Source organism: Gossypium arboreum, chromosome 10, assembly GCF_025698485.1.
Source record: "Gossypium arboreum isolate Shixiya-1 chromosome 10, ASM2569848v2, whole genome shotgun sequence".
In the NCBI taxonomy this organism is placed as follows: domain Eukaryota; kingdom Viridiplantae; phylum Streptophyta; class Magnoliopsida; order Malvales; family Malvaceae; genus Gossypium; species Gossypium arboreum.
The window spans coordinates 24,604,979-24,749,157 of NC_069079.1; the positions used below are offsets into that span (position 1 = coordinate 24,604,979).

The 144,179-nt window shown below is 33.4% G+C and overlaps 4 protein-coding genes, 2 long non-coding RNA genes, 2 other non-coding genes and 1 pseudogene across 10 annotated transcripts; 7 read left to right on the forward strand and 2 right to left on the reverse strand.

The window, feature by feature from the left end:
• Positions 1-11,591: 11,591 nt before the first annotated feature.
• LOC108487475 (NAD(P)H-quinone oxidoreductase subunit O, chloroplastic) lies at positions 11,592-14,534 on the forward strand. Its single transcript, XM_017791829.2, has 6 exons — positions 11,592-11,995; positions 12,082-12,137; positions 12,503-12,568; positions 12,675-12,716; positions 13,070-13,129; positions 14,163-14,534. Exons 1-6 carry the CDS (start codon positions 11,734-11,736, stop codon positions 14,190-14,192), a joined length of 516 nt encoding a protein of 171 aa, XP_017647318.1. The 5' UTR covers positions 11,592-11,733; the 3' UTR covers positions 14,193-14,534.
• Positions 14,535-16,838: 2,304 nt separating this feature from the next.
• LOC108489431 (callose synthase 5-like) lies at positions 16,839-33,344 on the forward strand. Its single transcript, XM_053019796.1, is given in 44 exon segments — positions 16,839-16,939; positions 17,093-17,161; positions 17,297-17,554; positions 17,673-17,773; positions 19,961-20,082; positions 20,156-20,252; positions 20,368-20,478; positions 20,737-20,852; positions 20,973-21,063; positions 21,197-21,288; positions 21,421-21,547; positions 21,688-21,825; positions 21,902-21,978; positions 22,064-22,136; positions 22,212-22,337; positions 22,410-22,524; positions 23,509-23,843; positions 24,271-24,323; positions 24,449-24,509; positions 24,601-24,682; positions 24,776-24,822; positions 24,917-25,003; positions 25,538-25,700; positions 25,757-25,805; positions 26,043-26,127; positions 26,202-26,362; positions 26,516-26,639; positions 26,733-26,827; positions 26,933-27,050; positions 27,170-27,321; positions 27,595-27,704; positions 27,801-27,923; positions 28,024-28,092; positions 29,092-29,281; positions 29,372-29,483; positions 29,572-29,691; positions 29,777-29,892; positions 30,017-30,100; positions 30,508-30,620; positions 30,727-30,956; positions 31,208-32,020; positions 32,411-32,461; positions 32,556-32,741; positions 32,837-33,344. Coding segments are annotated over 42 exon segments (5,733 nt in total). The 5' UTR covers positions 16,839-16,939; positions 17,093-17,161; positions 17,297-17,367; the 3' UTR covers positions 33,068-33,344.
• LOC128282887 (small nucleolar RNA J33) lies at positions 28,021-28,104 on the forward strand. Its single transcript, XR_008273238.1, has one exon. It is a non-coding gene; the product is annotated as a small nucleolar RNA J33 (small nucleolar RNA).
• A 216-nt stretch (positions 33,345-33,560) lies between the features above and the next one.
• Positions 33,561-35,571, forward strand: LOC108488335 (uncharacterized; annotated as a pseudogene).
• A 14,383-nt stretch (positions 35,572-49,954) lies between these two features.
• LOC108489145 (uncharacterized) lies at positions 49,955-68,647 on the forward strand. Of its 3 annotated transcripts, none has more exons than XR_001871910.2 (3): positions 49,955-50,444; positions 50,538-50,825; positions 67,685-68,647. It is a non-coding gene; the product is annotated as an uncharacterized LOC108489145 (long non-coding RNA). The 3 variants fall into 3 exon arrangements; XR_001871908.2 differs by having other exon boundaries at positions 67,691-68,647; XR_008272449.1 differs by lacking the exon at positions 67,685-68,647 and adding an exon at positions 52,880-53,103.
• Positions 68,648-69,217: 570 nt separating this feature from the next.
• On the forward strand, positions 69,218-70,362 carry LOC108488336 (chitinase 2-like). The gene is made up of 2 exons (XM_017792618.2): positions 69,218-69,338; positions 69,434-70,362. Exons 1-2 carry the CDS (start codon positions 69,272-69,274, stop codon positions 70,255-70,257), a joined length of 891 nt encoding a protein of 296 aa, XP_017648107.1. The 5' UTR covers positions 69,218-69,271; the 3' UTR covers positions 70,258-70,362.
• A 5,325-nt stretch (positions 70,363-75,687) lies between these two features.
• On the reverse strand, positions 75,688-88,603 carry LOC128281700 (uncharacterized). Its single transcript, XR_008271958.1, has 3 exons — positions 88,548-88,603; positions 75,906-76,019; positions 75,688-75,809 (listed from the first exon to the last, which is right to left on the reverse strand). It is a non-coding gene; the product is annotated as an uncharacterized LOC128281700 (long non-coding RNA).
• Positions 88,604-102,895: 14,292 nt separating this feature from the next.
• On the forward strand, positions 102,896-103,001 carry LOC128282865 (small nucleolar RNA R71). The gene has a single exon (XR_008273217.1). It is a non-coding gene; the product is annotated as a small nucleolar RNA R71 (small nucleolar RNA).
• A 2,137-nt stretch (positions 103,002-105,138) lies between these two features.
• LOC108487248 (callose synthase 5-like) lies at positions 105,139-117,174 on the reverse strand. Its single transcript, XM_053020044.1, has 43 exons — positions 116,819-117,174; positions 116,319-116,567; positions 116,101-116,201; positions 115,296-115,417; positions 115,111-115,207; positions 114,901-115,011; positions 114,188-114,316; positions 113,986-114,078; positions 113,749-113,840; positions 113,528-113,654; positions 113,301-113,438; positions 113,134-113,210; positions 112,938-113,010; positions 112,737-112,862; positions 112,550-112,664; positions 112,051-112,385; positions 111,851-111,903; positions 111,695-111,755; positions 111,536-111,617; positions 111,403-111,452; positions 111,221-111,307; positions 111,025-111,147; positions 110,834-110,928; positions 110,651-110,735; positions 110,414-110,574; positions 110,206-110,329; positions 110,017-110,111; positions 109,798-109,915; positions 109,538-109,689; positions 109,300-109,409; positions 109,082-109,204; positions 108,935-109,003; positions 108,659-108,848; positions 108,453-108,564; positions 108,254-108,373; positions 108,050-108,165; positions 107,876-107,959; positions 107,521-107,633; positions 107,190-107,419; positions 106,150-106,962; positions 105,980-106,030; positions 105,692-105,877; positions 105,139-105,607 (listed from the first exon to the last, which is right to left on the reverse strand). The coding sequence occupies exons 2-43, from the start codon at positions 116,515-116,517 to the stop codon at positions 105,377-105,379; spliced, it is 5,769 nt and encodes a 1,922-aa protein (XP_052876004.1). The 5' UTR covers positions 116,518-116,567; positions 116,819-117,174; the 3' UTR covers positions 105,139-105,376.
• Positions 117,175-144,179: the final 27,005 nt, after the last annotated feature.

Below are 144,179 nucleotides of genomic sequence, written 5' to 3' on the forward strand. Positions count from 1 at the left end.
AGGCCCGTGTGGCTCACACGGCCTGAACATATCGGGAGAAGCCCATGTCCCTGGCCTGTACGAATTTATTACTCAATTCGAACCTATAGGGGTTTTCACACGGCTTGCCACACGCCCGTATCCATGACTCGTGTCCCTCACACAGCCATGACACGGCCATGTCTTAGCCCGTGTACAAAGACCTTGACATTCTATTTTTGATGTTAACAACCCTTTAAGGGCACACAGCCACGGTACACGCCCGTGTACTAGGCCGTGTCCTCCATACGGTTGAGACACACGGTCGTGTCTCCACCCGTGTGGTTGCTACTGGGCATTCTTTTTTGCCAATTTTAGGTGCAAAGAACACACAGTCTTACCACACGTCCATGGGGCAAGCCATGTGTCACACACGGTTTAGACATATGCCTGTGTGGACAAAAATGAGGCTATCTACCAAGCCTTTTTGCCACCCTTACTTGCACCAACCTATACAACATCAAACATAACCAATCCAAGCAAAAACACAAATAACCAAAATAACCACAACCATGAGAATTTTCATCAAATGCATTAAAATAATCAATATTAGCCAACGTTAATGGCCTATACAAAATGAATATCACATCTATATGAGCCAACACTTGTGGCTAAACTAATATGATACTAAATAAAATATCAAATCCCTATACATGCCACACTCAAAACATTTAAACTAGCTATAACAAAAACTTCAGGTGATAGTGTGATCAATGTCTCCCACGTCCCTTGATCCCCAGGCGGCACTATAAGAAAATGTAAAAGAGAGGGAATAAGCATAAAGCTTAGTAAGTTGCATATAAATAAGTAACAACATCTACCATGCATATTATAATTCAACATAACATTCTTGAGTGAACAAAGGTAAATATTACTACATGCTTATATATCACAAGTATAAGCCAAATATTACAATATCGTCCCAAAATTATTTTTATAGCTAGTACTTACTCATGTAATTCTTACCATCAAGGCAACATAACTAGACTAATATCTCATGAGTTTCGAATAAGAACCTGTACCACTCACAACATGATTACATCATTCCATATTATTATCATAAGCTTTAAAATAACCCGTAAAACCATTTGAAATACTAAAGGATGTCTGATAAGCCTCATACAAAAGGGCAAATTGCCGATGCCATGTCCCAAACATGATCTTACACTGGCTCACATGTCGAGGCCTATACCATGTCCCAGACATAGTCTTACACTAACTCTCGTCTGAATGCCGATGCCATGTCCCAGATATGGTCTTACACGAGTGCACACATTACCCAAATGTCATGGCATGGACATCAAATTTATTCCTTAGTTCAACCAGAAATTTACCACATTAATTTCATCATGCATTATTCATAAGCATATTCAACCATACTATACAAAATCAATCATTCAACACATAATAGAAATAAAGTTTCCTTAGTTACGTACAACTTACCTTGGTATACAAAAAGTGGACGACTAGTTGGATTCAGTCTACTAGCTTAGCTTTCCCCCGGTCTAGGTCCGAATTTCGTATTTCTTGATCTAAAATGATAAAAATTCACTATTTAATCATCATATTAATCAATCCATTTCATAATTCATATTTTGACAAAATGACCATTTTGCACCTAAACTTTCACAAAATTTTGATTTTACCCCTAGGCTCGTAAATCGATTTTCATTGAATTTTCACATTAACCAAGCTTATCCAAAGCTACTTTAAGCCTATAGCATCTCACAATTTCAAAAATTTCACACATTTACCACATAATTTATAACTTATGCAAAATGATCCTTAATTAGGGTTTTCATGAAAACTATTTCACAAAAGTTGTTTATTTAACAACCATGATTCATTTTCTCCCATAAAATTTTAGAAAAAAAACATGAGTACTCTCATGTAAAAACCCTATAATTTCAACCATTTTGCAAAATAGTCCCCTCTTTAACTAGCTTATGCTACAAGGGTCCCAAAAATACAAAAATCATCAAGAGAGACCATCAAAATCACTTTGTAAGAGTAAAGAGTGGCTAAAATTTTGAAGCTCCAAAACCCCTAAAATAGCTGAAATTTTCACTGGTGAAGAGATGAAGTCTTTTTTTTATTTTAATCTTATATCTAGTCAAAATAGGTCACCAACTTCACCTAATTTTGACTTTTCTATTTCCTTTATCTCTATGGCCAGCCACCCCTTATAAAATGGGTCTATTTACCCTTTAAAGACCCCTAATTTTGGTTCTCTACCTATTTGACATCTTTATCTAATGAAATAAAACTTTTGTCCCTTATGCGATTTAGTCCTTTTTCGCAATTAAGCATGCAATCGCTAAAATTATTCACCAAAATTTTCATGCGCTCATATAAACATGCCATAACACATAAAATAATATTAAAAAATAATATCTCTGACCTCGGTTTAGCTGTTCTGAAACCACTGTTTCGACTAGGCCTAAAATCGGGCTGTTACAATGATTGTTTGTAAGATTTTGCATTTAGGTCCACATGGCCATAGTGAGTTACACCGCTTGGATACACAGCTATGTGGCTCTACCTTACACGATTTTAGTTTTCAACACAGCCTAGGTAGACAGTAGTGTGACCATTTTTTGTGATTTTCCCTAGTTGTTAAGAGTGTACAATTTAGTCTTTATTTTTACTCGAGTCAACGCAAGAGCTTCGTAAGATCGATTAAGACTTGAAATTTTTTGTAAATCATGCTAAATACGAATTATGAATTATTTTGCTAATTTATTGAATGTTAAAGTTAGAAATGTACTTGATTTGTTCTGTTGACTGTTGTAGCTTTCTGTAGCTCGAGTCTGACAACCAGACCGATTAAGGGATGTTACATTTAATGCCTAAATGCAATGACCATTAAAGCCTATGGTATCGATGCAATATGGAGTGTATCGATACTTTGGAAAATTTTCTTTGATTTTCCAAAACATCAAACCTTAAAAATGTATCGATATCAGGCAAGGGTATCGATAATATTTGACAGATATCGATACTCTTGACTTTTTTTTCAATTTTTCCAAAACATTAAAGCTCAAATTGGTATTGATACCACCAGTTCATGGGTATCGCTGCTTTTAAAAAGGTAATAATACTTTTGATTTTTTTCTCTATTTTCCTTAACTTTGAAGCTTATTTTGGTATCAATACCAATCATGGGTATCGATACTTGGTTTGAGGTATTGATACCTTATTGAGGGTATTGATACATTGATCCTTAGGAGCAATTTTGACTCATTAAAAATGTTTAAAAAAATTTGTAACCATTTTGAACTTGTTCAAAATATTTTCCAAGTGTTTGAAGTGTAGATTTAAAAGTTTATTTCTTAGAAATATTTTGAAATAAATTGTCACTTAAAATTTATTAATCAAAACATTATCTTTGTTATATCAAAACCTTTATCAAATAAAGCTTATTTCCATTGCTTAATTATTTTGATTTGCTTATAGTTAGAATTATATATGCCTTTGGTTCTCATTTTTTATCTAGATTGCATCTATATAGTTTATATTGATGGAATAACATAATTGAGTATGTATTTGTATGCATTACCTTTAAATTTGTTTGTTCTTTAATTTAGTGAATTAGTTAGATTTATTTTGAAAGTATTTAAGTTAGTTAAATATCATTCCTAAGTTGCATGTGAGAAATGTCTTATACATATTCGATATAACACCCCAAACCTTGCCTAGTCGTTATGGCCAAATTCGAAAAGTTACATTGGCCACCAGAATGGCCCAAAAAAACTTTCTTGATATCAAACATATTTTTTTAAACCATTTGAGCAGTTCATTCAAAACTAGTAAAACTGAATGTTCAAATTTATTTTCCATCTCATTTCAAAAACCATTTGTCCATGAAAATGGTCAAAATAAACTTTGGAATTTTGAAAAATATTTTAAAACTATTAACTTATCAATTCAAAATAAATGAAATAAAACATTTATTTAATTTCATAAAACCCATGCAAATTTAAGGTATCTCATTTGTAAACATTCAATCATTTATTCAAAACTATTTCGGATTTTCAATCATACTTATAAATCATTTGTCTTTTATTCAAAATTGGAGAACTTGGTTATTCGTTATTATTTTGGAAATAAAACATATTAACTTCATAAATCAAATGTCTTAAGAAAACTAATTTGTAAACATTAATAATTTTGAAACTAAGTCTAATTTTATTAAAACTCATTTTTAGAAATGCAATGGAAAAATGTGCTATTAATAGATTCTATTTTAAAAACCAAGTTTCAAGCGAAATCTTATCAAATACTAATTTATGCATTTTTTAAAACTTAATGCCATGCAAGCAATTTATGCAAATCAGAATAAAAAATCGTCTCATGTCACAGTCCATACCCAAACTTATTACAAACCCAAAATATCAAAATAAATTTAATTACTTTAATTTAAAAAGAATTTTGAGAAACTCCTCCAAATGCCATCGTCAAATCCTAACCTTGGGGTTATTTATAACATCAAAAAATATAGGGGGTGAGCCATAAAGTTTAGTGTGAGATTAACATAAACACAATCACATACATATAAACATCCACGTTATACAATCATAATAATCATATCAGTTTCATATAATTCAATATTTCACACTTATACCATGCATGATCAAGTCAATATACATTTTGAAAAACGATGCAGATTTTGTAAAAACAGTCTTACCCATTTTCGCTACACACCAAAATTGAGCTCTTCATAACTCGTCCATCTAATAACACACCAAATTGTGAACAGTGTCACAGTAATGCAGATAAATTGCCAATAATCAAAATTGTGGACAAGCAACCAAAATCGCAGAAAAACTGCCAATAACGTCCACCTTTCACATATGCTACCCCATGCATGTGATATGACCAAACTCACTTAAAATCACATAGGCATGTTTAACATGCAAATCACATATGTACACATGGTACCAAAATTTCACATTTTAGAAATCATGTGAAAATCACATATACCATAAGATCAAATAACAAGAGAATGAGATTTTCATAATTTTCATGCCGCTAATAATCAACAAATCACACATCCTACATATCACTAAAGTCAATAGTTTCAAATCACTTACTTGACATAGTCCATAACGATGAATTTTATCTCTCTTAATGGATACATAAAGTATCCTCATCAAATATAATTTAAATAATAATAATTTTAACAACATAAAACAAAGTTTTATTTTTGTTTAATGTTAAAATCCGCACCTAATCATAGATCCGATATGTTATGACTCTCTAAGATGCCTACACTTGGATATATCCAATGGACCACCTAATCAATCAATAAATGGTGATCTTACGTTAATGACGATCATTATTAAGGTTGATACGATAGTTAGTATCGATAATCACTTGGATTAGTGATTTTGATTCCCACGTTAATGGTCTCTCGAGTTGGTGTCAATTGGCCCTTTAATAAACACGACATGTGATATGTTAATACTTGAGAAATAATTCATTAAGAATCTCAAAAGCATTTGACCAAAAGAAGAAATAGGGAAGAGAAAATATTTCTACACAACCATTATACTTACACTATCACAATTGAAACAGAAGGATTAATAGATTATCTTGAACATGAATCGGAGAGGAAAGGAGGATCTAAAAAGGAAAAATCTTAACCGACGACGGTGGTGCTACGGCGGCGACAGAGGTGGCTGTTTAATGGAGGAGAAGAAAAGAATATGGTTTCGGTCACTCACTTAAAAGAGGAGAAATGAGAAAAGAGAAAAATAAGAAAAATAGATGAGTTGCGCGGTGGTGCACGGTGGTTGCCACGGTGGTGGGAGGTGGCGCTAAGGGCGGCTGTGACAGCCCTATAATGACCCTAGTCGGAAAGCGGTTTCGGGACCGCTAAACCGAGTCACCAAATTATTTGAATGTGATATTTATGGTCTAAAATATGTGAATATGAATGTGCGAAAATTTTAAGCTTCGATTTAGTTAATTGCATGTGAATGTAGTACATAGGACTTGTGTGACACTTTTGAAATGTGATAGGCTAATCTATAAGGATCTAATAGTGCATGTAATCAAAAGGGAGGACTTGCATGTCAATTTCCCTCCCCCCCTAATTAGTAGTGGCCGGCCATGAGCATGAGGGTGGACAAAATGTTATGGCTAAAACATGTCATAAACATGTTAGGTTAATGCTTCATGTAAGGAATAATAAAATAAAGAGCATGAGCAATAAAGTATTAGTGTTAGTAAGCTGAGAAAAAAAAAAGGAAAGAATGTGTGTGATTGTTTCCCCCCCATTGCTGTGAGTTGAAGGAAAGAAAACAAAAAAAAAAAAAGTGTTCATCCTTGAACATCTTTGGCCGAAAACTTTAAGGAGAAAGGAAGAAGAAAGGTTGAAGAGGTTCGGCCATGCATGTAACTAGGCTAAGGTATGTTTGAGGTTGCTCCATGAGATTCATGTATATTTTAGTAGTTAGCTTGAGTTCTAACTAGCCCATGGTTCAAATCTTTACTATGTCATGGAGATGATATTCGGCTAAGGTGGATTTGTGTTGATGTCATTTACATGCTAAAAGTGAAGCTTTGTAATGATGCATGTGATGGTGGATTGATGATTCTTGAATCTTCTTTTTAGCATTTTTGAGTGAGACATTAAGTTCTTTGTTTAACCATGACCAAAATTGAAATGGTATGGTGTTGTGATGCATTCGGCCATGGTAGGAAGTAGAAGAGAAATGTGGTTGTTGTTCACGTTATTTGGATGAGAAATGGTAGTAAGGTGAAGTGCAAATGTTAGTGTTTGATTTACTAGTGTATATATGTGTATTGGCCAAGTTTTGAACTTGAAACAAAATGGTGTTTAGTCAATACAAGTGACCATACTTGTAGAATGTATTAAGTGTTGCAATCGGCCTCAACATAGACATGCATGTTCGGCCACATGAATGAGTACATAAGTTGATGTGTATGTTCGGCCATAGGTAAGCATATTGATGGCTTTATCTTGACTTAGAAAATTCGGCTAAGGGGAATATTAGCTAATATGTTGAATTCGATTCGTGATTTCGTACATATGTGACTCTAGTGTCTAATGTATATATGGGCTAAGTACCTTGAGCTTCTCTTTTGATGTTCGAATGAATTGTATTAAATTGCTTAATGTGATTAAAAATGCGTATGATCATTTTGTATTTGAGCTAAAGGTGGCCATATGACCCATCAAATTCATTGTCATGTTCGGCCATAAGCTAGCATAATGAGACTTTAATAAGTTAAATTTGTTTGAATTAGCTCAAGAGCTTAGAGGACCAAAGTTGGATAAGGGAAAGGAAAAAGTAATCGAATAGCATGAAATCGCTCGACAACATCCGAGGTAAGTTTTGAGTAATGGAGCTTAGATTATGATTCGATTAGATTATGTCTTAAGTAAATCAAAATCATGCTCTTTGTATGTGGCTATTGAGCGAAATTTGTAAGTGTGATAAGTGTTTTGTGTTTGAGCTTTGGTAATGAAAATGAAATATGGATGTGTCATGATTTATTGATATATGTGCATGGTTATTCGAATGATATCCGGGCTAAGTCCCAAGGCTTTTGTACTAGGTGACTATAACCGGACTAAGATCCGAAGGCATTCGTATGCGAGTTGCTATATCTGGGCTAAGACCGAAGGCATTTGTGCTAGCGATTATATCCGGCTAAAACCGAAGGCATTTGTGCTAGCGACTATATCCGGCTAAGTCCCAAGGCATTTATGCTAGTGACCACATCCGGCTAAGACCAAAGGCCTTGTGCAAGTAGTTATATCCGGCTAAATCTCAAAGATTACTTGAGTTTGGGAATGAGCGATCTGCTGTAATAATTTCAATTAATACGCTCGTAAAATCTCAACAATGAGGTATGTGTTGTACATGCATTGGATTAATTGATTCCTCTTAAATAGCATTCGTCGATCGATTAAGGAGCTTAGGTTTTGGTTAAGTTGATCCCTTATGTATGAATATAAGGGTTGGAAATGTGAAGTAGGACTGATTTTTGAGAATATATGTGTATATGAAATTATCCGTTTAGTTATATGAATGCTATACTTCAGTTGAGCCTAATTCCATTGCTCAAAACTTACTAAGCATTAAATGCTTACTCCGTTTCTTTGAATCTCTGTTTTATAGATTTTGGTTCGTCAGCTATCGGACTCGGGATTATTGAAGTTGAAGTCTCCCACACTATCAAACCCCCTTTTGGTACATTTTTGGTTGAACTTTGAAATGGCATGTGTAGGACTACCCTTTTTGTTGTGGGTCATGTACCCTTTGGTTTTGTATAAATTTGAATAGCCATGCGAAAATGGCTTATATACACTTTGAGCTTAATTTTATAATCATCTTGTATGATGTTCATTAAGAGGTATGGAAATGTTTGGGAACGATTAGCCATTGGAATGGTTAATCATGATCATATTTTGTGCTATTTATGCAAAAGGGCTAGTTGAATCATGGAAACTATGTAATAGGTAAAGTCTACCTTAAAAATAGATGCTAATAGCAGCAGTAACGTGAATGTGAAAAATCACTAAAAATAGTAGGAATGGAATTAAATAGTGAATAAATTATGTAATCGAACCTTGATGAATCTATTTTCATAGGAAAGTAACGAAACGATCATATGAACAGTATGTTAAGAGATATTTAAGTTTTCGTGAGACAGGGCCAGAACGGTTTCTGGATTCCCTATTCCGACTTTGGAAATTCATTATAAATTAACCAGAGATAATTATAAGTCAGGCGATATATGTATAGATTCCTTTTTGAGTCTAGTTTCTATAGAAACAAACAGAATCAGTATTGAAGCCCTGTACAGGGAGATATCCAAGTCTTAGTGCGTGAAGGTCAGAGTAGTTGAACCCTGAAATAGGGGAGACTTTAACTAATAAACTGTACTAATTGGCTCAACCAAAAATTCTAGAAAAAAATTTTTAGATGAACATATGAGTCTAGTTTCAGAAAAAATTTACGGAACTGGTTTTCGAGTTTTGAAACTCAAGATATGATTTTTAAGGCGACAGTGACACAGTAACCAACTTGTCTGGAAAATTTTAAAATGGACTGTGCAAATAAGTGGATTAAGCCCGTTAACCCCTCGTGTCCGACTCCGGCAACGGTCTCGGGTACGGGGTGTTACAGCGGTGGTAGAACAAAAAGAAGAAGAAAAGATGAGGATAAGTGATAAAATGGTGGTGTTTAGGTTGAATGGTGGTGGCTAACAGTGGAGGAAAGGAGGCCAAAATCAAAATAATGGTGGTCCAAGATGGTGCAAAAGGAGATGGGGAGAGAAAAGAGATGAGCAAAAGAGGGGAATGGTAGTGAAAAGGAAAGTAATGAAAAGATGGAATAAAAGGGTGTTATTCATCTTGTCTAGGTTCAATGAACATCACATAAGGTAATGGTGAAGAGAATAGTATGTTGAGGGGACAAAAGAGCAAAAAGAGGATCATGAGAGTGAAAACGGGGCTTAATAAGGGAAGGTTGACTCACACACAAGAAAAGAATCTTTCCCCATGCATGGTAACTAGGTTGGACGGTAAGGAGTGTTCACACTAGCTAAAGTTGTCAAAAAAAATAAAAATTTGTGTGTATGAGGAGTTAAACATGGAACCTTTAGGAAATTATCTAAACACTTAACAACTTTACCACATTACTCCTTGTGATCATTTTAATAGAAAATATTTAAAAACATAGGATGACCTTTGCTAAGGGTTTAAAACAAATTTGCACAAAATAGAAATTAACGAGAGGGAAGAGATTCGAACTCAGATAATCAAAGATAGCTCCATCACTACTCAATCACTATAATTGATATTTATTATCAAATATGCTAAGGTCATCTAAAAGAAATTGGGCGTGACCTTTCTCGGTTCATTGACCTAATTTCTATTAACCCGATTTTTGAAATATGACATTCGATGTTTGATTGCCATGCACCTTATTGCTTAAGTTAGTTCAAGGGACATCTTGTGTATGCTTTGTGTGTTTGCTTAAGGACAAGTAAAGACTTAAGTTTGGGGGAGTTTGATACGTCGTATTTCAATATGATAAATTAAGCTCTTTTCATACTTAAAGAGCTTGTTTTTGGGTGATGTTTCGAGTCCTTTATCTCTTTTTCACATTTAGATTAGAATTTACGTTAATTACACTTTTTAGTGGTTTTTATGTTATTTGCAATAAAAAACATCAATTATATGTCCAGTTGAGCTTAATATGTGGCTAAGGCATTTTCAGGGACTTAACTGAGGAACAAGCGAAGGAATCAATCATGTAGCTTCGGTATTGAAACCTTGGGATATTGATGTCACAACCTGGAATCCTTTGACTCTAAATGCTGCAGCATCATTCTCTGATGTCGTGACATCGGGCTTTCCACCATGCCAATGAAGTAATCTCGAAAAGCCTCGGTGTCGTAACAACAGACTTGTATAGACGCGACACCAAGGTCTTTGACTTGCGACAACAAGCATGTGGTGTCGTGACATGTACCCTAAAGATGGACCAATAAGATCAAGCTAAGTCGCAACATTGGACCTATGATGTCACAACTTAGAGCCCCTTGAGTAGCAATGATGCGATCTCACTCTTTCTTTGATCATCCTTTATCAAGAGTTTTTTTTATTCTTTGGTTCAAGAGCTCAAAAAGCAAGAATGAGACTTTTAGGCAATGATTGTGAGCGCGATGGACATGGGTTCGAAATTGAGTCACCTTTGATGCAAACATGATACTTTTAATAGGGAATAACGTTGTTTCTTTTCTTTTTGGAGCTTTTTTTTTTTTACTATTGGGCTGTAATGTTATAAAGAGTTGGTGCATCTGTTGACCTTTCTCAATGTGAGAACAAGCCATATAATTGTCAATGTGTTGGGTGAGTTCAAGTTCCCGAGATCTATATGATCAAAAGTTTGACATAGATTATGGCTTTAAGTGTGGCATTGGCTTCTTAATTGATTCTTATGGTTTTAAACTCTATAAACTAGAAAATGTTAAGATCATGCTTGTATCATCGTCATATTAAGCTTGTGCTTTTGTTTTTCTTGCCTTTTCTCTTTAGTTTGACTATTGATTAAATTGTCCTTTTTAGCTTAGTTTCTTATAACTTGTTTGAGATGTTTGATTTTTTTATTTCTAATTGTATTGTTAGTCTTGAATGAATGAATATTCACTCGTCGGTAGAAAAAAATGAAATTAGGTTAGGAAATACCATCCAAATTATAAATGAATTTAAAATTGATCCAAATGCAACCTCATCCCGTTAATTCTTAAGAAATAGGAGGAAAAAAAAAGGAAAAAGACTAACCAAATTAAAATGAATTAAAATTGATAACATTGTTAAAGAAAGATGAAATTAATCTAAAAAATATCAAAATCATAGCTACAAAATAAAACACATTCTACTCTTAAAAAGAAAATTAAATTTGGAGCGAAAACTGTTGAAAGTGAAGGTAATAAATTTCAAAAAGAAAAATAATCTTTAAGCAACGTAATAATATGATTAATTTAAAATTGATCAAAAATGCATCCTCACCCACTAGAATGTACGGAAACAAACAGTTTTTTTTGTCTTGAAAATCTGGCCGTTAGAAACAAGAATAAGAAGAAAAAAAGATCATCATCTCTTATCTATATATCTGTAGAGCACTTAAAAAGAGGTCAGTAAAGCTTCACTTCAAAGGAGTGGTAGTTTCCATGGCGTTTTCTTCTTCTGCTCTCTCTCACGCCTCTTCTTCATGCCTCTCTTCCTTCCCACATGCCTTCACAACCAGAAAAACCCATCTTCGCTTCCCATCATTTTTACTCATAAAAGCTTCTTCTGAACCTGACAAAGGAAACCCCACTGCTACACAGACCAAAAACGCTGAAGGCTCTAGCAATGCTCAACCTCAACCTCAACCTCAAGCCACTCCCGCCGCCGCCGCTAAGCCACCTCCCAAAAAGCCTGTTTATTCCAGTGAGTTTTCTCTGAAATACTTCCCTCAATTATTGGTTTAAGTTGCTTGGGTTTGAAATGATGGAAGTGGGTTTGGTTTTGGGCAGTGAAGAAAGGCCAGATTGTTAGGGTGGATAAAGACAAGTATCTCAACAGTATTAATGTAAGTGAAACATGAATTGATTTATGCTATATTGGTTATCTTCTTCTTGTTACATAGTTTGCTGAAAGTGCAAGAAATTGGATAAATGACACATAATCCCTTGTTTCCACAATGCTTGTTCCCTTGTTGATACAAACTCTTTAGAGAAGGGATCTTCCGGAGGGATAAAATTTTGCTTTGGATTAGACAATTTTTCTTTATGTACAGAGAAGAAAAAGAAAGGGGATTATAAGAGATTATCAAACATTTTTTTTTCTTTTGTTTTAGAAAAACAAACTTATGTAAGCTTTTTGCTGCTTGAACTTGTATTGGATTTCCCTTGGCATAAAATTACAGGGATAGTGACAGTTTTGGTTTTGTTTTAGTATCTATCTGTAGGGCATCCCCCCTATTACAAAGGCTTGGACTACATATACGAAGACCGTGGTGAGGTGCTACTATCGAGCCATTGAGTATCAAAGCTTTCTCCCCTTTTTGTTTTGTTTAGGACATCTTTGAAGGACATTAAATCTTTTGCTATCTGCTTGATGATATCAGGTTCTGGATGTACGCATTTTTGAGACAGGAGAACATGCACTTGTGAGAAATTTTCACTGCAGCCTTTGCCTTAGTATTTTGGTTCACTTTCATTTGTTAGACTATGATGATTACAGAAAACTAGAGCTTCTTCTCTACCACAAATCATGCTAATTCAGTTCTCTTATCAGAAAATTTTCATTCTTAAGCTTAAGCTAATGTGACATAATGATGAACTAAAATTTTGAGAACTTTATGTCAATATGTTATACAAATGCTAGTTAAAAGAATAATAGTTTTTGCCACTGCTGATAATTGTGCTCTGTGCAATCCCATTTTGCCGGATGCTGATCCATTCTTAAGTTAGACGTTAGAGCATTCGAGGCTCAATCTAGCTAAGCATGACCTTTTTTCAGGTTGCATGGGTCGGCATCCCAACTGCACCAGCTTGGCTTCCCACGGACATGCTTATCAAGGTACTGTTAATAGATTGTTTCATTGGCCACTTGAGTCGATTTGGCAAATTACCCTTTTGTTAGTTTTGTACTGCTATATACTAAATGAACCAAAATCATTCAGGTTATTAGTTTGGCTAAGTAGTTTAACTTATTTCAAATCTTAAAATGTAAGTTTTTTACTACTTTATGCATCATTCACTGTAGGGGCGAAGCCAGAAAATTTTTAGGGGCGGGGGAATTAAATTGTAATTTTTAATAGCTTATTTTTTTATAATTTTTAAAGGATTAAATCAAAATTTTATCATTTTTAGGGGGCAAAGTGCAATTTTACCTTCACTAATTTAAAATTTTAAAATTTCTAAAGGGCCTAAATGGATAATTTTCCATTTTAGGGGGCTGGATAGGCCACTGATTCACTGCAAAACTAAGCTACCACAATGCATTCAAAGTACTTGTTTACTAATAAAGTTTCAAAATTATAGACCAATCCTTGTTCAATAAGCCTGATATGCCTGCCAATAGTCAAGAATGCTTGTGACCTTAGCTAAGTTACTGGATGATCAATCAACTTAGCAATCAGACACTGTTAATGCTTTTGATTATCACGCATAACTAGCCTGCTCTAGTAAAATGATTATTGACACACACATATATACTTATGTACGTATATATGTGTACTTATAGAGAAGGCAAAACTTGAACTATATGATTGATTTCAAAAGTGAGTCACTCTAATGAAGAGTTTTTCTTTTTCTTCTTGCTGAAAAGTGGAGGTGGGATGGGTGTATTTTTTTTTTTTTTTTTTTTGGAAGGTGGGATGAACCAGTTAAGGTGATTGCCTGATTCGCTCCACCTAGCCCCTGCTTATATATGTATACATGTATATATTTCAATACATGTATATATAAGCAGGGTGTGGCCAGGGCAAAGTATGGCAGTGTGGCAATGGATTTTGTAATATTTGCTCTCGCGCTGTTCCATTGCTATATAGAAATTGGAAGCATTTATGCTGTAGTAATTGTAGTTCCTGGTTCCCGTTCTTTGTTTGCAGTCTGAGAAGCTCCAATATGAGAGATTGTGAAGCAGTTTTCGGAAATGGAGTCCCGCACATTTGAGTGTGATGACCATTGATTCTCCATTTCCATGGTGTTACATTGTTCTAATTACTCACCATGAGTTGCATATATTGTATAAAAGCAAGAAACCGAGTTTTTCAATATAATATGTTTATGTCATTCATTCATTACTAAAAGGAACTGTAAAAACGAAATCCACCTTAGCATTTTTAGCATGTAAGATCTGATTTCAATGTGTACCATGAAAGGCTTCAAGATTTATTACTATCCAAGCGGATACTTAGAAGCCAGGAGACTGGTCAGCTTGGTCTCTTTTATGATCTGCTTTAAAGTTACATTTAAATTAATACTTTGTGTTGAATGTTATGTAGTAATAAATATAAACATATTAAAATATAACATATCCATATTTTATATTATTATAGTTTAATGTGACTCGAAAAATTAAATGCAAAAAATCAAGGTGTTCCAAATATTGAAAATTTAAGTAAGGAATTAAAGTTATAAAATTGTTTGACAAATTAATTACGAAATGTAATTAAATTGTTTAATAAATATAGATTTTAAATTATAAAAATATGTTCTACATTTTATTTTTATTTTAAACATTTCACCTTATTTTATATAAAAATAAAAAAATAAATGAATAGCTTTTGTAAGATAATACAATATTAAAATTGATAAAATTGATTTAACTAAAATATTTTCCATTAAGTGATAAGTAGCTCTTATCCACTTATTATTTTCACACTTTTTATAAATATTCTATCGGATTGTTTTCATTTTAGATTATCAAACATGTGTAAAAATTAAATCAATTCATTTAATTTTTTGAATGGTCTATCAAACAAGACCTAAGTATTGAAAAATTAAATAATGAAATTAAGTTATAAAATTTGTTTCAGTATATTATCCAAATACCAAATATAATTAGAGAGTTTGATAAATATAATTTTAAAAATTTTAAAATAAAGTATTTAAAGGATAATATTAAAAGAATAAAATAGAAATAATTGAAAAATAATTCTATAAGTGATAAGGAAGTAACTCTTTCTATACTAATCATTTTCCACAACTTTTTATAAACAAGTTCTATCATTTGTTTTTGTTTTCTTTTCATTTAACTCTTAAAAGAAACTGCTCACTAACTTTTTTTCATTTTTATCTATAATAATAATTATCATTAAAAGAAACCATTCACTTAAAAATTAATTTAATTATAATTTATTTTTCAAACTCTCAGAAAATTGTTTTTCAAAATATAATTAGTTTTAATATACATAATATCATTCTTTTTAAAATTATTTTCTCCTTAGAATAGGTGAAATGAAATTTAGTTTTCATTGTTATTCAATTACAAGCTAATCTAATAAAAAAACTTACATATAGATTTTTTAAATGATAAAAATATTCTTTATTAATCATTATATTATTAAATTGATATTAAAATAATATAAATTTTAAATATTAAAAATCAAAGTTGATTTTTATAAGGAAATGAGTAAGAAATCTCTAAATATTGCACTCAAGATTTGATGTCAACTGGATTTCATTTCAAGAGAAACCCTTTGCCTTTATATCATAGGCTCATTTGAAATTATATTTGGTATTCATCTTAAGCCACACTTCATTATATTTAAATTGTTTAAATTTTGCATTAAAATTTAACATTTATATATTTTCATTCAATTAATAACTGAAAAATCATGAAAAGAAATTAAATAGAATTAATAATTTTGTTCATTCTCTAATTATGGTTAGATATTTTTTTATTGTTATAACATTTAAATTATTAAAATAAATATTATATTTTAATTATATTCAATAATTCAAATATTACTTTATAAGGAATAAATATATATTATTAAACAAATTAAAAATTAGGAATAAAAATATATTATTAAACGAATTAAAATTAAACACATAAAATCACATAAAAATGAATATAAATAAAAATATTGAAAAATTAAGATATAAAACTATTTAAATAATAATTTCTAAATTTATATAAATTTAACTTGTATTAAAATAATGTTATATCCAAATAAAGCATACTATATCAAAAGTTTTTGGTAAAAATTTCTACAGTTTCTTTTAATTTTAATATTAAGAAAATTAGTTTATTTCAAAAAAAATTAGAGGAATTTAATCTCTATCAATTTTAAAAGTGAACACTAAGGACAATTAATTATAATGTTAACGTTTTTTGTCGATTTTACATAAATTTGACTAGTATAATAATAAATTTAGCTCTCATAATTTACACATTTTATCAATTTGGTCATGATTTAACAAATTTAGCCCCAATATTTCTGTAAATATGAAAATGTTAAGGCTAGATTTGTTGAATTTTTAGAATCAAAATCAAATTAATAAAATTTGTAAGCATTGAGGGCTAAAATTGTTATTGTACCAATTAAAATCATATACGATGAAAGAAATTATCGCCATGATTAATTCTCCTTAATTGCTCAATTTCAAAATTGGCAGGGATTAAATTGCTCCAATTTTTTGAGAGGGACTAATTTGCTCAATTCAAAATTGGGAGGGACTGGAGACGTCTTTTTACCAAAGTTTTTCTTCTCGACTCCCTTTGCCAAACGAGGCTCTCACCCGGCCCCACTTATAATAGTGAAAAAGGGTAAACAAAAAGGAAAAGAAAATGAAAGAAAGAGTCAGTGTTATATTCGTAATTTGATATCATAGTTAGTTGTTTTCGGGGAGCCGAGAATTCAGATGATATATAAAAGAGGTACATAGCCGATTCTTGCATTGCATTCCGTTAATGACATTCTGTCAATATTCATTTTTTCATCAACTTTCTCTCTCAATTTCTTTGTTTCTTTTCCACTCTTTCCCTCACAATATCTCCTTTCCGATTCATTTTCTCTGAGTTTCGTAACAGTGATATACTCTCCTCCTCCTCCCGTCCCTGGCTCAAGCCCTCACTCGTCTTCAAGTTTCCAGAGAGCAGGTAATTTTTGAAACCCTAACCTAAACCTGATTATTGATTTCTACTTGACTCATGGGAGAGATGTTATCTGCTCTCTGACTCTGCATCTCTACGCTACATTTAGTCATATATATCTTTCTTTTCTGTTTTCTGTAGGATTTTTGTGTAGCAGAGAGTTGAGAAGGCTTTGTTTCAAGCTAGCGAGTTAACTCGGTCGGTAGTACGTGATGGCGAATGCCGAAACGGGACCGCAAGGGCTGACAAGGCGGCCGTCGCGGAGCGCTTCGACCACAACGTTCTCCACGGAGGTGTTCGACAACGAGGTCGTTCCTTCGTCACTTAGTTCTTCCATCACTCCCATCCTCCGCATTGCCAAAGAGATCGAACCTGAACGTCCCCGTGTCGCGTATCTTTGTACGTCTCAAAACTTTCTTTTCTGTTATTTCATTATTTTCATTTTCATGCGTTAAGTTTTCTAAATCAAACTTTTCTTACTTTTTTACATAAAAAAATTCATGGCGAAATAAAACAGGTCGTCTCTATGCTTTTGATAAAGCAGATAGGTTGGATCCCAACTCCACCGGACGTGGAGTGAGGCAGTTCAAGACTGGTTTGCGGCAAAGATTAGAGAGAGTAAATTTATTGCATTTCTTCTATAATTTGGTTCTGTTTTATCGTAAGAGAAAATTATTAAAATAATAATAATACCTGTGATTTGCCAGAAAAAAAAAGGGAAAAAAAAACTAAAAAAAGAAACGATAATGTAACCTACTCAATCACGTATAAACTTGAGTTTATCTGCCTTGGTTGTTTGTTTTGCGTAATATTTTGGATAATGTCTTGTGTGCTTGGATTTTATCTCTATAGGTCTTAGCGTGGTTTGCTAAAATTTACAGGTTGTTGGATTTTTTTGATAGATGATCTTATTAATATCTTAAATATATCTTCTATAATTTGGTTCTGTTTTATCGTAAGAGAAAATTATTAAAATAATAATAATACCTGTGATTTGCCAGAAAAAAAAAGGGAAAAAAAAACTAAAAAAAGAAACGATAATGTAACCTACTCAATCACGTATAAACTTGAGTTTATCTGCCTTGGTTGTTTGTTTTGCGTAATATTTTGGATAATGTCTTGTGTGCTTGGATTTTATCTCTATAGGTCTTAGCGTGGTTTGCTAAAATTTACAGGTTGTTGGATTTTTTTGATAGATGATCTTATTAATATCTTAAATATATCTTAATGAGATGTATAATAATTCTCTAATCTCTTTCAGAATTTAAAAGGTCTATTGACAAATAACTTTTTTTAATAATTTAAAACTGAATAAAAGTTTCTTAAATTAATTTTGACTTCTCAAATTACGCAAAGATTAGTATTCCCTTTTTTTAAAGGAAGATTAGTATTTTTTTGAAGTACAGATGTCTTCCCTCTTTTTTCTTCAAATTCTTTCTATTTCCATTTGATCGGATACCGGATATTATATATTTAATTTTAATTATTTTTTTATTTATATGATCGGTTCGGTTTAAAAAAACTACGAATTGATTAAATAAACACATTTAAATTAACTTAACTGATTTAAAACTGAACAAACCACATTTAATGAGTCAAATTACTTCTGTTTTCTGTCTTTTCCCTAGGCTACTTGTGGGTGAAGTAAAAAAATAAGAAAGAAAGAAATTGATTAAAGTAGTTGGCAGTTTTTTTCTTTTTCTTTTTTTTTGTGCAAATAATTTTTTTGTTTTGAGTATTTAAATTTCATATTAAATAATATTTTTATTCTTTTATTTTTATTTATTTCAGATTTTTGTGCATCAATTTGAGATTTTTATTCCCTTCTATTGCTTCAATTTTATTGATTGTCTATTTTATATTCCTACCGAAAACAGATAAATTCTCTCCTTGGCAAGGAGATACAAAATTCGGAGATTTTTATAAGGTTACATTTTATAATTTTGTTTGCAATCTCTAATAAAAAGGAAAAGGGTATGCATATATATATATATATATATAAATTTTTAGGAGTTGAAGGAAATAAAATGGAGGGTTGATATTTTGTTTGGTTGTCACTTTCGATGTTTAATATTAGTACTCCAACTATGTAAGGAACTCCACCTTTCCTCTTTGTTCATGGTTGGTACTTGGTACTTGGTACTTGGTTAGAGAATTGAATCCGCCAAGACAACAGAGAGGGAATTTTTTTGCCTAGTAATTACTAGTAATCTATGCCAAAGGCTTTTGTCACAGTGTCAATCAGATGTTTAGAAGACACCACAACTTGAAAATTACGACCAAAAAGGGACTGCATTTAAATTAAATTCCATACTAATTGTTCCTCTTACCAGTGCGGTACAGAAATTCTACTTGTTCCCGTGCCAGAGTGATGGGTCTTATTTTCTATGGAAACTATTGGATCTCATTCAAGGAAAATATTACTTGGAGTTCAAGTTTAAGTTATCACTGATTGATTTTGATGTATGTTTGCATGCATACATCTATTTTCATCTTGTTTGTATGTATATGCTTATTTTGCACTTTATAAAAGCCATATACAATTTGGGCTTTTGGTCCTTTTGGATATTCAATTGCTTTTAGCTAAGGTTTCTGTTGCCCTGTTTATCTGTTTCTTCTATTCTTTGGTATGAGAAGATAACAACAATTAAACAAGGTTTGGTTGGTCTCCCTTCCATGTTTTATTTCATTCCAAGTATATCAAAATTTTTGCTACCATCATTCACAATCTCACAACTATAAGCATAACTTGATGGCACAAACATTTTTAGCATTTCACACCATGATTAATATTTTGGACTGTAGGATGATGCATCCAGTCTTGCCTCTCGAGTAGAAAAGACTGATGCAGGGGAAATTGGGAGCTACTATAAACAGTATTATGAACACTATGTTACAGCACTGGACCAGGGAGATAAGGCAGACAGGTAACTAATATCACAAGGGGTTTCCACTACACTTGAGAATGTCAACTAATTTCCTTTCCCGATTTGTTGACAGAGCTCAACTTGAGAAAGCTTACCAAACAGCTGGAGTGCTTTTTGAAGTTCTTTGTGCCGTTAATAACACTGAGAAAGTTGAAGAAGTTGCTCCCGAGGTTAGTCCTGTGTTTAGTAATTCCATCAAGTTTTTATTTACAATGAATAGCTGATTATAATATTGCCAATTTTGATGGCATAAAATGTAATTTCAAATGACATTTCCTCGGGTAGATCATGGCAACTGCCAAAGATGTTCAAGAAAAGAAGGAAATCTACACTCCCTACAACATTCTTCCTTTGGATGCTGCCAGTGCTTCACAGTCTATCATGCAGCTTGAGGAGGTAACAATTCATAGTATCATGTGTCATTCTGCTGATTAAGTGGCGGATCCAAAAAAAAAAATTGTCTGTGAGATCATATTTAATTAGCATGTGGAAAAGATATGCATACCTTAAATTATGAAGAAATTGACATAAAATTTCAGACACTTTGAACTAGCTCTACTCTGCTCTGCTGCTGTAATGACTCAGTGTCATTCCAGCATCTTATTTGTTGGCGTATTGTTTTAGATGCTACTTGAACTTTACTTTAATATACAGGTTAAGGCTTCTGTGGTTGCACTAGGGAACATTCGTGGTTTGAACTGGCCTTCGGGATTTGATCCACAAAGGCATAAGGCTGGAGACTTGGACCTTTTGGATTGGTTAAGAGCCATGTTTGGATTCCAGGTAAGTTTTTAACATCCCCATGCCCACGAGCCAGAAAAAGGCTTGTTGTTGAATGAATAAATGGTCTTCTTCAAATATCATGCATTTTGGCTTTCATCACTGCAGAGAGACAATGTCAGGAACATGAGGGAGCACTTGATTTTGCTGCTTGCCAATAATCATATAAGACTCCACCCCAAGCCCAAACCTCTTACTATGGTATGCACAGGTGTTTAATCTCTTTTTCGCGTGCCATTGGTCACTGAAGTTTCAAATGGAAGCCTAGATATAGTTTCACTTGTTCTTCTAAGCTTAAGCTTGTATACTGATTAAACTTATTTCTTTTATGTAGCTTGATGAACGAGCAGTTGATGCTGTTATGAGCAAGCTTTTTAAGAATTACAAAACATGGTGTAAATTCTTAGGACGTAAACATAGTTTAAGGTAAAAAATAACAACTTATACATCTAATTACTGGTGGATATTTCCGTACATTACTATTGTGCTCTTCAACTCTACTTTCTGTTAAATCGAAACAATTTGTGGTCTAATTTGTACTGACTCATTCATGTATAGGCTGCCTCAAGGCTCTCAAGAAATACAACAGAGGAAGATACTATATATGGGATTATATCTTCTCATCTGGGGTGAAGCAGCTAATGTCCGGTTCATGCCAGAATGTCTATGCTACATTTTTCATAATGTAAGTATTCTTCGAATATCTAATGCTACCCATTTTCTTCTGTTCGACAAGGTTCTGCTTTTGTTCACCTATTATTGTTTCATTTCAGCAAGAAATATGTAGTTTGTAGTATTTTGAATTACATCCCATGATACTCTCAGATGGCACATGAACTCCATGGCCTGTTGGCTGGAAATGTTAGCATAGTGACTGGAGAAAATATCAAGCCCTCATATGGTGGAGATGATGAGGCTTTCTTGAGGAAGGTTGTGAAACCGATTTACTGTATCATTGAAAGGGTATGCTTGATGACGAATTTTCTTGGACATTGGATATTGTGTTCTAGATACAAATAAGGGAGTTCAAATATTGCAGGAAGCCGAAAAGAACAAAAACGGAACGGCTTCTCATGCAGACTGGTGTAATTATGATGATCTAAACGAGTATTTCTGGTTTGTATGGTTTTAATATAAAAATTTGATTGGTTTAAGGGTATCAATTTTAGTTCTAATTGAGTTATGATGAAATTCTTTTCAGGTCTTCTGATTGCTTCTCTCTTGGATGGCCTATGCGTGATGATGGTGACTTTTTCAAATCAACACGTGACACGGTAGTCCTTAGTGGTTGTCAGCACTTTTCCTAAATAAGCTAGTGATTGTGTTGCTTAATGCAGCTACTATGCCAGGGAAAGAAGACTTCTCGAAGAAAATGTAGAAGCACCGGCAAATCAAATTTTGTTGAGATTAGAACATTTTGGCACCTCTTTCGAAGTTTTGATCGACTATGGACTTTTTATATTCTAGGTTTGCAGGTATTAAAATGTGATCTTTGCTCTTCGTTTTTGATTCTTGTACATATTAATATTCCAATATTTTATGTTTAGGTAATGATCATTATTGCATGGAGTGGAGCTTCGTTAACAGAAATCTTTCAAAAGGATTTATTGTATGATATATCCAGTATTTTCATCACAGCGGCCATTTTGCGTTTCATTCAGAGTATGATATTCTTACTTAAATTGCTGTCTTCTACGAAGTTTATTTTTCCTCCAGAATTTTATTTGCTTTGTCTCTTTGGCTTCTTAATAGCCAATTATTCTCTGAAATTTGCTAAGACTGGAATATTAATATTCAAGAGGTTGACTTCTATTGAGATGCTTAAGATGGTGCGAGCTTTTAATATTTTCTTTCCTCGAAGAATTTCAACATAGTTGGAACGCTTTTTTCTTCTGGTCATCAATATTGTTTTATAATTAATAAACATGGAGTCATGACCGGAAAAGAAAGAAAGAAATGGATTATTAAATCTTCTTAATTGTCTGGTAAACCATCAAAAGAAATTCTCATTTTAGAATTACTAATGCAGCATCATATGTTAGCAACTTATTCCTTCATGCAAAATTATATTTTTAATCTATTTGCACTATTCTTTTTCTTTGCTCCTCCCTATTTTTGTTTTCAGCTGACAGTTCGAAGATGATTATGAAATTTAGAATCATTTAAAGCTATTCTAGACACTGTACTTCTATGTGGTGGATTTTTGCATATTCTCTCTCTCTCTCTTTTTTTTTTTCGTACATAAAATCCAGGAGGAAATAGGTTGCTCTAATCCCTGGGCAAGATGTGCGCTTGAAAAAGCTACATTTGTAGCGTTCGAGATTAGCACCAACGAGGCTCAAACCCAAGCGCATTTCATAGTAGTTAATTGCAGCCACGAGCCAGCTCAGCCCATTGAGCCACCCCACGTTGGCTGTATTTCCTCTTTGTTAAACAACAGCATGGTTATCAAAGGCTTGTGTGTTTGTGTCTTTATGAGTACGCGGGTTTGGGGGGAGGGGGATACACAATTTTTAAGTATCATGTTTAGCTTTACAACCATTATTTTCTGCGCTTGCTTTTCTTCTTCACGTCCTTAACTTCTCCCCTAGGAGGGCAACTTCAAACTTTATATTTATTTTACAACTTTGCTGTACTTTGTTTCAGGTGTTTTGGACCTTGCTATCAACTTCCCAGGATATCATAGATGGAGGTTCACTGACGTTTTGAGAAACGTTCTGAAGATAGTAGTTAGTATTGCATGGGTCATCATTCTTCCTCTATTCTATGTGCGTGAACTCTCTTTTGTCCCTGAGAACGTTAAAGATATGCTATCGTTTCTTAATCAAGTAAAGGGCGTTTCTCCGCTATATGTCATGGCTGTGGCGCTATACTTGCTCCCAAATTTACTGACAGCTGCTCTGTTCATTTTTCCAATGCTCCGGCGTTGGATTGAAAACTCAGATTGGCACATTATTAGGTTACTGTTATGGTGGTCACAGGTACTGAATATGTTCCATTTCCATATAGTTCATTGCTACGTTCTTATATCATATAAGAAGCATGAACTTGAAATCAGATATAGTCATAACGATTAATATAGAATGGCTTTCACGTATCAGTTAGCGAAAGACCTGAATGTTGAGAAAAGCATATGAATTGAACTACTATCTTAAGCTCAGTATATGTCATAGAGTCTAGTATTATCAATCTTAAGAAAGCTACTCTTAATCTTATATTTCTAGTCTCACAAAATTCATCATGTTGTCTTTACAATATTTGGTTATTCATCTTACTGATATGAATTTAAACCTACTTTTCTTTTTTACTGTTTTTAAATGAGATATGAATAGATAAAAAAATTTATATCATCAAGCTATACCATCAATTGTTTTGTGCCATCTCTTGATCGGGTTTCCCTGTGTGCAGCCTAGAGTTTATGTGGGGAGGGGAATACATGAAAGTCAGTTTGCGCTTATAAAGTAAGTACGAAAATAGATACACTACCTTGCGCCTACCTTGCGCCATGTAACAACACTTTCCAGTTATGTATTCCTTTTTTCAGTCGGTTGAAATTTCATTAAGTTTAAATATATTTCTCTTTCAGGTATACTCTGTTTTGGTTAATACTTTTGTGTGCCAAGTTTGCATTCAGCTATTTTGTCCAGGTGGTCTTGGTTGTTCCTTTTATTTTGCCATTCAAAATAGAGAGTTCAGTCGTTGATTTCTATTTTAACCCCCTGCTCATTTTTCCTTCAGATAAAACCACTGGTGCAGCCAACAAAAGACATAATGAGCATTCATCGTGTTAAATATGCATGGCATGAATTTTTCCCAAATGGTGCTTCTTTTTTTTTCTTCCTTTTATTAGAATAAAATTTCTATTGTCTGCTTTATTTTTATTTTTCTGTTAATGGCTATCTTTTCATTTCAGCTGAGAACCACTTGGGAGTTGTGTCACTTTGGGCACCGGTAGTGTTGGTCTGTTACTATTTAGACCCTTTTTTATCCTTTCTATCAACTTACTATAGCATATCTGGTGAAAATGTCTTGTTACTTTTGGAATTTCTTGCAGGTTTATTTTATGGACACTCAAATTTGGTATTCTATTTTCTCAACCATATATGGTGGCGTTAGTGGGGCTTTTGATCGCCTTGGAGAGGTAATCCTTTGGAAACCATTTTGCTTTTATTTTAGAACTCCTTTCCCATCTTCTTTCTTGATCTACATTCACGTACTGTCCATGATTGTTGGACATCATTTATCTGATTAGCTTATTTGCCCTTTACTTAATGTCCATTCTTTTCTGCAAAAACCGAGACACTGACCACGGCTAGATTGTCGGGCATCAAGTAGCGATACTTGAGATAAATTATCTGTTTGGCAAAATTTGTTTTTAGCTCTCTGTCGAATGGATGGACAATGAACCCAATTTTGAGAGACTCAACCTGGTTATTAGGCCTTGCCTCCCACATGAATACTTTTTCCTATGTTGTACTAGAATACGTTTTCCTATGACTCGAAACAATCATTAGTTTATAATTTCACTGCAGCCATGCAAGTTGCTTATGGTGTTTTTGGAGTAACTTTTGTAACTGGTCACTTCAAGAACTGGCTTGTTAATATGCACCAACTTTACAACACTCCCACACAAAAAGTAAAGAGTTATTTGTTCTTTCACTCTTCTTTTCTTCAGATAAGAACTTTGGGCATGCTAAGATCACGGTTCCAGTCCCTGCCAGGTGCATTTAATGCATACTTGGTACCTACTGATAAATCGCGGAAGAGAGGATTCTCTTTATCAAAGCGATTTGCTGAGGTTAAACTTCTACTGACTCATTATATTGTTGTACAATGACATAAGCGATCATAATAACATCGACTAATGTTTGAATCATTGTCATGCACAGGTAACAGCAAACAGAAGAAGCGAAGCTGCAAAATTTGCTCAGCTATGGAATGAAGTAATTTGTAGTTTTCGTGAAGAAGACCTAATTAGTGACAGGAAAGTTCCCTTCCATAGATGTTTTAACTCGTATTCAATTTATTATGTTTTACTCTATATGCAGTTAAACTGGGTATTTCTTTAAAACGGGGAGGTGGGCCTTTTACTGGTTCCTTACAAGGGTTTAAATGTATTTTAGTTTATTATGCTTTACTCTACATGCAGTTCAACTAAAACTGTGTATTCTTTAAAACAGGGAGATGGACCTTTTACTGGTTCCTTATACATCAGATCCTAGCTTGAAACTGATTCAGTGGCCACCATTTTTGCTAGCAAGCAAGGTCCGCAAAGTCCCTTAAATTCGCATTTGCTTTAGTTGCTTTAGTTTGTGTTGACTCTATGTCTCCTTCTACAGATCCCAATTGCATTGGACATGGCAGCTCAGTTCCGTTCGAAGGACTCTGAACTTTGGAAGCGCATCTGTGCTGATGAATACATGAAATGTGCTGTAACTGAATGCTATGAGTCTTTCAAACTTGTTCTAAACACTCTGGTGGTTGGAGAGAATGAGAAAAGGTTGCTAATTCTGTATTGATCTTAGTTTAACTTTTAAGGTTTTCCTCATGATTGATGTTGTTGCATTTTGAAACCATTAAATTCTGTTTAGTGTGTTAAATTATTCAGATTCAGTGCTAGTATTTCTGATTGTACGTACCTATAATGTAACAGGACCATAAGAATTATTATCATGGAAATCGAGAGTAACATTTCGAAGAATACTCTTCTTGCAAATTTCAGAATGGCTCCTTTACCTGTCCTTTGGAAGAAATTTGTGGAGCTTGTGGGGATCTTGGTCGGTTTGATATGAGAAGTAATAAACATAATTATTTCTTCATTTTGCGGTTTTAGTTAATACCTTTTTTATCTTTTATTTATTTTATTGCAGAAAGATGGTGATCCCTCCAAAAAGGATGCTGTGGTTTTCTTGCTGCAAGATATGTTAGAAGTGGTGACCCGTGATATGATGGTCAATGAAATACGGTTAGTGAACTCTGTTTTGCAGTATATGGAAGAAAATGTTCTCTAGAGGTTGCCTTTTTCTAATCAAGCTTAATTCCCCTCCTTTTTTCTTGACATATTGTACAGCGAATTAGTAGAGCTAGGACATAGTAACAAGGAATCGGGAAGGCAACTTTTTGCTGGCACTGACGAAAAACCTGCTCTAGTGTTCCCTCCCGTGCTAACTGCACATTGGGTAGAACAGGTACATCATGCAATAAAATAAAATAACGTATATTACTTGAAGCACAAATAATGGCTCTAAGAACTTATATTTGATAGGAATCTTTGACATTTTCTAACAACAAATGTCCCACGTTTTAGATACGACGTCTTCATATCCTTCTGACAATCAAAGAATCTGGCACTGATATACCATCAAATCTTGAGGCTCGTAGAAGGATTGCATTCTTTGCAAATTCATTGTTTATGGATATGCCACGTGCTCCTCGAGTTCGTAACATGCTCTCGTTCAGGTATTCTATGTTTGCTTAATGTAGTCATCGAATATATGTTCTGGTTACATGTCTCATGATCCTTTTGAAGGTAAATTTACTTTCTTGGCATACTATTTCCATTGCACATATTTTTTGTTTTTTTGGAAGACATTGCACATAAAATTGCTAATGCAGTTCTGACATTTTGCCGTGGAAACGTGATTGTGTTCTTCTGTGTCTTAGCATTTGCTGAAGTCTACTCCACCCCCCCCCCCCTTTGAATAATTGAATTCATCTTCTTGCCATTGTCAGTGTCCTGACTCCATACTATAGTGAAGAGACTGTCTATTCGAAAACTGAACTTGAGATGGAAAATGAGGATGGTGTATCTATCATTTTCTATCTGCAGAAAATATTTCCAGGTTCGTTATATTGTAAACTTCCATAATATCCTTTCTTGAGATTTCCTTTTTCTTTTAGATAACTTCAATGTTATATCTGTTATTGGCTTCGTTTAGATGAGTGGAATAACTTTACTGAGCGACTCAACTGTAAGGAGAATGAGATTTGGGAAAATGACGAAAAAATCTTGCAGCTTCGCCATTGGGTCTCCTTGAGAGGACAAACTCTGTGCAGGACAGGTGCTTGATGCGTTAGTTTCTCTCTTTAATTCATTATTTCCTATCTTGACTAATTTATCTATTTGTGTATCCCTCTCCCGAATGATCATTGGAACTGCAGTCAGAGGAATGATGTATTACAGACGAGCTTTGAAAATTCAGGCTTTTCTCGACATGGCTACTGAAAATGGTATGTTCTCTGCAAAGTGTTTAATACAGTTTTTGTGGATTTTAATAGCCAGACTCAGAGGTCTTTTCAGGTCGTTCGTCTTCCATGCAAGCTGATTATAATGAGAATAGGGAAATTATGCTGATATTATTAGTTTAGTTGATTTGAGTACTTATTCAATAGCACGTGGTAAGCACCAAATACCCTGACCTGTATTGGGTAACTCCTATAACCAACTTTAGTGACCAAAAAAGTAAAACTATGGACAAGGAAATCTATTGTCAATTATTAGATATCTGTCTCGCTAGAATTTGCATGTCTGGGATTCCAGTTCCTTACTCCCTCACTAGCCGCTTTTAACGTTTTACCATGTTAGCTACTAATATCATTAGACAGACAACGTATTCAGTATTCACTCATAAATAACTCAGAAAATACAATAGCTTGCTCAAGTATCATTATAATAGAACTTTTAAATAAGAATTACAGTAGTGATAAATTCCGCCTAATTATTCGATTGGAAACTGCTCTCTTCTGCCATGTATAGATGATAAAAGAAAGAAAAGGAAACCAGTAAATTTTATACATTGATTTCTGAGTGTTTGGTGTCTTCACTCTTAGTCCCTTAATTAATTCTATGCGTAATTGCTATTTTCCAGTATTTATATTTTCTTTACGAAAACATTGTTGTCAACATGAAATTCCAGAATCGTAATTCCTATCCTTTTAAGTTTTTTGGATAATTCTTAAACCATAAAGCCTAAACCAACCCTTAATTCCTAAACCTAAAATCTTAATCCCGAAATCTTAAATTCTATTTTTTAAACCCTAAACTCCAATATAAAACCCTGATCCCAAAACCATAAAACGTTATTCCTTAACCCTAATATCTAATTATTAAACCACTATTCATAAATCCTAATTTTTAAACCATAAACCCTATTAAGAACTCTACTTCCTGATACATAGATCCTAGTTCCTTAACCCTTAACCTTTTAACCTTGACTCTTGTCTGAGTAGAAATATTAGAAGGATACAAAGCCATCTTAACTGCATCTGATGAAGATAAGAGAAGTCAGAAATCCCTGTATGCCCAGTTGGAGGCAGTGGCTGATCTTAAATTTACTTATGTTGCTACCTGTCAAAACTATGGAAATCAAAAAAGGAATGGAGACCGTCGTGCAACTGACATCCTGAATTTGATGGTTAAGTAAGTACCCAATCTAATAATATATTTCTTTAGGTCTTTTTGTTTGACATCTTGAACTCTCTCCCTTTCTAACTCCTTTTTCTTATACAGTAATCCCTCGCTTCGTGTGGCATATATTGACGACGTTGAAGAAAGGGAGGGTGGAAGAGCACAGAAAGTTTACTATTCTGTACTGGTTAAAGGTGTTGATAGTCTTGACCAGGTATCCATCCTTATAAACTGCATATAATAACCTTGTGTCATTACAGTGCCACCATAATTGCTAACTAGTGTTTTTATCTTCTTTGAAGGAAATCTATCGGATAAAGTTGCCAGGAAATGCAAAGTTAGGAGAAGGAAAACCTGAAAATCAGAATCATGCTTTAATATTTACTCGTGGAGAAGCTCTTCAAACCATTGATATGAATCAGGTAAGGCCATAAAGGCTTGTGATCATCCAAGTAGTAACGGTTTTTTGCAGTAGATCGAATGACATTTAGCGCCAATATTTTTCAGGACAATTACTTGGAAGAAGCATTCAAAATGCGTAATCTTTTGGAAGAATTTAATGAGGATCATGGAGTAAGACCACCTACAATTTTAGGAGTTCGAGAGCATATCTTTACGGGGAGGTCTGACTGAACATTAATATTTGCTTATTTGGTTATTTGCTTGGTCTTGTTTGTCATATCTGCTAACTACTTATGTGAACATCTGGGGGTTTAACTTTTATGCTTTGGTATCGCTATTATGCAGCGTCTCTTCTTTAGCTTGGTTCATGTCAAATCAAGAAACAAGCTTTGTCACCATTGGTCAAAGAGTTCTTGCAAGACCACTAAAGTATGTTTTCATCTTACTTTCTTCTTCCTATAATCGAATCAAGGCTATTATGTCATGACAAAAGCGCTATCAACAATTATTTATTTATTTTTTAAACTATATTGCCGAGAGAATACTTTATGATACGAATGGGAGTGTATTTTCATTTATAACAGGTAATAATTATACTCGATATATTGTTAGCATATAAGTGGTAGATACGACAACTTTAAAAATAAATTAAGCACCCTATCCCAACCTTCATCCCTTTGTCTGTAGTTTTACTTTATAGGACAGCAAGCCACGCCGAAACCACCGATATGAGCTATATTGAGTTTCTTACGGATTGTTTAATGCAAGTGATCTCGAAGTTGGTTCCAGTGTATGATTTGATATACTTAGAAAAAAAAATTATTGGTGGGTTTTAGGGTTCGTTTCCATTATGGTCATCCAGATGTGTTCGATAGAATCTTCCATATAACCCGTGGAGGCATCAGCAAGGGTTCTCGTGGCATCAACTTGAGTGAGGACATCTTTGCTGGTAATGATCTTAAATCAGTTAAACTACTGTGTCTTCAGTGAGTTTATATTTATATATGAATATACTATCTTTTCTTTTTATCTAATATTTATTGTACTTTTAACAGGTTTTAACTCAACTCTGAGACGAGGGAACATTACTCATCATGAATATATTCAGGTTGGGAAAGGTAGGGATGTTGGGTTAAACCAAATTTCACTTTTTGAAGCGAAAGTGGCTTGTGGTAACGGGGAGCAGACACTCAGCAGAGACATCTACAGATTAGGCCATCGATTTGACTTTTTTCGCATGCTGTCCTGCTACTTTACTACTGTTGGATTTTATTTCAGCTCAATGGTAATTCTTTATCCTTGCAAGATTCAACTCGTGATTAATCTAATTAAATAAAAGTAGAGTAGATTGTCTAGTCATTTAAATCATCATAACTTTGGAAGTGCCAGTCCATGAAAACATTAAACATATGGAGAGTCCCTGCAATGAGAGCTGAAGATTAATTAGAAAGTTAGTAATTGTTAGGTTTTTTTTTTTTTGACTCTTTTATGTTACCTTTTCAGAGCTAATGTGAATCCCTTCCTGTTATTGTGCAGTTGGTTGTCTTTACAGTCTACTTTTTCTTGTATGGAAGACTTTATTTGTCATTAAGTGGTTTAGAGCAGGCAATACTTAAGTATGCTTCAGCTAAGGGAAATGATTCTCTTAAGGCAGCCATGGCTTCGCAGTCTATAGTTCAATTAGGCGTTTTAACAGTACTACCCATGGTCATGGAGATTGGATTGGAGAGAGGATTTAGAACTGCATTAGGTGACATCATAATCATGCAGCTTCAGTTGGCATCTGTGTTCTTCACTTTCTCCCTTGGAACAAGAGTCCATTACTTTGGGCGCACTATTTTGCATGGTGGGGCTAAATACAGAGCAACGGGGCGTGGTTTTGTGGTGCGGCATGAGAAATTCGCAGAGAACTACCGCTTGTACTCAAGAAGCCACTTTGTAAAAGGGCTGGAGCTAATGGTATTGCTTATATGTTACAAGATTTATGGTTCTGCAGCAAGTGGAGCCGTCTCTTATGCACTCCTCTCATTTTCAATGTGGTTCTTAGTTTTATCCTGGCTGTTTGCTCCTTTCCTTCTGAATCCATCGGGATTTGAATGGCAAAAGATAGTAGAAGATTGGGAAGATTGGTCAAAGTGGATTAGTTGCAGAGGTGGTATTGGAGTTCCCTCAGTTAAGAGCTGGGAATCTTGGTGGGAGGAAGAACAGGAGCACCTGCGCCACACCGGGTTTATGGGATGTCTTGTTGATATTATTCTTTCTATACGCTTCTTCATTTACCAGTATGGAATTGTGTATCATCTAAACATGACCACCAGTATCAGACAAGGTATTCGGCAGAGCATTGTGGTGAGTATTAGTATCAGTCCATCAGCTTCTAATCTAATATCTTAACTTTCTTTTAAGGTTAAAAGCCATTTTCAAATTTTAGTCTTGTACTAAATTCTCTTTGATTAATCTAACATACAATCATTTAGGAGAAAAAAGACCTCAAGATTTTTTACATCCTATTGCTTCCCTTAGGATGCATGCGTGACGGTAATGCTTATTAAGGATGAATCCCATGGTAGATAGCAAACAGAGTAGACTAATTGTCGTGTCATTTGGAAAAGATGAAAATATTTCTACAAGTTGAATTCTGTAACATTGTTACATAATTGAAAGATCTTGTGTTTAAGGGTTGCTAATCTGTAAATACCAAGAATGTTCATAAAGTTGCTTTTTTGTTCTTGGTTTTAGGTTTATTGTCTTTCCTGGCTGGTCATTGTTGCCGTGTTGATTATTTTAAAGGTGAGACTCGAAACCCCATAAAATCATTCCAAAACGAGAATCATCCCTTGGTTGGCTTTCTAAAAGAAACTGACGCCACTTTTTAAATTTGCAGATAGTGTCCATGGGTAGGATGAAGTTCAGTGCGGATTTCCAGCTAATGTTCAGACTTGTTAAGCTAGTCATGTTTGTGGGGAGTATAGTCACTATTGCAATGCTGTTTTATTTCCTTGATCTCACAATTGGAGATATCTTTCAGAGCATACTGGCCTTTGTGCCGACAGGGTGGGCTCTTCTGCAGGTACATGTTGGCGCTAATTATTTGTCATTTCTATACTCTATCAATGGATGAACATTGGGTTTAATTTAGTTGTGTAAATGTTGATGAATGATCAGATATCACAAGCATGCCGGACAGTGGTGAAGGGAATAGGAATGTGGGGGTCAGTGAAGGCACTAGCAAGAGGGTACGAATACATGATGGGGGTGTTGCTGTTTGCACCAATAACTATATTAGCATGGTTCCCCTTCGTCTCAGAATTCCAGACCAGGCTGCTATTCAACCAAGCTTTCAGCCGAGGCCTTCAAATCCAACGAATTCTGGCTGGTAGCAAGATGCAAGCCTAAAAAAATACGATTGTTGTTTTATGAACTTCGGCTTTTACACGAATTTGATTTTGGAAAGAAGTAAGATTAGCTTTCAACAATATGATTCCTCTAACAAGATTACTTAACACCTCACTTGTAATATTAAATGCTTAAGTTTGGTTCAGAAAGTCAGAATGTTCGATTCTTGTGTTTAGTGCATGAATGTAAGATTGTTTACCAAATTGGTCTTTGAGCAGAAGGATAATATTCTTTTTCAAGCAATACAATACCAAACGAATGAGTACAGTTCTTTAAATCAAGTTATTCCCAATATAATTTTTTGATCAGGAAAAGCTATACCGTTGGCCACTTAAGCATTTGTTAAGGTGGAGTTTACATGTAGATGGATTATGGACTCAGATGCATCTGATTAATCTAGTTTCTTTGTTTATTGCTTTTATGGGGGTATAACATATTTACTATAACATTTTGTTAGGTTGGGTGTAATAGGAATAGATTACAACCCAATTCAATGGGCCCACCACCAAACCAATGTTTTGTTGACTGTAATGCCTGTTGCAGCCTCGTTCAATCCCTCCTCTATTCCCACTAAACACGCTGAATAGCATTCGGCACCCTACCCACAGAATAGTCATTCCTCACGTTTCAGTTTCAACTTTACCCTTCTCCTTTCCTCACGTCTGAAACCTCTTCTTTTGTTTTTTCGTTCTTTTTCCCATTTCCTTCCAGCCTCTTCACTAACTTTACCCTTCCTCACGTCTGAAGCTCCATCAACGCTTCACCCTTGACGCCTTCGCCCTCTTAGATTAGGCCCATATTCCATTTTTTTTAATTATTATTTTGATCATCTTCCAACAGATCGGCTTCAGATGGGTGAGGTAGTCTCTACAATTCCAAGTAGGTTTGCCTTTGCTGGCTACTCTCTCAATTCTTCTTTATCATTCTTGTTTTGGGTCTTCATTTTTTTTTCTAAATGACTGACAGCTTCGATGCACCATTTTTTTTTTAACTCTTTTTTTTGTAGCGATTGGGTAATATAGAGATTGTACAATACAACAACATCAAGTTTCAAGTATGGGATTTAGGTAAGTTAACGTTAATAAATCTGAAATAGCAGCTAATGTAGTTTATACAAATGGAGTTCAATTTAATTTATCGAATCATTGAATTTCATTTTTGATCCTATAGTTATCTAGTTGGCCTGCTTGCTTTGGCATAGTTACAGTTTGAATTGTATAAGATTATATCAGCAGAAACTTTTGTGGCTTGAATTTACAGAGAAATTGTTTCAGCTGTTGAGTTTAAACATGTAGCTCCGTTTTGCTTATCAGCTGTGAGATTCTATAAAGTTGTAACATTCATTTAACTCTTTGTTCCAGTTTAAATCAAATGTAGTTTTGTTTTTTGCAGGTGGTCAGACAAGCATCAGGTACTTGTTTTTAAGCTATGTGTTCTCAAGGAAACATCCCAATACTTTTGGTATAGATGAGATTTTCAATTGATTTGTTAAAGTAGCTTTAACTGTTTTGGTGTGTCTTCTAACTAATGGAGATGCAACCTCTAAGTTACTTTACTTCCTCTATTTATTTAATTCTGATATGGGGATATCTTGTGGGTTTTTCTGGCTGCTCTTTAGCTGGACAATAAGGTGAGGTGAAAGAAGATTCATCATTTTTCATTTATTACTCAGGAAGGAGTTTTATTTTTCGTAATTTTTAATCGCCAATTTGCTTTCTTTGTGATGATTTTAGTCCTTTCATAGGGTAATTTGCTGCTTGTTGAACACGCCGATTGACTTCACCACCCTCCAACACTCGTCTTCCACTTTTCTTTTTAATCTGCATCTTTTACAGGCCATATTGGAGATGCTATTTCCCAAATACACAAGCAATAATTTATGTTGTTGATTCAAGTGACACTGATAGAATTGGAATAGCCAAGGAAGAATTTCATGCCATTTTAGAGGTATTCTTATGTCTAAACTGGCTAGTCGTGTTTGCATACAGAGATTGAGCAGGGGGTGACACAAGCAATTATTCGCTCTACTATTGACTTTAAGAGGGACCCATGGCCTAAGGTTTCGGACAATGCAAAGGACCTTGTAAAGAAAATGCTTAATCCTGATCCAAAGCAGCATCTTACAGTACAGGAAGTGCTTGGTAACCTTCTGTACATGTTGCATGCTTTATTTATGTTGATATATATTTTCTATGCATGAAAAATCATCCCAACTATTGTATGCAGAATATCCATGGCTACAAAATGCCAAGAAAGCACCCAACGTTTTGTTGGGTGAGACTGTGAAAGCTAGGCTCAAACAATTTTCTATAATGAACAAGCTGAAGAAGAGAGCTCTAAGGGTAATAATCCAATTTGCACCACCTTTGACTAGTTTTTATTGATTGTATGTTGCATTTTTAAATGTTTTCCAGGGCCTTGGTGCTGGAACTAGCTCTAACTTACCTCCTGTAGGTGCAATTGCTGATAGTCAGTCAGGCATGTTCTATTTTTCTTGCTCCTGATTTTGTCTGGTCATTTATTGCAATAGTTTATTTTTTTACTTGATTATTTCTTTTATTTATGTATATTCAGTCACATAGTATTTTTAGATAATGCCCCATGGTCTATCTGGAGCAACATGATGATATGGTAGATTTTCCACGGTGAAGAGACCGGACCTTCCGGTTGGTCTTCGCAGATCCTACACGCAGGAGGCATTACGGCACGATTGCAAATTCTAGAAGTTTAGCTAAACAAAAGGTCCGATAGTTAATGATCTTTCTGCTGCTAAAGATCCTATGGTGATAATTAGTATTATTTTGTATTTTGTATTTGGGCTATGACTATTTGACCAAAACTGTCATTATATTTTGTATTTGATCAGTAGCTAATGATCTTTCTACATGCATGTGAATTTGTTCATTATATTTTGTATTTGGGCTATGACTATTTGACCAAAACTGTCATGGCCTCCATGTTGTTGCTGAATTTCAATTTCAGTTATTTTGGTTGGGATTTATCAGTAATAAATTATGTGAATATATCTTATGGAATTATTCATAATCTTTTTTCACTATTAAATACAAAGATAAACACACTCTATGCAATTCACGTTCTCCTACAATCTAGACAATTCACATTCTCTTACTCTTGCAACAATATGAATGCTAATCAAATGACACATAATTAAGGGAGGGCAGGAAAAATAATTGAAATATAAACGACACAAAAACGGATAAAAACATAATAATAATTATGATTTTTAATTTATATAATAATAATTGTATTAAAATTTTATTAAATTATATATTATTTTATTAAGTTTTATTTAATAATAATTATGTTAAAAATGGTTAAATTATTTATTATTTTTATTAAATTATTTTTAATAATAATTTTATTAAAATTTAATAACAATAACAATAACAATAATGATCTACCTAAACAAATTCTACTAAGGGTATTCTAATCACTTTAGTTTTTTTCCTTATGCTATTACATCATTTCATTCAACCAAATACAAAAATACTATTACAGTTCTATTCTATTCCATTCAATCAAACAGTTGGATTGTTAATTACAACTCTATTCAATTGCATCCTTATTCCATTACAGTGAACCAAATGTTTGTAAAATTTTTGTAAAATTTTTTAAAGAAGTCCAAAAGAGGAGATTGTTAGAACATTAACAATGTTGGTTCACTTTTAGAGCTATTATTGTAACATTACTCATAACACTGGGATTATCAATTTGTGACATTGTTCTAGAACTGACAATTTTGATTTGTATCTTTTATTATTTGTTATTTACTTCGAGATCATTCAGGAAACATTAAAATTTATTTGTAAAAAAAAATAAATCTAAATATGCTTTAGAGTATATGAATCGATTAAGAATGCTTGGTCTAAAATTCGATGAAGATATTCACTTTGTTTATAAGATACTGTTTGAGTTGATATGTGGAGGTTATTAAAGGATTTGAGTTTCATAAAATGTGATATGTATTTGAAGGACAATTACGTAGATATTTTGGAGGTATAGTATCTGGTTATACTCACGTATAAAAGGCTATGACATCCTTCCTGTTCAACAATCGAGTGAAAGTGAAGCACAAATCAACTAACTAACATTTACTTTTCATATCTAATTCACTTATTTAATTTATCAATTATCATTTAAATAATTCTTTAAAACATTTAATGATATTAATCCCATAACTTGACTTTAATATGATATTTTCATTCCAGCATATATAGTTTATTCACAGATTGTATAACTTATTTCAACACCTAATTTTAGTTCTTTATATTCTTACTTATCAACCTAATTTCATATCCTCTCTAAACTCAATTAATACTTTAATATTTATATATCAAGTTTCCTGCCATTTACAATCTTAATCATAATCAATTCGCTACTTATTTTTATATTACTTTCATATACATATTTTTCAACTTAATTATAAGTTCAATGTAAATATTTTTGTTTATCATTTAACACTTATTACGCTTGTTTAAATACATAAATTTAAATCTTATTCTTGTATCAATTATTCTGTACACATAAATTTTGAGTTAAAATTGACTTGAAAATTTAGAGCTAAATTTTACTTATAATTTTGAAAAAAATTACAATCTCTTGAAGTTTCCCGAATACAAAAAAAAAATCTCATTTGAATCTTTTCTTCAGTTGAACTTCAACTCAAGAGTTGTCTGGACTAGGTCTTGGAAGGATACAATTTGTTTAAAGGGTCATCGAGACTAAATCTTGAAATTAGGTTTGGTATGATGCTTGCTTGAGAATTTTATTTTGTTGGATTTAATGATTTTTGAGACTTAATATTGAATCAACAATATTCGCTTTAAAGGTCGTCGAGACTTGATCTTGAAAAGGAATTTTATCTTTTTTTTGTTGGTGCAACCGAACTAGAGAAAGCTTTGGTCAAAGGGGTGTTTAGATGTGATATTGGATGGAAGGATGATTCCACTTCAAGGGCCTTCTTGGCTTGATATTGAAAAACAAATTTAGCCTTATTCCTATCGGTTGAACAAGATTGAAGAGCAACTTTCTTCAGAATTGATGTGTTGCTCTTTAGAATTTGTACGAGTTCTTTAGAGATTTTTTAGGATTCTGGATAGAACTTCTAGTCTTTAAAATCTTTCCTTCAGAGAACTTTGGATTTCTAAACTTGTGAAGTTCTACTGAATAGCTTAGAGGTGATCCCCTTTTATGCACTTGAATGTAATAGAGTTTTTGTGGGATGTAAACTCATTATTTGAAGTGATTATTTAATATTTATGTCTTATTAATTTAATTAATTTAGATATAAAATAATCATTTAATATTATCACTTAATTAACTTAATTTAATTAATGATAATTTAAATTAATTAGGGAAAATAATATTGATACAATATATTTGTAAACGAAGAAATTTTCAGACCAATTATAAAGCGCAATGTCGAAATTATTGTAGGTCAAAGGCAGAGATACAATGGGTAAAAATGATGACATCATATTCATGTATAATTATTTTCTATAATTAATTTAAATAATTAAGAGATAAATTAATTAAGTGAAAAATAAATGTGGCCATGGGTCATCCGTCTTTGTGATGGATGACTTGATCACCATTTGATAGTGATTGACTTTTCATGAAAGAGGATGTAATGATTACCATGATATAAAATAGGATCATATTGGGAGAACAGATATTATCTCAAAGAGATCAATGATATCCTATGAGGGTAACACATTAATGACAAGGTTATTGGATGAGCACTAAGTAGTTACTTTCGTAAAGGTATATTGTTGGGGAGAGCTTAGTCACGATACTATAGTGGAATGACTTCATGACTAAATGAGTTTATAATTAATAGGCGAAAAGCCAAAACTTAATTATAAATCATTTGAGCCTCAACTTCATATGTCCAATCAGTCCCTCCACTAGCTCTTTGAAACTAGAAATGAATTGTGTGTTTTCTCCGAAATGGACGAAATGAATAGAAAAAGACAAATGGGAAACATTCAGGAATGATTATGGTTTTCTCCGAAATGGAGAAATGGAATCATTTGTAAATGAATGTAGGTTTCTAAAAATGAAAATAAAAATAAAAATAAAAATGGAAACTTGCAATCCTATATAGGATTACTTAAAAATTATGGAAGAATGAGTTTATTTTTTTTGACTGTTTTGAAGCTTGAAAATGAAAATAAATCATTCGGTCATAGCGAACATGTTGAGTTGTAACATATTGAACGAATTGTCTCGAAATTTTATCGAGGGTAAAATAATCAAAATTTTATCAGGGGTAAAATTGGGGTAAGAAAATTATTTAATATATAGATATTAAAGTTTATTTTGGGAAATAGAAAAACTAAATTGGGTTGGATCATATTACAGAGTACTTGGTCAAAGAGGCCCAAGAAGTACTCGTAATTGGACTCGATGTGAGAGAGACCCAAAACCCCTCATATAACATGAAGGGGGCGGCAACCCTAGTGGAAATACAAGGGTGAGTTGTTCACTCCTCTCCTACTCTAAGTAGGATACTGTTTTTCTATTTAAAATAAACCTTTACAACTCTATAAGGGTTCTACCTTCTCTTCCTATAAATAGATGGCACTGATAGAGCTATTAAGACAACTTTTGAGAGATTTTTATTTTTCCAAAAAAATAAAGAGAGTTCATTCTCAACTTATAAACATATTTTTCATAATAACAATTTTATCGGTTTCTATTAAAGAAGAGAGAATTTTCATTTTCACCCCAAAAAGAGAGAAAACTTTTTCTAGTTCTGTGTTTCAATTCAATTGGTTGGAGCCCACACTCAAAGTAGTTCCTGATACGAGAATAACAGAGAAGACCATTTGGTTGAAAGCAGGAAAACATCAAGGATCTGCTTATCCAAAAACACATGTACGAATTCGGTTAATGTTTATTGCTATAAATATTACAAACCGGATCGATTTTCAAAATTTTAATTGTCCGCTATACAAGAAAACCATTTTCAAACGGGTTTTTTCCAACACAACCAAATCACTCTAGAATCACAAATCCAAGCTTCTTATTCACAATCCTAAAAATTAGCTAGTTTTGCTGAAATAAATGTTTCAGCACTCAAATATTGTTTCTAATTCTCAAATAAGTTTCTAAGCATACTAAATATCATCTAATTATAGATCTAAACCATCAATTTCACCTAAGTACATGAATTTAACTTTTCTGAAAAAATCAAGCCTATATGAACATTTAAAAGGGGAAAACGTCCAATTCATTAAAATTCATTAAAGATTTGTTAAATTAAAATCAAATTCCATTTATTTATATCAAAATAAGTTAAAATCACTGTAAAACAACATCTTAGCCTAGAAGTTAAAATCATTGTAAAACAACATCTTAGCCTAGTATTACGAGATCTACAGTTTTTAAGCCAAAAATCAGTTTAAAATCATTAGATTTATTGAGATCTTGATTAAATCCGTTAAAACTTGGATTGAAATAACAACATACTTAGTTTAATCCTAAAAAAATCAGAATGTTACCTCAATTTGACAAAAACAACAAGTTGAGGATCAAATTCGAGCAAAAACATATGAAGAAAAATAGAGAAATTTAGGTAGAAAACTTGAATATTTTTTTAAATTGAAAGAGGAATTTGTGGTTGGAAAGCTTGAAAGTAAAAAAGGATGAATCATTTTTTAGAGAAAAACTTTAATTTGGTGTTTGGGAAAATTTTGAATAAAGAGAGAAATGAGAGGGAAAGGATGGTGGGGGGTGTTAAATAGGCAACCAATTTTTAAAAATTAGGCCATTACTCCTTTAACCACCTCTAGTTTCTTCCATTCTTCAAATAGGTCCTTATTTTCAATTAAAACTTAATTTTTAAATTATTTCCAAATCCGATCTCATTTTAAAAAATCTGTTTTAACCAAATTATTCTCGGATACCTAATTTTTAATTTCTTAAACTTAATTTTTAATTATAATTATTTTAATATTTTATCTTATTTATTCCTACTTATTTTGATTATTTATCTATTTCTAATTTCTGATTCACTAATCCTCGATTTATAACCCGATTTTTAGGATGTGACAATCTTCATGGAGACATATAGTAATAGTGGTCTCCATAGAGACATTTTGCTTGGTCAAGTTGAAAAGATACATGTCAGGTTAGCTGTCAGAGCTAAACCTTTAAAATAAGATTAGGTTACTAGTCTGAGCTAGACTTGTGTCACATGTATCTTCGAGTCCACAACAAATACTGGATCTTGGTAATCATCAGTAATCAATCCATAACAGTGTGCACAAGAACTTTACTAAGTTCATCTAGGCATTTTCAATATATATTTCTTTACAATTAAATACAAATCGCACATTTTTACCAAATCGCTAACAATCCAAATTTCAATAAAACATACACATATTCAAAATTTAAATCCATAACAATTTAAATAAAATCATACCATATGAACTTACCTAGTTAAATCAGCAAACAAGCCAAATTTGTAAGGACTAATCAATAATTTTACCTTTTTCTTGATTATCTTTGGTTTGGTTCAATTCTCGATCTATTTAAGGATCAAATAACTTGAAGCTTCAACTATAGTTTTCTAGGTTTTCCTTAACTCATTTGGTGGATGAAAGAAAGGAAATAAAAGATGACAACTTTAAGTTGCCTTTTATACTTTGATTTATTTTTAATGAATAAAAATTAAATTAATTAATCTTAACTAAACTAATTTTAAGCATGATTAACACATTTGGTGGGTTCCAACTAATATACACCACCGTTAGTCGTTTACTAATGGTCCAATTGCTCAATTGACCCTTCGACTAATTAAAAATCTATAGCGATAAACTTTTACAATTTAGTCTTTATACCTTAATTAGCTATCCAATTGACAAAATTAAGGGACCAAAATTTGATTAACCTTTATACTAACCTCGTAAATATTATTCTGAAACCATCACTTTCCAACACTATTGAAAAACGCGTTGTTACACTTTGTCTCCTTTTCCAAATGAGAACGGAATGAACTCATCGGTTCCTTTGGTTGGCATCTCCCCAACTATGGCCAGAAGGTGTACAGGCTCTATTACACCTTATTCATATCCGGTTTGAGCTCACTGTTAGCAGCTATGTTTATGTTTACTCCTACTCCTATTTCTACTACTACATTAGTTAGATCAAAAACACATTTTTCCATCTTCAACTCATCATCATGGTCTTTAATTCCAATCTCTTATCGAATTTCATTGTTGGACGCAATATGGTCAACATGGGTCCTTGTCATCAGATTCAGGAACATCATGCATGACTTTTTCCATTGAAGTATTTACTTCAGACTGTATTTAGGAAATTTTTATCACCCGGTTTAGCATGTTTTTTATGAAGGAAAAACGACGATCCAAGGAAGACCTCTAGCTTTCCATCATATCTATCCACTTAGACATATTGTACTTTGAGTGCTCCTCATATCCGCTATGATCCTCACCCCAATCTAAATAGGAACATTGAGATTCTAGGTAATGCTAACGTTGTAGATCATAAATCGGATAACTATTATACCATCCTTGGTTGTAGCTCTCTCTCTCTCTCTCTCTCTCTCTCTCTCTCTCTCTCTCTCTCTCTCTCTCTCTCTCTCTCTCTCGATAGCATATCCATACAAATCATATGGAGGTTTATCTGAATATTCATGCCTCTCATATTCCTCGCCATAACTCCACTAGTTCATAGAGGCTCCTTCAACTAACTCGACTTTAATTGTTCAGGTGTTGCTCATAATACCATATGTACATGTCATTATCCATGATTAAGTTAAACTTTCAACAAGGTAAATACAAAAATTAATAAAAGAGAAAATTAAAACTAATTTTCTAAGAAAATTAGAACAATCTAGCTCGCTTATATTTCAACTAGTATTGCTTTAGTCAACAACCAATTCAATAACAATTTTACATCAACGCAATCCCCGACAACAACTGGACCGCACCCCAAGGCTTAGTGATCTACAATTAAATATAGAATTACGTGCAGTGTCTACAAGTGTACAGGTCAAATTGTAATATAGTTTATAGTTACAACGAAACACTTTGGAAGTATTCCAATGATCGTACCTAAGGGATTACTAAGTTGGTGAAAACTATTACTAAATAAGTTATCCAAAATTAAGTACTAGTTCTTTTTTGAGTCGAGAATTAATAGTGCAAATTCAAGATTAAGGTTGCCATAAAACTAATTAAATTAAACTAAACCTAAGGTTAAAACTATCGAAACTTTCTATTTCTTGTTTAAACGACGCAAGCTACTTAGCCTAAAGTTGTTTGAATTACTAATTATGAATTAAGCCAGTATTTACCTTAGTTGAGTTATTTACATCCATTGACTAAAAATACCCTCTCGGTCTTATCCTCGCTAAGAGTTACTACCTAGGATACCCTCTCGGTCTTACACAAGTATACAAATATCCTTTCAGTCTCACCTCTAAGAGAAGTTTACTAAAGGCTTACACAATAGAATACTATTTTAGTACCGTTTGTGTAACATCCCGAAATAGGGCCTAGTCGGAATAGTGATTTCGAGACCACAAATATGATATCAAAATATTTATTTCGTGATTATTATGAGGCCTAGAATATGAGTATATGCATGTGTTAAAATTTCATGAAGAAATTCTTTGAGTAAGGTGTTCAATTGGAAATTAGGGACTAAATTGAATAAATTACAAAACTTGATTTCTAAAAGCAGTTTGCATGAAATTGCTTTAGATTATAAAATAGAAGGTCTTGGGGAGAAATTTTCCCAATTTCTAAATTTTTGGACCAAAATGGGCTTGCATTGATGAAATTTCAAAGAAAAGGCTTAAGGGCATTTTGGTCATTTGGCATTTAAGTGAAATAAAATGGGAAAAATGAACCAAAAATCAGCCATTCTCCTTCTCCATGTTGCCGAAATTTCTAGGGGTTTCCATAGCTAGGGTTTTCAAGCTTTCCAAGCTCAATAGTAAGTGCTCCCAAGCCCCGTTTTTAATGTTCTTTGTATTTTTGAAATCCTGGTAGCTTGCTCTCTCCATTTCTACCATATTTCATGCTAGGATTCATGTTTAAAAATTTACCCATGCATGAGTTGCTTGTATTTTGATGGATTATGGAGGAATATGAAGGATGAATGTGTATTAAACATCTTTTCTTAGTTGGTTTTCATGAGAAACCCTTATAAGGACTATTTTGCAAAAGATGTAAATGTGTGGTAGAAATGAGAAAAATATGGAAAATGTGGGCTACCATAAGAAGAAAAAGTGTTCAGCTAGGCTTGGGTAAGATAAAAAGTGCATGTGTTTCATTATACGAGCCTAGGGACTAAAACGTAAAAATATGAAAGGTTAGGGGCAAAACGGTCATTTGGACCAAGGTAGATATTAAACTTGAAATGTATAATTTGGGGTATTAATGAGTTAATTTTGCTGTTATAGACTCCGAGGAACAAATTTCAGAGGTCGATCGAAGTAAACGCAAGGTTTCGGAATAACCGAAACACAACTCTAAAAAGAATACCAGGTAAGTTCGGATAACTTAAAGTAAACCCCTAATATGCATAATTGAATGATTTATGAATACATGATGATTGCATTTATTATTGGCATGAAATATCATGGAAATACATATTTGATGGTAATATTTGAAAAATGTCTTGGTTGAGGTTGACAAAGGGAATTTGATGGATAAACCTTCATTGATATGTGTAAAGAGATCCTGCATCTGTTACAGTAAGGATTTAGCCTGGATGGGTAATCCGTGATCTCAAGTATGAAAAGGATCTAGCCCGAACGGGTGTTCCTTGAATGATCAAGCTCCCGAAGAATATGTGTGTGCATTATGGATTTATCCCGGACGGGTAATCCGATTAGGGTCTGAATTTAGCCTGGACTGGTAATTCAGATTCGAACTCAGTAAGGGTGTTTGTTGCAATAAGGGATTTAACCTAGACTAGTAATCCCGACATCACTTTATGAGTTCATGATATGGGGGATTTAGCCTGGACTGGTAATTTTGCCATAAGATGTGAGGTTCGTGGAAGTGCATATATGTGAAATGATCATTCGTGAGAATTGACGGATAATGGATATTCCATCAAGATTTCCTAGAAACTCAACGGGATTAATATGATGTATATCTATAAGATGATGAATGATAAGCTCATCTACATAAATTATATGATGCTTTGTTAAGTCACTAACTCATTGATTGAGTGCACGTGATAGGGAGTCATTTCATAATTGATGATTTCATGATTTAAATATTGATGTATGCTAATTACTCGGTAAGTTTACTTTCTGGTTATTCGAGCTTACTAAGCATGTAAATGCTTACCCCTCTCTTTTCCCCTGTCTCACAAAGCTCGAGGACTCGAAAAGATTGGAAGACGATTGGGGAGTCAACACACTATCAACTAGACAAGCTTTGGTATAAAGACTTTGTTTGTTTTGTTCAATGGCATGTATAGTATTTTTGAGTATTTTTTTATATGTGTCATTTGATTTGCCAAATGAAGGCATGTAAAAATATGTTTATTTCTTTGTATATGGCCACAAAAATTGGCTTAATTGAAGTAGGCTATGACCTACGAATTTATGCTTGGTTTTAATTACAAGTGATGGGTCGTTACCAATTGGCAATGAGTTACATGAACGAGCCAATTTCGGATGAATTAAAGTGACATAGGTACCCATAAACACTAAATGAGAAATAACCTATCATGTATGAAACCAATGATATGAGGTTTCCATACATCTAGTTTAATCAAGATTATTTACAAGTGTATAATTGTGTTTTACTTTAAATTTGATAACCACTAAACACAAGTAGTAGAAAGGGGTGAGTAAAGGCTTGGAAAATAACCTAATAGAATCCACATGGTTAGACACACGGGCGTGTGTCTAGGCTGTGTGTGACACACGATTCCCTCCCATGGGCGTGTGCTATGGCCGTGTATCCCCTGTACTTAAAATTTTAGCTCAAAGTTGTACACCGGTAGGCCACATGGCCGTACACCATGGCCGTGTTAAAAAGACAGTGTTGTCCACGGGCAGGCAGCACGGGTGTGTGCCATGACCGTGTTGATAAGTCAGTGTTGCCCACGGCTGAAGGGCATGGGCGTGCCCCAAGTCACATGGGCATGTGAGTCCACACGGCCCACCGACACGAGCGTGTGACACTTTATGGTAAGGAAAAATTTCCTAAGGAGCCCAAGGTTTATCGAACGTACCCGAATTTGTCCCGCACTGCCTTTAGGTATGTTATAGGCCTCGAAGGCCTATATAAGGGACAAGTTGTTCATGGATGAAAAGCTTATAATTTGAGTAAAACTTGGTGACCCAATTTGGTGCGTTTCAAAATGTAAAGTCCTGGTAATGCTTCAAACCCTACCCCTGCGTCAGGTACGGGTGAGGGGTGTTACAGTTTGTCTAATTATTCTACCAGGGTTGTCAATCCTAGTGTACTAAGAACTTTAACAAATGCGAATAAATACCCAATTCAGATAAAGAAACACCTAGTTAAGTAATCAATTACTCAAACAACAATGCAAGATTTGAATAATAGATCAGATTTTATTCTCCTATTCATACAAACTTTCAATTTACTAAATTAACTAAAGTGATATAAATAAAGAGGATACAAAAGAGAATGCTCATTGATTAAATCGAGATAACAACAAGCATCTGAAATATTCTCCACTTGCAACGTCTAAACTTCAGGATAAAGAGATTTTGATTAAAAAAACATAAAGAAAACCTAATCTAATGAAAAATTTGAAAATTGAATAATGGTTTATTCGTCCTCTTAATATGATTATTAAGTTAATTATATAGGTGAGAATTCTAAGACTAAAATGCCTCTCCGTTTAATACAACAATTATGACTTTAAATTAGAAAAAGATCCTGAACTGCCCATGAAATTGCAGCTGCCACGTTCGGAAAATCGTCGCGACGTGGAATACTTTCCTCATCCCGACATGGAACCCATTTAAGTCCCTCCCTTGAGTCTATCTTCAATGTCCTGACTTTCATGGCCCAATGTCAAAACATTCACACCATTTTCATTCCAGAAGTTATTCTTGCGTCTATTTTTTATGTTGCAACTTCCATACTTTGTGGTCGTAATATTGGCAAAAATTTCAGCTCGAAATTGCATCTTTGGCTCCCGATCTATCCTATATAATCACATAACCTTATTTAGATATCAAATACCATAAAACTACTAAAAAAATCATAAATTAACTACTTAAACTATAAAAACATAAAATATTACTGAATTGACTTAATTTTACTATTAAACATGCTAAAATTATGTGAAAAGGGATACAAATCGTGACATTGGCAAAATTTTGAGCCCAAAGTTGCATCTTTGGCTCTCGATATGTCCTACGTAACCACATAACCTTATTTAGATATCAAATGCCATAAAACTATTAAAAATCATAAGTTGACTACTTAAACTATAAAAAACATAAATTATTACTAAATTGACTTAATTTTACTATTAAACATGCTAAAATTATGTGAAAAGGGATACAAATTGCAACATTGGCAAAAATTTCAGCCTAAAGTTGCATTTTTGGCTCTTGATCTATCCTACCTAACCAGATAACCTTATTTAGATATCAAATACCACAAAACTACTAAAAACCATAAATTGACTACTTAAACTATAAAAACATAAATTATTACTGAATTGACTAAATTTTACTATTAAACATGATAAAATTATGTGAAAAGGGATACAAATAACATGATCTACTATGGCAGATCAGTAGGAAGATCAAAGGACATCATGTCTTTTTTTAAGATTACCTCAAGATTTGATTTATATATTTTTGAAAACTCCTATCCCCAATGTCCCAGACATTTTATGTTGGGGTATACTAGCAATGGTTGGTTTACTCTGGCCAGTGCTTATGCTTTTGTGGCTGATTTAGATATCAAGATTCTTGAACCCAATGCTAACCTTTGGAACCTAATTTGGAAAGCCAAAATTCCTTCTAAGATAAAATTTTTCTTGTAAAAATGCGAGCATTGTGTTATTCCTATGTGTATGTGTCTCAGAAGTCGACACCTTGTTTTGATGATCATTACTGTAGTGTACCATAACTCCAAAAGAGATCTCTCATCTCTTTAGAGACCTCTCATGACCTCTAGGAGTCATTGTATACCAAGGTTCATTGTAGACTGTGTCCATATCCTTCTTGGACAGAGTGGATTATTGCTAGCCTATCCTCTAAGAAGTGGACGTCTTTCCCTAGCCTTTCTTGGTTTGTAGTGTTTTCTTTTGCTCTTTGGGAAATTTGATTGCTTCAGAATGTTGTTATTTTTGGAAGCCATTATCCTAAAGAAACCTTTTGTAAGTAGATCTTATCTGCAACCAGGGAATTTGTGCCTATTCATCATCAGTACGATGTTTTCCCTTCCCCTCATTCTTTGGGGTCTCTTAGAAACCACCTAGTAGGGACTTCTTTAAGCTTAATACCGATGGGTCATCTCTTAATAACCCGGGGAAGGAAGGAGTCGGTGCTTTCATTTGGGACCACCTAGGGAATTGGACGATTAAATTTATAAACATATCTCTTGCGCTAGTAGCGTCCAAGCTTAATTGTGGGAATTAAGAGATAAACTCCACCAATTAAGATCACTTAATATCAATGACCTAAATATTGAAGTTGATGCCACCATTGTTATTTTTCTAATGGCTAATAATAATTCTACCAATCTAATTCTCACCCCTTTGGTTGATGAGTGCAAGATGCTCCAACAATCTTTAACTACTAGACCTTTGCTGCATGGTTTTCAAGAAGGGAACAAATGCATCGATGCACTTGCTCATTTAGGGAGTAATTTACAATGTAACTCTCCCTCGAATGGTGTCTTGTCTTTTACTCTTTATCGGTTGTAATAATCCTCCTAAGTGCTTGAAAACCTTACTGCTTATTGATAAGCATGGTTGTTTTATATATTGAGTTTAACTCTCTTAATATTTTATGAATCTTATTCCCTTTTTCAACTAAAAAGAATTTCTCTGGCCCATCTTCATCCCCCTTTCCATGACTCAAAATAAAAATCAAGCCACATTTAGCTTTTCTTTTAATTTCATTAATTGTTTTATTTTTAAAAAATTACTAGTATTATTTATTGTTTTACGGTGAGCTTTTAATTTTATAAATAATTTATTTAATTAATAGTAGGAATTAATTATTATAGAGTAGTTTAAATTAAAATTTATTATATAATAATTTAAAATTGATTCAAAAGTTAATATGTTTAATTAAAAATAAAAAAGATTTTTTAAAAAAAAGATACAAATACTAAATCAATATGCAAGTAATTGTATAAATCAAATTATTATTATATAAAATAAAAATAAAAATATATCTTATCTCTAATTGAATTTCAAAAATTATTTAAGTGTTTTTTAATATTTGAGTATCTTACATAAATGATATTTTGTTAAAATTGAATTAATATAATAATTTAAATAAAATAAGATATGAATTAAGATAGATACAAAAGCAACTTAAGAAAACAATTAAAACTAAGTAGTCAATTTCATTCTGGTACCATCTGTATTGGCCAGAATGCTTTGTTCGAGTAGTAAATTAGACAATAAATTTTAAGTTCCGTTTCGATGCAAATTTCGATCGGTACCAATTATATTAGTGCATATTAGTTGATTTCATCCATTCCAACCAAATTATGGTGTACCAACCCATAAAAAAATTATTCATTTTGAATTTACTTAATTATGAATTGTTCTATGTATGGTATGGGATGACTTATAGTTCAATTTTTGCAATAAATTTTTTTGTTTACATTTTTATCCTTTTAATGATGAATTTTCGTTTTGAACACCCTTTTTTAATAGTTTGTTTGGTTTTATTTATAGGCTTGGAATTTGAAGTAGTTCAAAAACAAAACAAACCCTAAAAACAAATAAACAAATCACAATCAGAAAAGCAAAATGAAACAAAATAGTAAGACCAGACTCTAGAATCTTCGTCCAAACCCTTCAGTTACCAGAGAAACCAAAAACGCCCAAATCCCTTCCTTGTTCAGACAATCGAAGAAGCAGACATGGGAGGGGGATTGAGGTTTGCCTTCAGACACAAATGTAGTAGAATCCTCAAGCCAGAGACAATAATATAGTCAAGAAGAGCTACGATGGTTGCTGGAAATGATGGTCGGAATCTGCTAACTCACTAACTCTCGACAGTGCATCTTTAACCCATATGTGGTTTTCCAAACTTCTCATCGCCATTGCATGCGCAGCTGAGTTTCCTCCTCTGGCAACAAACTCGAATCGACAAGCTAAGAAGTTCCTTGCTAGAACCCTCACATCCCAGGTAATCGATCTAATATTCGAGTAATCTTCCTTATTTGCTTGAAATTTCTGAATAACGGTCCTTAAATCACTTTCCAACACTACCTGCATGAAGCCCATTTCTTTTGCGAACTAGAGACCATGAAGAATTGCAGTCGCTTCAACCATCACAACCGACTTGACCAAGTCATGAATTCTAAAACCAGAACCTATTGTTTGGACTTCTTCATCTCTAATAATGAATCCTGAAACAACTTTCTATTTTGAAATTGAATACCCTGCATCCACATTTACCTTGACCCAACTTGGAGGTGGAGGGACCCAGTGAATCATGGCTCGAGGGTTGGGATGCTGTAGAGTTGATGAAAGATCCTGATACTCCTTTCTATAACCCCTGATGAAGGTAACATCCTCTTCAATACTTTGCATACTCCTTTGATGTAGAAATTTTATTGAGAGAATACCAAATAGCCTATACTATAATAAAAATCTCTTCTTGTCTTTTGTTGTTTGAAATTTCAAAGAGCTAGTTTAACCACACGGTAAAACTTTCATCTGCAACTTCATTTGGCAATTGAAAATTTAATTTTGACCACACTTGCTTTGCAAACAAGCAATCACGACTTATATGTAAGTTTGATTCACTAAAATCCCGACAATGTGGACAATGATTATCTGTCATTATTCTTCTAAAATGTAAACTCTGAAATGTAGGAATAAAATTTTGACAAAATTTCCACACCAAGATCCAGATTTTTTATGTAACACCCTTAATTTGTCTTCATTGTCGGATTAAAGTTATGGAGTATTACTATACAAAACAAAAACTTTTAACTTTAAAACAGAACAATAATACAATTTAACATTTATTAACCAAGACTCAAAGTAATCATAGCAAACATACACATTTGGACCTTAAATCGAGGCTTTGAGACCCTAAAAAACAATTTGAGAATAATTAGAGACCAATTTGAAACAAATCAAAAAGTTTTGGAAAAAGTTGAAAAAAATTAAAAAACATGGTCACAGGGCCTTGTGGACATGCGAATTATGAGACACATCCTAGCTCGTGTGTCTACCTTTATAACTCACTGACTTGGGTCACACGGTTGTGTCGCAATTCGTGTGCTAGACCGTGTGTGCATTCAAAGTTTGGTGATACGGTCGTGTCGCCAGGTTGTGTAACTCTCTATGATCGTGTGGTTCAACCTGTACCTAAAATTTAAATGACATACGGTCATGTGAGTGGTAGTGTGACAACACGTGTCTCAGGTCGTCTGCTCCTAATTTAGCCTTCAAAACAAGTCATCTCAAATCCTATACTTGCACATCAGGACACACCTTTCCCACATACTTTTATATGACCCAAACACACCCAAACACAATCAAAACATACCAATTTAAGCATCCTATATGTTCTAATTAACATGTCATTCAAAGGCACCACATTTCATATACTAAAACCATTCATGAATAAGATTACAATACCACATTTCAACCATACAACATGGATACAACATATCACTTTTTTTTCAATCTATACCATCACAACTTACCAATTTAGCTAGGCATAACGAACATGACTATATTCAAAAGTTTTAATCATATACAAGCCAAAGACAAAAGGCATTATGCATATCAAGGTTTAGCACAACTCAAAACATTACCATATTGCCAAATTAACAACAATTTTTATACATGTCAAAACACATATCCCACATACACCATTTAGTTAGTTCATTCTTAATTTGTACCGCTTAGCCATTCTTCTTCATAAGACACATAAAAGAGACCAAATTCACCTATTAACACAAGCATATACCAACTAATTTCAAAAGATATGCATACACAAGTAGGTTAAGCATAGGCTCGAAACATATCAAATTAACATACAACCCTATACTTGCCATTTATAACCATTTCAATATATTCATAGGTTACCAAAGTGGATCGATAGATAGTGTGATCGTGCTCTGACATTAATTTCAATTGTTCAAGCGTTTTGATGATCTACAAAACAAATAAAACAACTGTATAAGCAACTAGTGCTTATTGAGTTAGTATAAAGTAAAATTAAACTTACTGAATACATTAAATTAAGCAATCAAGCATAATTTAGCTTAGTAATAGTCCAAGTTTCCTTTTCTATACACAACACTTCACATGGTTAGTTGATGAAGCAATGCACATATAAATTCAACCAAAATATAGTACATAACATTTCAACATTTCCATTTCATAATTCATCATTCATACATGTATAATGAACCATCTTTTTCTTTTAATTACATATATCATTATAATCCAATTCATTATTCAAAATCATGGTTCATTTCATAAATTCATATACTCATTTAAGCTTTTTTTACACGTTGAACCAAATAGAATAATATTGGATATTCGGGAAATGCTCACACATAGTGTGCCTTTTCATGTAACTGTAATCGTATTTTATAGTGATCACACGAGCTGTGAAATGAGCCTGCTCACATGAGCTGTGGGTCAGGATGTTAGCTACTCAATGCTACTCACACGAGCTGTGGACTATCTGCAATAAATGTAGGACCTCAACCATCGGTAGGACATTTAAGGCCAGCACTCGAAACCGTAAAATCTCTAATGACATGTCATTTGTATCCTAAGTATACACGAGGTTCAAATGAGACTTTTACATCTTCAAACCTTTGTTTCCATGAAGTTCGCATTTTTCATACTTAAACTTTAATTCCCTTTCCAATATAATATATTATATAACCATTCATGGAATTTACATATTCTTAAATTCATCAATGGTTCACTTCAATCATTTAATTCAATTAACCACGTAATACATAAATATCAATTCAAAATACACTTACCATAATTATTCAATAGCAATTAACAAATTTACAATTAATGAATTAATCAATATACAAACTTACTTCGATTAGGACGATTGCTAAAATGAAGTTGACAACTAGTTCGAAACTTTAGCTTTTTCTCGAGTTAAATCCAATTTTAGCATTTTATGATCTAAATAATAATTTTCATTAAATTACACCATCCAAATATCTTAAAATAATTAATTTATCTTATAATCCTTAACAATGAAAATTTACAAAATTACCATCAAACTTTATCTTTTATACAATTTAGTCCATAAATTCAAACTTGCAATTTAACAAATTTTAATTAAAATTCAAGCTAGCCAATTTTACCTAATCTTATATTGACCCATTTTATTATCAATTTATAGTATTTTCCTTGAATTTTACCATTTTCATAAATAAGTATATAAATCTTAAAATCATCAAAATTACTTAACAAAATATATCTATTTAACAACCAAGCTTAACAATCTAACATAAAACTTCAAAAACATATTAAACTTATTCATGGCATAATCTATAACAATTAACAGTTTTACAATTTGACCCTTGGGTTAGCTAGATTAAGCTAATACGAGCTCACACACAAATAATTAAAAATGGGACTCGAAAACATACCATGCATGAGATTTTTAATTTAGCTGAAAGTTCATCTTCAAAAATGGTTTTCTTTTGCTTCAAAATCGGTGGAAGAAGACAACTATGGAAGATGACAACATATCATTCTTTTGTTTATGTTATTTTATTATTTAATTATCAATTTACCCTTAGTATATTAACTAAAAACTAACATAACTTTGTCCATAAATGTCCATTACCTATATGCATGGTATATTTACCATTTCAGTCTCTTAACTTGCATTTCCAAAGCCATTTAACCCATTTATCTAATAGAAACTAACTTTTGTAACTTTTATGATTTAGTCTTTTTACTTAATTAACTATTTAAACCTTAAAATTTCTTAACCAAATTTTAATATAACAATAATAACACTCTGTAAATATTTTATAAAATATTTACAAGCTCGATTATAGAAATGAGGTCCCAATACCTCATTTTTAAAATCACTTAACTCTATGGATAAAACAATTGAACCTAATTATTCTTTCAATTAACAAAATCATTAAATCAAATGTCAATAATATTTTACTTGACTCATAAATATTAATTAATAATATTTTTAAACTTTTATGTTAGATTTGTGGCGAAAATCATCCTTTTTAACACTACTGAAAAATAGGTTATTACATTTGATGGGGACTTTAAACTCCAAATTTGTTTATATGAGTTTTGCTCTATTGCATATATATTAGAAGGCTCATTAAGGGTTTTATAACCACTCTTCAATGAGTATATTCCAGAATCCTCATTAAACCATACTAACTTATTAGATTGAGTAGTTAAAGGTATAAGAATACTCAATCAATTTTGCCTCTTCCTAAAAAAAAGTTGAAAAGATTTGTGACCTCAACTATTCGATTCAGGAAGGATTAGGTTACTAACCCAATCCAATTCTGCCACTCGGTTCATAATAATTTTTGTTTGGATTTTACTCGATAACCAGTAGTCCTGCCAAATCACATCTGAATGCCCTGAACCAATCCTCTAATGTAATCTTAAGCTTAACAAAGTTTTGGAACACTATATGCTTCTTTATATTACTGATGGGCTTGATCCTAATGGAGCCTCCAAAAAGTTCAAGTTGTGGCAATATTTTGCACGGATCAGTCTTGCTGTTAAAGAATCAGGATTCTCAAATAATCTCTATCATTTCTTTGCTAACAAAGCAATATTAAACTTTGATAAATCACGAACCTCGATTCCTCCTTCATCTTTTGAATAGCATAATGATTTCCAAGAGCACCAATGGACACCATTTTTCCCAACGTTTTTCTACCACCAAAATTGAGCAATTAAAGCTTCAAGTTCTTTACAAAAAGAACTAGGAAAAAGAAAACATGTCATAGCGTACATAGGAATTACCTATAGCACCACTTCGATAAGGACTTCTCTATCCTCAATAGTCAACATTTTCGAACTCTAGTTGTTCACCCTTTTAATCATTTTTTCCCTTTATCTCCTTAAAAGCTTTCTTTTTATTTCGTCCCACAATTGATAGAAGCCTAAGATATTTTTTTGGGTTAATACTAGAATTCACCCCCAATATTCAACACACGTCTTCCTTGTTTTCCTGGTTCGCATTAGAATTGAAAAAAGTACTAGATTTATCAAAGTTTATTAACTGACCAAAACTGTTTGCATAAATCTTCGATCTGTCTTCGATCCGTCTTTTACTGCCCTAGCCCTTTTTGTCATGGCCTCTCCAAAGATTAAGCTATCATCCACAAAAAGAAAATGAGTGATAAGCGGAGCATGTCTGTTAATGTGAACACCCTTAAGATTGCCATGTGTAAAATCCATTCTTAAAAGGGTCGAGAGTCCCTCATTACATATAAGGAACGAATATGGGTTGATTGGGTCTCCCTAACTAAGACTGCGAGATGGATAGAACAAATCGCCAAATCTTCATTTAAAACTACAAAATAAGAAACTTATTCAACGTATTTCATAATTTTCTGAACCCATATTTAAGAAAAACCTATCTTTTTGAGTATGATATTAATAAAAGGCTACTCCCCTTTATTGTACACTTTACTTATGTCTAATTTCAAGGTGAATAACCTTTCTTTTCCCAATCTCTTCTTTTTCATGGAGTGCAAGTTTTCATAAACTGTTAGGATGTTGTTTGAGATGAGCCTTCTTCGAACAAATGCACTTTGAACTTCACCGATACAACAGTGAAAAATTGATTGGAATTTGTTCACTAGCATCTTGACAATGATTTTGTACAGAATGTTGCATAGACTAATTGGCCTGAATTGAGTCATATATTTATGATTACTTAAAATGCCACATTTGGGTATTGTTCATGTCCATATTCAAATTAAGTAATAGGGGACAATGATCTAAGAATGAATGGGCTAGATGATGCAGCCTATAATTTGGTAATAAATTTCACCATTCAGCATTTGCAACACCTTGATCAATTCTTTCTTGGATGTTGTTTGCTTGAATCCTACCCTTCTTTCAAGTAAACCATTGCTCACAATTGTAACACTTTTAATCCGTATCTGTTGTTGAATTAGGGTTACGGAGTATTACTAAACAATTAGAAACATTTTTAGACCAGATTTTAATGACTCTAATGACTTCGTTAACATTTTATAAATAATATTTACGAGTCGATACAACAAAAATTTGTGGTCTCGAAATCACTATTCCGTCACCACTGAAAATCGGGCTATTACAATTCTCCCCCTTTAAAAAATTTCATCCTTGAAATTGTTACTTGAGTATAGATTCGAATACTGTAGTTTTATTGATTCCTGAGTGTCTCAGATAGCTTCTTCTATACCATGACAATAACATAAGATTTTTGCTAATGATACACATTTATTTTGAACTTCTTTGACTTCTCAAGCTAAAATTTTCACTGGTTCCTCATAATACGTCAAATCTGGCTACAACTCAATCTTACTATGAGTAATCATATGTTAAGGATCAGATTTGTACCGTCTTAGCATTAAAACGTGGAATACATTATGAATCTTCTCTAGTTTAGGAAGAAAAACTAATCTGAAAGCTACAAGGTTGGTTCTTTCAATAATCTCATACGGTCTGATAAATCTCAGACTTAATATCCCTTTTTTGCCAAAATGTAGTACTTTCTTCCATGGAGAAACTTTTAGAAATATTTGGTCACCAAAATCAAATTTTATATCTTTTCTTTTCAAGTCTGTGTACGATTTTAGACGATTAGATGCAGCTTTCAAACAATCTCAAATAATTCAAACCTTGTCATTAGTTTTTTGAATCAAATTATTTCCCACCATTTTGGATTCGATCAATTTAGACAAATAAAATGGTGTTTTACATTTTATTCCGTATAGAGCTTCAAACGGTGCCACTTTTATACTGAACTGATAACTATTATAAGTAAATTCAGTTAACGGTAAAAACTTTTCTAAACTACCTTCAAACTTTAGTATATAACATCATAAGATGTCTTCCAGAATTTGTATTACTAATTCTGGTTGTCCGTTTGTTTGAGGATGAAATGTTACATTAAAATTGAGTTTAGTGCCTAAAGCCTCATGAAGTTTCCTCTAAAATCCCTATGTAAACCTTAGATCACAATTAGAAATAATAGATATCGGAACCTTGAGCAATCTTGCAATCTTTAATACATATAATTTCGCTAATCTCTCAAGTGAGAATTTCGTTCTGACTGGAATAAAGTGTGTCGACTTAGTAAATTTGTCAACAATCATCCATATCAAATCTTTCTTTTTCAGAGTTACAGGTAAACCAGATATAAAATCCATCGTGACTCACTCCCGTAGTAAACCTAACAGTACTTGATGCTCTACTTTTACCTCCTGACAATTTAAATATTTATCTATGAACTTACAAATTTCACGTTTCATACCCGGTCACCAGTACATCTATTTTAGATCACAATACATCTTCATGCTACCAGGATGAATGTAATACATACTACTGTGAGCTTCAGACAAAAATATCACATTTCAAATTTAAATAATTCAAAATACAAATCCTATCATGATAACGCAATGCACCATCGTTATCAATACTATATTCAACAGTCAAATTATTCTGAACCAATTTTTGTTTCATTATCAACTTCGGATCATCAATTTGTAACTTTCGAATTCGTTGTAGGAATAGAGGTTTAGTTCTTAACTCTGCCTATACAGAACCATCTCGATTCATAGCTAAATGAGCTTTGAACGCTTGAAGTGCAAACAATGACGAATTTCAACTATGTGCATTCGTAACTACATTAGCCTTTCTCAAATGAAAATCAATTATTAGATCATATTCTTTTAGTAACTATAACTAATGTCGCTTTCTCAAATTTAGTTCTTTTTGAGTCATTAAATACTTTAGGCTTTTGTGATTCGTAAACATGTGACATTTCTTGCCATATAAATAATGTCTCTAAATCTTCAAATTGAATACATTCGCAACCAATTCAAGATCATAAGTAAGATAATTTCTTTCATGTGGTTTTAACTATTAAGAAGCATATGCTACTACTTTCCCTGCTTACATCAACACACAACCCAAACTGTTGAGAGATGCATCACTATAAATAACATATGCTACCCTAGACTCAGGCTGAGTCAACACTGGAGCTTCTGTCAACATGTTTTTTAGCTGATCAAAACTCTGTTGGCACTTATCAAACCAAACAAACTCGACATTTTTTATAGTAACGTGGTTATCGGTGAAGCAATGATCAAATTTTTTTAACAAAACGACGATAGTAAGCTATTAAACCCAGGAAACTTTGCACTTCAGAAACATTTTTTGGAATTTTCCAATTCATTACGGTAGAAACTTTACTCGGATCGTCTTGAATCATGTTAATTGATACTATGTGACCCAAAGATCTAAACTCGCGAAGCTAAAATTCAGATTTACTGAACTTTGCGTATAACTATTTCTCTCAAAGTCTGTAACACGATTCTCAAGTGTTGAGCATGTTTAGATTTTGTCTTGGAATAGATCAATATATCATCGATAAACACAACTACAAATCTATCCAAATGAGACTGAAAAACCTGATTCATTAAATCCATAAAAGTAGCGGGAGCATTTCTTAACCCAAATGACATCATCAGAAACTCGTAGTGGCTATAACGAGTTTTGAAAGTAGTCTTTGACACATCACAATCTTTAACTCGCAACTAATAATACCCGAATCTAATATCTATCTTCGAGAATACCGTTGTAATATCCCGAAAATTTTTACAGTAAGATATTATCCTTGATATAATAAAATAAGAAAATAAAGTGGCAAAAAGGAAAAATTTTGAGTTATGTCAACATTGAGAAGTATATTATGATTATTTCAAGAAAGGATTAAATTGTAGAAGTGAGAAAAATTTTGTTGCACAAGAGTAAGTACTCAAAATTTGAGGAGTTAAAGTGTAAATATAAAAAAGTTAAAGGATTAATAGTGCAAATGTTTTAAGGGTGGAATGATCTAGAAACTAAGGGAAATGGAGGAATTAGAATTAAATTGAATAGAAAAGAATTATGAGGGATTAAATCATAATTTTATTAAATTATGTGATGATTAAATGATGGAATTTTAAAAGACCATAAAAGGCAAAATGGTCAATTGGAAGAGAGAAATCTAGAAAGTAATGATGATGTTGATATTTTATAATTATTAATTAGATAAATATTATTTTATTAATATTTTAATAAGATATTTTAATAAGATATTTTATTATTATTTAATAAGTATAAAAGGAAAGAAAGATGAAGAATTTTCATCATCTTTTCCATGCAAACCAACGTGAGAAGAAGAGAAAAAGAAAGTTTTGCTTTTTTTACAATTTGGTCTTTTCACAAAAAATTCACTATTTTCACCTAGAAATCTAAAGAATTTTTATAGCCATTAAGAGAGAAAGATCACAAGGAGACTATGGGGAGCTAAAATATTAAGTTGGATTCAAGAAATAGAAACTAGAGGAGAGAGAAAATTAAGTTAAAAATTGAAATCAATGGAACAAGATAAAAACATCATGATTTCAATTAATATTATTGAAAAAACATGGAATTGATGTTAATGAATAGTTTTCTTATATATGGGCTTATGTTCTTGATATGTTAGTGAAGAGAATAAGAGAAAGTAATAAGAAATAATGTAGAGAAAGAAAATAAGGGTGTTATAAATATGGTAAATAAACATATTGTACTAAAACAGTTTTGGACAGTAGCAGTACGCTAACTTTGAAAAATCACCATAAATTGTGAAAATCGAATTAGAGGATGAACAAAATATGAAATTAAAGCTTATTGAGTCTAGTTTCTTATAGATGAAACGGTATAAGCAATGGAATTGTGAATTGTGAGATATAATAAATTTAGTGAGATAATGTCAGAATGATTTCGGATTTATTTGTTCCAACTTTGTAAAATCATCAAAAATTAGAGAAAAATAATTAAGGGCTTAAATTTATATGTTTAAAATTTTTAATGAGTCAATTTTCAAAAGAAATAAGCGGGAACATCATCTGAATCTCGTACGATGAGATAATTAATTCTTAGTGAGGAAGGATCAGAACTGTCAGACAACATAACATGAGTAACTTTAAAGAATAAATTGTACTTATTGGTTAAATTAAAAATTCTAAAAATTTTATGGTAAGAAGATATGCGAGTCTAGTTTCAGGAAAAATTAACGAATTATAATTTGGAGTTCTGTATTTTAAGATAAAAATAATTCAGTGACTATGATACGAATAGATAGCTTTGAATATACATATAAGTCAATAGTGAAATTATAGATAATGTTACTTATAAACATGATATATGTCAAGGATGTGGAATGAAGAGGAGGAGGAAAATATATATGAATATTCAACTAGCATGACTAATTTGCATTTTTAGGCTCAGAAATTAAATTGAATAAAAGTAAAATTTTATGGATGATTTTGTAAAAATGTCAAAAGTGACCAAATTGCATGAAATAGATTATGTTATTATTTAAATTACACAATTGAATGAAATTATTAATTTAGATCAAAATCGGGTGAAAACATGTTTTAGGGATTAAATTGAAAAGTGTTGAAATTATAAAAAATTTTGTTATTTTATAAAATTCATGGGCTGTTATCAATATATATAAGAATTATTAGGCTCAAAACAAGGATTAAATTACAAAAATTTTATTTTTTGAGCAGAAGGATGAAATCGTCATTAACGAAAAGTTCAGGGGTAAAATTGTAATTTTACCTACAACATTAATTAAACGTATCAGAATATGAAATAAATAAAATAATGATCAAATTTATTTATAAAGATCCGGGTGGCTCAAATATGAGACTTGAACGTGGAAAAGAAAAGTTTTCGGATTAGTGAAATTATAAACATGAATAAGCAACAAAGTAGGTTCGTGCAACTTGAATTGAATTATTGAATGTTTGAATTGTATATTTATGTGGCATGAATGTGAATTGGATGTTTAATATATGTTTTAGGCTTCGAAGGCACAATAAAGGGACGTTATGATTATTTTTAGAATATGAATAATAAATAATTCAGAATTATCTGAAATTATTCAGTAAACTCTGGTAATACCTCATACCTTATTCCGGCAACAGATACGGGTAGGAGGTGTTACAACCGTGACACATTTTAATTGATCAAATAAAACATCAATACGTGGCAATGGTACTTATTCTTTATTTTGACTTTATTCAACTTTTTGTAGTTTATACACAATCCTAAGGAGCTGTCTTTCTTTTTCACAAATAACACGGGTACACCCTAGGGAGATATGCTCGGTCGAATAAACTTTTGTCTAATAACTCTTGCAACTGTACTTTCAACTCTTTTAACTTAACTAGTGTCATATGATACGGTGATATCGATATCAGTATAGTTTGTGGAACCAAATCAATCACAAACTCAACTTCACAATCAGGAGGCAAACCCAGTAATTTTTCAGGAAACGCATCAATAAACTCATTAACAACTGGTAGCTGATCTAACTTCAATTCTGAATATCTAATATCAAGTATATATGCTAGAAATGCTTAATTTTTCCTTTATGTATCAATCTATGTGCAGATATAGCTAAAATAACTCTAGTGATTCTATTCGGTATGTCAGATTCAACTGAAATCATTTCTCTCATCTGGCAATTCAAATTAATCTGTTTCTGTCTACAATTTAACACAACATCATATGACCTTAGTCATCCCATTCCCAGACTAATATCAAATTCATGAAATGATAATAACATCAAACAGGAAAGTCACAGTACAATATTTACAGTAGATAGTTTTGACATACCAAAATAACCATTATACTTTAACCCATTGAATTATAACTTGAATATCAACTCAGTTAATTCGAGAAATAGGCCCTTATTCGATACCAACGTAGTGCAACATATGAGTAAGTTGATCTAATATTACTCAGTCTATGTACAATAAATAACGTTAAAGAAATAGAATATGCTAGGAATGTTATCAGGCACAGTAGTTCTAAATCTAGCAACTGTGTCTTCGGTCCCACAACATTTAATTCTAGTATTATTACTCTGACCAGAGCGTTTTCTTTTATGAGATATATAAATTGTTTAACATTAAAGAAATCCCAATTAATCTCGTCTCTCAGTACCACCACTGTTAATGTAGACTACCAATTATAATCCCTGTCTATTTACCAAAGACATAACGAATCTGAAATAATCATCAAGGAAGCAAACCATATTTTCAAAATTCCTTGGGTGATTTCGAGCCAGTATCCAACTCTAGTTGGGTTTTCATCGGTTGACTTCTGAATTCTTCAACACTGTACCCTTTAATTTATGAAATAAGAACCGTTGAACTTTTTAAATCTATTAAGCACCCAAAGATACCATAGGAAACATATCATGAGGGTAAAAGTTGTAAGGCCATTGAATTGGTTCGCACCAGCTTTGTAAACCACTAGCTCATTATATCAAATGACATTATGACTTCACTATCAAACATTTACAAAATTAGTAAACTATAACTTGCTTCCTATTTGGAATCTAGAATTTTACTATCAGGCATTTGCAAAATTGGTAATCTATAATTTACTTCTAGTTTAGAAGTCGAAATTTTACCATTTACCTTTTATCTCATCAAGATCAATATGATAAAAGTCTATTAACATTCATCATCTATAAGAAAAACAAGGGTTAGATCGGATCAATCAGTTTACACTATCACATGTTTATATGACATGTAATTCTAGACATTACACACGCTACGTTCAGTCCAAGAATCGACTAAATCTGGCTCTAATACAACTAAATGTAACACCCCTAACTCATTTCTATTGTTAAATTAGGGTTACAAAGTATTACTAAACAATCAGAAGCATTTTTGGACCAAATTTTAATACAACTCTAATGATTTTGTAAAATTTAATAAATAATATTAATGAGTTGACACGATAAAAATTTGTGATCCTGAAATCACTGTTCCGTCACCACTAAAAATCGGGCTATTTCAATCATAACCTAGATAAATTAGTGGACAGTTGAATAAAACATCTTGGAATTTGCGTATTTGACTCTTGCTTCGGATTAGCCCTCATTTTTCTCCGAACAATAGTAAGGGGACACGTGGACAGTTGTTTAAAAATCGCAACAAATTCCATGAAGCCTCCCTAAGATTTTCCTTAAGTGCACCATAGAAACTAGTACACCTCAATGCCTTTTCTTCTAAATCTTCATCTATCATTATATTAATGTACTTTCTCGAAAACAAACGGATGGACACTTTACAGTTATTTCAGCTTATGGACAAACCTCCACTTCTCCCATTCGAATCAATATCAATCACATTTTGAAAACCACACGTTCTTCTTATCACAGCCATATGAAAACTTTGTAGTTTTGTCTCAATAAAAAAAAAAAACCACAGAGGGATTTATATCTCTCAATGCATGCCAGAGACGATGAACTATTTGAGGCTTTCCCAAACCCTGAACATTCAAAATTATGAGTTTCATTGTGTCCAGTTTGCCAGTTTGACAAGGCCTGCCGATTTATTAAGAGTTGGAACTTGTGTTAGGTTACCAAGGGCTTCATTTGAATCAACTGTAGTAAACTCCTGAAGCATTTGACTAAATGCGGGGACTTTTTAACCCATTAACTTGTTTTATTAGGATATTTTTTTTTCAAAAATTGCTATTTCCTTATCAGAAGTGTTCATGCAATCGTTGTTAATTTGGCCCATCTCACCCACCTTTAATGGGGCTGGAATTGAAGAAACATTTTCTTTTCTTTTATTGATTGCGGAAAATTTGAAAGAATTCCTACATTTACTCATTGATTCATAGGAACATGTTGTGATGTCCCAAGATTTCTCCCTTCCAATTTGTTTGTAGAGTTTCCATAATTTGAAATTCTATTAGCATCGTCCTCCACTAGCCACCTACTCCTCCATGCCGCATCTTTTATTGGTTGTGCGCATAGTGAAATATCCCATTGGAACTCATATTCTTGCCTCGGATGAAGAGCGATAATCGAACAAAAACTTTCACCATGACTTAGTTTGCTACATAAGAAAACATGAGTTTTTTATACTCAAAACGCACATAAACACATGCACCATTTGGGAGAGTGAGCTTTTTTTTTTTAAACTGTTTTCTTACATCAATTCACACCCTTAACCTCATTATCCTCTTATACCTCAATTGAATAGCCGATGCATCATTTTCCAAGAAAGCCCTAATAAAACTTCCCAACTACTTTGCAACTACCTTAGACATAAAACTATGTAGGAGATTATAGATAAGCATCTAAAAATCTACCTAATATAATTGGATAGTCATTGGGTCTTCCCCTTCATATAACCGATGCAACACTAGTAAATGGGAATTAAAATTCCAGGGCCATTCTTTTCAATTCGATCAACATCGACTTCAAAATATAGACGAAATAAGAATTTACCATCTCCTAGATCTAAAATGGAAACTCCCCTTATTGGATGCCAAACATTTTTCAACATTGTTCTCATTGCTTGAAAGTTAACTGCACTTGAAGTAAGGAACATTCCCACAAAACAATTTGCATAAGAAGTCTCTTGATCAGATGATTACACCCCCAGCTGAATGGTTTATTCCTCTTCATCTTCTATTGGTAATCTTGCTATAAATTCCTCCATTTTTTGTCAATGAGAAAGTAAACGTGGACAGATTTTTTCCGAGACAATAAATCTGGAAAAACAATAACAAAATGTGCTAACGAGAGCAAAAGAACATGTCAAAAGATAGAGAGAACTCATTTTGAACCTTCTTAAAGAATATTTTATATAATTGATGAATATTTTATATTCAAAATTTATTTAATTTTATTATTTGTAAATATTTTTATATAAATATATCAAAGATTCTTTTAAAATAATTATAAATTCAAAGCAATACACCAAAACAAATTAATATTGATACCTATAAGTACCTTAATTAAAACACTTCATGAAATGAAGAATAATATAAACCCTTTAATAATTTGATGGGTTTTACTCAGTTTATAAAAGAATGGGAATTGAAAAGAAATTAAGTTATGATTAGTTAATTTTATTTATAAATTAAAATATCTATTTAATTCTATAAATTAAGAAATTATTATTTAGTAAAATTTAATTTAAAATTAATTTTACTATTGAATAAATAAATTAATTAAAAATTGTAACTTTTTAATTTATTAATAATTTGTTTTATACAATTACTTGAAGATTGATTTATTATTTGTGTCCTGTTATTTCGATTTTTATTTTTATTTTTGATGATACAGAATAACTTCTTAATGAATTTAAAGTTTGTATTTAATTATAAATTATTATCATAAATTAATTTTAATATAAAATTAAAATCTCTACATAATTGTAAATTATTATATAATAAAATTTAAATTAAATTAATTTTTATAATAATTAATTTTGATATTAAATAAATAAATAAATTATAAAATTAAAAGCAAACCGTAAAAAAAAAATTCTTTTAATAAACATATATAAAAATAACAAACATGGGTACTGTAATAAAGCACTGTACATGTGCTTAGCTCAGCAGCCAACACCTGTCTTTTCTTTTGCAAATGCTTTCAAATTTTTTCAAAAAAACATTTAAATCCTTGGTTTTCTTTTTTGCACTCATTTGGGTAATTAAAATTTCAAAATGCATGAAAAAGGTCCTCAAATCTTTTCAAAAAATAATTAAGCCCAGTTAAGTACTTCAACTTTTAAAATGCATTAAAACGACTCTTAAACTTTTTCAAAAAGTAATTAAGCCCTTATTTAAAAAAATATATAAAAATTATAATCAATAAAAGTTATAAATATTATTAAATTTTAATAAAAATTAGAAAAAATAAGAAAAATATATAGAAATATAAAAATTATAAAATTTTATAAAGTTGTAAGAAATTTATACAAAATGTAAAGAAATATTAATTTTGTAAAGAAATTATAAAATTATTGTACCAAAAGAAATATTTTATAATTTTTCTTTAACTTTTATTGATTTTTATTAATTTTATTATTTTTGTCACATGTCATGCTAAGTTACGACACATGATGACTTTAATTGAAAAATTAGCTGTTAACTTTAACAATCAACAGTTAAATTTAATTGTTAAAGGGCTTTTAGATGCATTTTATAATTTTTATGAATTGTATAATATTTTAATTTATTTTTTACTTTTTACAATTTTATAAAAAATTTCTAATTTTAATAAAATTTAATAATTTTTCTAAAATTTATTATTTTTATTTTTATAATTGTTTTCTAATTTTTAATAAGAGTAGGGGCTTAATTGCATTTTTGAAAAAATTGAGTGTTTTTATGCATTTTAAAATTTAAGTACCCAATTGAGTTAAAAAAAGGATTTAATTGCTTTTTTGAAGAAATTTGAGGTCTTTTTAATGCATTTTGAAAGTTTAAGTGCTCAATTGAGTGTAGAAAAAAGGAGGGCTTAATTATTTTTTTGAAAAAGTTTGAGAGCTTTTATACTTTTAATTTTATTTTATGGAAGGGCTTGCTGGATGGCTGGGAATGAGAGAAAAGGAAAAGAGAAGGAAGGAATGGAAAAAGAGAAGGGAAGGAAAGAAAAGGAAAAGAATAAAATAAAAATTGTGTTTTTTATTAATCTCAAAATTTTAAAAGAATAATTATAAATAAATTTTAAATTATTTTTCTACGTAATCTATCTTAAAAAATCATTTATTAAAAATTTATTTTATTTTAAAATAATATAATTAAATTGATTTAAAAATTTCTTCAATCTAATTATTAAAAATATAATATAAAATAATTTAAATATTTAATTTAAAAAATAACAGTGATAGTGAAATTAAATATTATAGCGAAAAAAAAATTAAACACATCACATTAAAAAAATACTAGATCAAAAATACCTTAGAAAGTTGAAATTTAATCTCCATTTACAAGACACTTTAAGATTTATAAATGGTAACGGTTTACTTACCATTTTTTTTATGATATAATGTATTTAAATAGTTAGTTTTAGATTAATTATATATGGATAGAGAATAATGAGTATTTATATCTTGCCTAAATATAAATTTATTTATTTTCATATATTTAAAATTATTGCTTTAGGCGTTAATTTACATTTGAATCCTATCCAATCTTAAATAATTATAGTATATTTTAATTTTTGATAAAAATAAAATAATTTTAGTTTAATAAAATTTATTTTTAATACAAATAAAATAAAAAAATTGAAAATCCCTTGTGTATATAATTATGGTTGGAGCCCTACTCATGGTGACTTGATTGAATTGAGAGAAGCTGTAGGTATTATTGCGGGGCAATCCATTGGAGAACCGAGAACGCAACAGACATTAAGAACTTTTCATACAGGCGGAGTATTTACAGGGGTGCTGCAGAACATGTATGAGCCCCTTTTAATGGAAAAATCAAATTCAATGAGGATTTAATTCATCCTACAAGCACACTTTACGGGCATACTGCTTTTTTATGTTATCTGGACTTGTATGTAATTATTGAGAGTGAAGATATTATACATAAAGTGACTATTCCACCAAATACTTTTCTTTTATGACATTAATGCCGAAAACAAAAACGTGTTCCTAACAAAAGCCGGCCTTTAAAAGGAAGCGCTAACCTATTTTCAGCGCATGCCGATGACAAGTGGCCTTTATAAAAATTGTCTTTGCTAGCCGGTGCTGGTGCATGGTTCTGTTGAATCAGTTTAGTGGGTTGTGCACTCTACCTCTGGTGGTCAATGCTAATGCTGCTGTCAGTATTTCCGCCCTGAAATTCGTAGTAATGCTTATGCTGCTTGTAAATGCGTGGATACTCCTCAAGTGCCTTTCGTTGCTGATGCTAAGGCGGTTCCTGCATTGGAGACTCCTCAAGTTTCAGTGTTTGCTGATACTAGGCTGTTCCTAAGTTGGAGGCTCCTCATGCTCCGGCATTTGCTGATCCTAAGGCTGTTCTTGCGTTGAAGGCTTCTCAACTTGTGCAGGTTCTTCAAGTACAAGAATCAATTGATAATATTCTGTCAATGTTTTGGAGATTATCACTGAAGAGGATGCTTTGCTTGCTCATGTCGTGACAGAGGTCAAATGACTTAATGATTCTTTCTTCAGGACTGGTCAAGTTTCTAATGATAATATTTTATTCATGTTAGCACCCTTCTCAGAAACCAATTTGAACAAAATGTTGTATTGGATCCCTTTGAATAAAGATATTATAAGATATATATTCAACTAGTCTGCATTTGGTCAATGTTCTTTGATGAGTTTGTTTTATCATTAGGAATTTAAGTTTTAGCAAGCAATGTTTTATAGCCTAAACTGATATAGGTTGATATAATGTTTGAATGGATGCATCAGTTGAATAATATATGCTTTGGATGAATGCATCATAATTCGCTTTGGCTGTTTGGAAATGTGTTTTTAAGGTTTAAAGATATTCTTGAATTCGGTTTTCTACTGCATTTTTTCAGCTGTTTTATTTTTTATTCTTTTATCTATAGTGGATAGAAAAATAAGACGGCAAGTACAAAGCATAAGCCTGGCTCGAATATACAAGATTTCAAAAATTTCTCTGGACCATGGATATCTACATATAACTAGCTAAAAATAAATAAAAATAAAACAGGGCGGCTAGAAATATGCTGCAATTTCTAGAAATATATGCAGTACCGGCGTCAACATCAACCCGGTCACAACTCTCAAGGATCAACGTTGTTTTTTCCAATTTAGTTTCTTAGTAGACTGCTAGCTAAACAACTTATGCCGGCAAAATCAACTCTTAAAAGTTATTATGTACATATCGCTCTCTATATATAGATATAATATTACAAAGCTAATTAACACCGGACTTCCCTCTTTCAGTCAACCCCAGAAGATGTCCATGTTTCAGCTCTTCCTTTTTCAACTTTCCGGAATTCTGCTCTTATCACAGCAATTTTGCTGTAAGTATCTGTTGGCATATATAAGCTTGGATTACATAGTATTGGTTTCCTAGAACTAGCAGCATGTTCTAAATTCATTGTCTGATATGATTCAGATGGCAAAGTGATGATGGAGTACATTGGAGCAACAGGCGTACCCGTGAAACTGGAGGCTGTTCCAGTGGAAGAAGGCATTGATTTCCACTTCATACTTAGTTTCGCCATCGATGCCGATCCCTCCGGCAATACCCAGAACGGAAAATTCTCACCATATTGGGCAGACACATTAACCCCAGAATCAGTTGCAGCAATGAAGAAAAGCCACCCCAATGTGAAAGCCTTGGCCAGTCTTTCAGGGTGGAGCTTAGGGGACAAAGTCCTCCGGTGGTACACCCCTGACGACACCCAACAATGGATATCCAATGCCTTCTCATCATTGTCATCGATGGCCCAACAGTACCATCTCGATGGCATCGACATCGACTATGAAAACTTCCCAAGACCCAACTCAAGTTTTGCTTATTGCATAGGTGAACTCATCACTCTCTTGAAGAACCAAAGTGTCATTTCTGTAGCCACCATTGCTCCTTACCATAAAACAACAGCACCCTACATTGAACTATTTGAGAATTACGGAGATGTGATCGACTTCGTCAACTATCAGTTCTACACTGATAAGGTTAGGAAACCCAAATCTTACGTGGAAGCTTTCAAGATTCGAGCCGGACAATTCGATAAGGAAAAGCTATTGCCTAGCTATGAAGTTAATGGAAGGGGGATTCAAGGTGATGCATTTTTTGACGCCTTAAGTCTTTTGGAAGACGATGGATTTGGTGTTAATGGAGTTATGATATTCTCTGCTGATGCTTCTTCCTCCAATGACTATTACTATGAGAGGAAATCTCAAGATTTCTTGCTGAATTCCACGGTATCTGTGTGAAATTTTATTTGTTCTGCAATTACTATTAGTTATTTACGATGTATTTGGTCATTGATTAGTTGTAATGAAAATAAATTTATTTATTTGTAATATTTATAAATAAATATTTTAATATATCTTTATTGTTATCAACTAAAATAAAATAAAAACCTAAAAACCACATTAATTTTTTTTTGAAGTGTTGGGATAACTATTTGATTTAAAATTTTAGGGTAAACTACTAAAATAGTTATTTTTGTTTACCTCAAGTTACATTTTAGTCACTTATGTTTGAAATGTTACGTTTTAGTCACTTGCTGATGGTCATTAAACTAACTATAAATACGATTAAGGCAAGCACACCTATCAAACAATAGTATAGTTATGGTGAGTAGGGAATATCGTATCCACGAGGACTAAAAGTACTAGTAATTACCGTCTTTCTATTATTTAGCCGACAAATTGGGGTGATTGTTTTTAATCTAAATTTACTAATCTAATTTAACTAAAAACGCAACAAAGAATGAAATAGGAAAATAATCGAAGATAACAAATGAGAAAGACAATAGTCAGGAAAGAATTCACCTAAACTTCACCTAGTATTATGAATCTGAATTAAACAATTTAGTCACTTGCGTTTTGATTCGTAGAAATTCTTAAATTATGTTAATATCTCTTTCGAGAGTAAGAATAACTGACTCTAGGTTGATTAATTGAAATATCTTTCTAATTAAAACCTCTATCATCGCATTAACTCGATCTATGGATTCTCCTATTAGATTTGACTCTAATTCGGTAGATTTATGTCGTCCTATTTCTAGGATTGCATGCAACTCCACTCAATTATTCCAGATCTACTCTTAAACAGAGACTTTTGCTTCACTAAAATAAGCACATTAAACATGAATTAATATCCAGGAAATATTAAAACAAGAAATAAGCATACATAATTGAGAACAAGAATCAAGTATTTATCATGTAAATCAGAAATCAAATAATAAGATTCATCATAGGTTTCATCCTCCCTAAGTATGTAGGGAATTTAGTTCATAATTCTGAATAGAAACATCTCAAAGTTAGGATAACTACAAGACATAAAGAAACTCAATAAAACTTCGAAAGAAATTCAATGGAGATCTTCGATCTTGAGGGAGATCTGCTTCCAAGTTGATTCTGATGGCATTCTTCGAGTGTTTTCTTCGATCTTCTCTGATTGCCCCTTATGTCTTCTTTTAATTGGTATTTATAGACTTTAGAATGCTCAGAAAGTCTAAAAATTGGACTTCTCTGTGTATTTGGGCAGTAGGGTGTGAAATAGATGCCCAGGCCATGTAGATCCTGAAAACAGTTCTATTTGTCCGATTTTGGCTCGTTTTTGCTCCTTTCGCTCCAAATTACTCTTCTAAGTATAGAAACATGAATTTAAAGGATTAGGAGCATCAAATTCACTAATTTTTATAATTAATCATCCAAAAATGCATTAAGAATAAGATTAAAATATGTTACTTTTATAGCTTATCACTTACGTTATCGTGTTATAACATTTTAGTTATTGAGCCATTAATTGCTGTAAACAGTATAATAGTAAGCTGACGTTGCATGTTAAATCATTATTTTAAACAGAAATTTTAGGTTAAATTGTACAATTGGTCCCTATATATTTTTCATTTTGAACAATTTAATTTTTTCTTTTATGTTTTTTAACTTTTTTTTTCCATTCTCTTTTGTTTCATTCTCTATTTCCCTCCCTTCTCCATTTCCTTTAACATAGTTTTTCTATATTTTCCATTTGTTAAAACTAGTCCTTATACTTTTATTTTGGTATTGGGTATTTCCTATACATTCCATTTAATCTTCCTTTTGATTAGTTTTTAATATGTTTTCAACTTAGGGTAACAATTTTGTATTGATCGTCAATGAAAACCCAAAATATAGATTTTTTTTAATCTTTTTTTGCTTATTATAGATAATTGTGAATTGAGGTTTATGATATTTTACGGTTATTGTTGAAGCTATCCAAAGGATCCAAGAATGGATTATTGTGATACTTTTATAAAATTGCTTGGACCTGATATTTCAATGAAAATTCTCATGATACTGGTTAACCCTTCTAACCTCATTAGGGTTAGCTTGGTTTCTAGTTCTTAGCACCAATTTGGTAAGCAGATCAATGTCTTTGGTAGAATTTAGCTTGGTGTTCTATTATATATCGAAGAAAAATTAATATTGATTAATTCAATAGAATTGATTTTATTCATCTTGTAGTGATCAAGAATGGTCTATGGGTTTACACATGGAGTATGTAATCAAAGATATTTGGCTTTAACAAATAAAGAAATAAAAAGAAAAAATTAAATTGTTCAAAACAATAAAAGTAAAGGGACTAATTTTAACAAATGGAAAACAAAAAAAAACTATGGTAAAACAAATGGAGAAGGGAGGAAAACAGAGGGAGAGATAAAAGAGAATGGAAAATAAAGAAAAAAAATAAAGTTAAAAGAACATAAAGAAAAGAATTAAATTGCTCAAGAAAAAAAAAAAAGGACCAATAGTATAATTTAACTTATACTTTTTGTTTGCAATGATGATTTAACATGCCATGTCAGCTTACCGCTACACTGTTAACGACAATTAATGGCTCAGTGGCTAAAATGCTACAACACAATAACATAAGTGATTAAAGCGTAACATTTCAAATATAAATGACTAAAATATAACCTGAAGCAAACAAAAATGACGATTTTAGTAGTTTACCCAAAATTTTATAAATATAAAAAATTTAACCTACTACTTCATTGCTGCCCATTATCATATATGTTCTCCACAATACCCCATTCTTCTTTCTATAATCATTATTTTAAAACATAAAATTTATATATATTTTATAATCCTCTATTAAAACACTTAAAAGAAGGGCAATTTTCTTATTAGAGTAACTTTCCAATATATTTATTTGAAGATAGATAATTATTTTTAAAGAAATTAATTTTTATGATATTATATTTCTTTAATATATTGAATTAAAAACAATTGATAATATACTAACAAAAACTCATTGCTGAAGTTTAATAAAATAAGCATTTTATTTTAAAAAAGTTATATATTTATTTTGTTTCATTATATTACAATTTATTTATACATATAAATATAAAACATTACTTTATTTTTAATTAAATATTAGCCTATTTTTAATTTAATAAAAATAAACATTTAATAAAAGGCATTAATGATGAATTAATAAAATCAGATAAATTAATTGATTTATATAGTGTTACTTATAAGGATATATATATTATAATGATGAATAAAAGGCATTGAAAAAATTAGTTAATGTAATAAAATTAATTAATTATCTAAAAAACAAAATTAATTGATTAAGGAATTTTACTTTAATTTAAAATTTTAATGTTAATGTAATTAATATTTTCTTTTAATAAGAAAATAATATTAAATAATTATCATTAAAAGTTAAATAATTAATAAAGTTTTTATGTTAATGATAATGAAAGTAATTAATATTTTATTTTAGTAGACAAATAAGATAAATAATTATTGTTCAAAAATTAAATAATTAATAAATAATTTTAATGTTAATGATAATAAAAATAATTAAGATTTTCTTGTATAGGAAAATAAGATTAAATAATTAAATTTAAAAATTATTAAAGGTATATATTGTTGATAATTTATCTTTTTAGAATTAGTAGTTTTATGTATACTATACGTAGAGATAGGTTTTATTTGTATATAGATCCCTTGTTGTACGCATGCCTCTCGATTTTGACATTCCACACAATGTAGGTTACTGATTCCATTTAGTTTTATGTTTTATTTTATTTATTTTTATTTGTATTTGTATTTTTGTTGTTATTTGTTTTTATTTTAATTTTCAGACTTATATGTTTTATTTTATTATGTTTTATGTTATCTCTTTATCTTATTTGATTTTTGTCTATCTTTTATTAGTGTGCTCAAAACAATGTGCTTAATTTAGGATCTCCTACATTTTCAAATTTCACTATTCCGGAGAAATCATCCAAATTCAGGATAGTTTCAATTCTCTTCCTCACTTATGATATTTTGTTTATTGTGTTTATATTTGTCTGTATATTGAGGGCAATGCACATCTTAAGTGTGGAAAGGATTTTATATGTTTATGTGATATAGTCCCTGGATTATTTTTTGTGTTTAAGTAATTTTCTCAAACCTAACATTGAAGTTAATTTTTTTTTGATTTGAAGTTTTTTATTGATTTTGTTTGGGATTAATTTGTGAATTCTTATGCATTGTGTGATTTATACTTTAAGGCACAAGATAGTCAAGCATGATAAGTTTTTTTTTTATAAATTATTATTTTAGGTTGTCTCCCTGAACTTAAGCATTAGCCTAAAATTTTAAATTTACAAGTTTAACATTAAAACCATATTTTTTGTGAGCTTTTGAGCCTATAAAGTATACATTTTCACTACAGCCAAATTGACTTTTAGCGGCTTTTTTAGGCCTTTAGCGGCGCTTTTAAGCGCCACTAAAACTATTTGCGACGTTTTTACAAGCGCCGCAAAAAACGCTGCTATAGATGGTGTCTCCAAATTTTGCGGCGTTTATTTGAAAAAACGCCGCTAAAGGTCATGGCCTTTAGCGGCGCTTTTCCCACAAACGCCGCTAAAGGTCATGGCCTTTAAAAAAAATATTAAAAAGATCATGAAAAATATAAAAAAAATTAAAATTCATTATCAAAATATTGAGAAGAATAATGTCCATGATTTAAATATAAATTTTTTTTATTAAAATTCATTATCAAATTAAAATAAAAATAAAAATATAGAATCAAAATTAAAATAAATAATAAAAATTAGATTAAATATAAATATAGAATCAAAATAATAAAGCACCAAACTTGTATACTGCCCACCATTATAAGTCACTAAAAGCAAGAAAAACAAAATGACTTAATTCATGGAATTCACGAATGTTAACATCAGACATGAGTTTAAAACTTTGCCTTAATTCGAAAGGATGTTCAAAACCAGAATCCACAATAGATTGAAGTAGCTCCGGTTTCAGCAGAAAGTTTCTGAATCCCGAACTGTGAATTCCAACATACCCCCTACACCACATAAAAAAGAACATTGCTTTACACTAAAATTAGTAGATTATATTAGAACATTGTTTACCTTAAAAATATGTATAAATTAAAATCAACTAAGGCTAAAATACCTGAGGAAGTGCTTTGACACAGCTGCAATAAGTATAAAGCACTGATGCCATCTCCTTCCCATCCTGGATAAGTATGTTCTGCCATGCCATCAAATACAAGATCAGAGACTAAAACAAAACACTAAAAAGTTTATCAAAATTTTGCAATTAACTTTAGACTCTAACTAGCTTGGGCAAAAAATAAGTATTTATGCATATAAGCAAAAAGGAGAAAAAATAAAATAAATTGACATATAAGCTGATTGAGAGCTTTTGTGTCCTCTGTAAGAGCAGAAATGATAAGCAGAAGTAATCATAATGTGGTTCATATTTCTGTCCAACTTCATAGTGGAGAACTTGAAGAACTTCTCCATGCTCTGTAGATTATTAAATTAGCCAACTCATCAGAAAGAAAAGAAAAACAAAATATACCCTCAGTGAACAAAATATAGAAAAAGGAGAAATTCAGCAACCTGATTACAAAGTGGTTCTAATTGCAAACTCTCCACTGTGATTCGCCTTTTGACCTTAACTTTGTTAACTCGACCAAGATTTTCAATATTGCAATGTTGCTCAAACATGATAAGCTATAAAATACAAGTAGTATTTTATTAATATAACTAAATTATAATATTAAAATTAAAATACTAAATAACATTTTAATTTGAAAATGAACTAAATCTATTAAAATTCTGAAAAATAAGAATTATATTATATATAACAATATTTATGTATGCGTAAATAAAAATACGCAATGCCAAAAGTTCCAACTTCCTAATCTAGATCTCCTGCACGTTCAAATAAAAATATATATGTCAACCAAGAATTTCTGAAGATGCTAAATTCAAAAATAATGCCAATGTAATAAAGGATTATGATATTATTGGATAGCTTTAGCATTGACAATGACTACATTTCTAAAATAGGATGGTTTCTCAATCATTTAGGTTGTTCCTTGACAGCAAGTTTAGAGAGTTAAGAGGAAATAATTGACTGAGGGTGGATGAAAAGATGGCATTAAGCTAACCTTGTTAGTGTTTGAGTGGTAAGAACATAAAGTGGAGGATCAACAACGCTCTCATCAGCATGCTGCAAGAAGAGCAACAAAAATGAGAGGTTTCGGTGAAAAAATTAACCATCTATAACCAAGTTTTAATAATCATTAGTGTTCAACACAAATGAAACTGGCAAGTCAAAGTTTTGAAGCAGAGGTGAAAGCATATAATGGTCAATCTATATTTGTCAAAAAAAACCCCAAAAAGGATTTCAAGCACTAAGTAAGACCATTTTCACCAATAAAAAGCAACGTTTTACCCTAAAAGACTAGCATTGAATCATAGTATCTGAAAAAACTTAAAGAAATAGAAATGATTGTAAAGAAGCAGTGAATAAGAACATTACATACTATGAATTTATATTCAATGTATAAGTTTTTTGAATAATATGTAAAAATAACAAACAGACCATTACACATGTGACAATAACACATTAAATCTTAAAAATAACAGAACTTAAAGACTAAAATTTTCAAATTCCAAGAGTATAAAAATTAAAATAACTAAATTAAAGTAGAGACTAAATTAACAAATATAGTGTCTGATAATATAATTTGAAAATCAACTTATTTGATATTAATTTAAGATATGATATGACATATCCAATGGAACCATTTTAGCTTAACTCCATATTGCATTTAATTTTAAGCACAAAAGTTCAAGTTAAACTACAATGATCTAATTATTTTAGGGAAAAAAGAAAAAGCGCTGTACGGGGACATGTACTACATACTTTAGGGAATTAATATCTAGTGTAACTTTTTAAGTCACTGGAATTATTATTAAAAAGGTTAATTAAAAATACTACTTTCTTATTTAATTTTTGTGTCAATTATCTTTTTCAGTATTTAAAAGAAAAACATTCCTCGTATCCAAACATGTAGAAACCAAACTAGTGTTTTCACAGTTAAAAACCAACTACAAACCTCATGAGTTTAGTGGAGGCTGTCACACTTGTGCCTCGATCTCTACATCATCAATCAACCAAAGGAGACCCATAATTATTAAGACATGACGTTTTAAAATAGTTTCTTTCTTTTATCAGCCTAAACTCAAGAGTTTGGCTGAGGAATAAAAATTGTAACACCCCAAACCCGTGACCGTCACCGGATTTGAACACATGGTGTTACCGGGCTTACTTCCCTTATTTCTCTCTTTGTAAAATCTGATTGCTGTTCTAGGCAGGCTAGCTAACTGCATCACTGTCCCCTTAAAAATCATATCTCGAGTTTCAAAACTCGGAAACTGATTCCATAAATTTTCCCTGAATTTAGACTCATATATCTATCCATGGATTTATTTCTAGAATTTTTGGTCGGGCCAATTGGTACAGTTTATTAGTTAAAGTCACCAATGTTACAGGAGTCGACTACACTGACCTTTGCGCGTTAAAACTTGAATATCTCTCTGTACAGGGCTTTAATACTGGTACCGTTTGTTTCTAATGAAACTAGACTCAAAATGGAATCTGCACATATAAGGCATGACTTCTAATTCTTTCTGGATAATTTATAGTAAATTTTCAAAGTCACGACAGGGGACCCAGAAACCGTTCTGGCCCTGTCTCACGAGAACTTTAATATCTCTCAGTATACTGCTCATATGGTCGTTTCGTTCCATCCATATTAAACTAGATTCATCAAGGTTCAATTGAATAATTTATTAACTATTTAATTCTACTTCTACTATTTTTAGTGATTTTTCAATCTCACCTCACTGCTGCTGTCTGCAACAGTTACTGCAGTAGACTATGCCAATTTCATGAATCTTTCCTTGGCCTTAATCATCCATCATACATGACACAAATTATGACCACCTTATCAAAATTAAAGTTTCTAAGACTCGTGGCTATAGGTTCTAGCATCCCACTCGACGACCACATAGGCCATTTTCACATGGCTTAAAGTTTACAACCCACAGTTCAACAAAATATAATAGCCTATACATGCCAAATGTTCTTCAACAACGAAGACAATACCAAAATATTTCAGCCGGTGTGATGACTTCAACGACGGTTCGATCACGCAAACAATACGAGTCCGAGAGACCTAAAATGGGTGACAAGAAAACACCGAATGAGTTTATAACTCAAGAAGTCATAAACATTCATCAATCCACCGATAAAGTTACTACAACATGAACAATAAACGAGGTTAGGTACTCATCCATATCGAATCTATACCATAATTCCTCGGACCTTTTGGTCCAATCTCATACCAAGTCATACATCCACATTTCATATTCTACACAACAAGATATTTGAAGCATTTTCACACACTAACTCATTTCCACCACAATCATACAATTTCAATCATCACATAGATTTAAGGCTTACCAAATTCAACCCCGAGCATGAACGTATTTTCTATTCGTCATGAGCTCGAGGTACTTACCCGATCCGCTGTCCATACTCAACTCGATGGAGACACACCCTCCATATATATAGAGTACGCACACACAGTGCTTAATACTCGATTTCGCACACTTAGTGCCACGCAATTTAAGCCCGCACACATAGTGCCATACCCTTCGAGCTCGCACACCCAGTGCCGTATTTTTTCCAGCATGCACACTTAGTGCCATATATTTCCAGCATGCACACTTAGTGCCAATCTCGTCACCGTACACACGTTGTTGCCCGACACTTAGTGCCGAAAGCAAACTTTCTACACATTTCACTATTTCTTTTACATTCAACAATTGTCATCACTCCATACACATACAATTTCATTTATATATATATATATAGCATCCCATTAAATACAATTGCATAGATTTTACAATCATTTAAGCAATATCAAACATATGTGCTTAATGACTTACCTTGTGTTGGGCAAAATGGTTCCAACTCGGCTACTCGATGTTCTTTCCTTTGCCTTTGCTTGTTTCTCCACCTCGAGCTTCTTGAGCTTAGTCAATAAATTAACTAGTTTAACCGTCTTGCCAAATATTTATACATATATACATGACATCAACTATACTATCATCATTAATACATCAATTCACAAAATTTTATCTCATGAGCATATGACCCATTTTTACCCCATATGGCGAATGCTTCATTCATTACCCAACTAGCCATTCAACAATTTTCAACCTCATTACCACCCTTTTATGTCTAATTGTCTAAATGAGATTATCAACATGCCTATCTATAGCCGAATGTGCTAAAATTGATCTAACATCACCTACACACTTGATTAAATGGCGAATACCTATACTATCAATTATGGCATCATTTTTATTCTTTCAAACACATAGTTTTCCTCCCATGAACACTTGGCAATTTCTTTTCTCTTCTAGCATAGCTTCACATCTATTTGTAACATCCTATGAATCCACATACATCATATTTCTACATAAATTTCTTTTACTTTTCTTCTACTTCCATTCACAACATCAAAGACACCATACACATATATCATTACAAAGCTTGACACTTAGCATGCAAATGACATCCACACAAACCCACCTTAGCCAAACTTAACTCATCTTCATGCCTCACCACCACAACATCAAACATCAAACATCAATGATACCAAGAAGACAACACCCATGGCGAATATCATCCCCATTTCATGGTAAAGGTTTAGACCATGGGTTAGGTGGAACTCAAACTATCAACTAAAAACATGCATGAATCTCATGGATAACATCAACATACCTTAGTCTAGCAAACTCCCATGGCTGATTTTCTCAAGCTTTCCCCCCCTTTCTTCTTAGTACATTCAGCCAAGCAAGGAGAAAAATGAGAGAATGAACACTTTTTTTCTTTTCTTTGTTTTTCTTCATATTCTTTTTTTTTCATTTCTTTATTCTTCCTACATAATCCACTAACTAAACATGTTGGCAACATGTTTCCACTCATAGCATGGCCGGCCATCATGCTTCATTTTGGCTAATTTGACATGCAAGGACAACACTTTCCCACATGTATTAATAGGCCACCTTACATTTGCCTAGCACATTTCTAAATTTTCTCACATAAGTCCTATTTGATAAAAATTCACTTACAATTAACAAAATCCAAACATGAAATTTTCACACATGCATATATGCATATAATGAGCATCAATTATGATGGTTAATTATTATTATGACTCGGTTTAGTGGTCCGAAACCACTTTCCGACTAGGGTCAATTTAGGGATGTCACAACTCTCCCCACTTAAGAAATTTTCGTCCCAAAAATCTTACCGTAAATAGGCTCGGTATCGCTCTTTCATAGAGTCTTCAAGTTCCCAAGTGGCTTCTTCCATTCCGTGTTTATGCCACAACACCTTCACTAACGGGATTTTCCTATTGCGCAATTCTTTTACTTCACGCCTCATAATACGAACCGGTTGCTCTTCATAGCTCAAATTAGGCTGAATCTCAATCTCAGATGGAGCAATTACGTGCGATGGATCAGACCTATATCGTCAAGCATCGAGACATGAAAACGTTGTGAATCTTTTCGAGCTCGGGGCAAAATTAATCGATATGCGATCGCCCAACTCGTTCGGATACTTCATATGGCCCGATGAACCTCGGACTCAATTTGCCCTTACGACCAAATCTAAGCACCTTCTTCCAAGGTGAAACTTTGAGAAAGACCTTGTCTCCAACTTGATATTCAATATCTTTTCTTTTCAAATCCGCATACGACTTTTGGCGATCCGGCGCGCTTTCAAACTTTCACGAATTACTCGAACTTTTGCTCGGCATCCTTAATCAAATCAACCTCAAGAATTTACCTTCACTAAGTTCACCAGAATAATGGGTACGGCATTTACGATCGTATAAAGCCTCGTAAGGCGCCATCTTAATACTTGATTGAAAGCTATTGTTGTAGCGAATTCAATCAAAGGCGATACTGCTTCCATGAACCACTAAACTTAAGAATGCAACATCTCAACATATCCTCGAGTATTTGAATTATCCGTTCGGATTGACCATCGGTTTGGGGGTGAAAGGCGGTCTGAAATGCAACTTGGTACCCAAAGCTTCTTGCAACTTCTTCCAAAATCGCGAGGTAAATCTCGGATCTCTATCCGACACGATGGAAATAGGCACCCGTGTAGTCTCACAATCGAGAAACGTACAATTCGGCTAGTTTGTCCATTGAAAATCCGTGCGTCACGGGGACAAAGTGAGCCGACTTAGTCAATCTATCTACAACGACCCAAATCGCATCCTTCTTACTAGTCGACAATGGCGGTCCGGATACAAAGTCCATTGTGACTCGATCCCATTTCCACTCGGTATCGTGATCGGTGAAGTAATCTCAAGGCACTTGATGTTCCGCTTTCACTTGTTGACATATTAAACATCTCGAAACAAAATCGAGATGTCTCGTTTCATACCATGCCACCAAAACCGACGTTTCAAATCGTTGTACATCTTCGTACTCCCGGGTGGATTGCCATTCGGCTACAATGGGCTTCGTTCGAATTATCGAAATAAGTTCAATTCTTTGGAACACACAGACGACTTCGAACCTCAAACAATCATCATCATCAATTTGAAACTCCGATTCCTTGTTCAGAACACACTCAGCCCGTTTTGCAAGCAACTCCTCATCAACTTTCTGAGCTTCCCGAATTTGATGAGCCAACAATGGTTTGGCCTTTAATTCGACTACTAACACATTGTCGGGTAGGATAGACAAGTGTACATTCATCGTCAGAAAGCAAAACAAAGTGATTTCGGCTTAAGGCATCCGCAACCACATTAGCCTTTCCCGGGTGATAATCAATGACGAGCTCATAATCTTTTAACAACTCGAGCCATCGCCTTTGTCGCAGATTTAAGTCTCTTTAGGTCATCAAATATTTGAGACTTTTGTGATCCGAATACACATGGCACTTCTCACCAAATAAGTAATGTCGCCATATCTTTAAGGCGAATATGATGGCAGCCAATTCGAGATCATGGGTCGGATAATTTTTCTCATGTGGCTTTAATTGTCTCGACGCATATGCCACAACTCGCCCTTCTTGCATCAATACGCAACCCAACCCAAGTAGGGATGCGTCACTATAAATGACAAACTCTTTGCCCGATTCGGGTTGCACTAGAATTGGGGCTTCATCAAATAAGTTTTCGATTGATCGAAACTTTTCGACATTTCTCCGTCCATTCGAACTTAACATCCTTTTGGAGTAGCTTCGTCATTGGCGTGGCTATCATTGAGAAACCTTTTACAAATTGTCGGTAATAACCGGCAAGCCCCAAAAAGCTCCTAACTTCGGTAACATTCCTTGGTGGTTTCCAATCGACTATGGCCGAAATTTTGTTCGGGTCCACCCTGACACCCGATGTGGACACCACGTGCCCCAAAAAGCTAACCTCTTTCAACCAAAATTCACATTTACTGAACTTTGCGTATAACTGCTTATCTCGTAAGATTTGCAACACTAGCCTCAGGTGTTCAGCATGTTCAGTTTCATCTCTCGAATAGACCAAAATGTCATCGATAAATACAACTACGAACCGATCCAAGTATGGCCTGAAAATTCTATTCATTAAATCCATAAACACCGAGGGCATTAGTGAGCCCAAACGGCATCACCAAGAATTCGTAGTGACCGTACCTCGCTCTAAAAGCGGTTTTGGTATGTCCGATTCTCGGACCTCAACCGATAGTACCCGACCTCAAATCTATCTTTGAAAACACCGAGGCTCCCTTTAATTGATCAAACAAATCGTCAATTCGTGGCAACGGTATTTATTCTTTATCGTCACTTTATTGAGTTGACGATAGTCGATGCACAACCTCATGCTTCCGTCCTTCTTTTTCACAAACAATACTGGTGCGCCCCATGGAGAAAAACTCGGTCGAGCGAAACCTCTATCCGTCAATTCTTGCAATTGAACCTTCAATTCCTTTAACTCCGTTAATGCCATACGATATGGAGCTATTGAGATCGGCGTAGTACCCGGTACAACTTCGATGCCGAATTCCACTTCTCGAATCGGTGGCAATCCCGGTAACTCCTCCGGAAAAACATCTGAATACTTACAAACCACTGGTACCGATTCGAGTTTCTTTTCCGTCTCTTTAGTTTCAAACACATACGCAAGGTATGTTTCACACCCCTTTTTCACATACCTCCGAGCGGTCATAGAAGATATTATCGCTGGCACTCCTTTTAAATCAGTAGACTCGACTCGGACTACCTCATTATTTGCACTCCTCAAATCAATGGTTTTCCTTTTGCGATCCACCATCGCATCATGTACGGTCACCAATCCATACCAAGAATAACATCAAATTCATCAAATGGTAGAAGCATCGGATCGGTAGGAAAACAGATTCTCGAATTATTAGGGGCATCTCTTGCACACTTTATCAACGAGTACGTATTGACCCAAAGGGTTTGACACTGAATTACGAACTCGAGACTCAACAGTAGAGTCTTCTTGGATGCTAAAGTTTCACATACATATGAATGAGTAGAGCGGGGTCAATCAATGCAATCACACTAGTATCAAAGAGAGTAAAAGTACCAATGATAACGTCGGGGAGGATGCCTCCTCTCGTGCTGGATGGCATATGCTCTAGCAGAGCGCTGGTCTCGGATCGAACAGCCGTGTCGGTGGCTCCTCTCGATTACCACCCCTACCTCCTGAAATCCTCGGGGTCTACCTCTAGTCTGTCGCCCACTAGATCTTGCACCTTGCATCTTATTCTTCTCATCCAGCCCGTGCAATCTCTAATGAAGTGGTCCTTGAACCACATCCGTAATGAGCCTTGCTAACGGACTTACCCCAACATTCACCTAGGTGTCGTCTTCCACATTGGGGGCATTCAGTCGCTCTTGACGATTATTGCCCACACTAGCTACCGATGTAGCTCGGAGTCCGTCAATGGTCGGGCTCGATGGAAATTCCCGCATGCCTCGACTTACTAGTGTCCTCCCGAATTTCTTTACGGTCGAGAACGGAGCTTTACTCACGATCTTTTACGATAATCTCTTGCTTCAAATTCAGCCTTCTTCTTCTCCTTTCCAAGTTCTTCCGCCTTGCGTGCTCGTTCGACTAGTGTTACGAACTCCTTTATCTCCAAAATACCCACTAGTAGCTTTAAATCTTCATTCAATCCTTCTTCAAATCTTTTGCACATAGCAACCTCATCAGCCACACACTCCGAGCATACCGACTAACTCTTACGAACTCATGTTCGTATTCGAGATCTTGTCATACGGCCTTGCTTGAGCTCCAAAAATTCCTTATGTTTCGATCGATGAACCGTTGACTAATATATTTCTTCCGAAATTCGTTTGAAAGAAATCCCAAGTAACTTGTTCCTTTGGGACTATGGAAATCAAGGTCCTCCACCAATAGTAGGTGAGTCTCGTAACAAAGATATAGCACACTTAAGACATTCATCGGTGTGCATGACAGTTCATCAAACACTCTAATGGTGTTATCAAGCGAATTCTACCTTTCGGCATCATCGGTAACTATGGCCTTAAACTCCTCGGCCCCACGCTTCCTAATCAAGTCCACGGTGGTTTACTCACCTCACAGATCGAATCGATGGCATCACGGGCTCTTGGGTGGATTATTTAAATTCGGGAATGGTTGGACAGCCGGATTAGTTCGGGCATACTGCGCGACCCACTCATTCATCATGGTGAAGAAGGCTTGTTTCGCCCCTTCATTTTGATTATTCGCGGATGACTGAGGCTCAACAGGCGGTGTCCCTTGCGCAGGAGCAGCCGCTACACTTTCAACGTCATCCGCCAAGGGTCTCTATCCGGGTTCCATCGCTAATCAAAACAAAAATTTCAACCGTCGAAGTCATCACATTATTAAGCACTAACAATTTGGCATGTATAGCTAGACTCACACGCCTATGGTAGTCCTAGAACCGACTAAACCATAGCTCGATACCAATAAAATTGTAACACCCCAAACCCGTGACCGTCACGGATTTGAACACGTGGTGTTACCGGCTTACTTCCTTATTTCTCTCTTTGTAAAATCGATTGCTGTTCTAGGCAGGCTAGCTAACTGCGTCACTGTCCCCTTAAAAATCATATCTCGAGTTTCAAAACTCGGAAACTGATTCCGTAAATTTTTCCTAAATTTAGACTCATATATCTATCCATGGATTTATTTCTAGAATTTTTGGTCGGGCCAATTGGTATAGTTTATTAGTTAAAGTCACCAATGTTACAGGAGTCGACTACACTGACCTTTGCGCATTAAAACTTGAATATCTCTCTGTACAGGGCTTTAATACTGGTACCGTTCATTTCTAATGAAACTAGACTCAAAATGGAATCTGCAAATATAAGGCATGACTTCTAATTCTTTCTGGATAATTTATAGTAAATTTTCAAAGTCACGACAGGGGACCCAGAAACTGTTCTGGACCTGTCTCACGAGAACTTTAATATCTCTCAGTATACTGCTCATATGGTCGTTTCGTTCCATCCATATTAAACTAGATTCATCAAGGTTCAATTGCATAATTTATTCACTATTTAATTCTACTTCTACTATTTTTAGTTATTTTTCAATCTCACCTCACTGCTGCTGTCCGCAACAGTTACTGCAGTAGACTATGCCAATTTCATGAATCTTTCCTTGGCCTTAATCATCCATCATACATGACACAAATTATGGCCACCTTATCAAAATTAAAGTTTCTAAGACTCGTGGCTATAGGTTCTAGCATCCCACTCGACGACCACATAGGCCATTTTCACATGGCTTAAAGTTTACAATCTACAGTTCAACAAAATATAATAGCCTATACATGCCAAATGTTCTTCAACAACGAAGACAATACCAAAATATTTCAGCCGGTGTGATGACTTCAACGACGGTTCCGATCACGCAAACAATACGAGTCCGAGAGACCTAAAATGGGTGACAAGAAAACACCGAATGAGTTTATAACTCAGTAAGTCATAAGCATTCATCAATCCACTGATAAAGTTACTACAACATGAACAATAAACGAGGTTAGGTACTCATCCATATCGAATCTATACCATAATTCCTCGGACCTTTTGGTCCAATCTCATACCAAGTCATACATCCACATTTCATATTCTACACAACAAGATATTTGAAGCATTTTCACACACTAACTCATTTCCACCACAATCATACAATTTCAATCATCACATAGATTTAAGGCTTACCAAATTCAACCCCGAGCATGAACGTATTTTCTATTCGTCATGAGCTCGAGGTACTTACCCGATCCGCTGTCCATACTCAACTCGATGGAGACACACCTCCATATATATAGAGTACGCACACACGTTGCTTAATACTCGATTTTGCACACTTAGTGCCACGCAATTTAAGCCCGCACACATAGTGCATACCCTTGAGCTCGCACACCCAAAGGTCAGTATTTTTCCAGCATGCACACTTAGTGCCATATATTTCCAGCATGCACACTTAGTGCCAATCTCGTCACCGTACACGTATTGCCAAGACACTTAGTGCCGAAAGCAAACTTTCTACACATTTCACTATTTCTTTTACATTCAACAATTGTCATCACTCCATACACATACAATTTCATTTATATATATATATATATAGCATCCCATTAAATACAATTGCATAGATTTTACAATCATTTAAGCAATATCAAACATATGTGCTTAATGACTTACCTTGTGTTGGGCAAAATGGTTCCAACTCAGCTACTCGATGTTCTTTCCTTTGCCTTTGCTTGTTTCTCCACCTCGAGCTTCTTGAGCTTAGTCAATAAATTAACTAGTTTAACCGTCTTGCCAAATATTTATACATATATACATGACATCAACTATACTATCATCATTAATACATCAATTCACAAAATTTTATCTCATGAGCATATGACCCATTTTTACCCCATATGGTCGAATGCTTCATTCATTACCCAACTAGCCATTCAACAATTTTCAACCTCATTACCACCCTTTTATGTCTAATTGTCTAAATGAGATTATCAACATGCCTATCTATAGCCGAATGTGCTAAAATTGATCTAACATCACCTACACACTTGATTAAATGGCGAATACCTATACTATCAATTATGGCATCATTTTTATTCTTTCAAACACATAGTTTTCCTCCCATGAACACTTGGCGAATTTTTTTCTCTTCTAGCATAGCTTCACATCTATTTGTAACATCCTATGAATCCACATACATCATATTTCTACATAAATTTCTTTTACTTTTCTTCTACTTCCATTCACAACATCGAGACACCATACACATATATCATTACAAAGCTTGACACTTAGCATGCAAATGACATCCACACAAACCCACCTTAGCGAAACTTAACTCATCTTCATGCCTCACCACCACAACATCAAACATCAAACATCAATGATACCAAGAAGACAACACCCATGGTCGAATATCATCCCCATTTCATGGTAAAGGTTTAGACCATGGGTTAGGTGGAACTCAAACTATCAACTAAAAACATGCATGAATCTCATGGATAACATCAACATACCTTAGTCCAAAAACTCCCATGGCTGATTTTCTCAAGCTTTCCCCTTTCTTCTTAGTACATTCGCCAAGCAAGGAGAAAATGAGAGAATGAACACTTTTTTTTTCTTTTCTTTGTTTTTCTTCATATTCTCTTTTTTTTTTCATTTCTTTATTCTTCCTACATAATCCACTAACTAAACATGTTGGCAACATGTTTCCACTCATAGCATGGCCGCCATCATGCTTCATTTTGGCTAATTTGACATGCAAGGACAACACTTTCCCACATGTATTAATAGGCCACCTTACATTTGCCTAGCACATTTCTAAATTTTCTCACATAAGTCCTATTTGATAAAAATTCACTTACAATTAACAAAATCCAAACATGAAATTTTCACACATGCATATATGCATATAATGAGCATCAATTATGATGGTTAATTATTATTATGACTCGGTTTAGTGGTCCCGAAACCACTTTCTGACTAGGGTCAATTTAGGGATGTCACAAAAAACACCAAAGCTACCAACAAATTGACTACACATTCACACTCGAGTACACTCAAATACAGTTATTGGCCCAAATACTGAAAAGATAAAGAGATTTTACCTCTTTTGCAGATTTATTGGGTGAAGAGGGTTGAACTTTGTAGCATTGCATGATATCAAAAGATTCAGGTGGAGAATCCTGTAAAAATTTCAATAATCATGGCTATTCAAAGATTCGAGAAGTAAAAACACGATGGTTCACAACCCTTGTAAATGATTTTTTTCTTTGGTTAGTGGTGAGTTTAGAGCTTCAATATCCACCCAAAGGGATAGAAAATGGTAAAATTGTATCATGATCTACAGAAAGTGAATCTCTTCATTCAATGGAATCTAGAAAACATGATAAATTTTCCAGGAAAATTTTGACAATCTCAGCATTTTCAATTCATAAAAAGTCATGATTTCTCTCTAAAATTCAAAGGGTCCTATAGTATTTGTTTAAGAACCCCATGTGTTAAGCAGAAAATCCAGCTACTATTTTCTTCCTCATCCCTTCTTTGCTGGTTGGGCTTCGATCTGTTCTTTCCCTGTAGTTTCTGACATGTCCACTGCATCACAATGAAAAATGATAATTATTAGAAATTCCACATACAAAACCAAACATAAATAAACGAAAATGTTGGAAAATATTGTTCATAAATGAGCTCATTGGACCACGGACAAGCTTTGGAATCTTTTCCAATTAAGTTCTTGAAGGTTTTTCATTCTATGTCAACAAAGTAACATGTATTTAGTTGTTTTTTTTTTTTGCCTACAAATTCGAGAAAGATTAGTCATTTTTAAACGAAGTAATGAAGAACAATACCAGGAGCCATCAAGGTAAAGAATATATTGTTCAATTTCTCCATCTTCTTGGCCTCCTATGCTTGATCTGTCTTGAACTTAAGGCACTAATAGCAAATAAAATAGTTTATAGTGAGAAACCCCATAACATTTCCCATGAAAGAAGTAGGGTAACATCAAATCCAGAAGTCATAAATCCAGTACTTTACAATTGATCAAGCTCTTTCCCTCAAACAAACAATAAAAATTACTAAAACTGAATGCCAAAAACACAATAGAATGTGAAATAATGAAAAACCACGAAAAAAGTACATGCACGCTAGGAACGAGTCTCATATTTTCACAACAAAACAGATTATACTGATTTTTAGAAGAGATTTAGAAGAGATCCCTCAACTGCTTTGGGTCATTCATCCAATACAGATGCTATTATAGGTCTATAACTTATAGATTCAAACTTGAGATATTCAAGCAACACGGAAGATAAAGTTTGTAAGTTAAAGAAATCAGATACCATGATTTTGCAGGCAGACAACAGGGAAAAGGGGGAGGCAGTCGCAGGTGCAGGTTTTGGAGTGGACCTAGAAGATGCTGATTTTGCTGCAATGTTGGAGAGCATCGACTGACACTTCCCCTGCTGCTGTTTAAATCTACCTAACTTCTCTTGTAATGCCATCACTCAAGACCTTCTTAACCTTCACAACTCTCAAATCCCAGAGACAAAAAAGAAAGAAAAATCTCAAATCGACCAGATTTCCTAGAACTCCCATTTCTACTACTACCTTTGAAGAAATGAAAAGGAAGAATAAGTGTGATTGGTGTAGGTGTATTGACTTGTGTTGCTAGAAATGGGAAATTTGGGGGCAAATTTTGAGAGTTATTTGGGGGATTTAGGGTGCGACGGAGAGGAAAAGAAGAGGGAGTAATGAGCGGGTAAAAAAAAATTTGGGGATTTTGACTTTCCCTTTCTGTGGCGTTTCCACTAAAAACGCCATTATAGTTCAACTTTTTACGGCTTTTTTTATAAAAACGCCATTATAGCTCAATTTTTTTGTGACATTTTACCTAAAAACGCCACTATTGTTTAATTTTAAGTTTTTTTTATATTTTAACATATTTTTCTATTTTTTCTTTCAAAATTTTTGTCTTGAGATTATCATTTTTTTATTTTTTTTAATTTTGAATATTAAACTTTTAACTGAAATATGGACTAAAATATTAAATATTAAATATTAAATTTTTAAATTTTTATTTTTAAATTTTAAATTTTTTTGAAGATTTTATAATTTTAAATTAACATATAAAATACAAAAGGAAACTTTAAGAGAAATAAAATGGAATAGATGAATTAAAAAATACAAAATGACACAACAATACAAGCATTATTCTTTTAAGTATGGTCCGCATTAGTTGTTTAGATTTTTATATAATGGCATACTAGTTATTACATCAAATTTTATTAATTTTGTTACATAAAAATTCAATGAGTGTGCCATATTCTAGTATGATTATTTTGCTTTACTTAATTCAAAACATCCATTGTTTGAATCGAGTTTTAAATAAAATTAATTGTAATTTTATAATTTATATCAATTTGAGTGCAATAATTGTTTGTCTATATAAATTAAATATTAAAAATATTTTAGTTGAATCATATAAATGGAAAGAAAATTTTATAATTATAGTTATTTTTTATTAAGTTGTTTGTTATGGGTTAATCAAGTATATTAATTCAGTTGTGAAATTATTAATTTACCCTCTCACATATAAATTAAGTTATAAGAATGTATTTTTATATTTATATATATATAATAAAATTAAAAAACAATTAACTTTATGATTATAACCAAAATAACAATTAATTTTTATATAAACTTTTAATAAATATATGAGTTAAATAATATCTTTTCGCATAGGAGTGTTAAATCTTAAAAAGAAAAAGTAATTCTCTTAACATACTTTAACAAATTGAATACTAAACCACTTAATCAGTAAAAGCTAAAAATATGAGATAAGTATTTGTACTTTTCAGTAAAATTAAAATTTAGTCATTATATTTCTATTCTTAAGAATTTAATTCCTCTATGTTTCAAATTTCTGAATTTAAGTTTAATTGTTAAAATTACTTTTTTATTATTATTAAATTCGTTAGGGATTTAGGATGTCGAATTTGGGAATGGGTGATAATACTTTAGGGATTTAGGATGAGGAAGAAGGGGGAATTAGAACTGGGGAAAAATGGGGAAAATGTTAAGTGTATCAGGTGTGGGTAAAAAATAAGACAGCTAAACGACGAAGTTTTGAACAAAATAATTTAACATTAGCGGTTTATAACCTAGCGCCATTAAAAATGCACTAATTGCGACGTTTAGGGTTTTAGGGGTTATAGTTTAGTGTTTAGGGCTTGTTAGGGCTTAAGGGTTTACTATTTTAGGGGTTATAGATTAATGTTTTATGTTTTTTTTGGGGTTTAGGATTTTAGGAGTTATATGAGTTTTAGTGGCGTTTTACTAAAAGCGCGACTAATGCTCTGGTTTTTAGCGGCGTTTTACCAAAAGCGCTGCTAATGCTCTGTTTTTTAGCGGCGTTTTACGAAAAGCGCCGCTAATGCTCTGTTTTTTAGCGGCGTTTTACCAAAAGCGCCGCGCCACTAATGCTCTGTTTTTAGCAGCGTTTTAACAAAAAACGCCGCTATTGCTCAGTTTTTAGCGGCATTTCCACTATTGCTCTGTGTTTTACAATTTTTGCGGCGTTTTATCAACGCCGCTAAAGGCCTATTTCCTTGTAGTGTTTATTTCATGCTCATTTTATTTTTGGTTGAGTATGTCAACTTGATTTGTTATTTTAAAACTTGCTTTGGTTAGACATGTCGAGACCACATTATTGATTTGATATATTGAGATGATAAAGACAACTAGGATTTAACTCGCTTGAATTAACCCTTAGTAAACCCCGTTGATCCTAACACATTTTTTTTTTACTTAACAACCGTTCGTGTTAGCCCGAAAAGCCACATTAATGTTGTAAATCACCCTTTTTATTGACTCCCTTTTTATCGAGATTTGATTTGGTTAGTTGTCCAACTATATTTTATCTTTTGCATTGTTGAATTTTACTTTATTCTCAAAAAAAGAAAAAAGAAAAAAAAAGAGATTGAAAAATAATAATAAATGAAAATAATAATTAAAAAGAAAAAAATTTGCTTGAATCGTGAGTCTCATCGTTTGTATAAAAGCTTACATTTGCCTTTTATTTCTTATTGATGTAAATTCTTTTAATTCAACAACTGATTTTTTTCTAATTTGGTAACTTATTAACTTGACTTTCGATTGTAACCAACTTTTCTAACCATTTCCGCATCCTTAACGTAAGCCCCGTTACAATCTTGTAAAGACCTCTTGCTTGGTGTGACATCTCGTTATATAGTGGTGGGGATTTGATTTTCAAGCAATCCTATAATAATAACATTTCTTTTTCGACTGTTGAGTGCACTACATGGACCTCAAACACTTTCAGTGCTTTGAGTGAATCTAATGAGAGTGTTTATTCTTGTTGAGTTTGAATTTCAGCTAATTAATGAGATAAGGGAGATGCCTATATTTTTATGTTTTAAAAATATCTGCTTGGATTGCTTGTGTTCTTTAGTGTGATTTTAGTTTGAATTTCCAATGCATGATTACCTATAAATTATACTAAGATATTATCGGTGAAAACGATAAATTGAGGAAAGTTAAATTGAATGTGGGTTGAGAATTTGTTTGAGGACAAGTAAACACTTAAGTGCAGGGATATTTGATAAGTGCTAAAAGTAACATGTTTTAACCTCATTCTTAATACATTTTTCGATGATTATCTGATGCTAATTATGAATTTTATACTTCTAATCCTCTAAATTCATGTTTTAATGCTTGATAGAGCACTTGAGAGAAAAAGAAAAACAAGTGAAAACCGAAGTGTCGAAGCAAGCTGTAGGAGCCATACGTGCTGAACAATTCTACACGACCAGACCACACGGCCGTGTAACCCACATGGGCGTGTGGTAGGCCGTGTCAATTTCACGGAATTACGCTTCGAATTGCGAAAAAATCACGATTTTTAGGTTTTTCGGGCATTCTAAGATGTATATTTGACAAAAATAATAAGATATGAGTGAATTGTCATAGAATACTCGATAAAATAACTCAAAAAACACCATTAAAGTCGACTCTGAAGTAGATTTTTGTCAAAATTAAAGATTCTATGTTGATTTCTTAAGAAATTATCTTCAGTTTCTTTATTTCTTTCAGTTATACTATGTCTTGGATGTTTTTATTTTCAAGCATGAACTAATTTTCTAAATACCTAGGGGAGATGAACCCTATAATGGATTCTGTCGTTTGATTTTTATTTTAAGTAATAAATACTTAGTTTCTTGTTCTCAATTATATGTGCTTAATTCTTGGTTTAATATTTCTAAATTATCGATCCATGTTTGATGTGCTTAAATCGGTGGTTGAATAGACCATGTTTAAGAGTAGATCTTGCGTAATTGAGTGAAGTTGCATGTAATCCTAGAAATAGGTTGACATAAATCTACCGAAATAGAGTCAAATCTAATAAGGGAATCCATTGCATGATTTAATGCGATAATAGGAGTTTTAATTAGAAAGAAATTTCAATTAATCAATCTAGAGTTAGTTGCTCTTACGCTCGAGAGAGATATTAACATAATTTAGTGATTTTAATGGATCAATGTGCTAAGTAAAGAAATTGCGTAATTTAAATTGATAGTGATAGATGAAATCTAGGTGAATTAGTGATAGATGAATTCTAGGTGAATTCTTTCTTGGGTATTATTTTGCTTATTGGTTGTTAATCGATTATTTTCCTAATATATTCTTTGTAATGTTAGTTAGTTAATTAATTTAGTTAATTTTAGTTTTAATCAATCACTGTAATTATTCCGTTAAATAATAGAAAGACAGTAATTACTAGTACTTTTAGTCTTCAAGGGAACGATATCTTTGCTCATTGTAGCTGTACTATTAATTGATAGGTGTACTTGCCTTAGTCAAATTTTTAGTTAACTCCTTGGATATCAAGTTTTTTGAACGATAGATGGTGTGATGGAGGGGACGGTGGCCGGTTGGGAGGGATAAAGGAGGAAATAGTCAATGAGGCTAGGAGAGAACGACGATGAAAAAAATGGGGGAGCTTGGAAGTGCATGGCGGTGACAAGGTTATACGACATTTGGAAGCAAGCAATGAGGGCGTACAACTACCGAAAAGGGCTTAGAGGTGTTTGGGGGTAAGTAATCGGAGAAAAGAGAGGATGGTGGCAACGTCAAGAGGAATCAGCAGCTGGGGTGCTTGAATGGCGGTAGGAGGATAAAGGGAATAAGACAAAAGAAAGAAAAAACAAAAACCCTAGATTTAAAAAAGGGTATATGACCATGTGCCAGGTCATGTAGGCCACACGGCCATGTGTCTAATGCAATAAATTTCTTTTTTTTAAATGACTCTAGTGTTCACATGGTCTATGACATGGCCTAGCATCATTAGTTGGTAAAACTTGAGCTTTAACCCATCTCGGCACATATTCCACCACTACCAGTATGTATTTATTACCATAAGAACTAGGAAACGATCCTATAAAACCAATACCCCAAATGTCAAAAATTTCAAAAAAAACAATGTAAGTTTGAGGCATTTCATCACGTTTGGAAATATTACTTGTCCTCTGGCATTTGTCACAAGGAGAAACATATTTGTTAGCATATTTGAACAATATGGGACAATAAAACCTAATTCAAAGACTTTATGTAGTTTTCTAACCCCACTGTAATGTCCTTTTGTCGGTCTCGAGTGACAATGCTTCAAAATTTTATTCCCTTCTGATACTGGAACATATCATCGAATCATTTGATCTCCACACACATTAAAAAGAAATGAATCCTCCAAAAAATAGTTTCTCACATCAGCAAAGAATTGCTTTTTTTTTTTAATGATGAGTAAAACCTTTTGGTAGAATGCTAACAACCAAATATTTGCAATATCTGTAAACCAAGGGACTTCCAGAATCAATTACTGCATAGAGTCGCTGTTCAGGAAACGAGTCATTTATCGCATCTTCATCAAGCTTCTCAAGATGTGGATTTTCGAGCCTTGGGAGGTGGTCTGTTACAAGATTTTTAGCTCCTTTCTTGTCTCTAATCTCCAAATCAAATTTCTGCAACAATAAAATCCACCTGATAAGTCTAGGTTTTGCATCCGATTTAATAAGAAGGTAGCGAAGAGCAGAGTGGTTAGTATACACAATACCTTTAGGCAATATTAAATAAGGTTTAAATTTATAAATGCAAAAATCACAGCTAGCAATTCTTTTTTTGTAGTTATATAATTCTCTTGTGCATCTATCAAAGTATTGCTAGCATAATAGATTGACTGAAAGTGCTTGCCTCTTCGTTGTTTAGGAATTGTACCTACTGCAAAATCACTCGCATAACATATTAGTTTAAAGGGTAAATTCCAATCAGGTGCAACCATAATTGAAACATTGATTAATTTTTCCTTAATAACATTAAATACATGATAAATCATAAATATAACATGTTTTAATCCCATGTTTAGCATGTTTTTGGATGATTTATTATCTAATTTAGTGAATTTGATGCTCTTAATCCTTTAATTTCATGTTTAATACTTAGGAGAGAACAGAGGAACAAAAGAAGCAGAAAACGGGCCAAAAACAGACAAAACGGGCTGATTTAAGTATCCATACGACCAATACCATTTCCACATGGGCTGAGCACACGCCCGTGTGAGCCACATGGGCTAGCCACACGCCCATGTGGCAACCTATGTCGATATCGCTCCCTGTTTCCCAAACACGCAGAAAAAGCCAATTTTTAGGGTTTCTGAGCATTCTAAAGTCTATGTAAACACACTAGAAGAAAGGTGACACACAGAGTAGAAAATAGAAATTACTCGAAGAATGCCAAGGGGTTCAACTCGGAAGCAGGATCTCCTTCAAGACTGAAGATCTCCCTCGAAGTTTTTGGGTTTCTTTATGTTTTGTTGTTTTCCTATTTTTGAGATGTTTTCCCCAAGAATATGAATTGAATTCCCTAAATACCTAAGGAAGATGAAACCTATGACGGATCTTATTATTTAATTTCCTGAATTATATGATAAATACTTGTTCTTGTTCTTAATTCTTGCTTTATTGTTTTCAGGATATTAATTCAAGTTTGATGTGCTTGTTTAGTGGAGCAAAAGTCCCTGTTTAAGAGTAGATCTCGCATAATTAAGTGGAGTTGCATGCAACCCTAGAAATAGGGTGACATAAATCTACCGGATTAGAGTTAAATCTAATGAGGGAATCCATAGATCGAGTTAATGCGATAATAGGGGTTTTAATTAGAAAGAGATTTTAATTAATCAACCTAGAGTTAGTTGTTCTTAGTCTCGAAAGAGATATTAACATAATTTAGGGATTTCTAAGGATCAAGAGAAGTGAATAAATCGCTTAATTCAGAATCAGAATAATAAGTGAAGTCTAGGTGGATTCTTCCTTGGGTATTGTCTTTATCATTGGTTTATTCGATTATTTCCTTCACTCTCCGTCGCGTTCATTAGTTAATTAGTTTAGTTAATTTTAGATTAAAACAAATCTCTTTTATTTTAGGCTAAATAATAGAAAGATAGTTAATACTAGTACTTTTAGTCCTTGTGGATACGATATTCTGGACTCACCATAGCTATACTACCATTCGATAGGTGCGCTTGCCTTAGTCCTGATCGTAGTCTAGTTTTGTGATTCATAAAATGATCATCAATACCTCTAAACATTCCTGATTGAAATTAAACAATAGATCTTTTTCTAGAAGATTAGTTAAAGGCTCCACTATTTTGGAAAAATCTTTAATAAATCTCCTATAAAACCCATCATGTCCTAGGAAACTTCTGATAGCCTTAACTGAATTAGAGAGAGGTAGTTTCTCGATGGTTTTGATTTTTTCTCTATCAACCTCAATCCCTTTACTAGAAATTTTGTGACCCAAAACAATCCCTTCTTGAACCATGAAGTGATACTTTTTTCAATTAAGCAAAAGGTTCATTTCCTCACATCTCATTAAAAATCGTTTCAAAATTTTAAGGCATATATGGAAAGAATTATCGAATACCGAGAAATCGTCCATAAATACCTCCATAATGTCTTCTTCAAATTCATCAAAGATGGTTAACATGCATCGTTGAAAAGTTGCAAAGGCATTACATAATCCAAAAGGTATTCTTCAGTAGGAAAATGTACCACATGGACATGTAAATGTCATTTTTTCTTGATCTTTGGGAGTTACCAGAATTTAAAAATAGCCAGAAAGTCTATCTAGAAAGCAGTAGTACATTTGACCAAACAACCTTTCCAACATTTGATCCACGAATGGCAGAGGAAAATGGTCTTTTCTTGTAGCATCGTTCAGCTTCCTGTAGTCAATGTAGACTCTCCACTCAGTGACTATTCTTGTTAGAATCAACTTGTTTTCTCATTAGCCACAACAGTCATGCCTCATTTTTTAGGAAAAACATACACATGACTCATCCAAGTACTATCAGATATAGGGTAATTAACTCCAACATCTAGAAGTTTAATTACCTTAGACTTTACAACTTCTTTCATGTTGGGATTTAACCTCATTGAGCTTGCACACATGACTTATACTCGTCTTCCATTAAGATCTTGTGGGTGCAAAAAGAAGGACTAATCCCTCTAATATCAGAAATCTTCCAGGCTATAACTCTTTTGTGTTCCTTCAGCACTTGCAGTAACTCATCCTTCTCATGCGGCTTTAAGTTTGAAGCAATAATCACTGGCAATGTAGAATTGTTTATAAGGAATGCATACTCTAAATGATTCAGTAATTGCTTCAGCTCCAGTTTGGGAGGTTCTTCAATTGAAGGTTTCAACTTCAGTTTTTTACTTATCTTAATAGTCTCAAACTCTTTCTTTCTCAGTGAAACTCATTAGCATCCAGATTAATTCTCATTTCTTTTGTCACATAATTATCTCCATTGACCTCATCACCTCGAACAATACACGGTTCTAACGTATCCCTATGAACAATTTCTTGCAATAAATCTTGAATTGCATGATCAATAGAATCGATAAAATAATAGGAATCATCTTACTCACTAGAAACTTGCATGACATCATGTATTTGAAAAACAATTTCCTCATCACCTATCCTAAGCACAAGTTTACCATTACCCACGTCAGTAATAACTCTAACAGTGGCTAAAAAGGGTTGACTTAAAATCAAAGGCACCTCAATATCCTTATTCATGTCAAGTATAACAAAACCAACAAGGACTATGAATTTATCTACTTTCACAAGTACATCTTCAATAAAGCCCTTAGGATATTTATCGATCTGTCAGCTAATTGAATACTGGGTTCTGGTTCTCTGAGCCAAGTTGCTTGAACAATTTATAAGGCATTAAATTTATACTATCATCTAGATCAGCCAATGTTTTTTTTAATGTTAGACTATCAATAAAAAAAGGGATAGTAAAACTTTCTGGATCTTTCAGCTTAGTAGGTAGTTTGTTTTAGAGTATGGCTGAGCACTCCTCATTTAGTTCCACAGTGGATAACTCTTTTAACCTCCTTTTATTTGTTAACAGCTCCTTTAAAAATTTTGCATATTTGGGGATCTACAAAAGAGCTTCAAAAAAAGATAAGTTAATATGTAATTGTTTAAAAATCTCAAGAAATTTAGCAAATTGTTCGTCCATACGGTCTTTCTTCAAATTTGTTGGATATGGAGTTGGTGGTTTGTATTCCTTGAGCACCGATGTTTGAATTTTTTCATTTTCTGCCACCCCATCATCTTTCTCATTAGTTTTTTTGTTTCAGTGTAACATCCCTTACCCGTATTCGACGCTGAAATAGGGTACAAGGCATTACCAGACTCACATCACAACCAATCATACAATTCTAAGTCATAAATTTGCGTCTAAATTAAATCCATTCGCACGAACTTATAAAGTCCCTATACGAGCCTACGAGGCCCAAAACATGCTTTGGGAATGGTTCGAAATTAAACCGAAAACTTTAGAATTTTTTATAATACTTAAATTTTTTTTCACTAAACATAGGTCACACGCCCGTGTGGACATAGGACACGCCTGTGTGGGTAGGTCGTGTGGTCACACACGCCCGTGTCTCGACCTAGTGTAACCCTCTGACTTGTAAGCTATGAACAAATTGAGATCACACGGGCAAGTCACATGCCCGTGTGCTAGGCCATGTGGAAAATTAATTTTCATAAAATAGGATTCGAGGCCGTGCCGTCCACACGGCTGAGACACATGCTCATGTACTCAATTTTGAGCATTCTATTTTCCAAAATTAAGGTGCAGGGGACACATGGCCAAGATACACAGCCAAGACACATGCCCATGGGGCAGACCGTGTGTCACACAAGGTCTAGACACACACCTGTGTGTCTACCCTGTGGAAAAAATAAAGGCTATTTGCCAAGCCATTTGCCACCGTTATTGACATATACACTTACACCAAATCAAAGGCATAAAACATGGCATACTTAGGCAACCAAACATCCACAATCATGGCTAAATCATATCATTCATTACCAACACTTAAACATATTTACTATAGCATATCTTACCAAATCAATTCATACCAAACCCACATCAACAAGTGTCAACATGAATACTTTCATCATGCACAATTCTACTTGGATTTCCTAGTACACTAAAGGACCAATCTCATCCCTTTCACCACAAATCATTTAACCATAATAAACATATAGCAACCCATTATAAAACACGTAAACAAAAAGGCATTAGCACACATACATATATAATTGGGCTTACAACCATTTTAGCCAAAATAAGCCAATTACATGGCTAAATACCAAATCACCTTAAACAAACATAAGCCAATTTGTTTGGCCAAATCAAATGACACATATAACAAAATGACCAAGTCCCTATATATGCCATATTCCAAAATACTAAGATTATCAATACCCAAAATGAAAGTTCGATAGTGTAATTTGAATCTCCGACGATCTCCTATCCGAGCTAGCTTGGCGACACTATAAAAACATGGAAAATAAAAAGAGTAAGCTATATAGCTTAGTAAGCTCGTATGTAAGAAATAAGTTAACCTTACCCCACATATTACATTCAAATAATATAACATGATTAAATGTAAATTTACCATAATCTCATGATCATAACTTATTCCATCACAAATCTTACCTCATTTTCATCATTTCAAGCATTTAATAAACATGAGCTTTGCGTACATACTTGAACCATCTCGAAATGAACTTACACATATTATCATCTTTGACATACCCGTGAACCACTCGAATGACAATGTCGGATACTTGGGAAATTTGTACACTAAGTGCCACATATGTAGCCAAAGCTACCTAAGTCTCATATCACATAGTTGCTCGCTCTCGAGCTATCAACGGGCCTACTCATACAAGCTGTCAGTCAAGACGTAGCTACACGGTGCTGCTCACACAAGCTATCAAGTATTCGCAACATATGCCGGTATACTCAGCCATCGGTAGGACGTACAAGACCAGCACCTGGATCACAGAATCACATAAGACATAATGACCCTAGTGACATGTCACTTGTATCCTACCCTATTCCTAAGGTTTAACGGGATTTCTCGCTTGTCGATTCATCTTCGGACTCATTCATAAGATTAAGCTCATTCACGTTTATCAAACATACAATTCATGCAATATTAAAGCAATAAAATACAATCATATTAAAGCTTATTTTTAACATATGAACTTACCTCGGTACAAAATGACTAATAGTTCGATTTAGTCTACAACTTTGTTCTTTCTCCAGTCTAGGTTAGAACCTCGTCTTTCTTGATCTATAATATCAAATTTAACTTATTAAATTATCACACTATTCAATTTAATCCCAAAAACACCTTATGGAAAAATTACATTTTTTCCCTTAACTTTTCAACTTTTTACATTTTAGTCCCTAGGCTCGTAAAATGATTTTCATTTAATTTCTTCACTACCCAAGCCTAGCCAAATATTAATAGTACTCATAATAGCCCATATTTTTTATTTATTCACCTTTTTACACACATTTTATAACTTTTACAAATAGGTCCCTATTTGACATTTTCATCAAAAATTACTTGGTAAATGTTGTTTACCTAACATTAAACATACATTTTCTACCATTAGACATCAGAATACACAAATATTCAACATGGGTAAAATTTTAAACTTTAATTTTATTTTAAATTAGTCCTTGAAATAGCTAAATCAAGTTACAACATTCACAAAAACGTAAAAATCAATAAAAATGGGACAAAGACAGACTTACAATCGAGCTTGGAAGTTGGCCAAACCCTAGCTATGTCTTCTCCTTGTGAATTTTGGCCATGGGGGATCAAATTAGAAAAGATGACATCTTTTTATTAGTTAATTTTGTCTTTATTTACCAAATAACCAAAATGACCTTAATGCCAAACTTTGAAATTTCACCTAACCATGTCCATTTTTGTCCAACTTAAAGTATAATGGTTTAATTACCATTTAAGGACCTTCAATTTAAAATTTCATAACAATTAGACACCTCTAGTTTCTAGAACACATATTTTGCACCTATTGCAATTTAGTCCTATTAGTCAAATTGGACACTCTATCGATAAAATTTCTTAACGAAATTTTCACACAATCATTCAATAATATTGTAAACCTTAAAGAAATAATAAAATAAATATTTCTACTTTGGATTTATGGTTCTGAAACCACTGTTTTGATTTGACCCAAAACGGGCTGTTACATTCACCTTCTTTTCTAGTTCAAATAACACTTTCCCACTTTTCAATGTAACTGCTTTTACATGCTCTTTTGGGTTAGGTTTAGTGTTACTAGGTAAACTACCTTATTGTCTCTTCGAAACCAGTTTAGCAAGCTATCCAATCTAATTTTCAAGTCCCTAAATTGATGCTTGTTGATTTTTTAAAGCTGTTTTAGTTTCTGAAATCTAGTTTCAAACACCAAAATAAATGTAGCTAACATATTTTCAAGGTTCAATTTCTTTTATTATTGATAAGGTTGCTAAAAACTCGAAGGGCATTGTGACCTTTGATTTCCTTGACCACCTCAAGAAAAAATTGGACGATACCTCTATCCTGGATTATAGTTATTGCTATAGGGGTTATTTTGAGGTTTAAAATTATTAGTTATAAAGTAGACTTGCTCATGCTCCATGTTAGACTTGAAGTGTAAACATTTCGAATTTATCATCCCCGCTCTAGCCGCATCACATTGCATTACCAAATTTAGTTGGCTAGCCAAAGTCAAACCATCAATTTTCTTACCAAGAGCTTCGACTTAACTCGCCAACATAGAGACTGCATCAATATAAAAAACTCTGGCTACCTGGGCAAGTTTTACTCTCGTAACTTGCCACTGATAATTATTTAGTGCCATCTCATCAATAAACTATTGGGCTGCCTCATGTGTTTTGTTATTCAATGTACTGTCAATTGTTGCATCAATCATATGTCTAGTCAAGGGATTCAAACCATTGTAAAAAGTTTGAACTTGGAGCCACAAATGTAGTCCATGATGAGGACATCTTCTCACAGACCCTTAAATCTCTCCCATGTATCGTAAAGCGTCTCAATGTCAAATTAAGCAAAAGAAGAGATGCCATTCCTCAACTTAACTATTTTAACCTGTAGAAAATATTTCAACAAAAACTTTTCAATCATCTAAGCCAAGTCGTGATGGAACCCTGTGGAAGTGAAGTCAACAACTGTTTTGCCTTGTTCCTCAAAGAGAATGGGAAGAATCGTAAGCTTATGACATCATTAGTAACACCATTGATCTTAAATGTGTCGTAGATCTCTAGAAAGTTAGCTAAATGAGGATTCAGATCTTTATCTTGTAACCCGTCAAACTAAACATATTGTTGCATCATCTAAATTGTGTTCAGCTTAATCTCAAAATTGTTTGCAACAATAGTCAGTCTAACAATACTCGATTTAGCCCTAATCAGAGTGGGCTTAGTACAGTCATACATAGTCTGAGAAGTAGGACATGCAAGAGGTTGCGGATTAACATGATTATTATCCATCTCCACAATAATGTCCTTTTGCTCTTGTTTGTCTATTAAAATTTGTTGACATTTCCTCACTTCTCTAACTTCTCTCCAATTTATACGAGCAGTCTTTTCAATCTCATTATAAAAAACTAATGGTTCAAATGAGTTGCCTCTAGTCATAAACCAAGGGAACTAGTAGGAATCGAACAAAATAACAATTAAAATGTAACAATTAAATAAAAAAACAAAAATATTAAAATAAAAATAAAAATAAAAATGGCTAATTTAACAGAAATAAAGTTTTCCTAATATTTTAGTCCCCAGCAACGACGTCAAAAACTTAATGCGTCGTGAAACTAACTAAAAGGCAAGTGCACCAATCAATTAATAGTATAGCTACGATGAGCAAAGATATTGTTCTCACGAAGACTAAAAGTAGTAGTAATTATCGTCTTTCTATTATTTAATACTAAAATTAACCTAATTAATTAACTAACAAACACGACAAAGAATAAATCAGGAAAATAATCGATTAATAACCAAGAAGCAAAACAAAACCCAGGAAAGATTCACCTCGATTTCATCTGTCACTATCAATCCAAATTACACAATTTCTTTACTTAGCACATTGATCCATAAAAATCCCTAAATTATACTAATATCTCTTTCGAGCATAAGAACAACTGACTCTAAGTCGATTAATTGATTTTTTTCTAATTAAAATCCCTATTTTCATATTAACTCGTGCTCTGGATTCCCCTATTGGATTTGACTCTAATCCGGTAGATTTATCTTGTCCTATTTCTAGGATTGCATGCAATTTCACTTAATTACGCAAGATCTACTCTTAAACATGGTCTATTCAACAACTGATTTAAGCACATCAAACATGGATTGATAATTTAGAAATATTAAACTAAGAATTAAGCACACATAATTGAGAATAAGAAACTAAATATTTATTGCTTAAAATAAAAATCAAAACGTCAGAATCCATCATAGGATTCATCTCCCCTAGATATTTAGAAAATTTTTGAAAATAAAAATATTGAAGACACAGTATAATCGAAAGAAATAAAGAAACTCATGATAACTTCTTAAGAAATCAATTGAGAATATTCAATCTTGATAGAAATCTGCTTCAGAGTAGACTTCAATAATGTTTTTCGAGTTATTTTCTTAACTTTTTTATGACAACTCACTCCAATCTTCTTCTTTTTGTCATATATAAGTCTTAAAATGCCCGAAAAACTTAAAAATTGCGATTTTTCGCATTTCATTGCATAATTATGTGAAATTGACATGACCTACCACATGCCCGTGTGGTCTAGCCATGTGGAATGATTCAGCCTGTGTGGCTCCTATAACTTACTTCGACGCTCCTGTTTTCACAAGTTTTTTGCTCCTTTTTCTCCCAATTGCTTTATTAAGGATTAAAATATGAATTTAAATTATTAGGAGTATAAAATTCACAATTAGCATTAAATAATCATCCAAAAACGCATTAAGAATGATGTTAAAACATGTTATTTTTAACACTTATCAAATATTTATATATATAATAATTTTTTATGCAATATTGGGATGGAGAGATGGAATCACATAGATTTAAATTTGTATTGTTACCTGAACAACAAACACAACTATCGCAACTCAAACCCAAGTCACACACGGTGAACACCTTTAATATATTTTAAACAATATATATGTGAAGAAGGAATATTTAAAGAGCTACTAGCATTGAATGACGCAATTGCTTTTAAAAAAAGCATTGAAATTTATTAACTAAACAGCTGCTACATCAAAATTCCACACGGTGCGTAAAAGAATAAGAATAACAAATAAATACCATTCACTCATTCCATTAATTGATTTAACTTGCCTTCTTTTCCCCCCTACAAAATTAGAAACCACTAAATTATTTCCTCCCATTCCTTCACCCCTAGTGGCATCTGCTACATACGTGGTTCGGTTTTTATTCTTTTTTCAATTTATTTAGGCTTGCTTCTTGCTGCCAGCCAGAATACGTTGGATTTGGAGGCCTCGGCTGAAAGCTTGGTTGAATAGCAGCCTGGTCTGGAATTCTGAGACGAAGGGGAACCATGCCAATATAGCTATTGGTGCAAACAGTAACACACCCATCATGTATTCATACCCTCTTGCTAGTGCCTTTACTGACCCCCACATTCCTATTCCCTTCACCAGTGTTCGACATGCTTGTGATATCTGACCAATAATCATTTCAACACAAATAAATTAAACCCAATCATCAATAATCCATTGAAAAATAATTAAGGCCATGACATGTACCTGCAGAAGAGCCCACCCTGTCGGCATAAAGGCCAGTATGCTCTGGAAGATATCTCCAATTGTGAGATTAAGGAAATAAAACAACATTGCAATGGTGACTATACACCCAATAAACAGTAATAGCTTAAGAAGTCTGAACATCAACTGGAAATCCGCACTGAACTTCATTCTCCCCATCGACACTATCTGCAAATTTAAACAAGTGGGTATCGGTTTCTATTAGAGCCAAGCCAACCAAGAGATGACTCTCACTTTTTATATATTATATGGACGGGGTTTGAGTCTCACCTTCAAAATAATCAACACAGCACCAATGACCAACCAGGAAAGACCATAAACCTAAAACCAAGAACAAAAAGCAACATTATGAACATGTTCTTGTTATTTCCAAAGATTAATCAAAAGAAGACTGAACATTTGAAAATGGCTTTTCATTAGAAGCTGATACTAATACTCACCACAATGCTAAGCCGAATACCTTGTCTACTACTGGTGGTCATGTTTAGATGATACACAATTCCATACTGGTAAATAAAAAAGCGTATTGAAAGTATAATCTCAAAGAAACGTCCTATAAATCCAGTATGGCGCAGGTGCTCCTGTTCTTCCTCCCACCAAGATTCCCAGCTCTTAACGGAGGGAACTCCAATACCACCTCTGCAACTTATCCACTTTGACCAGTCTTCCCAATCTTCTACTATCTTTTGCCATTCAAATCCCGATGGATTCAGAAGGAAAGGAGCAAACAACCAGGATAAAACTAAGAACCACATTGAAAATGAGAGGAGTGCGTAAGAGATACCATCATCTGCTGCAGAACCATATAGCCTATAACATATAAGCAATACCATTAGCTCCAGCCCTTTTACAAAGTGGCTCCTTGAGTACAATCGGTAGTTCTCTGCGAATTTCTCATGTCGCACCACAAAACCACGCCCTGTTGCTCTGTATTTAGCCCCACCATGCAAAATAGTGCGCCCAAAATAATGGACTCTTGTTCCAAGGGAGAAAGTGAAGAACACGGATGCCAACTGAAGCTGCATGATTATGATGTCACCTAATGCAGTTCTAAATCCTCTCTCCAATCCAATCTCCATGACCATGGGTAGTACAGTTAAGATACCTAATTGAACTATAGACTGTGAAGCCATGGCCGCCCTTAGAGAATTATTTCCCCTAGCTGAAGCATACTTCAGTATTGCCTCCTCTAAACCACTCAATGACAAATAAAGTCTTCCATACAGGAAAAAGTAGACTGTAAAGACAACCAACTGCACAATAACAAGGAGGGATTCGCATTAGCTCAACATAAAAGATTCAAAATAAACAACTAACTCCCCATTACTAACTCTCTAATTGATCTCAATCTCTCATTGTTGGGACTCACCATGGGTTGGCATATTTACAAAGTCATGATGATTCAAATGACTAGCAATCTACTCTCCTGTTATTTAATTAGATTAATCATGAGTTGAAACTTGCAAGGATAAAGAATTACCATTGAGCTGAAATAAAATCCAACAGTGGTAAAGTAGCAGGACAACATGCGGAAAAAGTCAAAACGATGGCCTAATCTGTAGATGTCTCTGCTGAGTGTCTGCTCCCCGTTACCACAAGCCACTTTCGCTTCAAAAAGTGAGATTTGGTTTAACCCAACATCCCTACCTTTCCCAACCTGAATATATTCATGATGAGTAATGTTCCCTCGTCTCAGGGTTGAGTTAAAACCTGTTAAAAGTACAATAAATACTAGAGAGAAAAAAAAGATATTTATATATAAATATAAATTCACTGAAAACACAGTAGTTGAACTGATTTAAGATCATTACCAGCAAAGATGTCTTCACTCAAGTTGATGCCACGAGAACCCTTGCTGATGCCTCCACGGGTTATGTGGAAGATTCTATCGAACACATCTGGATGACCATAATGGAAGCGAACCCTAAAACCCACCAATAAATATCATCATATACGGGAACCAACATTGACATCACTTGCATTAAATGTGCAAGAAACTCAATATGGCTGATATTTATGTGCTAACTCAGATACGAGTATTACCTCTTATATATACTGCCATTCGTTTATAATAAAGTATTGTCTCATCGATATGGCTTGAAAAAATTTAATAGTTGATAACAGTTAAAGGAAGAGAAAGTAGAGTTTAAGAGGTGGAAAACATACTTGAGTGGTCTTGCAAGAACTCTTTGACCAATGGTGACAAAGCTTGTTTCTTGATTTGACATGAACCAAGCCAAAGAAGAAACACTGCAACATGGAGATTCCAAAACATACAATTAAAACCGACAGATATTCGATAAATAATTAACAGCTATAAACAAACAAGTTCATTCAGACCTTCCCGTAAAGATGTGCTCACGCACTCCTAAAATCGTAGGTGGCCTTACTCCATGATCCTCATTAAATTCTTCCAAAAGATTACGCATTTTGAATGCTTCTTCCAAGTAATTGTCCTGGAAAATATTGCCACGAAATGTCATTGGATCTACTTAAAAAATGGGTACTACTTGAATGATTAAACAACTTTATATATGGCCTTACCTGATTCATATCAATGGTTTGAAGAGCTTCTCCCCGAGTGAAAACTAAAGCATGATTCTGATTTTCAGGTTTTCCTTCTCCTAACTTCGCATTTCCAGGCAACTTTATTCGATAGATTTCCTTCAAAGAAGATAAAAGAAGTAGTCAGCACCATACGGACACAGGTTGCTCTAATTTTTCAGTTTATAAGGACCACTACCTGGTCAAGATTATCAACACCTTTAACCAGTACAGAATAGTAAACTTTCTGAGCTTTTCCACCATCCCTTTCTTCAACTTCGTCAATGTATGCCACACGAAGAGAGGGATTACTGTATAAGAAAAAAGGAGTTAGAAAGGGAGAGGTCAAGATGTCAAAGAAAAAAAAAAAAGACGTAAAGACATATTCTCAGCCAAGGTACTCACTTAACCATCAAATTAAGGATGTCAGTTGCACGACGGTCTCCATTCCTTTTTTGATTTCCATAGTTTTGACAGGTAGCAACATAAGTAAATTTCAGGTCAGCCACTGCCTCCAACTGAGCATATAGGGATCTCTGGCTTTTCTTATCTTCATCTGATGGTGTTAAGATCGCTTTGTATCCTTCTAATATTTCTGCTCAGCCAACAAGAGAATAGTTCAAAGCTCAGACATCATATGTAACTCCACAAACACTTTGCTCAGAAATATGATGCGCGTACCTTTTTCATCAGCCATGTCAAGGAAAGCCTGAACTTTCAAAGCTCGTCTATAATACATCATCCCTCTAACTGCAGTTCCAACAATAAATTAGTCAAGGAAGAAAATAGTTCCTGAATATTAAAGGGAGAAACTAAAGCATCGAGTACCTGTCCTGCACAGAGTTTGTCCTCTAAAGGAGACCCAATGACGAAGCTGCAAGATTTTTTCATCATTTTCCCAAATTTCATTCTCCTTACAATTGAGTCTCTCAATAAAGTTGTTCCACTCATCTAAACAAAGCCAATGACAGCAATGGAGTTGAAGTTATATAAAGAAAAAAAGAACCTCAAGAGATTATAGTATTGAACTTTACAATATTACAAACCTGGAAATATTTTCTGCAGATAGAAAATGATAGATACACCATCCTCGTTTTCCATCTCAAGTTCACTTTTGGAATAAACAGTCTCTTCACTATAGTACGGAGTCAGGACACTGACAACGGTAAGAAGGTGAATCCAATTATTAAGAAAAAAGGGCTAAGACACAGAAGTGTACAATCACGTTTCAGAATTGCAATTCATATGGCATGCAACCAGAACATATATTCAATGGCTACATACCTGAATGAAAGCATGTTACGAACTCGAGGAGCACGTGGCATATCCATAAACAATGAGTTTGCAAAGAATGAAATCCTTCGACGCGCCTCAAGATTTGATGGTATATCAGTGCCAGATTCTTTGACTGTGAGAAGGATATGAAGGCGTCGTATCTAGAACATGGGACCATGTTGTTAGAAGATGAAAAAGATTCCAATCAATTATATGTTCTTTGAACTATCATTTGTGCTTCGACTAATACAGGTAACTTTATGATGTACCTGTTCTATCCAATGAGCAGTTAGCTCAGGAGGGAACGCTATAGCAGGTTTTTCATCAGTACCAGCAAAAAGTTGCCTTCCCGATTCCTTGTTACTGTGTCCTAGCTCTACTAATTCGCTGTACAAGATGACAAGAAAAAAGGGAATTAAGCTTTTGTAGAAAAAGGCAGCCGATGTAGAACATTTTCTTCCATATAGTGGAAAACAGAGTTCACAAACCGTATCTCATTCACCATCATATCACGGGTAACTACTTCTAACATATCTTGCAGCAAGAAAACCACAGCATCCTTTTTGGAGGGATCACCATCTTTCTGCAATACAATGAAAATAAAAGTATCAACTACAAATGTATAAAAAGCAACATGAGGAGAGAATTATATTGATTGTCTTTCATATCAAACTGACCAAAATCCCAACAAGCTCCACAAATTTCTTGCAAAGAACAGGTAAAGGAGCCATTCTGAAATTTGCAAGAAGAGTATCCTTCGAGATGTTATTCTCGATTTCTTTGATGATAATTCTAATGGTCCTGTTACATTATAAGTATGTACAATCAGAAATACTAGCATTCAGGCTAAAAACGCTTGAACAAATATCAACAACAAATAGCAACCTTTTCTCGTTCTCTCCAACCACCAAAGTTTTTAGGACAATTTTGAAAGATTCATAGCATTCAATCACAGCACATTTCATGTATTCATCAGCACAGATGCGCTTCCAAAGGTCCGCGTCCTTGGAGCGGAATTGAACTGCCATATCCAATGCTATTGGGATCTGTAGAAGAAGACAGATCGAATCAACATAAACTGAAGCAACTAAATCAAATAGGAATCTGAGGCACTTTTCAAACCTTGCTTGCCAGCAAAAACGGTGGCCACTGAACCATTTTCAAGCTAGGATCCGATGTATAAGGAACTAGCAAAAGGTCCATCTCCCTGTTTTAAAGAAATACTCAGTTTAAGTTTAACTGCATGCCATGCAGAGTGAAACATAAACATTTAACGAGTAAAACATGAATGAAAGGAAACCTTACCTGTTACTAATTAGGTCTTCTTCACGAAAGCTACAAATGACTTCATTCCATAACTGAGCGAATTTTGCAGCTTCACTTCTTTTGTTTGCAGTTACCTGTGCATGAATATGATTTACAATCATTAGAGTATATGTTATTCTGATCACCTGCATAACTTTACAACAATATGATGATTCAGGCGAGAGGTTAACCTCAGCAAATCGCTTTGATAAAGAGAATCCTCTACGCCGCGATTTTTCAGTAGGCACCAAGCATGCATTAAATGCACCAGGCAAGGACTGGAACCGTGATCTTAGCATGCCCAAAGTTCTTATCTGATGAAAAGAAGAGTGTAAGAAATAAAGAAAATGTACAAAATTAAAATAAAAAGAATCCCAAAAGGATTACCTCTCCAAGGCGATCAAAAGCACCACTGAAACCACCGGATATGGTTGAGAAAATAGAATACCAAATCTGAGTGTCCATAAAATAAACCTGCAAGATAGTAAAAAAAATTATATGACATGTTCAGCAGATATGGTATAATAAGTTGATCAAAAGAACAGAAAAGGAACTAAATGGTAACGCACCAATACAACCGGTGCCCAAAGTGACACAATAGCTCCCAAGTTGTTTTGAGCTGTAATGACAAGATAGCCATTAAATAAAGCGGAAAAAATAAAACTTTCTTGTAACAAATAGAGGGAGAAAAGAAACAAGTACCATTAGGGAAAATTTCATGCCATGCATATCTAACACGACGAATGCTCATTATGTCTTTTGTCGGCTGCACCAATGGTTTTATCTGGAGGAAAAGTGCGTAAGGGGTTAAAACATAACTCAATGACTGAACTTTCTATTTTGAATTGCAACCAAGATCACCTGCACAAAGTAGCTGAATGCAAACTTGCCACACAAAAGTAATACCCAAAAGAGAGTATACCTGAAAGAGGATGATCAAATGTCAACCAACTGAAAAATGGAATGCATAACTGGAGATGGCATAAGGCAAGCGTATGTGTTTATTTTCATACTTACTTTATAAGCGCAAACTGACTTTCATGCATTCCCCTCCCAACATAAACTCGCGGCTGCACACAGGGAAAGTCAGTCAAGAGATGACACAGACCAGTTGATGATGGTATAGCTTCATGATAATTCTAGTAGACTCTTATGTCTTGCTTCTCATATGATATACGAATGTAACAGTCAATATGGAAATGGAACATATTCAGTACCTGTGACCACCATAACAGTAACCTAATAATGTGCCAATCTGAGTTTTCAATCCAACGCCGGAACATTGGAAAGATGAACAGAAAAGCTGCCAGTAGATTTGGAAGCAAGTATAGTCCCACAGCCATGATATATAGAGGATTAATCCCCTTTACTTGATTAAGAAATGATAGCATATCCTTAACGTTCTGAGGGACAAAAGAAAATTCACGCACGTAGAAGAGAGGAAGAACGATGACCCAAGCAATACTGACTATTATCTTCAGAACGTTTCTCAATACGTCAGTGAACTTCCACCTATGATATCCAGGGAAGTTGAGAGAAAGGTCCAAAATACCTGAAACAAGTACGCCAAGGTTATAAAATAATTAGAAACTTTGTTAAAACATAGTACTTAAAATACTTTCCTGATTCCATGTTTTTTAGTTTATATAATAACACCAAATACATTCTATTGACTGTTAAGAAGCCAAAGGCAGAAAGCAAGTAAGAAAACCATACTCTGAACTAAACGCAGAATGGCTGCTGTGATGAAAATACTAGATATATCATACAATAATTCCTTTTTAAAGATTTCTGTTATCGGAGCTCCACTCCATGCAATAATGATCAATACCTGCACACAAAATTTGGAATATTAATATGTACAGGCCACCAAAACGAAGAGCGAATGGTCACATTTTAATACCTGCAAACCTAGAATATAAAAAGTCCATAGTCGATCAAAACTTCGAAAGAGGTGCCAAAATGTTCTAATCTCTACAAAATTTGATTTGCCCGTGCTTCCACATTTTCTTGCACCACTCTTCTTTCCCTGGCATATTAGTTGCAATTAAGTATGGAGTCACTAGCTTATTCAAGAAAAGTGATGACAAAGACTAAGGAATACCGTGTCATGGGTTGATTTGAAAAAGTCACCATCATCACGCATAGGCCATCCAAGAGAGAAGCAATCAGCAGACCTGAAAAGAATACAGCATAACTTAATTACAACTAAAAAAAAAAAAAAAAAAAAAGAAAAAAAAGAAAAGAAAAGAAGAAACACCCGGAAACCAATTAAAATTTTATATTAAAACCGTACTTACCAGAAATACTCGTTCAGATCATCATAATTACACCAGTCTGCATGAGAAGCTGTTCCATTTTTGTTCTTTTCGGCTTCCTGCAATATTTGAACTCCCTTATTTGTATCTATCTAGAATACAATGTCTAAAGTCTAAAGATCAATCGGTAAATTTGTTATCAAGCATACCTTTGCAACGACACAGTAAATGGGTGTTATAACCTTCCGCAAGAATGCCTCATCATCTCCACCGTATGAAGGCTTGATATTTTCTCCCGTCACTATGCTAACATTTCCAGCCAACAGGCCATGGAGTTCATATGCCATCTGAGAATATCGTGGGATATAATTAAAAAAAAAAACATTAAATGAAGAAAAGCAGAAGGGTAGCATTTAGATATTTGAAGAATACTCACATTATGAAAAATGTAACATAGACATTCCGGCATGTATCGAACATTAGCTGCTTCACCCCAGATGAGAAGATATAATCCCATATATAGTATCTTCCTTTGTTGTATTTCTTGAGAGCCTTGAGGCAGCCTATACATAAATCACTCGGTACAAATTAGCACAACGGTAATGTATAGAAATATCCAGTAGTAATTAGATGTATAAGCTGTTAAATATTTTTTACCTTAAACTATGTTTACGTCCTAAAAATTTACACCATGTTTTGTAATTCTTAAAAAGCTTGCTCATAACAGCATCGACTGCTCGTTCATCAAGCTACACAAAAGAAATAAGTTTAATCAATATACAGGCATTTAGAATAAAGGAAAATCCTTATGAAGACTATCACAAATGCATGCCAGACAGATATTCACTTACATGCTCTTAAGAGGTTCAGGCTATCACAAATACTAATGCATACCTTATTAAGAGGTTCAGGCTTGGGGTGGAGTCTTATATGATTATTGGCAAGCAGCAAAATCAAGTGCTCCCTCATGTTCCTGACATTGTCCCTCTGCAGTGAACAATGTAAGTCAAACGCATGATTATTGGAAAGAGGCTCAATTTTTAACTAAACAACAAGCCTTTATTTGCGTGTGGATGTAGGGGTGTTCAAAACATACCTGGAATCCAAACATGGCTCTTAACCAATCCAGAAGGTCCAAGTCTCCGGTTTTTTGCCTTTGTGGCTCGAATCCCGAAGGCCAGTTCAAGCCACGAACATTCCCTAGTGCAGCCACAGAAGCCTTAACCTGGATTATAGTAAAGTTTAAGACTTCTAGCTGCAGCCAAAAGCAATGCACCAACAAGTAGATGCCGGAATGACACTGAGACATGAACAGCTAGTTCTAAGGGATCATTCATTCATGGAACTTGTAAAGAAAAAGCTCAAGCTCATAGTTCTTTTCACATTATTCCCACTAGTTATGAATAGGAACTCAAATACACATCTCATCATAAATGAGATAAATGTACTATAAATTAATATTAAATATTAACTTACAAAGAAGTTTATGTATCAAATTTTTTAAATTTTTATGCATGTATATTACCATTATATTTATTAAACATACGGATGTTTTATAAATGAAAATACTAGATGGTCGTGTATTGTAAATAATAATAATAATAATAATAATTATTGTAGTACACTTTTATAACAAAGCAATGTAACTATTCTTTTATTATGTTTTAAATGTTCTGAATTTTATGCCAATTTCTTCATAATTTAAGGTGTGCATATCTTTATTATATGATGCTAATTATGAACTCAGCGGCTAACTTTTAGGTCTACCTCTTAATCAGAGGAATGATAGAGGACAATATGTATTATTACCTCCTCAAGCTGCATAATAGACTGAGAAGCTCCGGCAGCATCCAAAGGAAGAATGTTGTAAGGAGTGTAGATTTCCTTCTTTTCTTGGACATCTTTGGCCGCTGCCATAATCTGCCCAAGGAAGTACATTGAAAATGCATTTGCATGCTATCAGATTGACAATACTATAATCAGAAGAAACTTGAAGGAATCACTGCACGAAGGACTAACCTCGGGAGCAACTTCTTCAACTTTCTCAGTCTTATTAACGGCACAGAGCACTTCAAAAAGCACCCCGGCTGTTTGGTAAGCTTTCCCTAGTTGAGCTCTGCCAAGAAATCCGAAAAAGAAATTTGTTGACATAGCAGACCTAGTTTAGTTCATACATTTAAGACAACTATTGCGTTATTAATTACCTGTCTGCCTGGTCTCCTTGGTCCAATGCTCTAACATAGTGTTCATAGTACTGCTGATAGTAGCTCCCAATTTCCTTAGCATCTGTCTTTTTAACCCGAGAGGCAAGACTGGATGCATTGTCCTGAGTCCAAAATATTTACCCTTTGTTCACCACATGCTAGTAATATTTATTTCTTAAACTTAAGCTGTAAGGTTGTAATTAATTGTAGCAGAAATTTTGATATACTGGGAATAAAATATAAAACATGAAAAGCAGTGTAAAAGAAGCATATGTACGAACACGATGAAAACAGATGCATGCATGCAAACATACATCAAAATCAATCAGTGATGATGTAAACTCCCAACTCCAACTAAGATTTGCCTTTCATTAAATCCAACATTTTACCGTAGAAAATAAAGCACCGTCACTTTGGCATATCTTTTATTTAGGTTTAAAATAATTAATAATTAATTATTGATAGAATTGTTCAATTGTGAAAGAGATTAGAGAATTATTATACGTCTGTGTTTAGATATATATTTAATGAATTGATGTAATATATAAAATACTGATATTTATCTATTTTTCATCAGAAGCAGTAAATGAGATCATCCAAAATAAATAATAAGCAAAACAAACAGCCAAGTCAGATATACTCGACTTCATACGTGATTTATCACACGATATGTTCGTTCAAATTTTCTAGTTTATCATTTTTTTTTCCTAGTAAATCACATGCATTACATATTATCTTATCTTATGTCAAAACAAAAGTGAAATTATGCGATTGAAATTTGGAAGGAATGCGTGTAAATTTATACCCTCTCTAATCTTTGCAGCAAACCAGTCTTGAATTGCCTTACTCCACGACCGGAGGAGTTGGGATCTAACCTGTGTGCTTTCTCAAAAGCATAGAAACGGCCTGTTTATTTTGCAATGAGAAGAAAATAAAAGAAAAGAGTCAGTTCAGTTTAGAAAATTGAGAGCATGTAAATACAAGGAATAAAAGAAACGAGGAGGAAATAGGTATTAGACGCACAGAGATAGGCGACACGAGGGCGTTCAGTTTCGATCTCTTTGGCAATGCGGAGGATAGGAGCGATGGAACTAAGTGAGGAAGGTACGACCTCATTGTCGAACACCTCCGTTGAGAACGTTGTGGTTGCAGCGCTCCGTGACGGCCGCCTTGTCAGCCCTTGCGTTGATGATGCTCCCGCACCCGGTTCGGTATTTGTCATCCCGCACTGAGTTAACTCGTTATCTTCTCAACTCTCTACTGCTCAAAATCCTATATTATACGGTATATCATAATAAATAAAAATGCAACGAGATGTTAAAATTTCCCAGGATTATCAATTTTCACCAAAAATAAAATTAAAAAAGGATTATCAAATTTCTCATTAAATATAAAATACATTTTCCTGAAATCAAAGCATTTAGAATGCTGAAAATAAAATAAATGAAAAACTCGAAATGCTTATTATGGCTTAAACCAAACAAAGCAATAATGAAAAAAAAAAAAGAAAGTTTGAAGCATACGTTTAATCCGGAAAGCAGAAAAAAAAAAGAGAGGGAAGGGAGTTGTCCCATGCAAAAGCGTTTTGAGAGAAGGCAAATTTATGGAGGAAAATAATATAAAAAGGAGACTTAGTTAGTTAGCGGTAAGAGAGGAGGTTAGGACAAGAGTACGAGAAGAGCTGAAGCAGAGGAGCTGGAAAGGGGAAGGGTGCATCCGAATTCCGTGCTGCTAACCACACGTGTCTTACAACGAGAGGTTTAGTATAGCGATTTTGGTGGGCGGGGGGCTTTCTTGTGGGAGTTCTTATTGGAGCGGTTCTTCATCAGCAAAATTGACTGATGATTGGTTTCTAACTTTCGATTGTCTGTTGGTCTGTTGCTTCAGCTCTGTGTTAGTTTTGGTCTGTTTTATTGCTTTTTTTTTTTTTCTCTCTGGGTATTTAATTTTTATATTATTATGTATACCCGCTTTTGTGAGATAACCGTCCGGTCCACAATGTTTTAGGGCTTGTTACAACCATCTCATTCCGCTAGATTTCGTGGGTACTTATTTTGCATTTCCAAATTCAGTTGGTTAAATATTACTATTGTTCGTTTGTATTTGAGCTGGTTTTTAATGTTGATTTTCTTATTATATATTTTATAATTTTCATTAATAATTTTCTTTAATTAATAATTTGAAGGATTAAATATAAAATTGGTACTCGAACTTGTCTACTTATTTTAGATTGGTACTTGTGATTTTTTTTTGTTACAGATTAGCATCCGAACTTTTTTTCGATCAATTATATTGGTACTCGAGCCTAATGACGTTACTTTTTTGTTGACGTGGCAGCGCTGGCCACGCGCGCGGCTCCATGTATCAACCTATTTGTACCTCTTTTTCTTTTTCTTTGTCCTTCCTTTTTTTTATCTTTTTCTTTTTCCTACCTTAGCCGCCACATTATGTAACACCTCTAACTCATCACCGTTGTCGGATTAAGGTTACGAGATATTACGACAATTAACAAGACCGATAATGCAGTAACACAATTCAAAATTTAATTTAAACATAATATATTAATAAACAATCATCATTCATAGCATATATTCAAAAACGAGACTTAAATCGAGCATTCAGAACCCTAAAATCAGTTTAGAAACAAATGTGGACTAATCTGAAACAAAACAGAAAAATATGGCAAAAACTGAAAACAAGGGTCACATGGCCGTGTAACTATCTGAGATCGTGAGGACAAACCTATACCAAAAATCATTAAGACATATGGTCATGTGAAGTGATCGTGTGTGACACACGACTGTGTGGTAGACTGTGTCCTAGGCCATGTGCACCTAAAATAACTTTAAAAATAAGCCATTTCAACAACCAAACCATTTCCAACCTTTACCTATTCAAAACACACTTAAACATACCAAAAACATTTAATCTAAATGCCTAATCAATATGCCCTCATTGATACCAAAATCAAACATTTAAACAAAGATTGTTCAAACATCAGCCATTAGTTAACCATACCTTCCATTCCTTGAAGTCAATACCCAATTAAACACATAACACCATTGCCCACATTGCTAACATAACATCATTCAAAGTTCACCAAGTTACCTAAAGCAAAATGACCATTTCATCACCAAAGCAAAAGACAAGCATAGAAATTAAAAATTCATGACTTATTCAACTATCAAATTTATTGTCATAATATCATGTTCACATTCATAAACTAAGTTCACCAAATAACCAAAACTTATACACATTTCTTTACCTAAATAGCCCGAACAACACCAAATAGATTTACACCATTACATTCATCAACACAACCATTAAAACTTACAATATTTACATTGGTTCATATACCAAAAGGCTCAAAACATAACCAAATACTCATAGAATATATATACACCAAAACCCTATTTACATGCCACTTATAACCGGACCAAAGTGAACAATTAATTATTGAACAAGTTGCTGGATAGTGTGATCTCCAAAAGAAATCCAATCGGCAGCTCGAAATTGATGATCTACAAGGAAAAAAAAATCAAAATAAGGTAAGCTTGTGTAAAGCTTAGTAAGTTCGTATTGAACGTAAATTTTAACTTACCAGAAAAGACTTAACCTAAACCTTTCACAATAAAAATCATAATCAAGATCATGAGTTCATTTAATTATCTATATATATCACAAGTCTTACAAGGTTAGTAAATTCACATATACGAAAACATGTAACTTTTTCATGTCATAAAATATATACAAGTAAACACATTCAAAACTTAATTTAATAATCTCATATTCACTTAACATTTTACATTTTCATTCCAAGTATTCATTTCAAGTGTCCCTTTCTACATATATATCCATATAAACATTTCATATACATAATTCATATAACTATTTCCTTATAACCAATTTATATAATCATTTTATATAATCATTTTCCATATAACTGATTCATATAATCATTTTATATATTCATTTTCCATTAATTAACCATAATGAAATAACATTGGATATACGAGAATAATGCCCACACAAGCTATAAGTGTAATTGCTCATATGAGCTATGAAATGGGCTTGTTCACATGAGTTGTGGGTCGAAATGTTAGGCTACTCGATGCTGCTCACACTAGTTGTGGAGAATTCGCAACAAATGCTGGACCTTAGCCATCAGTAGGACATCCAAGACCAGCACCTGAATCGGTAAATAATCTTAATGTCATGTCATTTGTATCCTAAGCATTCATGAGGTTCATACAAGCCATGTTTCATATCTATATCATTTAGTCATATACTCATTATTTCATTGCAAGAATTCATCCATGTAATTTTTGATTTTCAAACATAACCTTTAATTTAATTAACATTACAACTTAGTCCATTCCATCCCTTACCATTTAACAAGTAAATGAACTGAATCACAACATATATAGATAAATATTATATAAAAAAACAACAACTAATTAGTTTAACTAAATTATGAACTGACCTAATCACAATAGCTACGAACACTTCAACGACGACTACTTGACGACTTTTTCTTTCCCCCAATTATCAACCAATTGATCGATTCTAGATCTAACTATAATATTGCCATTCAATTAATCAATTCAAATAATTTAAAACACTTAAATTCACATATATAACTCTTTATCAACATTTCACACTTTTACCGTAAACTTTTTACCTTTTATTCAATTCAGTCCCTAAACTCAAAACTTTTATAATTATCACAATTAGGCCCAAAACCAAGCTAGCCAAATTTTTAATTATACATATACAACCCATAATTGTTGAAAGTTCACAATAATTTCATGCTAAATTTATTATTTTATCAATATAGCATTTAAACTTAAAACTAACCAAAATCGCTTTACAAAATAGTTCTATTTAACAACCAAGATTATAAGTCTATCATTAAAATTAAAAAAATCACAAAATCATCAATGACATAATTCAAAACATTTAACAAATTTACAAATTAGTCCTTGGGTTATCTAGATTAAACAACAACAATATCAAAAACATAAAAATCACTAAAAACAGACCCAAAACACATACCATGCAAGAGATTTGAAGTATGGACCAAATCTTCCTTCTACAAAAATGGAGAATTCAATTTTTAAGAGGAAGATGGTAAAAAAAGGTAACGTTTTTCGTTTCTTTTGTTTTATTATAAATTAATTAACATTTTAATATAAAAACAACATATATATTATTATTTTTCATTCATAACCGTCCACTACATAGTAATAGTGTTTATTTACCATTTAAAACCATCAACTTATGTTTTATAATCAATTAACCCTTTTAAACTAATAGCGATTGACTTTTATGATTTAGTCCTTTTCTTTAATTAACTATCAAATCATCAAAATTTTGAGCCAAATTTCAATTTACCTATATAACAACTCCATAAAATAAATGCATATGTTTGTTTATTGAGAGGTTTCAAAAGATAATTAATAAATCAAACCGAAAATACTAAATGTATGTATTTTTGAAACCTTTTTTAGATAATTGCGTTTATTTTCTTTAAATTAAGAGTTGTTTTCAACTTCAAGAATTATTTATTTATTTTATTATTTTCCTATGTAATTATTTTATTGGTTTATCTAAGTAATAAATTACATCACATTAAAAATATTTCACATATGAAATTCTACATCACCCGTTAACTTTTTAATTATACTTTCATCAAACCTGTTAAAAAAGAAATTTGAAGAAAATAATAAAGGTTGATAGCCAAAGCTCAAAATTACAATTAGGGTCATTTTGATAAAACATGTAAACGTTAGTGACCAAATTTGTCATTAAGCAAAAAAAAAAAAACCAATGTATCAAAGATAGAAAAGGTGCTAGTGATCACATCAGGTGCTGAAGCTTCCTCTCAAGCACAAATCGCATAAGCTCTAGTCGATGCCCATGCCTCAGATCTAATAGTAGAATCTTTCGTTCCACCTAGACTGTTACCCACATTTCCACTATTTCGAGGTGGTCTCTCTCTCGTAGTATTATTACTCAAATGAGTATTCTGGGTCTTTTCTTTATCTGATCTTTATGGGTAATCTCTGAGAAAATAATCATAGGAACCACATTTAAAACAGACCATCTTTCAATCTGTATTCTCTAAAAAGTCGTCTATTGCATTGTTGACATATGGGTTTGTTGTTTCTGACACTACCCACACTTGGATGTAGCCCGAGGTCTCAAACTTGAATGTTGCTTTCCTTTATCTCTCCCAGAGTAACCTACTAAAGCTAATGAATGACTATGGAATTTCTTTGATTTCTTTGATGGAGATGAGAATGATTTTCCCATAGGTCATTTTTCGTATCACGAGCCTCAGAATCTATTTTTCTTTTTTACTTTGTTGAGTTTTTCTACCTTGTCTGCTCTGTTAACCAAAAATATGAATTCTTTCAACTTAAGAATCCCAACTAGCAACTTAATATCTTCATTTAGACCGTCTTCAAATTGTGTACACATAACAGCCTCAGATGTATGCATTCCTGAGCATATTTTCTAAATCACACAAACTCTTATTCGTACTCAACCACAGTTATTTGACCCTGTTTCAATTCCATAAATTATTTACGTTTCTTATTGAGGAACCTCTGACTTACATATTTATTTCTAAACTCTGTCTGGAAGAATTCCCAATCCACACGGTCTTTAGGCACTACTGTGATCAAGGTATTCCACCATTGATAAGTTGAGTCTTTCAATAGAGAAACAACACAGTTTAAACATTCAATCGGTGTACAAGATAATTCATCAAAAATTCTTACGGTGTTTTCCAACCAGAACTCGATTCTTTCTGGATATTCTTTAGCTGAATTATAGAATTCTTCAGCCCCATACTTTTAAATTTTATCAACCAGAGGCTTGCTTGCATGTATTTGTTCCAAATCCTGAGGAACTACGGGACATGTTAGGGTATGGGTGGGGGTAGAGTTCGTTGAGCTAATGGGTTCGTTCTCACAAACTTTGTAAACCACTCAAACATCATCTTGAAGAAGGCTTCTTTAGCCTCACCTCCTCGGCCCTCAATCAGGGGCCTATTACACTAGAAGCTACTTCGTGAATAGAGGCTTGTGCATTACTTTCAACTTCATCAGAATCAGCTCGATTGGATGACATATTCTCTATATAAAAAACATAGTTCAATTTGAGTCAGGAGTTATCACTCTATCACGGGTAATATAATGGCATGTATTTCTAGACTCCATACATACAACGTTTAGTCTAAGAACCTACTAAACCATAGCTCTGATACCACTAAATGTAACATCCTTAACCCATTTTTATCGTCGAATTAGGGTTTCAAAGCATTACTATACAATCAAAAATATTTTAACATCTAAATAATTTTATAAATTAAAAAACATGTCATAATCTATTCATTCACATGCAATGTCTCTAAATCAAGCCTTTGAGGCCTTAAAAATAACTTAGAAATAATTGGGAACCAATTTGAAATAGTTTAGAAAGTTTATGAAAAAGATGCAAAATTTGAAAAATAAGGGTCACACGGCTGTGTGGCCAGGCCGTGTGCCTTACACAGTTGAGACACACGCTTGTGTCTTAGGCCGTGCAACTTTCAAACTAGGGACACACGCTCGTGTCCCAGCTCGTACCCTAACCTGTATAACTCATTAAGTAGGGCCACATGACCGTGTCACATGCCTATGTGCCAGGTCGTGTAACTCTCTGAGTTGCCCTACATGCTCGTGTGCTAGGCTGTGTGTTAGGCCATGTAACTCACTGACTTGAACCCAAAAGAAAATGACACACGACCGTGTCACCAAGCCTTGTAGACCCAAAATTACCTAAAATCAAGCCATTTCCAAAACCATTTCATGCATGACCTTTCAACCCATTTATACACACATTAAAAGTAATTAAACATCATCAAAACACACATCTAAATACCATTTCAAGATCCTAATTCAACTAACCAATATGTCATTCAAAGGCACCTCAAATGCATACAAACAACATGTAATAGCCCGTTTTTCAATTGTGTCAAAAACTGTGGTTTCAGGGCCACTAAATCCAATGAATAAGTTCATAAATATTATTATTTAATATTTATGAGTTAATTTTTCCTTTGAAAAGGTTTTTGATTTGATAATTTATACTATTCCGAAGATTAATTAAGTTCAAGTTGTAAGACCCTAAGGTCAAGTGGTTTTAGAAAATGAGGTATTGGAACCTTGTTTCTATAAATCAAGACATAAATATTTTTCTAAATATTTATAAAGCCTCATTAAGGTGGTATTAAGGTTTTGTTGAAAAATTTTAACGTTTCGATAGTTAATTAATTAAAAAGGAGTAAATCGTAAAAGATGTAAAATTTGATCGCTATTTGATTGGAGTGATTAAATGATTAATTGAATAAAGGAAAATGGAATTAAATGGTAATTATACCATTCAAGATGTTAGTGGAAAATTATGGGCTTGAATTTGATGTTTATTTTAATTATTAATCAGGGTTAAAATGGTAATTTGATAAATTAAATTATATTAAAAAAATAATTATGCTATCATCTTTGTTCTTTACTTTTTCCGAAATTGGAGAATAAAGGAAGCCATGGATGATAGTTTAAACATTCGGCCAAGTCCTCCTTTGCATGTAAGCTAAATTTGGGTTTATTTCTTTTAATTTTTATGTTTTTGAGATTGTTGCAACTAGGTCCAACTAGCTCGTACCTTCAATTTTGAAACTGTTAAAGATTTTAAATGTTTACATTGATGAACCTTATGATTTTATATGTTAAATGATAAATTTGAAATGTTGGATGAAATTTAAAAGTATTTTATTCAGTGATTTTTTATGAATTTTTCAATTAGGAACTAAATTGTTAAAATAGTAAAAGTACAAGGACTTGATGTGAAATTGTTGCAATAATGTTCTGTATTTGATGCCATAAGTATCCATCTAGGTTCAATTTTGGGTAAAAATGGTTAATTTGCATGTTTTGGGCTTAGGGACTAAATTGAATAAAAGTAAAACTTTAGGGCTAAATTTGTAAAAATGTAAAAAAGATCAAATTGCATGAAATAAATTATTTTATTGTCTAAATTAATATATTAAATGAAATTATCAATTTAGATCAAGATCGGGTGGAAAATCGAGGAAGAAATTATCAAAATGCCCTTAAACTTTGGTATTTTTGCAATTTAGCCAGGTAAGTTCGTATGAACTATATTCTGTATAATTTTAATTAAATTTAATGTTAAAATGTAATTATATTATGATTAAATCAATATATATATTAGTATGCAATTTACCGTGTTATGAAACGACGTAAATCCAACAACGTACGATGATTACCGAGCTTCGTTTGAACCTTAGGAATTCTATGATACAAATGACATGTCATTAAGGATTACCGATTGTAGCTCGTGAGAGCTTATCGATTCTCAACTCGTATGAGCTTACCGATTTACAGCTCATGAGAGCATATCGATTCATAGCTCGTACAAGCATACATGTATAAGAATTGACGGATCACAGTTTAGCACACTATGTGTGACCTATCTCGAGTATCCAATGATATTCTAAATGGTTCAATGGGTAATATTCTAGTACGAAATGGTAAGAGTTCAATACGGACTATTACAAGGACACATATGAATTACATGGAAATGTTGTTACATGTTATATGGAAAATTGAATTGGATGATATATGTATATGAAAATTAATCAATTGTTATGCTCATCTATGATTATTGGTTTATATATGTATTTACATGGCTAACATGTGTAGTTGTTTAATGCTTAGGCATGTACCAAGCTATTAATTGAATGGTATTATGTTTACTTATAAGTTGCATTGAAATGGTAAGTGCTCCATTGGAAATATGGTTGTGTTCATGAGAGAGTGATAAGGTTTAAATTATGTAATTTCTTGTGAAATGGTTTATCATGTGACTAATTCAAAAAGGAGCTATGTTTTAATGCACTAGCTTGTGGCTATGATTGAATGATATGCTTATGTCTTGTGTGTTATGCATATGAAACGGGTGTGGAAAGGTAATGATATAGTAAGTTCATACATTAAGTGTAGAATGATGAAAAAGGGAATAATGAATTGAATTGATGTTGTTAATTGAGCTAATGAGAGTAAATTCAATAGAAAGAAATGAAATGCAAATGACAATAAGAAGTTTTATAAAGTCCTACTATACTAGGGATGATATGTATATGTGATGCTGTGGATTTATTCACTTTATGGTTTCATGAACCTTGCGGTAGTGTTATATGTTTATTCTTGATATGTATAAATTTAATATTTGAAATGGATTAATATGACTAAAGTTTGTACGAGCTTACTAAGCATTTATTACTTACATAGTTGTTTTTTCGTTACTTTTCAGATTGTCAAAAGCTCGACCAGTTTATCCAACAGTTATATCGGTAGATTTCGATATTCTGATTAGGTTTATAATGGCATTTATAAGTGAACTTATGGTTGATGATTAGTTGAATGTTAATTGATGTGTTTGGTATGTATATGTCGTTTTAGGTGATGTAGCCTTGGTACATTTGGTTCCTTGTTGATATGTGTTAATTTGATAATGTGTTAAAGCATGTTTGAACAGCCAAAGTGATATATGATGAATTGACCTCAAAATGGTCAAGATATGGTATGCCGTAGAAAGGTTTTGAATAGATGTGTGTGGTTGAAATATGGGTTGTATACATGTTGATTGTTGGAACCATCTAGATATGGTTAGATTTGTGTCATTTAAATGGCCTTGATGGTTGGAGTTGATATGGTCATTTGAAGTGGTGTTTTGAATAACCAAATTGGTATGTTTGAATGTAATTTTGGCATGTGGCCAATTATGGTATAACTTGGTATGGAATTAAACTATATATATATGGATGAGTTATGGTTAATTATGTATAAGTTAGATATATGTATATTTGAGATGCATAATAACTATATGATGGGAGTTCAAATGGTAGATAAAAATGTATATTATAAATGGTCTTTTGATATGTTTCAATGTGGTGAATTGGTATAGTTGTTATTGTGACAGCCCTAAAGTGACCCTAGTCGGAAAGGGTTTCGGGACCGCTAAACCGAGTCACCAAATTATTTGAATATGATATTTATTGTCTAAAATATGTGATTATGAATGTGTGAAAGTTTTAAGCTTCGATTTAGTAAATTGCATGTGAATTTAGTCAATAGGACTTATGTGTGACACTTTTGAAATGTGATAGGTTAATCTATAAGGATCTATTAGTGCATGTAATCAAAGGGGTGGACTTGCATGTCAATTTCCCCCATTTAATTACTAGTGGCCGGCCATGACAGAGGGTGATGGGCAAAACATGTCATAAAACATGTTGTGATAATGGTTTATGTTAGAAAAAAATAAAATAAGGAGTATGGGCAATAAAATAATAATGGGAAGGTAAATGATGACAAAAAAAATGTGTGTGTGGTTGCCCCCCCCATTGCCGTGAATGAAAAAAAAAAAGGAAAGAAGTTCTCATGTTGTTCTTGGCCGAATGGGAGAAAGAGAAGAAGGGGGAAGAGCTTTGAGAAAATCGGCTATGGTGGGTTGCTAGACTAAGGTATGTTTGATATTGTGCCGTGAGATTCATGCATGTTTTTAGTAGTTAGCTTGAGTTCTAACTAGCCCATGGTTCAAATCTTTACTATCTCATGGAGATGATATTCGGCTAAGGTGGATTTGTGTTGATGTCATTTGCATGCTAAAAGTGAAGCTTTGTAATGATGCATGTGATGGTGGATTGATGACTCTTGAATCTTCTTTTTAGCATTTTTGAGTGAGACATTAAGTTCTTTGTTTAACCATGACCAAAATTGAAATGGTATGGTGTTGTGATGCATTCGACCATGGTAGGAAGTAGAAGGGAAATATGGTTGTTGTTAGATGAAGTAGAGTCTAACAAATGAGCACATATGTGCATTAGTTGCTAGATGGAGAAGAATCGGCTAGCAAGTTGTGTGCTAAGGCCGAATATAATTTTGTATATTAATGAGTAATGCATGTGTTGAATTGATGGAAAGGGAGAGGATGCTTTAATAGTGTATATATGTGTATTAGCCAAGTTTTGAACTTGAAACAAAATGGTGTTTAGTCAATACAAGTGACCATACTTGTAGAATGTATTAAGTGTTGCAATCGGCCTTAGCATAGATGTGTATGTTCGGCCACATGAATGAGTACATAAGTTGATGTGTAAGTTCGGCCATAGGAAAGCATATTGATGGCTTTATCTTGACTTAGAAAATTCGGCTAAGGGGAATATTAGCTAATATGTTGAATTCGATTCGTGATTTCGTACATATGGGACTTTAATGTCTAATGTATATATGGGCTAAGTACCTTGAGCTTCTCTTTTGATGTTCGAATGAATTGTATTAAATTGCTTAAGGTGATTAAAAATGCGTATGACCATTGTGTATTTGAGCTAGAAGGTGGCTATATGACCTATTAAATTTCTTGTCATATTCGACCATAAGCTAGCATAATGAGACTTTAATAAGTTAAACTTGTGTGAACTAGCTCAAGAGCCTAGAGGAACAAAGTTGGATAAAGGGAAGGAAAAAGTGATTGAATAGCCGTTGAAGCCGTTCTACAACATCCGAGGTAAGTTTTAAGCGATTAAACGTTGAGTAAATTCAATCATAATAGGACATAATGAGTTGATTTAATAAGATATGATGTGGCCATGATATGTCTTAAACTCAAATGGTAAGTTCATAAGTGTTTGGACTTGGAAAATTTAAGAGCAAATTGTAATAATTTGCTTGGACAGCAGCAGTAATGTGATTTTAGAAAATCACTATAAATTGTTGGTGTGGAATTATAGGCTGAATAAAATATGTAATCAAAGCTTAGTTGGTCTAGTTTCTTATGAAAGAGACCGTGGAAGCAACGAAATTTCCTATAAAGAGATATTTAAAGTTGTGTGGGACAGTGTCGAATGACTCAAAATCCCCTGTTCTGTTTTGGAAAATCATTATAATTTGTACAAAAATGGTTATAAGATAAGATTTATATGCTTAGCCTCCTTAATGAGTCTAGTTTCAAATGAAATCAAATAGAACACATTATGAATTCTGTACAATGAAAAATTTGATTCGTAGTGAAGAGTGGTCAGATTAGTCAAACAGTGAAACAGGGGAAACTTTAAGAAAAATCTGGTATTGATTGGACAAACCTAAAATTCTGAAAATTATATGGATGGAAGATATATGAGTCTATATTCAGGGAAAATTAACGGCAATTGATTTTGAGTTTTGTAGCTCCAGTTATAAATAATTTAGTGACTATTGCTCAGGAAAACAGCTTGTGGTGAATATGTGAATTTGTTGTAAACATTGATGAAACTATTTGAGTTGCTTATAAGCTATGGCTGAAATTGATGTACAAGATAAATATATATATGTGTGATATGTATATGTGGTAAAGCCGAATGGCTAATGTGAAATATATGTGTGATATGTAGATATGGTAAAGCCGAATGGCGAATGTGAAATATATATGAGATATGTATATGTGGTAAAGCCGAATGGCTAATGTGAAATATATGTGTGATATGTAGATGTGGTAAAGCCGAATGGCGAATGTGAAATATATGTGTGATATGTATATGTGGTAAAGCCGAATGGCTAATGTGAAATATATGTGTGATATGTATATGTGGTAAAGCCGAATGGCTAATGTGAAATATATCTGAGATATGTATATATGGTAAAGCCGAATGGCGAATGTGAAATATATGTGTGATATGTATATGTGGTAAAGCCGAATGACTAATGTGAAATATATATGAGATATGTATATGTCGTAAAGCCGAATGGCGAATGCGAAATATGTATGAGATATGAATATGTGGTAAAGCCGAATGGCTAATGTGAATGTTGTAACATGCGATTAAATGTACATGAAACTTGGAAATATATTCTGGGTGAGACCCGATGACTACGTGTGGAGATTATGTCCGGGTAAGACCCGATGACTACGTGTGGAGATTATGTCCGGTAAGACCCGATGACTACGTGTGGAGAGTATGTCCGGGTAAGACCCGATAACCGATGTGGAGATTTAAATGCGAGCTAAAGGTCTCACCGATAATCCGAGTAGAGGTTAAAGCTATAAGACTTTGTAATAAAATTGCTTATAAATATATTCAATGCGAAAGGTTAAGCAGTATGTACTCCAAGTTTATATATGATGCATACGAGAGCAATCTATGGGACTATTCCCATGATTATGTGACATCGGATTAGTGTGAGAGGTTATGTGAAATCATACGATATATCTATGTCACATGAGCTCACTTTTATGTGAGAGTTTATCGCCTATTGTATATGATGAGATGTGCATATTCGGTAAAGGGATGGTATGCAGAAGGAAAAGTGAAATAAAAATACGAACAACTATGTTATAATTTGATTGTTATCTGTTGACCTTGCTTAAAACTTACTAAGCATTGTAATGCTTACTCCGTTTACTCTGTTTCCTCTGTCTTATAGGTCTCATTCGAAAGCTACTGAGGGCTCGGGGATCGTCGACAACTAGTCACACTATCACTATCCACCGCTTATTCTTGCTATGTTTAGAACTATTTTATGGCATGTATAGAATAGACTAGTGGCGGAAGAATATTTTTGGTTAATGTATATAAGCCATGCGAAAATGGCATCTTTTGAATGTTCACTTAGTGAAGTTTAAATTTTACCTTTGGATGTGCTTAGTACTTATTTAAATGAGCGATCTTTAATTCAAGAAAAAGTTCAAAATTTTCTTTGTTACGGCGTGAGTTACAAGTCCGGTAATGCCCTTACCTATTACAGCGGCATTTCTGGGATAGGGTTATTACGATTATAGATGACATGTATGGCTATCGATGCTAGATGTAAAATGGCATGTTTGGTACTTTTAGTGTGAAATTTGATAGGTAAACAAAGTGGTAAGTTATGACATAAGTTTAGTTATAAGTTAGTTGAAATTTTGGCCAATTTATGTATATGGATATACATGTTTAATGATTGTGATTGAGGTGCTTCTTGGACACATTAGTTGTATGTTTCAATACCTTAATTGGATAGCTTGATATAGCATGGTTTGGTGCACTTTGGAGTGCTTGATTACATGTGGTAAATTGGTTATAGGTGTGTGCATTAATGGGTGAGAAAAATGGCTTGGAAATGGCCTATTTTTCATCCACACGGTTAGAGACATGGGCGTGTGTCTCTGCCACGCGACACGGCCGTGTGTCCCTTGCAGGTTTCTAAAGGTTGCATTTCGAGAGTTACATAGCCTGGCACACGGGAGTGTGCTTGGCCGTATGACCCAAGTTAGAGAGTTACACGTGCATGGGCAGAATCTGGGACATGGCCGTGTGTCCTTATTTCAAATGTCCACACGGCCTTAGACACGAGCATATCTCTCAATCGTTTTAGTCACACGACTGTGTGACTCCTGTAGTTTGAAGATTTTCATATTTTTATGAAAAATTCTAAATGTTTCTGATTTAGTCCCGACTTGTTTCCAATGTGATTTTAGGGTCTCAAGGGCTCGGTATGATACGCATGTTATTGTTTGGTTTTGCTATGACTAACGATATGAATTAAAATGTTTAAAATATTTGTTTGTTTTGAAATGTAAACTCCGATAATGCTCTGTAACCCTATTCCAGTGACGAGACGGGTTAGGGTGTTACACAACACCATCCTAAACATTTCAAAATCACCACATTTCAAGCATCACATCCTAGCTTAACATTTACTAAAGCATACCACAGATTGACCATTCCCAGCCCATTCAAAACATACCATAAAGGACCTTACAAACATGCATAACAAGGTAACCAAAAGGACTTACGTAAACAAACATTATAAGTTCATCAACCATACATAAACATCAAAGCACAAACATACCAAGTTACCATTTACATATTCATCAAAAACACCATTATAACACCCTATACATGCAATTATAAGCCTTGGCCAAAATTCTCAAAAACTACTGAAAGGACTTCTGGATAGTGTGATAGATCTCCAACGAGCTTCCAAACCGATTGAGCTTCCGATAATCTATAAAACAAAGGAAAAACAACTACGTAAGTAATGAATGCTTAGTAAGCTTGTATAAACCAAACTTAAGTTGTAACACCCCAAACCCGTGACCGTCACCGGATTTGACCACGTGGTGTTACCGGGCTTACTTCCCTTATTTCTCTCTTGGAAATATTTAATTTTTGTTCCAGGTAGGCTAGCTAACTGCGTCACTGTAACCTTAAAAATCATATCTCGAGTTCCAGAACTCGAAAATCAGTTCCGTAAATTTTCCCTGAAACTAGACTCATAATCCCATCTACACATTTTTTTCTAGAATTTTTGGTCGAGCCAATTAGTACAGTTTATTAGTTAAAGTCTCCCCTGTTGCAGGGTTCGACTACACTGACCTTTGTGCACTACGACTTGGATATCTTCCTGTACAGGGATCCAACGCTTATGCCGTTTATTTCTAGAGAAACTATACTCACAAGGGAATCTGTACATATAGAGCATGACTTCCAATTCTCTCTGGTTAATTTATAGTGAATTTTCAAAGTCGGAGCAGGGGATCCTGAAACCGTTCTGGCCCTGTTTCGCGAAAACCTGAATATCTCTTAAAATACAACTCATATGGTCTTTTCGTTTCATCCATATGAAAATAGATTCATCAAGGTTCAATTTCATAATTTATTCACTATTTAATTCTACTTCTACTATTTTTAGTGATTTTTCCATCTCACCTCACTGCTGCTGGCAGCATCTGTTACTAAAGCAAACAATGACTATTTCATAATTCTTCCATGGCCAACTATTTCATCATACATAATACAACTATGGCCACCTTATCAAAATTAAGGTTTCTAAGGCTCGTAACTATAGGTTTTAGAATCACACTCAACCGACCACATAGGCCATTTTCGCATGGCTTAAAGTTTACAACCCAAAATTCAACAAAACAAAGTAGCCTATACATGCCAAATGTTCTCCTAGTTCAACTACGAAGACAATACCAAAGATTTCCAGCCGGTGTGATGACTTCAATGACGGTTCCGAAACGCATAAGCGATACAAGTCCAAGAGACCTAAAATGGGTGACAAGAAAACACCGAGTGAGTTTATAACTCGATAAGTCATAAGCATTCAACAACCATCCATTAATAAAATTATCGCAACATGAAACAATAAGCGAGGCTAGGTACTCCATCCATATCGAAACTATACCATAATTCCTCGGACCTTTCGGTTCAATCTCATACCAAGTCCTACATCCACATTTCATATTCTATACAATAAGATATTTGAGGCATTTTCACACACCAACTCATTTTCACCACAATCATACAATTGCAATCATCACATAGATTTAAAGCTTACCAAGCTCAACCCCGAGCATGAACATATTGCCTATTCGTCATGAGCTCAAGGTACTTACGATCCATTGTCCGGGATTAACTCGATAATGTCGCACACTCGGTGCCAATTGTAATGCAAGAGCATATAGTGAATCCGCACACTTAGTGCTATATATATATTCAGCTCACACACTTAGTGCTATATAATCAAACTCGCACACTTAGTCTTTGTACAATTTTAAACCAGACACTTAGTGCCAATCTTGTCACCGTGTCCATTTATACCCTTTTACTTAGTGCCGAGACCAATACCTTATGCATTTTGCTGCCTTTATACATTCAACAATGGCATCATTCCATGCACATACATTTCCATTTACACATCAACTCATTTAAACACAATTGCATATATATTATGATCATTTAAATCAACACCAAATATATGCTTAATGACTTACCTCGTGTTGGGTAAAATAGTTCCAAGTCGGCCACTCGATGACCTTCGTCTTTCCCTTGCTTGATTCTCCTTTTTTAACTCCTTGAGCTTAATCAATAAATCAACTAGTTTAACCATCTTGCTAAACATTCATAATTCAACTACACATGCATATGTATGCTTGTATATTCGCAACCATTCTTACTAATCACCCATTTGGTCGATTATACACCTAACCGAATATGCACCAAAACTTGATTCAACATCACCTACATACTCACTTTAAGGGCTGAATATATATATATATATATACAATGTCAACTAACATCTTTTAATCACCTAATTTCATCTCATGAACATTTAATCAAAATTTCCCAATCTAGCATATATTTTCACATCCATTTGTAACATCATGTACAAACACATATACACATATATCAAAACACAAATTTTACCTATCATGCAACAAGCATAAATCGCACTTATGAGCATGCCATGGCGAATACATCCCACACCATCCCTTTCAATCTTTGGTCATGGTTAAACAAAGAAAACTCCATGTCTTACTCAAAATGCCAAAAGAAATTTCAAGAGTAGTCAATCCATCATTACATGCATCATCAACAAGCTTCACATTTAGCATGCAATGGCTTTAACACAATATCAACCTTGGCCAAATACCATTTCCATGGCATAACAAGGATTTGAACCATGGGCTAACATGAACATCAAGTTAGCAACTAAAACATGCATGAATCTCATGACACAACCTCAAACATACCTTAATCTTGACACAAGTATGACCAAATCTCCTTCTAGTTCTCTTCTAAACCAAGCATGAAGCAAAAATCCTTCCTTTTTCCCTTAGTATTTTCGGCCAAAGAATTGAGAATGGATGAACAAATTTTTCTCCTTTGTTTTTCCTCTACTCACGGCAACAAGGGGGGGCATCCATGCTCATTTTTTTCATTTCTTTATTTTTCTACATAATCCACTAACTAAACATGTTGGAAACATGTTCCCTTATAATCTTGTCATGGCGGCCACTCTTCCTTTTTTTTGGGTAAATTGACATGCAAAACCACTCTTTTGCATGCATGTACTATTAGGCCATTGTAAGATTAACCTATCACCTTTCAACAATGTTTCATATAAGTCCATTTTAATAAATTCACATAGAAATGATCAAATTAATGCATGAAACTTTCACACATGCATTTACTAACATCATAAACATAGAATATAACTTTTCATTACTTATAAGACTCGGTTTAGTGGTCCCGAAACCACTTTCCGACTAGGGTCAAATTAGGGATGTCACATAAGTTACCATATCATTTGCATAATATAAATCACAAGCACAAAATCAACCATAACCATAAGCTTGAGATAAGCCTAAACAACAACATCAAGTTCACAAGTTAGAACACTTGTTCATGTATATATGAAATCATCCATAGGATATGTGATTCATCATGTATAAACATAACATTTTTCACCTTCAATGTTCCATAATGTCATGATTCATTGTATTTACATATTTACCATTTCATTTCCCTTTTCTTTTCTGTTGAACCATCTAGAATTACATTCGATACTTGGGAAAGCTCACACGAAGTGTGCCTTTACATATAATCGTAACCTTTCCTTTACATCATTTCTCACACGAGTTGTGAAATGGGCCTGCTCACACGAGCTATGGGTCAGAATGTAAGCTACACGATGTTGCTCACATGAGCTGTGGAGGATCCACAACAAATGCAGGACCTTAGCCGTTGGTAGGACATTAAACACCAACACTCAAAACATGAAATCCCTAATGACATGTCATTTGTATCCTAAGAATTCCTAAGGTTCAATCAGGATGCAATATACGTTAATTCCTCATCGTATTGATATGTTTATTATATCAATCCATTTATATTAAAAATAACATAATAACATTCAATTTAAATCACATAAACACGATAACCTTTCATACGAACTTACCTCGATGACTAGGGGCGTAAAAGTTAGGTCGAACTAATCCTAAGCTTTCGCTTTTCCTTGATTTAGGTCTAGTTGAGGTTTATCTTGATCTAGATAGATAATTATATTCAATTAAGCTCTTAAATTAACCTCAAACATCCAATTCAATCCATAACTCACATTTATACAAAATTACCAATTTACCCCTAACATTTTAACTTTTCACAATTTAGTCTTTAAGCTCGTAATTTGAAATCTAACCATTTTAATCCTCCACTCAAGCTAGCCAAATTTCATAGGGACCTATACCAACTCATTTAAACTAACATTTCACAATAAAACCCTAAAATTTTTACCTTTAACTATTTAGTCCCTAATTCTAAAATTTATCAAAAAACCACTTAACAAAACTTGTTTATTTCTCAACAATGACTTATAATATATCATCCAACATCACAACTCACTCAAAAATATCCATGGCATAAACCTCAACCTTTAACAGTTTTACAAATTGACCCCCAAGCTAGCTAGATTAAGCTAAAACGAACTAAAAAACATAAAAATCATTAAAAATGGGGTTCAAAATCATAACATGCACTAGACTGTATGCTTGTCGAAACTTGTGTTCATCAATGGTGTTCTCTCCTCTTTAAAATCGGTTGAAGAAGAAGAAATAAAGATGATACATATTTTTCCTTTATTTTGTTTTAGGTTTTAATTACTCAATTACCATTTTAAACCTTTAAAACTAGAAAAAATTTAAAAAAACCATGCCATGCACATCCAATAATTCATTAAATGGTTTATGTACCCTTCAAGTCCTATATTTTAAGGTTTCATAGCTATTTGACACATTTAAATAATAGATAAAACGCCCCACAAATACCTTATAATTATTTCTGTGTGTTTGTCACACAACTGTGCATCTACTTAGTGATTAAGTGTTCTGGGTGTGTGTGGGAGGTCCCAAGTTCAAGCCATGACTTGGTAAAAATTTGGTTTCTTTTCAAAATAAAGGCAAAACCCTACTCAGTAGACTTAAGTTTAATTGTTGGTAAAATATATTAGAATGGGCCTGCTGGTTTGGTGGTTAAGTGGAGTGTTGATAAGTTGGAGGTCCTGTGTTTGAATCCCTGCGTAAGCAAGGGTATTATTATTGCTTAGTTTTGAATTAGAGTTGTGTCATAGAGAGATTCGAAGTAGTGGTTGTGTAGTGGGAATTAGGGGAGAAAATTAACAGATGTTGGGGGTTATCGGGATTTTTTTTCTTTACTTTCCAATTGGTGTTTCTAACAAAATATCTGCCGTTTTTTCCTTTCCATTCTTCCCTTGCTGCCGAATTTCCCTTTCTATTTGCTGAATCCGTGTAACAGTCCAGTTTAGACCCTAGTCGGAAAAGTAGTTTCGAGACCACAAATTTGAGTCAAAAAAATATTTTAATATTTTTTTTGTACTTATTATATGTGAATTGATATGTGTGGAAATCTCGTATGAAATTCGAATGTTTTTGTGCTTAATTTTGAAAAAAGACCTGTAACGCCCCAAAAGTCCAAAAATTTATTTTTATGTGTTGTGATGCATAATGCATGCTGGCTTTAGTGGTTAGGTGTCTTGAGGAGTGTTGGAGAAGTTCTGAGTTCAAGCTGTGGCTTGGAAAAAAATTGTTTTTGCTTGAATTAACCCTGTCTTTGGACATTAGGGTTCTTAAATAAATATGGTTAGGATGTGTCATAAAAAGCTTGCTGGTTCAAGGTAGAGTGGCATGATAAACCGTAATTTATACATATTTTTACCCCATGCTTAACACATTTTATGAATGATTTTCCATGAAATTGGTGAATTCAATGCTCCTAATGCCTTATTTTCATGTTTTATACTTAGGCGAGCATAGGAGAGCGAAAGGAACGAGAAACAGGCCAAAAACGGAGAAAATGGGCCAACGCATGAAATCAACACGGCCTGGACTTCCTCACACGGGCAGACCACACGGTCGTGTCAATTTGGAAGAATCGAAGCATGACTCACACAGGTGGACCACACGCCCGTGCCTATTTAACAGGCTTAACCACTGCCTTAAGCAATCGCACACGGGCGCCTCCCTGCCGAACCCAAGTTTAGTCCAATTCGAAAAAGGCAAATTTTGAGGGTTCTTAGGCATTTGAAAGCCTATAAATACACCCTAGAGGAGGAGAAAAGAGGAGACACAAAGAAGGAGGCGGGGAACTGCTCAAGGAAAGCCGATTGATCCATATCAGAAGCCGGATTCATCATCGAGACTAAAGATCTCCCTTCAATTTCCCTTCAGGAGTTTTGGGTTTTTTTTATGTTCTGTATTCATTATTCTTCTAAGATGTTTTCCTTTTTAGTTATGAACTAAATCCCCTAAATAGCTAAGGGGAATAAAACCTAAGACGAATCTTGTTATTATTTTTTGAATTGTATGATAAATATTTGACTTGTTATTAATTATGTATTCTTAATTGTTGTTTTGATATTCTAGGATATTGATTCAAGTTAAGCTTTTATTCAGAGGAGGAATAGACCCTGTCTAAGAGTACATTTGTCATAATTAAGCGGAGTTAGTTGCGCACCTAGAGATCGGGTGATAAGATTTTGCCGGATTAGGGTGAAACCTAATAAGGGAATCCATAGATTGAGTTAATGCAATCCTAGGGAGTTAATTAGAAAGAGATTTCAATTATTCAACCTAGGGTTAGACGTTGTTAGTCTCGAGAGGGATAATAATATAACTTAGGGATTTTTACGGATCAAGTCAAATGAATAAATCGTCCGATTCAAAGTCAAATAACAAGTGAAGTCTAGGTGGATTTTTCCTTAGGTATTGTCTTAATTCAATCGTTTTTCCAAAAGAAATTCCCCAATTCTATTTTCTGTGAATTCTTAGTTTAGTTAATTAGTTAGTTAAAACAAACCCCATTATTTTTAGGCTAGATAATAAAAAGACAGCCATTACTAGTACTTTTAGTTCCTTTGGGTTCGACAATTTGGTCTTGCTAAAACTATACTACTATTCGATAGGTACACTTGCCTTCATCGTGATAATAGTTAGTTTCAAGAACAATTCATTATAAATTTATAAAACTTATCACACACAAAATCACGATCAAGTTTTTGGCGCCGTTGCCGGGGAACTAAAATATTAGGACCACTCAAATTTTATTACTTTAGCCATTTATTTCTCTTGCAAGTTAATTCTATTTTATTTTTATTATCATTTATTAATTTACTTTTTCTTTCTCTTGGCAGGTTTTTACAGTTTATGACTAGAAGAAACCTGTTAGGACCACTACTTTTTGACGAAGAAATCGATCACACAACTTGCAGAAATCGAAGAGAAATAAGGTGAAGCCTAAGATACACAGAGGAAGAGTAAGAGGACGATATTTCAACCACGACCGAGGAGATGTCTGAAAATCAAGACAATCAGCTACCTCCTGCGATACCTGCTGAACTAGCAAATTAGAATCCTGCTCCTCGTACTATGTATGTATGTATGATTATGCTAAACCTACTTTAACAGGAACTGAGTCAAGTATAGTTAGGCCTACTATTTCTACGAATACTTTTGAACTAAAACCTAACACTATTCAAATGTTATGTCTGTTATACCACTATGAGGTAAAAGATGGATATACCCCTGTATGTTGTATAACTGTTGAGCATGCCATCTTTATTGTATGAACATTTATATTATGTTGCATTGCATGGGGTGGGATATATGATATTGGAGGAAGTGTACTGAAAGGGTATAAGCTTATACTGGCAGCTCTGCTGCAAACACTATTAGTGCTGATATCGGTACTATATTCTGGAGTGTAGGAATGGGTGGGTCGATTTTATCCCCACATAGAGTGTAGGGCTGGACGGAGTGGAGTGTAAAGGATGGATGGGTAGGATATCTGTATGCATTTCTGATACTGTATTGAATTGGGCTAAGGCCCAAACTAATACTGCTACTGTAATGGGCTAAGGCCCACATTGATATTGCGACTGATATGGGCTTAGGCCCGGATTGTACAACACTGTATGTTTGACTGTTTGATAAATATGGATTACACACTAAGTTTTCATGAACTCACCTTTTCTGCCTATCTGTGCAGGTAATCCTTAGGCGGGTCGGTGCTGCGAGGGACTAGGGGATGGCCACACCATTGTTTATGTTTCGTTTTGGATTTTTGGTAAAATTAATTTTATTTGGGTAAATTTTATGTAATAAGGCTGTTTTAAGTGTTTATTTTTATTTGGGGATTTATTTAAATTGACTTATATCTGTTAGTAGTAGGACACGGGTTTTTCAAAAAGTAAATGATTTTCAACTACCAAGCTACACAACATGTTTTAAAAGCTTCCGCAACGAACAATGTTTTCAAAGCGTAATAACGATATAGTATGGATCATGTTTTTCTAATCAAACCTATAAATTATCAAATGAACAAATAAGTTAACTTCTCTTAAAGAACACAAATGAGGTTTTAACACAAACAAACTTTTCCAGTAAAACTACGCTTTTCAAAACTCACTCCAATGTGACATCACAGATTCGACCAAAATGTCTAGGCCGAGTTTGGGGTGTTATAAGACCTAATCGCGTAAAATGTAAAAGTTTCCTGTTATATGTTATAAGTGCTATTTGATTTGGCTTATTATTTGAGAGGTCCTTATGCGGTTAATATGGCATTTATATGGTTAATGGACATTTATGACCTTGATATTCATGTTTTAATAGTTTTATAACAAAGGACAAAATGGGAATTTAATTAATATGTTAATAATAAAACAAATGCATGGAAATGGATCATTTTATGTTCATCCTTGGCTAAAAATACAGAAAAAGAAAAGAAAAATTTTTGTTTAGGGTCCGGCACTTGTGATCTTTGATTAAGGTATGTGTTTTGATCGGTTTTTGATAATTTGTACGTTTTTATAATTGTTGCTTCGAATACTATCAAGCCCATGTCTCAATTTCTAATTTTGTTGATGATTTTGAAATGTGCCATTGATGAAACTATGAGTTTTGTGAAGTTAGTTGTTGATAAATGGAAGATATCTTTTAGGTTAACATGTTTTGTCTTTGGATTTTTGATGAATTTGAGTAAAATGGGCTAAATTGTGAAAATTATAAATTGAAGGACTAAAATGTGAAATAAATGAAATGTGTGGTCTAGTATGAGTACTAGGAGAATTCGGCCAAGCATGAGTATATGCAAATTATTTGTATTTTGTGATTTTGTGAATTAGGGACTAAAGTGCCAAAATGTGAAAATATGAGGGCTAGTTTGCAAAATACCCTAAATGAATGTTTATGGATTGATTAGAATGACTTGGTGAATAAAAGGGTTAATTTTGAATACATATAGATAAAGAAAAGAGGAATTCTGATTTAGACCGAGTGAAGTCGAAGATAAACGAGTAGACGATTTAAATCGACAATTCCAAATACGAGGTAAGTTCATACGGAATAAATGATATTATAATCATCTTTTAATGCTTTGAAGATGCATGAATTGTATAGATGTTTTACTATGGTTTGTGTAAGTGGATAAATTGAAGATATTTGGTCCTAAGTGTACGATTCAAAATAGCTTCGGTTATAAATAGCACTAAGTGTGCGAAATGCAATAGCTTTGGTTATATGAGGCAATAAGTGTGCGATACTGAGGTAGCTTCGGCTATTTGAGATGACACTAAGTGTGCGAGATGATTTTAGCTTTGTCTAATCATTAAAGCACTAAGTGTACGAATTCTAAAAGTGTTGAAAGACTTCAGAAAGAGTTAATGTATTCAAATGAGAGGTAAGAAAGATAATGAATAAATACGGAAAAGTTCAGGTATGTACGAAACCTATCTGGTAGATGATACCGTGTGTATAGAGCTTGATAAGTTGGTATGAACATATTAATTTGTGATGGAATAGAATTAATAAATGATTTGAGAACTACTAAGTGTCTATTAGATGATGATGTTTTGTATTATATAAAATGTTGGTTATTTTTGGTACAAGCTTACTAAGCATTTAAAGCTTACTTTGTAACGCACCAAAAATCCCGAACCTTTTTTTTTGGTTTTGATAAAAGGTGAGCTTAATATTCCTAGTCAAGTGTTATTTATGTGATAATAGGCCTTGGTTTAGTTATGAGTTTAAACTTTTGGGTGCAGGAAATTATAGTTTAATAATTAAAAGACCCTTGATGGCAAGTAGTTTGGGTTTTTAAATAAATGAAGGAGGAATTAGACGTAAGGAGCCTTGTGTTAGAGTGGCAAGTAGCGTCACATGTGGGGCTTAAAGGTGGCGTCACATGCATGGCAAGGAGGTTTGAGGTTCGAATCCCTCTTTGCTCAAAAGAAGGATTTATTTTTGCTCAATAAATGGCCACTGGTGGCGTTGGATGTGAACTTTGAAGGAGTGATCAGAGGAGAAATTTAAGGAAGGGATGGAGGATTTATCAGGGAGAAAAGTTAGGAGATGAGGGGTGTAGAGAAGTGGAGCCAAATTGGGAATTTGGGGATAGGTAAATTCGGCTATAGTATATATAGGTGCCAATTTTGGGAATTCAAGGCTAATGCCGAATTATTCTTTCTTTTTACCAAAAACGCTTTTCTCTTCAAATATCTAAAAGCTGAAATCCCTTATTCCTTCTCTTTCAATTTGTGCCGAGTTCTTCCATTCCTTTCTCATCAAACTCTTTTCTTTCTCGCTCCTAGTTACTTTCTTTAAAGTCGAATATCTTTTGGCCAAAATCTTATTGTGCCGCCACTTTTTCTTCAACGTTGGCTAATCAATTCTTGTGTAAGTGCTTTAATTTCTTTTAGTTAGTCTTCCTAGTACTGATTTCTTCTCTCCCTCACTCTTTCTAAATTGGTTTTGGTAGGGGATTAGTATCAAATCTCGGATTTCAGATCTCTGTTGAATTGCTTCTTAGGCATTTTGGGGTTTTGGGTAAGTATTCCTCTTTTATTGGTTAAGGTTGGCCGAATCTCATGGATGATTTAAGAGTGACTTAAGATGATTTTCGAGTCACTTGTGTATAGTTCTTAATGATTAAGATTGATGCAGATTTAAGAAATACTCGTGATTAGTGATCAAGGATGGGCTGTTAAGGCTTGTCGTTCAAGGTAAGGCAAATGTGAGATTTTTGGTTTTTGGTGATCGTATTTGATAAGTGTGTGATTAATCGTTGAGTGACATTGTTTGTAGGTTCGTGGATAAGGAGATCGCGACACGTTTTAGTACCAAGTGTGTACATACACTGCACACACATAGTAGACCGGCAAATCCCGAAATACCAAAAAGCCAAAATGCCGAAAAGCTAAAAGTTTGGCTACAATAGTCTTGCGAGTTCGTGAACACTCGTAAGGGGGGAAACTGATAGGTTATCAGAGGCCCCATGAGCTATTCCATGGACTTGGGCCGTGTATTGGTCAACCAGGCCAGAATGGCCTAAATGGGCCCAATGGGCTGTAGGGCTCATAATAGGCAAAATTGGCAATTTGATACTATGTGATGAAAAATCATATGATTGCATGACTATGAATGTGATTGGGCCTGACAGGCCATATGAAAGTGATTGGGCCTGATGGACCATATGAATGTGATTGGGCTCGATGGGCCATATGAATGAGATTGGGCCTAAAGGGGCCAAATGATTAAGTATGGATCTGTTAGTGTTTAGTAAGGGGTTGTGGACCCAGTTTTTGTTAACTACTCAATCAGGCCTAGAACTTAAATAATTAATTAATTGCGGCCGTGGACAAGTCATAAGGTTAAGGTGTGGCAATGGGTATATGCATGTCTAGGATTGGATCTAGAGAGAGCTTGGTACTTAAGCGGTCTTGATGACTCACCTCCCCTTCTCTGGAATCCTACTTGGTGCATAGTATCTGTTCACTTTAGCCACCGAGGACTTGTTAACGGGCCAAGGTAAGTAATAAACCCACAATAAAGAGAAATTACCGAAAATGCCTTGTAACAACTCGTTTTTAGGGTTAATTGAAACAGTGGTTTCGGGGCCACCAAATCCGACGAGTAGGTTTGTAAATATTATATTTAATATTTATGAGTTAATTGTGATTTTAAAAATGATTTTGATATTGTGATTTTTTTTTGTTTTATAAACAGTTTATTAAGTTCAAGTGGTATGACCATAAGGTTAAGTGGGCTTAGAAAATGAGCTATCGGGGACCTCGTTTCTATAGACCATGTCATAAATATTTTTATAAATATTTACGGAGTGGCAATAAGATGGTATTAAAGTTTCGTTGAAAAATTTTATCGTTTCGATAGTTAATTAAGCAAAAAGGACTAAATCGCGTAAAGTGTAAAACTTGTGTGCTATTAGTTAAGGTGTCTAATAGCTATGATTTATTAAAGTGGAGGCACTTATGTTGTAATTATACCATTTAAGTGTTAGTGGACATTTATGGGAGTTGGTATTATTGAAATTTGTTTTAAATTAAAATGTTAAAATAGTAAATTGGATATTAATGTTAAAATGAATAAAACAAATTATGTACATCTTCCACTATCATTTTGGCAACCGAAAATTGAGAAATAATGGCAGCCATGGAAGCTTTTACATTCGGCCATGGAAATTGGATTGCATGGCATGGTTTTTTTATTCCCGTTTTTAATAATTTTTACGTTTTTGGGATCGTTGCTTTGTGTTCTAGCTAGCCCGTATCTCCTATTTCAAAACTGTTAAAGTACTTGAATGTTGCCATTGTTGAATGCATGAGTATTTTGTTAGTTGATGCTAGAAAATAAATCATTTTTCTTAAATATAAAAGTGTTGTAAAGTGAATTTTGGTAAAAATGTCAATTTTGGATTAAATTGTGAAATGTGGAAATTTAGTGGTTACTATGTGTAATAAATTGAAAATACCAGCTGATAGTAATATATGGAAAATTTAGCTAGCTTGGGTTTGTGTTTAATTTCATGAAATTGTGATTTTATTTGATAAGGACTAAATTGTAAAAGTGTGAAATTTTAGGGGTAAAATAGTAATTTTACCAAAACATAAAATTGAGTTAAAATGAATAGAATATGAATTGACA

Coding starts and splice junctions, on each gene's coding strand:
- LOC108487475 (XM_017791829.2), top strand. CDS start 11,734: ATGGCGTTTTCTTCTTCTGCTCTCTCTCACGCCTCTTCTTCATGCCTC. Junction 11,996..12,081: donor CAAAAAGCCTGTTTATTCCA/GTGAGTTTTCTC, acceptor GGTTTTGGGCAG/TGAAGAAAGGCCAGATTGTT. Junction 13,130..14,162: donor CCACGGACATGCTTATCAAG/GTACTGTTAATA, acceptor CTTTGTTTGCAG/TCTGAGAAGCTCCAATATGA.
- LOC108488336 (XM_017792618.2), top strand. CDS start 69,272: ATGTCCATGTTTCAGCTCTTCCTTTTTCAACTTTCCGGAATTCTGCTC. Junction 69,339..69,433: donor CTTATCACAGCAATTTTGCT/GTAAGTATCTGT, acceptor GATATGATTCAG/ATGGCAAAGTGATGATGGAG.
- LOC108487248 (XM_053020044.1), bottom strand. CDS start 116,517: ATGACAAATACCGAACCGGGTGCGGGAGCATCATCAACGCAAGGGCTG. Junction 111,308..111,402: donor TTTGGGCACCGGTTGTATTG/GTGCGTTACCAT, acceptor ACTATCTTGCAG/GTTTATTTTATGGACACTCA. Junction 110,575..110,650: donor CGTTTTTGCTGGCAAGCAAG/GTTTGAAAAGTG, acceptor CTTCTTCTACAG/ATCCCAATAGCATTGGATAT.